At 44.0% G+C, this 127,716-nt stretch overlaps 2 protein-coding genes across 2 annotated transcripts; one reads left to right on the forward strand and one right to left on the reverse strand.

The window, feature by feature from the left end:
- Window positions 1-61,028: 61,028 nt before the first annotated feature.
- On the forward strand, window positions 61,029-92,226 carry LOC132909715 (zinc finger protein basonuclin-2-like). Its single transcript, XM_060964689.1, has 2 exons — window positions 61,029-61,298; window positions 86,220-92,226. The coding sequence occupies exon 2, from the start codon at window positions 86,370-86,372 to the stop codon at window positions 90,018-90,020; it is 3,651 nt and encodes a 1,216-aa protein (XP_060820672.1). The 5' UTR covers window positions 61,029-61,298; window positions 86,220-86,369; the 3' UTR covers window positions 90,021-92,226.
- A 22,183-nt stretch (window positions 92,227-114,409) lies between these two features.
- LOC132916039 (cilia- and flagella-associated protein 43-like) lies at window positions 114,410-121,209 on the reverse strand. The gene is made up of 8 exons (XM_060975783.1): window positions 120,648-121,209; window positions 119,623-120,469; window positions 118,899-119,529; window positions 117,813-118,638; window positions 116,956-117,239; window positions 116,120-116,545; window positions 115,155-116,019; window positions 114,410-114,972 (listed from the first exon to the last, which is right to left on the reverse strand). Exons 1-8 carry the CDS (start codon window positions 121,207-121,209, stop codon window positions 114,410-114,412), a joined length of 5,004 nt encoding a protein of 1,667 aa, XP_060831766.1.
- Window positions 121,210-127,716: the final 6,507 nt, after the last annotated feature.

Below are 127,716 nucleotides of genomic sequence, written 5' to 3' on the forward strand. Positions count from 1 at the left end.
ATCCAATTATAATAAGTGGAAAGTGTTGCGTTTTTTATTAAACGCGTCGATGTTCGTCGTAACACTATATTTAACGCAATTCAGACTTGCAATACTAACGCCTCTACCGTCTCTCAATTGATATTGAATTTTTTCAACGACAGATCTTCTCTCACGCTACTTAAGCGATTCTCCATTTCTTTAAAACGACCTTCAACCTTCCCACCTAGCGGTTCATCAAACTACCAAACGACTTAAATAATTGAGGCCTTTTATCGCTACGATCCAATCAGCCGCCAACGAATCCCGAACGGAACAACTGCACGGTGGCGCGAAATTTTGCATGTCAAAGCGAGAACATGAGCGGGTTCCTTCGAGCTTTGGTCGGAGACGTTAAACGGCCATCGGTAACCCAATATCGAGGCGGCTTTGTCACTGAAAGTGTCTGGCCACGGGAAATGCGATTACTCGGTCGAATTTCGGATTCACCCTCGCCTGTTATTCCGGATCCACTTTTCGAGTCCCCCACGGCGCGAGGACACACAGCGACCACGTTTCACTCTCTCTCTCTCTCTCTTTCTCTTTTTCGGCCTCGCGTTCTCGAGGCTCGAAATGCGCTTTGCGATTTAAATTTTGTGTCGCGGGACAAATTGCCTGACAAATCGGATTTTCGCCACGCCACGACGCGCCATCCACGATCAAAAGCCCGGCTGCCTGGATGCCTGCCTCCTACTCATCCTCCTTTTTTCTCCCTCTGTCGCTTTGTACCCTCTTCGCGGCTCGCAATTCCCCGGAATCCAATCGGTCGACTGTCCGAATCAGTTTGCTCGTCACGAGCGAGCTCCGTTCGTCCAACGTCATTAGCTTCCTTTCGATTGTTCTTGGTGTCTTTCCGTGAATTAATAGTTGTTCGTTTTGTTGAGTTATACATAGGTTTTATGGAGACGCTGTCCAATGGTTGTTTGAAGGAAAGGCAACTTGCAAAGGATAAAGTGAGTTTCTTAGCATTTTACAATTTTTCAGTGTATGTGCGGTGTGTAACGAAAAAATGCATAAGCTACGTAATTGTGAGATCACGATCGTCTTCTGCAACACGTCGAATCGTTAATGTTTGACCGTGCATTTGTTTCCTGATTGCAACAACGATCACAGTACACGTTTGACTAGGAAATGTATTTCGAAACAGTTTGAAGATAAAGTTATATAACAAGTAATTAAAAACACAGATACTCAGGTAGTAACAGAGGAAGTAGATAATTCACAGCGTCTGTACGCGGAAAAATGTTGAACAAAGTAACGTTGTTGCTTGATCGAATCTGAAAACTACGCGTGGAATTTCCACCATTTAACGTTGATTGCGTTATTAACTTTTTCGAACGAAAGAAATTTGGTACTTAAGACGAGTATATAGATAATATACATGTAGAATTACATATTAGGCGTAACGTATAAATCAAGTTTCATGAAAATATTGTAAACTTCTTTAAACTTTTAGTATTCTTTTTCGTCTTCATCAACCTTTACCTAGCGCGTGTGTGTGCGTGTTTCTACTTTTTACTTTAATTCATTAGAACTTTAAACGTTACTATTATCTGGATGAAATCACGTAATTACGCAACTATGGAGTATCAGGGTGGTAAAGCTGGAGAAATTTCCGGGTATAAATTGTCGTCTGCAAGAGGAGTGTTCGAACGTTACGATCGATTTCATCAGGATCTCATGATTCACTGATACCGGCGCACTTTGCTGCTCTATCATTTATGATCCTTACGTTTATGCTGCGTTTTATAGATTGCCAATCAATGACTTTCATTAATACCGCTTACAATCAAAGGATAGTCTTTAGATTCTTTGCTATCTCCATGTTTTGTATTCTCTAGAAAAATGTATCGCCATTTCGTCAGTAAACCAGTTAATTATATAGTACACACTTCTTGTTTCTTCATTACATGCTCGTAATAATTTCAATTTTCTACCCCTTTTATACAATCAAAATGTGCAATTTTTTGGAAGGATTTGTATAATGAACACTATGCAAGCAATAAAAACATTAATACAATTTATACCAACGATTATCTCAACATACAAAACTTAACCACCGTATTCGATTTTAATTTTATTTAAAATCTTCCCATCTTCTAACAACGTAAACCTGCAACAGATACACACACATACACATAACTTACTTGTTGTTTGCGAAATTTTATTGAGAGAAGCGTTGAATGGCGAGCCACTCGTGATCCTTTTGCTAATCACGACAGCGCTTTCTTCGTGTTGAATGCAACCTGGGGATTCCTCGGCCACGGAGGACCGGCCCTTCCCGAGTGCCACTCGGATTTTTTCGAGACGATGCTTGCTTCTTTAATTAAGTGACGTCTCTCTCTCCCTTTTCACCGACGAAGCAACGATGAAAAGCTTTGGTGGGCGCTGGACCGAGTTGTTGCGACGCGGTCTTCGCCTAGAATTGCTTCAAACGCCGTCGAAATGGAACTGTTCTCCTCCCACCGACGAATGGTGGGTCATTCTGGCTTTCGATGTGCCTCTTCGAGATGTTTCGCGAGGGACGTCAATGACGACCGTAAGGTAATGAACCGAGTTTGCGATTGTTCTCTTTGAGATATTCAGCGTTCGACGTGTTTTGTGTCGATGAATGATATTTCTGGTAAGAGCTGATATATAGGGTGTCTGGTAGATGTACATAAATTACGTAGATGGGCAAAATCTTGGAAAGGAAAGCCTTGGAAATGAAATTATGATAAATACCAAATTACATTTTAATTATGAAATCCTTGCGTCTCTGAATCTTTAAATAATCCTGAGGAAAAAATAGTATATGTAGGAATATCACTGAATAATTGAAAATGTGGTTTTAGTAGGAAGGATAAATAAAAAATTGCCGCCAAGTTCTCTCTGATCTTACCTGCTAATCGTTTTTAAACGGGTTCTCAAATATCCTGTAATCGCTGTATCCTGGATTTTGAATAATCCCCGAAACTTTTTGCGATCGTGTACAATGCGAAGTTTCGATTGATTAATTCGAATGCTCGCCTCGAAATAATTATTCAAAAACGAGAACACATTGCTCCATAATTATTTGAGGTAATTCCTACTCGTTTCCATCAATTATACGAAATAATGATAGACGCCGTGTTTAGCTGAATAATTATCGGACAGAGTTTCGATTGCTCGGTTCCGATTTGAATTATATCTAAAAGACTAATCTTTGGAAAAAAAGGAGGGAAGTAATTTGCAATGGGCGATGCTTTTTTCTGGCTCCGTCATCCTTCTTCGCCTCGCAGATTGCGGATGTAATTAGTCGAATTCTTTTTACTGTCTCCTCCATCGATTTTATCAACGAGCCGCAATTTCACCGATTTTTACGCATCGTAGTCAACGATAATTACCGGGAGATTAAGGGATTGCGTGAGGAAACGAGGTAAAAGGTCGACTGGTAACAACGACGAAGGAATTTCGCCATTTCTACGAAACGATTTATAAACTCACGGACTTCTAAATATCCGATAATTAATTTTAGGCATTTTCTTACATCGGAAAACGTTCGATATTCTGAACACTATGTTTATCTTTGATCCTTCAACGTGAAACAATCTCTTAGTTTCCCCTCACGCAACTTCACGACTCGCCATCGACTGACAGAAAGACTACACGCGCCTGCAAATCACGACTCGTCCTTATCCTCTCTAATCAGCCATTCTCGTATTTGCATTTAATCGTAAACACCTTGATCTCCGTAGATATTGCGTCATCTCGGCTGTGTTTGTCAGACGGTGATGCAACGACACTTCGAAAGCCAGTATTGTACGATATAGCGGTGGAGAGCGCCACTATGTAAATTTAAATACCTCTAATAAACCTTTACATTTATTTACACGTATTAGGAAAACGTATTCTATTGTCGCGTATCGTATTACTAAACATCTCATCAAAGATTCTTCGGATCCACGAAACTCCATTACGCGAACAACGACAACTCTCGTTACTCTTATGATCCTTATTACTCTAAAAAAATCGCGTTCGCATGGAAATGGCAACCCCCAGTCATTTCCTTCTTTCTGGCAGCACTTAGTGCGATTGCCAGGCCAAAGGAAGGCAGTCATCGAAATACCGCAGAATTCCGTAACGCGCGTAAACTTTTATGACTCCGCGTTCGGAACACTCCACACAATTTAAAGATTACCCAAGAATAAGATCGTAGTATCCTTCTCACGGCTAAGGATCGCACGCACACACACACGCATAGATAGACGCATGCACGTATAAATTCTCTGTTACGTCCCTGATACGAGAAAAACTCGTTAATGGGGTGGAAAAGGAGGTTCGGTTTCGCGTTGGCCGGAGGCGGCGCACGTGGCCCCGCTGTATCAATTCTGTCAATTGTCAATTCGTCGTGGGGCTGACGGGCGAAAGGAGCGGCGTTTGAAGTGCGGGATGTTCGCGTAATCCCATTTGCAGCCTCCGCGTCAGGACACACGCACGCAGACGTAGTTCCAACCCCCTCCTGCCACCCCCGTAGGCTTCCTCTTTCGAGAATTAGCTAGCCAAATTCGCCCGTTCCGCGGGATCGAATCTCATCCAGCTAAAGGCTCCCTTATCCAGCCTCCTTTCCTTCCCCTGTTTACCCGTTGCTTTCTTCTTCCCTTCCTCCTTTTAGCTTTTCTCCTTTTTTTGTTCGGCTTTCTTTTTATCAGGCATCCTCCTTCCTCGGCCGCGTTTCTTCTTAGGGGGAGTCTTTGCATGCGCGAGACCCACGCTCGAGAAGCAATTGCAACAGAGTGCTCTTTTCGACGAGTCGGAACGGAGCAAGCGGAGTTTCTTTAATGATTCTTCCTTTATACGCTGCTATCTTCCTCTTTGATTATAATCTTCTGTATTTTTTTCTGCTCGCAGTTCAGCCGCTTTGGTCTTCGTCCGAGCTTCCATTCGTGCGGCGGTTACTATTATACGTTGAAAACGTTTCCGTACATTCGGGTTGATTGGGATTTTCAGGGATAGGATGTTCCGCTACGAATATTGTCTTTGTCTTTCGAGTACTTTCCATAATCAAACTGATCGTTTTAATCGGATCAATTGTAAAATGTCATAAAATTTCCTACTTGCTCGAATCGCGATCCCTCTGCCGTGACGTTGCAACCCAACAACCTTGTACACGCTGCACTAATTAACGCAACGATCAATTAATTCCCCGAAAATCCCCACGTACAATCCGCTCACCCCATTCTGCATCCTCGAAAAATGAAGCTGAACAAACAAGAAAATCGGTCGAGAAACCAAGCAGCAGTTTTCCCCTATCCACCAGCATCGCTAAGAAACAGGAGGGAAAAGTGGACCGCGGAACGAGTTGAAATTAATCGGCGCCCTTCTTCTTTCAATGGAGCACTCGTCGCCCTTCTCGCTCCACCCCGATTCCTCGGTCGTCCAACGGATAGGTATTAATCCTGGGATCGTGGGGTCCCGGGATTATTGAAATTATTATACGCCGGCCAAGTGAAATCGGACAGAGCCGGCCGGAAGGGGGTTCGAGGATGGTCCGTGTATCGAGATTCCAGCACACAATCGCGTTTTCCGTTACGCTCGCGTCCGTGTTTTCGACGGTCGTGCGTGTTCCTCCGACGATGAACGACGACTGGTCGACGGGGGTGGAGGATGGGGGTAGGTGGGGGTGGCTGGAGGAAGAATGAGAACGGCTAGCCGAAAATAATGAGTCACCCAGCAGACTCGCGGCCACAATGCTCGTGCACCCCCGAAATATCGCCGCGTCGTATCGTGTGCCAGCCTTGGAGGGCGAAGGGGTGAGACGTGGGACGCGGAGGAAGCCAAATTGCCACGGGAGAGAGAGGAACAAAAATTTTCGTCCGGACGCTGGAGTATCGACTATCGAAGGCAGACGGACACGGTGATCGACTGGTGATGCGTTTATCAACTTCCATCCTCGTAGATGTAGACTTCCATCGAGGACCTAAAGATGGACTCGAACTTGCCACGTGATTTGTTAACGATTTCTAAATTTTAGAAACGAAGCGAAGGCGAAAATGTTTATCGAAGTTAAAGGAACATGGAAACACTATGGGCAGGTGCCTGCTAATAAAACTGTACGAAACTATTGTTAACTTATTTACCGGGTAATCACACACGAAGTTACATGCGAAGTGCTGTATTTTTGTCGCAGCGAAGCACACGTTGAATCGAAATCGAATTCGATAGCGTTTGAAGTTCGCAAACAGAAGGCCGACTATCCTACAACAAGGGGGTGAAGCGACGCTACTCGCCTCCAAGCGTGTATTTTTCAACGATATTTCCAATTCCCGTGTTCCTTTTTTCATCCATTCGTTTTTGTACTTGATTTTCCGGCCTTGTTTGATTTCTTTTCGGGAGGTCAATTCGCGCGGTGGACCGTTCGAGAGGAATGGCGCGATTTAAATGGAATCGCGTCACAGGTAAGGGTGCGGGGTAGCTCGCGCTCTCGGGTAAACTGATCGTGTATCGTATCTCGTTTAATTTCATTTCTTCTTTCCACTTCGATTCCGCTCAATTTTACGAGTTTTCGATCGACGCCAGAGGGTTGGTTACTCGTTCCCTTCGCCAAAAAGCGTTTAGAAAATCCACGTCCAGTCGTTCGGATTAATCATCGAAGGGTGATGATTCGTCGCATCATTGCCTCCTCTTCTCCAACTCCTTCGTTCGTAATCAACCAACGTCTTTAACAGTTTTCGAATCATACGGGCCGATTTTGATTAAAAGGTGATTTTGCGCTCAGAAAACAAGGAAGAAGCGAAACGTATAAAAAACCTGGCATAAATAATAACTATGATTAAAATCCAGTCGTCATATTTGCGCGTAATAATCGGAAGACCGATTTCTCGAAGGGAAAAAGGCGAGCTAAATTGTAAATTATACGATCTAGAAAAAAACAACGAGACGATCAATCGGTTCGTCCGTTTCGCTGAAATTCCATAGGTCGACGTGCTGCACGACACATACAAGCGAACTTAATCGCCGGTAAACGTGAATGCAACTTGTAATGGACTTACGAAACAATCTCATCAATAACCCCCGTTCGACAAGCGTAATTTACGAGCAGACATAAATAATTAAGCGGACGTGATCGTCGACGCTGGCCATGTGGCTCGTGGTCGACGATCAGGTTCCGTACGCAACGTTTTTCGATCGAAGAATTCCTCGTCTTTCTCTACGATGGTGTTCGAGAGTTCTATGAGCGAGATTTCGCCGAGTTTTGTAACGACGAACCTCAATATGGAATTTTTTTTGTCACGAACGAGCACGCGGAATAAATCACGTAACGAAGATAGATTATTCATCGAGGATCTGAAGGGTATTGCAAATAATCTGGAATATAATCTCGAATAAAAAAGCGATTTTCGTTGAACGCCTATTCCTTTAAAACATCCCTCGAACAAACACTCCTTGCTACAAGCAAACTACTTAAAGGCACACTACATTTCCATATCAGATAATCATCGCGACGCGCCTACAAAGCATCGCTTCGCACAGGAAGGAAGTACACCCCCTGCAGAGTAGCAGCGCTAGTGGTAGTAGTCCACAAATTTCTCGCGACATCGATGAACCATTAAAATGCCCACTGCTCTGAAAATCCATACACGCACGAAACAACTGACCGAAGAACCCCGTTCATGCATTGTGTCTAGAAGATGTTTCAAAAAGATTGGCCACAGGTGCATACACCGTGAAATGAATCATAGGCATACGATCATGAAGGCATACACTGACCACGAACCCATGAAACGTGTTCAAAAAAGTGTCTAGGTTATTTTATTATTATATCCGTATGATGGAAACAACTATACTTACTATTACACCTTGTTGAAGTAACTACTTCAAGAAAAACTCTACATCTTTATTTATGTATATCCGTAACCTGGAGACTGCTACGCAGAAATATTCTAAATAAGGAGCTGTGCATATTGTAGCACCCTTGAATATACATTATGATTTGGGTTGCAAGGTGTAGGAACAAAGGAACTAATAAACAGATTTCTATTTATGTTCCCTGTAGCCTGTAGCCCAAGATATAAGGTTAACTCTTTTGGTAATGTCCTTTCGCTATAAATATATGAACGTGCTCCCTTTCATTTCATTGTCTAGTAACACTAAGAGAGTAAGGATCCGAATCAGCATAAACTTATAATTATACCTATACCTTTAATTATTTGAATATACTTTCCTGTTACAAATTCATCCACTCGTTCTTCAATCGGTCAATCTCAACACACCTCAACTTCCTTCGACGTGTAAAACTTATAAGTACATTGATCTCCACTCTCTTTGAAACACCGCGTATACACGCACAGAACAGAAACGCATAGAACGAGCCCCGGAGACTCCGGAAACACGGCGATACGGCGAATCCGTGAAACGACACGCGACGAGACGGCGGACGAAGAAAATTCTAGCTGTCCGCTAGGCGATTTATCGATAATGAAATTCAGATACGCGCCGCACCGAAAACATTCCAACGTCCCTGGCCGACCCGCCCCCTTGTGTAACGCAGGGTGAAACGGTGAAGGAAAAAGAAGGGGACGAGACACAGGGGCGGCGGGTATGGAGGCCTTAATCCTAGCTAGGGGTGCGGCCAAAGAGGGCGTAGACCTCGGAAACCCTACGTACACACGCGGTCACCCCTTTCGAGGCGATCTTTGAACGCACGCGGGAACCGTTATCGACCTTGCCAAGAGTTAAGGAGGCCGCTCTCCGGGAGTCACTAGGAGAGAAGGCCCCTTTTAGTTATGCTCTCGCGTGTCCTGCTACTGTACGTTCGTTCCCCTTTTGCATCACCGTCGATTATCGTTGTATCCTGCTAATGCGCCGTTTATCGCGTAGCGCTTCTTTCCGTTTCGGTGAAAATTTCTTCTACACGCTTGTGAATCTTGTCGCGTTTCATCGTTTTCCTTTTATCTTCCTTCGTGACTGGTGGTTTCTTCTTTGGATATTGAAGAGAGACTCTGTTTCGGGTGAGATGTTCTTTTTCCATTTATGAAGCTTATTGTATACGGTGAGGTTGAAGTATAGGATATGAAGAATTTTCTTTTCTAAGAGATGCAGCTTGTGAAAAATTAAGAAACAGTGGTACGGATGACGAGACACTCGTGTAAGTTATATGTTTCTTGAATTTGGTTAGAAGATTGCAGACTCCTTCGTTCTTTTTTTCCAACTGCACGTGTCATAAATACTTGTACGCTTTTTCCTGGCTCGTTTAAAAGCATGACTCCTAATTTATTTCCTAGGAATATGCAGTTCAACTATAAATGTTTAATACTGTAATTTCAAGTCGCCTTTAATAGCACGAGAATTTCATAACGATGTAATCCATTATTAATGAGATTGCCCTTACTAGGCTAAGGGCAATTCTAAACCGACGAGAATTTAATTGACATTGCGTAATATTTTACAATAATAATGTACGCTTATAAAGTATAGCAATCAAACTCGAGCTTATAGACCTAACGTATTATATTAGGTTGTCCGAAAAGTTTCTTTCGTTTTATGAGGAAATAATGGATGCACAACGTTTTTCGTTTTATCCATTTTCTTCTGTTGAGACAAATGCCGCGACATATCACAGATTGAGTTTGTATGAAGGTGCATTGTTGTACAAAACACGTTTGCGAAAGAAAGACACTTTCCGGACAACCTAATACATTCTCCGAATAAAAACTCCAATAGTCAAGAAACGTGTAATTCATGCGAAATTCTTATCTCTGTATCTCGATTAACATTTAGTTCAACTTCTTCGAAACGACCTGATCTCGTTCAAGTATACAAATTAAAACAACCATCGAAATAATACTCTTTTTATCATTCGCAACAGTTCATCGGCGATCAACCTGCGAACGAATACGTAACTTTTAAACGAGTACGTACGAGTGCCTCGAAATGAATTAATTTCGCGGTGCTCCACGAAACGCGAACGATCGTTCTCCGCAATGGGGAACGTTCGCCCCGTGGTCGCGTCGGAGGCGAACAGTCGAGACACGACGCGATAATGAACGGTTACAGTGTTCGATGGCGAATGTCCGTCGCTCACGTGAGATCGAACGTCGCGCATGGAAGTGCACACGATCGTTCGACAGGTGTTCCCAGGCCGAGAAGGAAGTGATTTTATACGGCTGTTACCGTGGCAAAGTGTTAATGCGCGAGTTAATATAGCGGTCATCGTCCATCGTGACTACCCGTTCCGGGTGCCGATGAGTTCTCAGAATCGAATAAGAATCAAGAATCGGCTATGGATCTTCTCCTCTTATTGTATTTGACCGAACCTTCTTTCTCTTGTTAATCGATTGGCGAAGGTGTTTCTTCGCTGATTTTTCATTGCAAGAGACACCTCACATAGAACATTGTTGCAAGAGACAGGCGGAAGGATGGTAACAAAGCGAGGAGGAAATTTTCCATGCAAGTAAGTTGTTAATTAAGCGTAATATTTTATTAGATAGGAATTGTGTGTATTGGTAATGTACTACGTAAAATTTTTCAATTAATTCGGTCGATCTTATTTTAAAGCTACTCTTGGAAAATGTTTCTCTATAATTCTGTTCATTGGAAATCACACTATTATGTCGAGATTGAATGAATAGGTAAAAAGGATAATTCTAGGAACGTGTGATACGCGTAAATTGATAGTAGGGAATAGATTCCGTGGACGAAGGAATAAAGTTTATTCAGATATACAAAACATCTTGTCGCTTATGGCGTTCAGACACGAACGGTACAACAAGAACGAGCTGCATTCATTTTTTAACTTACAATCATGGAATATTTCCATTTCATTCTCCTTTTATTTTCTCTTCGGAGGAAAAATAGCGTTCTCAAAGTACAAGTAGCATTCGATCGCGATTATAGCGAAAACGATCGTCGTTGTAATCGTCGCGGATTGGACAACAAAATACTCCTAAAACGAAAGAAAAATAAGAAATACAAAAACAGAAGTTGCCAAGGTTCCACCAAACCTCCGTTCCAACAATTCCATTCTCACAGTAGCTTTCGCGACGCTCGAAACGGCATCGTGCCGGTGATCGGCCGAGGCCTACGGCCGACTCGCCGTCCGGGATACACCTTTCTCCAGATTAATTGGCGTGACGGTGCCGGAGCGCCGGCTCCTTTTCCCTAATTAATTCGTATTGCAAATTTCTGCGCGGCGTACAGCGTGCACGAGATCCGCTATCACGATTTTCGGCTTCCTGCGACAAGCGGCCCTCCCCGAGTTTCGACTTCGAGCCGGACCTTTGCGTGCCCGCACGAAAATCTACCATCGAGATCCGTCTGTGTAATTGCCGCCACTGCGTACACCGAGATCCCCTTGATCGTCCGTGTCTCCTCGAACGACACGTATTTCGACTCGTCATCGCTGATATTCTCCAACAAACACGCTGATTTCTGTACTGATTGTTAAGCACGAAGCTCGTCCATGTGATTTCCTTGGGTTTTGATAAATCGTGAGGCGACGAAGGGTTGATGGGTGCACTTGACGCCGGTTTCTCGATTTAATGGATCGATGAAAGCGTGTCTGTTCTCTTTGACCACGACTATTTGGGTTTCACGTATGCTTCTTTTGCCAAGCAGTTTATCTTCCCGCGCGTTTTGTTGATTTAATGATGTTGAAATTTTCTGCTTCGCTTTCATCGAGTTCCGTGTATCATCGAGGTTTACGAGACATGTTTTTCTGAGTAGCATGTTGCAAGCTGAAATTTGCCACTACGAACCCAATCGTTCACATCGCTTCGAATGTAGTTTTAATGACTTTTTTGGCTACTGTTTTTGTATCTTGCCGAATCAATTCTACCAAGTAGATATCCCATCTCGTAGCAGGCATACCGGCGTACCACAAGGTTCACAAGGATCGGCAAGGGACGCGCGTGTCGGCGCGGATGCGGCGTAACGAGCGGCAGAAAACGAACGAACGATCGACCGAGCGGGACACGAAAATATGAAAATGAAACGGAGCCGGCGAAAGATTCCAATCGCGGTGGCTTCCTGTGCACGTAAACGCTGTCGGCTTTCGACAAAATTCCAATCGAATACCGTCGATTTCGCGGGGGCAAAAATGCCGCGACCGGCCGCGTGCCGTTTCGACGACCGACCATCGCGATGCCGTCCTGTTAATTACCACGGCCGACCTGTAACGCCGACGAGTCGCGTCGGAACGTTGACTTTCGCTTCGATACCGGGACTATCCGCGCCATTTTTTGAATTGCTGCGTTTGTTCCGCGTTAAACATACCTACGCCGGTATCGAACGAGTTGCGATGAATTCATACGGAGCGGATAGAAAAGGGTAGATTTCATGCAATCTCTTTTTTCATCGTCGAGGGGCACCCGACTTAGCGTCCAATTTTCAACAGACAAACGTTCTACTTCCATCAGTTGGTTTACTCAAATTTACTGTGAAAAGACAAGTAATAGTGGTATGTAAAAGACTTGTGTAGAGGATGTTTGATCGTGAGATTTATTAGACGAGATTGCTCGTTGTTGAAATCGTCGAGTATATTTAAAAATAATTAAATAAATTAATATGCAGGTCGAGATGCTCGGACAGTGTATAAGTCGCAAAATAAGATCGCTGATAAATACTCGATGAATACTCGATAGATACTCGTAAATACTGGTCGATAACGTTTTATTTATATTTTAGACTGGTCGGGGCAAAGCCGGAAAATTCGAATTCGAGTTTATTTGACGGTTGCACGTAGCGGTGACATTGTTTTGCCCGAAGTTCATTTATTATTACATTACGTGTTTTCTAGCGATATTCATACATGCAAAATAACAACATGATTCAAATTGTCCTCTAGCTCATGTGCCGCTACAGGTATTCTAAGGCAAATGTAAAAAAATATCGTTTGCAACATTCATCTCTTTTCCATACTTTTCGATTTATAAATTTAAGGAATATCGAATCCGAATGGTTGTACTGTGTAAAACTCGAAACCCGATTCGATATCGATTCGTTTGACGATTTCCCATCTTGATACTCCATGTGTCGCTGCGTTAATTTGATTTTGAACACTAACAGCAAACGACGATCAGAGAAAAAGAAAAATAAACTGTCGTTGAAATCGTCGAGAACGCCTTCTATTCTGTACAGGGCACGCTCGCGTGCTGCCGTCACTTATCCCTGTCCGTAACGAACGTGTAAAACGTGCACGCGCGAGTACTGGTTGGGCGGTCGGTCGAAAATTGCGCGGTCACACGCACAGGCCCTCGTGTGTGCCCTGTTACACGGGAACGCCTTAAATCGAGGGAAAACTTGTCAACGATGCCGCCTTTCGTTTCCACGATAAAAGGAACACGTCGTCGGGACAATAATTCGCAAAGTATGTTTCCTGTCGGCGACCGGTATCGCCGATCGGCATCCGTGGCCGCGTAAGAACCTGGAATTATGTATACCTTACGCTCAGCTGCCGCGGTCGCGGCCGGGACGAGCTTCCGGTTATGAAATCGTTTCGAGAGTTCCGACTCTCCGTTTATTCGCTTTTTCATTTCTTCTTCTTCTTGTTTCGTCTGCTTTATCGAAAAGTAATTTCGATGTTCTGCGTGTCGCTGGAACAAAATTCTCCTTTTTGTCTGTTGAGTGGAAGAAGGAAATGAGGATGACGAAAGTGTGACGCGTTGATAACGCGTGGATACTATTGGAGGTTTTTTAGGGGAGTCATAGAATGTGTCGAACATTTTTCTAATATGAAAAATATCTAGATGATTTGTATAATTAGCGTGTTGTTGTAGGAGCGTGGAGAAAGAAGTTATCGCCAAAGAAAGTATGAATTATGGAAGGCAAGACAAGCGGCTGTTGCATACGATTACCATACGATTAGCACATTACAAGATAGGGACAAAATCTCGATATACTGCGAAAAGAAGCGATTGTTCCTACGAAAATAAGTTGGACATGCAATCTTCGTTTAAAATTTACATAGGCATTATTGTAAAATTTATTATCGCCAAGTCTTAATAATTTTTTCTCTCAAGAAAGAGAAGAAGAGTAATATCATAATGAGGTTAAATTCGACTCAACGTTTTTATTCCTCTTTTATATATCACGTCGATCGCGATTGTTTGATTGGAATCGAAAAACGTCTAGATATAGACAGTTCCTACGAATAAGAAGAATAATCTTTATCATACGAGGATTGGATGGGAACGACCGAAACGCAGAAGAAAGCGTACTCTACCTCCCATTTCGCGCCATAAGACGGAAATCACGATAAGGCGGCCATTTCGAGCATCCCTGAACGCCAACGTATACGCGAATGGATGGAATCGAAACGATTTTACGGTAAGGGCTCTCGTGAAAATCAGGAAACGTATAGCTTTGTTCGCGCAGCCTCGAAACTTTCGAGATGGAAATTCGATCCGCGGTACCGACAACCCGGACGCGGCCGCCGGATATATATAACTGGAAATAAGATAAAGAAAATTGCGAATAATTCAAATCCAAATTGCCCCGGACATATTCCTTCGGCGGACGGTGATTTGATCGCGGGAACGAAACGGTACGAGAGAAACGGACAAAGAGGGAAAGAGAGACCACAACGTATATGGGCGAGAAGAAGGAGAAAAAGGGAGGAACGAAGCGCGAGCGCGCGAAACCACTCTACAACTTTGATATCGATGCATCATCTCGATCCTCGCACCGGGTTCTCTGATCGATTTTCATTCCGCGGGTTGCATGGCGGCTCGCTATCCGGGTGCTATCTTCAACCACCTCGCCTTCGACGAATCCTAGCTACAGGGTGCTCCAAAACAATCGCTTCAATCGTCATTTCGGTACGAGTACGTTAGCGAGGAACAGTTCGTGATCTTTTCTAATCGAAGATAATGTCTCAACATGATACCGAGACGTATTTACCTATGAAACTTATCATCGTTTAAATATTTCTTGGTATTATATTCTGCTCTTTGCTAAAGCTTCCTTTTACTATGATATCTACCGAGGAACACACGAGGACTAATGAAACAGTCCGATATGGTACCAGGCCTCACCTCTGTCCGTTGTTCTCTCTAAAAAGCATTCGTATCTGCAAGAATGATGATGATGATGGGAATGAACACGTTGGCCCGAAGGAAGCATAATTTTCGCGACAGGCGGAAAGGGAACGTGATAATCAGGCCGGACACGAAACGCTCCTCCACCAAAATTACTCGTCCAGTGATCAACATCTTGGACACGGATTGCTTTCCGAAAGAAGGCTGGAGCACCTGTGGCGCGCACCTGTGGCGCACCGTCTCCACACCGAAACGCCGTTCCGCGGACCAAAGCACCGACAGAATATCGTTCCCCTTGATATCTCAACGATGAAACGTTGGTCGGACGATATCGAGACGCTTTCGATCGGTTCTCGTGTTGTTATCTTCGCGGTCGTTAGTGTTTGCGTCAAAGATAGTCGCTTCTGGTCTTTCGAGTACAAATTCTCTTGTATCAGTAGATTTCCGCTCTTCCAATGAAAATCGTGGAATTTTTTACGATTTTTGACCGTAGTATTACCTATACTATGTACTAACAAACGATCGTTACATACAATTTATTTCTATACGTGTGAAAAGTATCAAGTATTAGTCGCATTATATTCAAATGGTGCGACGCATCGCAATACTTTCGAATAGCATTAATCGCGTTATCGCTCTCGAAACTCTTGCAGAACTTCGGAAGCCGTTTGAACGCTCTAGAGACACCTTGTATAAAGCTACGTGCAAAGGCGTCTGGTTGGCTGTGTAAGATATCAGCTAAGAAACGGGCCCGTCCAAGACTTTACGACCGCTCTTATAATTATCTCCAATAAATATCTCCACGGCACGAGAGCGTATATATCGAAATACTTCGCCGTGGTCAGAGGTGAACTCCCTGCCTCCATCTTTCGATCAACGCGTTTTCTTTTGGTCGCCCCGTTCACACTGATAAATTTATAATGTTGAAGCGCCGCAGACCGCGCACCATGAGCAATGGGCTGCCTTAATAAGTATGCACGGCCACACGCGAATTCGTGCTGAAAAAATTTTCATTGCCACTACATGCTTCGTCGATCTTTGCGACCGTACCTGTATACCTGCCCAAAACTCAATTTACGAATCTTTTTGCACCTACAAATATCCTATTCTTGTTCTATCTACGCTGTCTACACGACTCGACAATCACATTTTCATTCGTTCGTCAGCGGCGGATCTTCATCGCGTGTTCATCTTCCACGTTTCCAGTGTACGCTGCATAATTACTTAGCAGCGTGTTAATCCTTTCCGGTTTTTGCAATTCACCGATCACGTCGCGTCGCAATACAGTGGTAACGAGGAGCAAACAAGACGGTGTAACCCAAGGGGAAACTGCTAGACATCCACTTTCCTTCCTCTCGAGAATCGATCCGCGAATCCTCGATCAATTGGCCGGTCGTGGTGTTATTAAACGATCGCGTGATATTTAACCGAAGGCTGTAACTGTGTTTAATTAACGGTTAGAACTGCGATTTCTTCTCTCTCTTTTTCTTTTTCTTCTGCTTCCCTATCGTCTTCTTCGCTGGCTCCCAACACCGATAGACGTCGCCTAGCCGAGTTCTAACCTACATTTTACCACTTCCTTTTTTTCTTTTCTTGTATTACGTTCGTCGTTCGAGTCTAATTTCTTTGTTACACGCCAACGTGTTCATTTCCCATTATTCTTGTTAAATATGTTATTATTTTATGGAACGTGTTTGTGCAATTTATTTAGTAATTGTCGGCGAAACGAGTTCGAATTTTTCTATAAGAGACAAAGATTCCATTCTAGCGATCGATAATGTAGCATTAAAAGATATTTGAAAGACAAGCGCATCGGCTTACAGTCGGCAATGACGCTAACACTTTTACGAATAACAAAGATGGTTAAATAATAACAGTAAGGAGAAAGAGGATGGACGCACGCTCGAGATGTACTCTTGTACAAACGATCATTCGTTTCATTGGCCTCTTGAAAGTAGCAATTAACTGGCCCCTTAAGAAAGATCGTAAAAACGTGGTATACTTAAGTCCAATCTTAAGACTTCCCGAATCGAGGCGCAAACATATAATTCTTGATCAAATTAAAGCGAAGCAAATGCTGCTCAAAATAGTTAAAATACCTTGGATCCACCTGCTTCGTGCGCATTACTGGAATTATTTTAAAGTGAAATGAGCTTTGTCAACGTTCCATACGCTATATACTCGCGAATATGTTTATATTCGAATCTTCAGACGATCTAAAAATTACTAATTTTCTTTCCGTGTTCGATTCGTTCGTTTTTCACTCGTTTCAATAAGCAAAGACTAGTAATTTCCAGATTCGCCATCGAGGAATTAGCATACTCGTTCGAATAAATTACTCCGCGCGTTTCACGCCAAACAGCTCGTACAAACGAACAATACCCAGACAAGATTCCCCTTAAATTCGCAGAAAAACGAATTGGAAATTTCGAGTGGAATTTTAATTTCTTGTTACGAGATTACGCTAGAAAATCATTCGAGGTAGAAAAAAAAAACGGGGATCACTGGAGGAGACGTAAATTATGCGAAAGGATCGTCTTTCTGGGTGGCTGTGTCTTACGAAACGACGAACAGGTTGAGGAAACAAGCGGTATGTAGTGGAAAAGAGAGAGAGGGAGAAAGGAAAGAGAACGGCGACGCGGAAACGGATCGAAGTAAATGTTCTGTGAAGAGGGAATCGTGTATCTTGATCTCGTTACGTTGCCAACTGTCGTGCGTAACGCAAAAGGCGATTTTATGCGGGGAACGGACGAGGTGAACGCGTACCGTCGATGTTTCGAGCGGAATGGGCATCCAGGATCGTGACCATAAATCCCACGAGTCACTTTCTTCCGTGGGCGATAGGAAAAATCGAATCGCTCGGGGATTTGGAACAGCACTAGGAAATAGCTGCTTTCCTGCTATCGAAATTTTTTTCCACCAACATCCTTTCGAATATCCTTTCGGTGAATTTCCGCGTTGATAAAAATGAAAACAGAACGTGTGTCTGTAAAAATACAGAGGCGATCGCTTCTCGCAATTACGTAGATTTTCGACGTGACATATAAAAAAAAGAGAAAAAGAGGAAGATTGAAGGAGAAGAGGAACACAGAAGACAGTGTCCATCCGGGATTCGTCTAATTACTTTCTCGATCCGGGTCGTTTCCACGGCAGTGCGTGTACGCGTGCTGCTCACGGTCGTGTGACCCAGCTCGATGCTCGTATGCACGTGCGTATTACATCCGCTCTCGGATTTCCCGCGTGTAACGGGAAAGCACGACGAGGGCCGCGAGGATTTTTCCTCCCGCCACGAGTAAACCTAATTGACGCGTAATTAAGTAACACGGAATTGCGCGAGCCGGAGCATTGCCCGATGAGCTGGCCGAGTTCGCTGGCAGGCGAATTCTTTCTCGATGATGACGCGCGTGCGAGCTGCAACGAGTTGTGAAGCTCTGTGAATCCTGCCACTTTGTTGCATCTTTGCCTGTCTTTTTTTCCGTTGCTGGCCTTTTTTTATTTGCGCGCAGCGGATGCATAAAGTATTCGGTTGGCAGATATGAAATTATCGTTTCTTTCGAGCGATACTTTAACCATGAGATTCCATACGCTTTTCCTAAGGATTGCGTAATCTAATTGACGTGAGATTAAGGATTTGAGTGCGTTAGCCTTTACGATTAATCTTTGTAATTCGTCCTTAACCGACGAACGTGGACGAGAGAAAGGAAAGGAAAGGAAAGGAAAGGGACGTGGAGCGCGTCGCGAAGCTGCTCGGGTGACCGCGTCCGCTCTTGTTACGCAAGCGAGTCACAGTAGAGCAGCGGCGATTCCGGCGCAACGGCGTGTGAAAATGACGAAGACGAGGAGGCCCCAGAACGACGAGGCGATCGCGCGCCAGGAATCGGACCGGGCAGCCTGCCGCTCGCTTTCACGCCGCCACGCCGCGCCAGTCCGACTCTCTCGTTGAGACATCGCGCAAAACGCGACACGCTCGACGACGCCCGTCCGGACACGGCCGGCCGAAACCGGGTCCGAGCGTCCCTCTTCGCGGACAATGGACTCGCCTGTATCCACGTCTCGCCCTTATGCTAATCAGCTTCCTATTTCGCGAAAGCCTCTTTTCATCTACCGTGAATAATCGTGCCTCGCTTCAGCCTCGTAATGGGAAGACTATCACCGGATATAATATCGGGATTTCGGGTTTTCGATGATTTTGTAGTGTCTATGCAAATTCGGACCGTATAATGTACTGTGTAATTGTAATGATGGAATTTAGGAGATTTCAAGAATCTTTCAGCGTCTTGTAGTATCGTTGTATTGTTTGTATCGAAAACTAAAAAACTTGAACGGTGTATTCGTTATATGAAATGGACGACGAAAGGGCGTTACATATGACGAGAATCGAAGAAGGTAGAATTGGTTATTACGCTCGGTTCGCGGCAATTCCATGAAAACGTGGAATGATGAAGTTATCGCTAGTTGAGGAACGGAACAAACGGTTGTAAGCGGATGAAATTTTCGTTATCGACTTACCGAATTTTCTATCAGCATCTCGTGCCATCCGAAAACCGCACGATTCTATTTCTTTTCCTCCCTTTTTCATCCTCTTTCCCTCTTCGAGAAGGATTCGGAATAAAGCGGAAGAAACATGTGGGAAGAGTAATATCGCTTCCGATGTTAAAATCTCGCGCGAGACGTTTTCACGTTTTCCATCCCACGTCGAAGGAATAAAGAAACGCGACACCGGGAAAAGTCTCGCGATGTTCAGATTAAAAACATTTACTTTCTTAATAATTTTCTCAATATTGAAATTCAATATTGTTGTAGCAAAAGACTAAACGATGAAATAATAACTATATATATGTTAAATAACTTCTATAATACGTACAATTTTTAAAAATATCATAAATAAGAATTAATAATAGAAATACGTACAAGTACAAGAAACGAAACAGATCTGAAAAGACTGTACGATATTTTCCAATATGTAACCACCTACTGTCTTGTATACTCATTCTAATATACAATTTACAAGATCAACAACCTGTCTCAAAAAACAAGTTAATTTTTCTAGTATTTGTTCAAAAACCCTCTGTTCGAGAACAAGAAAGTTACATATCCAGCGAACACCCTGTATACACGTTGGAAACTCGCGATCACGGCGCGTCCACGCGGTTTCGAAGAGGGAGCAGGGTCGAGGAGATTGTCGCCGGTGAGCAACGAATTCCGACGAGGAGTAGCGGTGACTTTTATTCTCGATAATGACAGAGAGCGCGAACAGAGTGGCCCTGGCGTGGTACGTGATCAATTTTCGGGCCCTGCTGTGGCCGCGCGTCTAACTACGATTTCGGCGTAATTATATACATCCGTCTATCCGGACCGTGTCCACGGTCACAATATCCCATAAATCGACTCGTCCTCTCTCTAGAAAAAGAACTTCTCATGATCGGAATGACGTCCAACGACCGTGCCCGATTTACGCATCGCCTCTACCAGCGTCTGATTTATTCGTCGTTCTTCAGGTTCTATGCTTCCCTCGTACATTGGAAGAATTTTCTAAGGATTTTAGAAGAAGGTGACTTAGTTCGCCAATCTTGGCAGTTTTATGGCTGGCTACAAGTCAAGCAATTCGATCAATTTGGATTAAAACTTTACAGTAATTATAAAATATTGAGGTGTGCAACTTACTTTTCGTTTTTTACAGATCAATGCGTTATATATTGTTTAAAATTATAAATTACAGTTGGAACTGGCGCAGAGTAAAATGTTTCCTTCTGATGTGACATCTATTAGAAAATGTGAAGTTGTCACATTATATAACTATTGAAAAATGAATTTTCGTTTCCTGAGAAACGCTAAATTTGCTGAAACGTAAATTTACGACGGAGTACATTACTTTCGTGAGAAACTAATTTTATTCTGTTCATAAACAATTCAGCGTGTCCGTCAGGCAAGAAGCAGAACAACCGTAGACAAAAGTTCGTAATCGTTAAATAATTTGCGATTGATAAGCTGTCCTCGCTGTTGACCAATTTCATCGCCTCTTAGACTCGCCTCGACTTTATTCGACCCTGTCGACGAACCACGACCACGCTTCGTTCGTGGCCAAAAATTCGATGGGTCGACTCGAAAATGGTACAGAGGGAGGCGTAGAAAATAGGGGAGAAGGAAGGTTGTCGAAGGATGATCGGGTCTCCCGAAGAAGCAGATGGCCACGAGACGAACGTAATTGGCGAGCCATCGAGATTATTGCCCGTGGCGAGCTCGTTCTCCTCTTTCCCCGTTCCTCGCGCGATTGTCTTTTCGGTCGAGGCTACTAGGATCCTGTGCTTCTACGATACCTAGAATCGAGACCGTTGTGTCCGGAAGGATGGTCCGAGTTGTCTCTGAATGAGTCTCGGTGGACGCCTGTCGATCGTCTCGTCACGCACCTGCTCGCTTGATGGTCTGGGATAGCGAGCAGGAGTAATGGAAGAACCTGGGAAACGGGGTTACGGTAGTTTCTGAAGAGAAAGTAGAACTTGCTTTAGGTTTTAATTTTGGTATTGTTTAATTTTCCTAAATATTTTTCTTTGGGAAGTGTCGGGGCTTATTGTGGGTAATATTGTCCGTAACAATTTTCCGTAAATATTTTAATCTTTCAACTGAAAAACTTTCGAAGGCAGAAAACTCTATTACGAAGTCGCAAGATCCGAAAATCCCAAAGTCTCGCCAGTTCTTAACACATTACGCTATTTTCCTTTATCCATCACCAACATCCTCCAATCTCCATCCTGCACAACGATGTAAAAGACCAGGCTCGTTTCACTGTCAGTGCACCGTGTCCCCTGCAGGATCAGAGGTGAGCCCGTGTCAAGGAATAGTTAGCTCCTCCGACGATCCACCGCCTTCTCATACCATCCCCACCTCTGGATCGCGAGGCTAAGGGTGGCGCGTAAAGGTAACACAGATGAAGGCAATTTCCTCGAAGCGATTGCAGCGGTTGAAAGCGTTGCCCTCGAAAGCCTAGGAGCGTCGTCGTGCGAGTAGACGCGCACGCGTGCTCGCTCACCTGTCCTTCCCGCGAGCATGCAAAATGACTTTTACGACGTGCAGTCGTTCCGTCCCGCGGTGTCCACAGGAGGTCCAGCGAGCAGGCTTGACCTCTGGCCGCAACGAGGTGTCTCGTTCGATTCCGGCTGACGCCGACTCTGTAAACGTCGTGTAAATTTTATTCGGTGGTTTTATCGCGAGCCTGGTCTCGCGACCGTAATTTACGGCCGCGCGGAAACGTGCCACCGAGATTGGACATGCGATGCCGACTGATGAGCGTCGTTGCTTCGAGCTCTTGGGACGAAGCTGTAATGTTTCTCGAGCTGAATTCCGAGTAATAGAGGTTGTGCTGTTGGTTATAAGTGAGATTTAGAAGTGACTATTCTTTTAGAGGTGAGATGACGCAGAGGTATAGAGATTCTAGAGGTTAAAGGGTTAATTGTTGGAAGAGAAGAGCGTGGATCTGATAGGAAGTTGAAATATCGAACTGTTCAAAGAGTTGCAGGGTTTGGTTTATTAAAAATTTAGATTTTTGCGTTAGAAATCATTTTAATCGTAGGTCACCGGACGCTTGTTGTATGTACAAATAACATTCAAATCCAGTGCAGAAGACGATGCAACGTGGTTTGTAATTTTAAATTTATGGTACAGTGCGACTCGGCAAACTTATATCCATCAAAGAAGAGACGAGTACACGTATAACCGTAATGGATGAACGAAAACGTGGTTCGTCAAGGGAAAAACAAGGTGGAGAAGAAAGGGCGCGCAGGCTAATTGCTAGCTGGTTTTCACGGCACACGCGTGCACCTCTGTCGGTCGGTCTCGCGTGATGTACGCTCGGCATGGGTACATTAAAACCTGTGTACATCGCCACGACAACTTATGCAGCGTGCTCGACAACGTACGCCGCTGATTTTACGAGCCTGAAACTACTTACCGCTTTCTCGGATGCTTGCCATCGATTAAATAAGACTTAATGCAACAACGAGTCCTTGGACACACGAGTTCTTAATGAGGATCGTAAGAAGCGAGGAAAAGTTGACAATGTACCGAGGGTGAATAAATTTGAGTATCTATCCACATAATTTCATTATACCGAGAGACGGACCAATTGTTAGAACAGAAAATGTGTTTGTCAAAGCTCAAGAGGAACAAGGGAAAGGTTGGAGGCATTTTGTAAACACTTTGGGAAATTATAAACCAGTTTCGTGCAGAACTAATCAACTACTATTGTTACTAGTTACTGCTATTACAACTTGTTACAACTACCTGAAACAGGAATTCTGAAAATGCGTATACATATATGTGTCGGGGATGAAAGGACATCCGGGCCTTTCTTCTGGAATGTTTGGTAAGGTCGCCAATACTTTAATCCAAATTGTTTATTACAGTTATACTTAAACAATAAAATTGAGAAATAGCTATTTATGAGTTAAGCTAATTATGTTTACCCGAGATTTGTGACAGTGGACTTGGGCTCGAAGTGACATAACAGATCGCTGAACGTAGCCATGGTCACAGGAGGGACATGTACCTAACAGAGATATGAAGTAATTAAATAGCTTTCCTTAAGAAACAAAGATTAACCCGTGGGATACAAAGAGGTACGGAGAGGACAGGATAAGGGCAGTTCCACATGGACTGGGGTTTAATCCGATAAGTTCGACTAATCCAGTGAATAAATACGTCGAGTCCCAAATCGCAATCGCCATCCCGTCGACCATGTATTCGTTATCGAACCTAAATTCATCGTCATAAAATCTCGATTATTCAATCACTTTTTAACCTTTGTAATACATTCGCCTCAATAAACATCATCTGGTATACAACAACGATGGACGCATTCCAATGACAACCAGACATATGAAATGGCTGAAGCTACAGTTTGTTTCCTAAGGCTGAGTAATTCCTGGAAAGTGTGAGTTTAGAGAGAGTTTTCATAGACCACACATACATAACAATCGGAGTTCGCCTGCCAAGCTGAGAGAGAGAGAGAGAGAGAGAGAGAGAGTTGTAACAGAGAAATTCATTCCTCCTATCGTTCGTGCTTATCGAATAATCACGGCATCTTTAATTCGAAGTAAAATAAAAAGGAAAATGGCAAGTCGTCGCGAGCTAAATAAAAACTCACGACGACAAATGTAAATTTTCTCCAACAGAAATACGAACGTCAGTCCCACGATAAATCTGCGAAAAGTCAGGAAACAAGCAAAAGACAATACGCTCGACAAACGTAAAATAAAACTAACGACAACACGGGTCGATCGTTCCATTTTCCCAGAGAGAAAAAAAAGGCAACGCGAACAACGACACGGAGCACGTGGAGAACGAGTAGTCACAGGTCGTGTCTGGTCGATCGCCCAGGTGTCGTTCGCGAGAGATAATTTCCTCGCGGATCGACAGGACAACGGCATGCTCGACAAGGTGTACGAGTCGGATTTTACGAGGCGGCGCGCGAGGCTTTCTCGACAGGGACATTACGATGCCGGGAGGCAGAGGCCCGATCGCGGCCGTTTGGTCACAGTGGTTGCTCCTACGGCTCGACTCGCACGCATTTCCATACAATGCCGAGCGCGCGGCATTTCCATACGCGTCGAGTCGCGCTCCCGGTTTTCACACGCGCCACCGCTGCCATTTTTCGCAACAAGCCGATCTCCGTACGTACTCGCTCGCCCCCGCGCGGCTCGTCGCACCTCTGTCACGCTCCTCTGATCTGGGTCAACCGAGAGCGTCATCGCTGTGGATCCACCATGCTTCGAGACCGAGTTTCGTGTTTCCAGCGATCGTCGAGTTTAAAGAAGATCCGACTGGAATCGATCCAGCATATAGAAACGGAGTAGGCTAAAGGAGTTGTATCGAGTATGTAAATTGATTGAACGTGTTCAGAGTCGCCTATATTTGTTAACGATTAAGTTTTATCAAATTGCCTGCAATTAGATTTATTAGATTCTCTAATCGGAATTCACGAAGCATTACCGTCGTATCTAATCAGTTACAATTAAGCGTCTAAATCCTTCAAGACAGTTGAGAGATATATTAACGATAGTGGAGAGAAAAGTGCTCATCACAGTCTGCTTACGCTATGTGAAACACGTTAATACTATTTAGAACCACGCAGATTCTCTATGAGATCAGTACGTTATCAAGACAAATGAATTATTCAGTGATACAAAGATACTAAGAATGTGAAAGCTACGTTGACGTGGAACATCTTCTGTACAAATGAAGATATAACAGCGGGTAATGGATACGATCCCACGCAGTCGATAGTAATCCTTTGTTTTCAAATTGCTCGCGATGAGCAGAAGCGAGCGACTTGTAACAACGGATCAGGAAACGACTGTTCGCCTTATGAATTCACAGACTGGTATTAAACAACTATTTTTAACTCCCTTTTAATTACAATCGCATTAAAGACTATCTAACGTCTATATACATTGTTCGAGAGAAATTGTAACAATCTGCAGGACACACAGTGATCGTATTTCATCACTGTACCATTGCACTGTCACCAGGTAGCGTATCTATAGAAATCGTATTTCCTGTTTCTCATGTCGGGATAAGAAACTATACTTACAATTAAAATTATGATGAAATAACTGTAATCTTGGCTCGTATACACTTTACCAACATCGTTGGTCTTCTCTCACTTAATGGCAAATAATATTTCCGTTGAACGATTAGTACAGCACGCGTATGAAAATGTGACGGGGACAGTCGTTTCTTGTTTCATCGCACATACATAATTCGCGACGACAGTTTTACGACCGTCGAATCGTCCAGGACTTCGTGAATAATTCATAGCTCGTCGTACATTTATATGTCTCATTAACTCCATTCGCTTCTAAGAAGCCTCCAAAACGCGCTAATTAGCTCGTGCACGAGATTCACGTAATTAACAAGGGAATGCTGTTCGTTAATAAAACCTTTCGCTTTCTTTTTCGCGACGGAGGCAAATTGGAAGCTGATGATTCCCGACAAAGCGTACTTATGCAATTTCTAAAGAACGACGAGTAAAAATGAAAGAATCGAGGGAATTCAAGATGCTATCTTTTGATACAAAATACCGTTACGGATGTCGCGGAACGAAATTGCAAAGAAGCGACTTTTCATTCTTCAACGAACGCGCATGGATCATGAGAACAAAAGCAGCAAACAGAAGAGAGAAAGCAAGCAAAGGGCAATAAAATTCGACTTGCTCGCGAGCACGGTGGTCCTTTTGGCTCTCGTGTCACTTGTAAAACGCCGGGAAACGACAAAAACGAACCGTACGTGGAATCGCGGCGAGCACCGCCCCCAGCGCGGCCCACCTTTCCTCGGCTTTCCTTCTCGGCTACCTGGAAGAAAGTCGTGAGGTGGTTGCGCCGAGCAGACGAGTTACGAGCGCTCCGACGACCTCGGCTTTTGGTCATCATTCTCGACCCGGATCCGACCGTGCGCAAACGCGCCGGAACGCGTGGCAGGTTAATCGACCGGTGTAAATCTAACAGCCGCTTGTCAACGAGCTGTATTGCCTTTCCGAGTGATATTCAATTTCCTTATATGCCGTGATTAAAGCGAAGAAAGGGTGGGACGATTTGTCAAATCGAAGGGTGGAGTCGGTGGTAATATGCGGCACTGCAGGTGGAAGTCGAGACAGAGTTTCGTGGTTGTTGCTGCGTGAGCCAGGGTGGTCGGAAATATCGGTATTTGATACAGAACGCAAAGGTGTATACGCACAGTTTTCCGATCGGGTTCTCCATTCCATTACTACGATGTTTGCGATTGTATAAACCTTGCGCAGTATGAAATTTTCTGTGCTTGGCTGCAAATAATAGAGAGCGTAATACAGTAGAATAAATACAGCGACGTACGAATGCTGTTTGTACGTGCCGGGTATTTTTCGCGAAACATACTTTATTCGGACGTAGGGTTTTGTTTAAACAAATAAATTATGGACTAGCAGTTTTCTGTTTTCCTGAACTTTTAACAATTCATAAATTTGAAATACCGTCGATGGGTCAGGAATTCTACTGATAATTATTTTAGCTCTTTCGCCACGTCAATCGATAAGACTCGTATGCGCCACTGTTGAAGCAATCTCACAGCTAAACATCAATCTCACGTACAAACGAGGGATCGCACGAACGGAAGGCAATCCGCGACATCAACGAGTATAGAAGTTCTATACTTCTGGACTGGGATACGTGGGAGAAAAGTAATTGTTCCTGCTGGCTGATGAGAATAGTACCTATCGCCCCGTAGCCGATGCCGGTCGGCGATCTACGACACATCGTTAATTCGTTTACAACTTCCGTGGCGGACGCCATAAGTGAACAGACGGAGAAATATGTAGAAAGAGAGAGAGAGAGAGAGAGAAAAGCACGGCGTATGTTCCGCGTGTGCATCGCGAGACAAACGGACAGACGTTTAATGAGTTTGGTCGCGCGGGGATAGGTGGTGGCTCACCGTCCTATTCGTGATCGCTAATAGGCGAACGGAAAATGAACGGAAGTCTCCGTGAAATCGCGCGACTCCTCCCGGAAGACGCCTGGTCACGATACTCCGTTCCACTACGCCATCGTCGCTTCGTTCGATCGATCCCCGAATAAAGATGCACGGAACGCGATCGCTGCTCGAGGGAGGCGAGGGTACAACCTTTGGCTGCCACGTTTCACGTGTCAACGTGTCACCGACCAGCCGAGTGAAACGCCTCGTACTCGCGAGCGAACGACTCTCTGACGACCGCGATGAACGACACGCGTCCGCTTCGTGTTCTTTCGTCCTGTTTCGTTCTTACCTTCTTTCTCTGCATTGCGGCCAAACGTTTTTTGTTTCGATCGGTGGTAATGACTCTTTTGAATTTCTTTTATTTTTCCATCGGTCGTTTACGAAATAATAAAATAGAAAAAAGTATGTTAAAAGTTGTACCTTTAACCTACGAAGTAATAAGGAAATCTCTGTGAATGTTTAAACAAGGCGATTATCGAATGGTATTGTACTTGATCGTTGAAGAGGAAGCATAATGTTCTAGCCGTCAGATCCGGTAAACGACATATGGTAACTCCGACCACGACTGACGCGCGCCACGACGCCAGGCGACCTGCGGTTACTGTCATTTATCGATAATCGTTTCGCTGGTCGTCCCAGGATACGGGACTTCCCTCGTTAATACACGCTTCCGGCATCGATCTAAGTGCAACCATCTAGGACACGCGTGGACGAGCCGCGTACCTTATGGGAATCGAAAATTATCGAGCTTGAGCGCGGTTTCAGCATCGAAACTATCGCAACTATCGACGGATTGAGTTTTAATACTTTAGTAGAAACGACAGAAACATTGTAATTTAATGGAGAAATATTTCGGCATCTTTCCGTATGAATTATTAATGATCCGACAAAAAGCTATAGTTCAAGGATTTAATATTGTAATGTAATGTTCTCTCTCAAAACATTTTATACAAAATAGCAGATTATGAACAGAACTACTAGCATTATTAGCAAATAAATCCTACAATATCTACTCATCCGAAACACAAATTACGGCATTCCGGTCAAACATAAGCTACAACCTCTTTTCTACTTCCGAGAGCCGTGCATCGTCTAATAAAAGTACGTACAACGCCGAAATTGCTTTCCAAACAATCACGTCGTGCGCGGCACTCGACGATGTTTTCGATGCGCACCGATTCCGACAGCCTGTTCAAACAGAGCGGGCGCTTCTCTCGGTAATTTTCGTTCTTCCCCATAAACGACCGTGAAACGACTCGCCGGAAAGACGACACGTGGCCGCGTGTAGTAATCGCTACCTAGACGGTGATCGCTTCCGCGTCTGCTCGACGCCGAAACGCTCGAGGAACGTTTATCTATCGTGGAACATCGATCGTCCTTCTGGCAGGTGCTCCGCCGTTCCGCCGTGTCGTCGAGACGTAATTTACTTTTGAAACCGTGGATGAGTTGATTCGGGAGATTGAAATGGGTGGAGGAATGCGTGGCGAAGGACAGATGTTTGCCGGGGTAAGGGAAGGTTAAAATTTTTTCTTCGCTTGAAAGTAGTGTTATTAAGGAAACGACTTTATTTTTTGAGTTTGGAGAGAGCACGTGGTTCGTAGATGTTGTTTTAGGTTAGCTATGCATGGTGTGAGTTGGAAGAGGACTTTTCTCTCTAACACTTGCCAGAAACTTCGCTCATATTGCGTAGCTCTGTGCTCTTTCTCTTCTTCTATCGTTGTAGCAGATTTGAAAAAGTTATTGCTCTACGCGAAATGGCCGAAACGAATTCATCTTTTTGCGTACGTATAAAACGCACGCAAACTTCCACAGTTACATGCAAAAAGAGTTATCCACGATTCAAAACCTTGTACGTTTTTGTTTTCGCTGTTCATGAAAACTGCACCCTCGATACGAAGGTTTCTCGATCCGCATGCGTCGAGAACGGCGCAGTCCGGCGTGCCGGGAACAACAGCGGCTAAATAATTCCCGTCGACTCGTCGTGGAGCTGTCAGTCCGTGGAAAGGACGTGCGGGCCGGGGGCTTTTCATTTCGAGTCCCGACTTAATACTCGTGTCGCACGCGAAAATGCCGCGCCGAGGAAATTAAGGACTCTCGAGGCCGTCACGAGGCGGGAAAAAAGGAACGCGACCAAGAGAACAGGCTGTCCTACCCTCTTTCACGACCCTGAGCAACAATCCTCTCGTGCGGATTCCGCGACCCTTTCCTACATCGGCCGTAATCGATCTTCGACGAACCGCGATTATAAACCAACGAAGAATTGAAAATCGTGACACGAGGCGTTTAAACCTTGAGTTTGGGGCAATGGTAGAGTGGGTATTCGGCAATGATTGAATTTTATTTCCGACTGGGCTATAAATGGAATTGAAAATTGGATGGAAGATTAGGTACCTGTGAAATATTCGCTTTAAATAGAAAAATGATTGTTTCGATCAGAATGCAGATCGAGACATTGACGATTAGGAATTTTCTGCTCCAAAATGCATTCTCAGGATAAATGAATCTTCTATTCGTTCTTTCTTTCTTGTGCAACTACACAAACGAAGCTGTGGTTACTTTAAGAATCCTTTGCAAACATAGTCGAACGGAAGGTCTTTCATTTTAATCAAACTCCAAGTAAAAATCCATAAACCTGTCGAATTTTCATCGATCCAGAGAAATATTCAACGAATCATCCCTAGAAAAGGAAAGCGACGCGTTGTGTTTCCGGAAGAAGCCATTAACCATCTCGACGGCGAATCTCGAGCTCTGAAAGGAACCTGTTCACACAATGCTAAGAACAGAACGGAGCCATACGGCGCTGTCGAACATCGCGGACCGAAGAAAGAAGCAGGCTACGGGCTCACGTTATATTACATACATGTGAACAAACCTCGAAAAGGGGACATGGAATGGGTATGATGGCCGCTTTCCTGTCGACCGGATAAAAAATTCAGTTTTCAAACGACCGGCCCCGGGACAACCCTTTGTGCAGGGACAGAAGGGGCACCCTTCAGACGAGAGGGCACGCACAATGGCGCGGGGCGTGTGTCTCTTGGTGTGTGCCCTATTTACACAGCGACAGCCTCCGACTATGAGACAGAAGACTCTCTCCTTTTTGCCCCTCTGTCGTGCACCCTCAGAAATATTGGCGTGGACAAGCCCACGATGTATTGTGGGACCCTTCGAGCGATCCCAGCCAATCGGGCCGGCGCATGACGATTTTATTATGAAAAACCGGAACGTTAGGGTAGATCGAACCCCTTTTTAGAGAGGGTGAGAGAGACACCGAGGAACTAGAACGGTCTCGTTGCGTGTCCCGAATGTTTACCGTCCCTGCTAAACGCTCGATGGACCTGGAAGGGGAAAAGTGGATCGAGAGGAGGGTGGAATCAGCAGATTCGTGAAATGGGAGAGTCCTCTGTCGTGCGATGGTGCTGAAACCAGGCCAAAGTTGTAGCTTATGGTTGTTCTACCTTCTTCTTTAGGCTGTGTTCTTTTTAACGTTTCTTTTGTGCAGAACGTTTCTTTGTCGGGAACACAGACTAATAAATTGTTGATTCGAATTGTGCTGATTTTCGAAAACTGAAATAGCAATAAGATGTCAATACACGATACGACGAAATCGTCAATTTATCCAATAGAACATTTACTTAGATCGCAAACAAGACATACTTGCTACTTACAAATGACAAGCAGGCGTGTACCTCTAGTCGAGAGCGAGCCACGAAATCTTCCTTCATAGTCTTCCCTGTTCGCAAGATACGCTAAGCCTTCACGGAGCATCTGCGAAACTCTCAAAGCAGAAAAGTTCCCCTGCTTCAGGAGGGGTGCATTTCGCTTACTGTTTACGAAGCTGGTGAAAACAATTACAACTCCCAATCACCCCACATCGTGGTCCATGATCCCTCGAAAATGAAATCATTCGCGAAGACCGGGGATACTGGAAGGTACACAAACCCTCTAGCTAGGAGGCCGACTTCATGTCGCTTAATTATATCCCCGGCAGCCCCGAACAGAAATAATAACCCATAACACAGTGGCATCCCATTGTTTCCTTGTCCTCGGTGAAGGCTTCGCTCCTTTTCGAAGGGACGTTCGAGAACGAAAGTCGCCGGTAGCGGTGCGACTCTCGAGAACGGGGTGCCTGGAGAGTGCACGCGACGTCCACGGGGACGGGGGTGGAGAGAGGCGGAGGGACGTTAAGTACACAGATGCACGCGAGCCTACTCAGAGCCCTGCGCACCAGTGATTAGCGATATTTTATTTCGCATGGGAAAGCAGAGAGATGAGAACTAGCCGAGTGGGAGCTCTCTTTCATTAGGGGGGCAACCCAGTCCCTCCGTACCCACCGCTACAGGATCGGACCCCCTTTCTTCCAGGTCTGAAGCTCCCCCGTGTGCTGGATGTCATGATGGCGTTACGTCCAATATCCTACTCGGCTCGGCCGAGTAATTCAAAATGGACAGATTTCGGGATAGTGATGGGAGATGGTAGGTACAAGCTGGAACTAGAAACCTACCTAAACGAACCTGGCTGAGGTTTCTTCTGGGATTGTGCGTTCGGTTGATCCCTTTGGTATGAGTTTCAGTTGAGTCGAAATTGCGTTTCAGTAGGGTTATGGTTACAATGGATGCGTGTTCTAACGGATCGTCGATTTGACGAACTCGATACGTCAAGGCAATCAAATATGTACGTGCACATGCATACATATATAGATTTTTATGATTCTTTACAATCTTCAGGTGTTTCTTAGAATATGCATCGACTGTAGCCAAGGTTTCACGCGTATAAATTGTTAAATGAAGTACTCCTTGACCATTCAATAAAGAAAGGGAATATCAGCGTTATAATAACAAAATGAAAATGGCATTACGTACGACTGAATTGTGCTGTAAAAATTATCCTACGATAGGAATAAAATGTCATGTTATAGGTTCGGCATGGTATTAACGTCACCATGTTCCATTCATCCGCATAGTGGCCATTAAAACACTAGCGTTCCCCTTCGCCCTAAAAAGCGAACCCTATGTACATAATGATGACGTCATCTTACAAATAATGCACATATTTCTTCATATCCACGAAAGAAAAAGCGTAACAGCTTATTTCCAACCATCAATCATTCGCGTACTTAGCGCTCCTGTTCCCTGTATTTTTTTTCATCCATTCACTAACTTTTCAATTTCCCCCACGGGAAAGTTGCCCGGCTTTCGATGTACGGAAATTACCGTGACACTTTCGACACCGTCAGCGTTATAAATAATATCGCAGAATCCCCGACAGGTGTAAATGTGACGGTGCAACATCCGGGGATAAAGATGAGTTACCGATTTTTTTTCTCTCGACCGAATTTCTCCAATTTTTTGTAGCGTATAATGTAGAAGATACAATCGAACGTTCAATGGAACACGTTTCTTTTCTTCTTTTTTTCACCGGTTAAGGATTTTTAATAAACCTTAAAAAGTAATTTGTCAATAACGTAAGAACAGTCTTTACTATACGTCTCAAACACAACCAAGCAACCAAGAATCACAGCAAGAAGAAAGAACGATACATAAAGCGTGACGTAAAAGGAGAAAAAAAGATATAAAAATCCTCGGTGGAAAAAAAACGAAACAGATAAAAACAGGGTCTTTAATATCAAGGATATATCGTGCTCCGCCATTCCTCCATCGGGCGTGGAATCATCGTGTGCACACAATGAGCCTTAACCTCGGCTCCTCTCTGTCTCTCCCTCGCGATAGCGTGAAACATCAAAACTCGGCGAACTCGTGCTTGTTAGCAGCTGCGTAGCATCCCCCGCCCGTTACACAATACCCTGTACGAGTCCCCTGAAAAACGATGGGTGGATTAACCGGGAACAAGGAACGCACCTGGCTTCCACGGGGAATCCACCAATCGTCGCAACCCTCGACCACCGAGCTCGAATAGGATAAGCACGGTGACACGCCGGGTAACACGATACACACCCCATTTCTACCCCCTTGCGCTTCACGTTTCCTCCAATCGCGAGAGTGGACAAACACTGCGGACGGGAGAGATGCGGAACAGCGGCGACGGAGCGAAAGAGTGTGGCAGAGTGTAGTTGGATTGAAATTAGGGAGTTAATTGTAAATGAACCGAGACAGAGGGTTCGCGAGGAAACGAATCGAACAAACGGCCGGACGGAATTGTTTGAGAGGGCTGAATGGCTTTTTCGTGACGCGACCAAGCTGCGTTGCTTCTCGATGTTAACCATGGATGTTCGTGTGGTTGAGTTGAGAGTGGAAATTCGAAATCGTTTCGCCATATGTGTACCTTGTGATGTATTTTCAGTTTTCTTTGCTCTTTTGTAGAATGTTGCAAAGGATCGATGTTTTGATTGAATTTTGCTTACGACAGTGGATAATGTGGTATACGTGACGTTAGTCTAAGTGAAGTTCGGCTACTGACGGTGAGAGGAAAATTAGACGGAAGCTTTGAAATTTCCAAGACGGCGACTTAATCTTTTTACTTCTGTCTCTTTGCTCTCGATTTGGAAATATGATTATCCGGCTGTTTGAGAAACTGTTCCTTAATGTTCCAGATTATAAATAGTAATGCCGCTAAGAAATAAGAAGGAAATTATACAGTCATCGTCGTCGTATTCTTCCATCGAACGGTCTACTCATTATCTCTCTCCATCTAGTTCTGCGTGATTCTTCTACAGCCATCCCTAAATTCCAATAACTCATCGAACCGCCTCCTAGTAACCTACTGTCGTGCCAACAAAAAAAAGAAGCGGAACGAAAAGGAACATAAAAGCAACTCTCGAAACTTGAACAATAATGATCTGTACCGCTACAAAAAAAATCACAAAATCCCTCAGAACCTGGAAAAGTGTCGTTCCACTGACACAACCAATAGCTACTTCTTCTCAAACAGAGAACAAATACGGCACAATTTGAAGCACTAGTTCTGGGTCCCGTTTTATTGTCTTATTGCGACGACTAACGGTCCCAGTCTCCCCATTCGTCGAGGCCACGACATGTATATGAATTTATAGCAGGCTTTGTAGCGGTGGCCGGTAATCCAACGGACAGCTACCTACCGTTTATTGGGCTCCTTTGTTATTAGCCACCCTGAAACGAAGAAAGAAGGTCGAGAGAAGAAGAGCGGCGAGGGCGTAAGAACGGTTTCCGAGCTGCACAACCCTGAAAAGACGGCAGCGCCTTTTCTCTGCGTAATTAAGACGCGAGACCCGATGTACATCTCGTAGCCGGCACGGGGAAATCTTTAGAAACTTTTCAGCCGAAAAGATGGATGCAGGAAGGGGAAAAGGGTTGGCTGCGGCTCCGCTGATGATGCATAAATTAGGTACGCTAATGGGCGGCAGATAGAGAGCAGAGAAAAGACCGGGGAAAATATTAATGCCTCGCGCTACGTCCACGATACTGGAAATCGGACGGGAACGCGTAATTGCGTTCCTCTGCTTTTCGCGATGTTTTGTGCGATGAGGACGATGCCTGGCTTGATTCGTGGCTGGTTAATTGGTGGTAAAGGGTGTTGCCGTTGGAATGAATGGGGGGTTTACGGAGGATTCTTAATGGAATAGAACAATTAATATTGCGGTTTTACCAGAATGAGTGATAAGTACATTCACCTTATTCTGGTGTGTTGACGTTTCGATGAATAGCGCGGGAAGATTTTGATACGGTTTGAACGAATCGATAAATTTGGAAACAGATAAGATATTTTACATTATTTTGCAGTAATTCTGTCGTTTCGAATACTTGTTTCAAATTCGACGAGTTTGAGGTGATGAATCGGCTGGCTGGTTTAATTGAATGAGATAGGGTAGTTTGTTTGATTGTAACAGCAGAGGTTTGCGGCGGTGAAGAATTCAAGGTATTTAATCGTTTAAGTGGATCGATTAGAGTCATCCTTTACAGGGAACATTTCTGGAACGAAGAATTTGGTTAATGTTTGTCTGTGGTTCGAATAATCGTCGTATTTCCGTAGATTGGAAATGTTGCGTTTCGTTGTTTCGTTGAATGTTAGGCATCGCGAATAAATAGGATCGAGGATGCTGCATGTAATGCCACTTTTCATAAAAATCAGCGCAAAGCCCTGCGATTCCATTTTTAAAATAGAAATCCACAATTGTATCTCATACATTTATTTCTGCCAAAACAATTTAGGCAAATCAAAGTCGTACTTAACGTAAGATTTAAACATTTCTGAATCGAACGAATGAAAATCTATAGCTGGATTCCTACCTTACGGATCAAAAACATATTTAAGAATTCCCAGAAACACAAATACAAATACCAGCTTCCCTGCGTACCTCTCTTCGCATTTACGTTGATTCCTCGAACAAAAGCTGGCGTTACAGGATCGATGTATCGCGAGCCAGCGTCTCGCGTGTTCGAAAACAAAAGGAAAACTCTGTCGAACGTTCGCTTGTATTTGCACGCGGAGCGATACGACCGCGCTCGAAACGAGGCTATCGGAGCGTGGCGATTGGCTTTAATTCGAGGCGGGCGTCAAAAGCAGCGAGGCCGATGATAGTGGCGCGGATCTCGAAATGGATGGTTTTCAGACGATCCCGGGCCGAGAAGACCTGGCAGACCATCGATGTTATCTGCTATGGTGGGAGGCATCTGCCGATATGTATACAATGCCATAGGTCCGCCGGGATTATTACAGCCTTGACAAATTGCCGCGGTGAAGGCCGATCCCGGTAATTACGGGTCCAGGAGAGACGCAGATATAAGGACCGGCCATGCGCTGCCCTCACTATCTACGTTCCTCTTGCCCGCGATCGGTTACTTCTTCCACTTCGCTCTGATTGAACGAAAGAACGATGGTGTTTCGCGATTGGAAAAGCTCCTTCTCGTTCGTACATGTTCACGACATGAGACGTGACGACTGGCGGATACGCCATTATCTGGTTGATTCTAGGAGAGGCGAACAGATCGTGTGGGATTGAAGGGGATCGAGGATTTGCTACCATGCGTGGTTGTCGGGTTTGATTAGGTTGAATTGCCCGGTACTTGTTGCGGTTCGATGATGTCAGTTTGGAAGGAGTTTCTCGAGGAACTGGTAGTTTCTTGCATCCGTGTATACGAGCCTAGATATCTCTTGACATTACTTGTTTCTATACATTGTAATCTTGTCTGAAAATAGCACGAAACGATCCTATTACGACTATAATGATTTTTGAACGGTCTTCTAAATGATCAGCGCGTGTGACACGATTTGGGCCACCTCCGCTCGTTTTTCACGAGTCTAACGACAGTGACACGATCTCGGCGATTTCTCTTCACTTCTAACATTTTGATGGTCGGTATCATGTCGACGTGATTTCGCTGTGTCATCCGCTGTCTGCCGTCGTCACGTGATTACGTGACATTAGTTTTATTTTTAACTTGATCGATACCTACACGTGAGACAAATGATTCCTGTACTTGGAGATTATCTCTTAACGTTCTATCGCAATGAAACGATTTACAAATGCGCTGAAAAAACTGGCAATTAGCGAATTTAATGATTGCGTGAAATTGCATGGTCAGGAGATGATTATAATCTCAATTTTGGTTACTGCATGGGGCAATCAGGAAATAAATAAATAAATTCATATAACTCACACAGAATAAATTACACTATACAGAATAAATTAAAATAATACGATAGAGATTCGATAACGACGAGTTTTTCCAAAAAGCGTATCATAATTATACGATAATAGATTGAGTGAAAAGTGCCGGTAGTTTGTAGATCTACGCCGAGATGCGCAGCCGTTAGAGCGTTGAGAGACCTTTGGTATCAACCAATAAATCTGGATGGTCCCCATAATCATCAATTTATCTTGAGTACCAGTGACACAAACTCAGTGCCGTCTATTTATTTGAATATTTGTCATAATTAGCTTGCTAACATGTGTTCTCCGTCGTACACATCTGCCACGTATGATCGAACTCAACCCTCGCACGATTTTCCCTTTTCTTCATACGCATACTCTATTCCCATTTCCCATCACCTGCCTATTCTCTTAAAACGGGAGCAGTTTCCCACCTGAGGCGTCAAACGCGTTCTCAAGAAATTCTGAAAGGACGAATGATCGAAAGGGAAGGAGAGTACATGACTAGCCGTGTCTCTTCTCCGTTTTGCCGTGTATTTTTTTCTATAAAAGACCCTGACCGGATCCTGGTTAATGGTAGATGGCAGTTGCAGGGGCCAGCACGTCAGAACGATGCAACAGAATACGAACATCCGGCTATCTTGATGAGATCTTGTTTTCCGTAAGATCCCCCGCGGTGCGGCGCGATTCGTTCCCCGCGTTACCGTTCCTGTTCCCATTCCCATTTCACAGCCGGAAAATCAACGCGGTATATACATCTATACATACGTCGTACATACACACGCGAAATACGATCGACAGCCGTTGTTTTCATATAGGTCGAGCAGTGTGACGTATGTGTATATATGTATATGTGAAGGTATTTGAAACGTATATGTGAAGAAGAGGGGATTTATTCGAATAGGAGACAACAATAGAATATGGGGTTTCATTTTGAAAGTAACGATTTCATGAAAAATATGTCAAAATAAACATTGATTTAACACCAAGTTTTGTACATTGTTGTAAATAAATATGTATATACATTGTATTTACATAGATTTGTGTAACAATGAAGTACAGGTAGCAACCTCGACCCAAATTAGTGGGTATGGGTGTAAACATAATTTCACTTCTATCTCTTTTAAGACACCTAAAATTCTAACAAAATCGTCGGTTTTGAAAAGAGAAGGAACCAGAGTATATAAAAACATCAACAATAAGATCCAAACAATTATTCGCCTTTTCGGTTTAGCAGAACGTTGCGGGTGTTCGTCCCTTCTAGGGGAACGAGCGTTTTTTCCCCCGAACCAAGGTCCCCGACTCCCCTTCCGCAGGATGTTTGCAGGAAATCTCCGAGATTCAACCCTAAAACAGCATTGGACAAAAAAGGGGAAGACCTTACTGCTTCCTAATTGGAATGACAGAGACGTCAATGGCGGCGATGGTCAAAGAGGTCGTAAACGTTGGTTACGGGTGTAAACTACGGATTTTAGTGTCACCGGGGCTTTTCCAGCCCCCATAAGACCGCGTGTTTATGGGACTGTGCAACCGCCCTCGTAAACTAAGTTGAGTATTAGTGAATGAAACAGTTATACGGTGGATGGTTCCTTATCCACGCAATGTCGTTCGCAATGTTGTCCATGTTATGTTGAAAATGTACGACTATTCGACTATGTTTGTTCATTAAAAGATCGAAAGCTTGTTATTTGTTGTGTAGAAAATTATGTTAGACCAAATCAATGAATCTTAAAGTTCTGTCATAATTAAGTTACGATTCCTTGGCAAGTCACCTTTACAACTGGCACAAATCGGACGATAACAGATAGGTAATCAAACGATTTTTGCCATTCTTTTATTCTGTTATTATCTTGTTTTTACATGATGTATTCTTAAATTCTGCTGCATCAGTAACACGCGTCCTGGTTTATTTACGGGTGATTAGCCTCGTCGGTTCCCTTGCGCGCTATTCATCCTTTACGTCGAAGCAACCTCTCGATCGAAAATCCCCTATGCATATCCATCCTCCTCCCGTCTAGTCTGATTGTTCTCCACGCTGATTCACAGTCAATTACGTAGTAGCGCGCGCGCGCGCTCTCGATATATTAATAAGTGGAATATAAATACTCGGCGTGTCCGTGTGTACACGCGCGATCCAACGTATAAATAGTTCATGCAACAGCGGTGTACGCGGAATACTAATCAGCTTCTGGTTTACATCACACCACAGTGGCCGTAACGTTGTATACAACGTGTGATTTCACGAGATCCCGTGGCCGATAATTAAGTTCATTAGAATAGCTCGCAAAGTGATTATTATGGCCGTGCCTCGGTTTTAATTAATCCGCTAATAAACGTCGTTATTGTTAGCATTGCCGACGATTATCACTGTGGAAAACGCTCCACTCGCTCGGTTTTCCTGCGCGAGAATCGTTCGCTCGAATCACTTGCTCGAGCGACAATGGTGGAAGGAAAGGAAACGACGAAGCAGGATCGTTAATCTGGAAAATGTACATAATTGACGTAGGCGATGTTATGTTCTGCATGGTGATATTGTCTGAGTCGGCGTGCTAAGTAGTTCTGCAGGTTTATAGGTTACGTTTTGACGCAATGTAAATTTCGTAAGTTGTTCCTTACAGTTTTATCTATAAACTTGCAAATACTTGTTTCTCGTACGTATTCCTTTATCTTTCGAAACAGTTTTATCGAATTGGTTGAACGAAACTACGATAATTTTCAACTTATTCGTCGTTTGTTACGTGAAACGTTTACGCGTTAAACTAAGCCAAGACCTAGTCTCGTCTCGTCGATTTACATCGACTAGATACAAAGAACATCCCGTAGGACTCTTTACCCAGCATTTCTCCCAATAATTCATCTCAAAACCCAAGCCCCCGAAAACAAGCGTGTCTCTCGTGAATATTAAGGAATAGAAAATTTAAGAGTGGTCCCTCTGGTTCCTCCCATAAAGAACGATAATCATGGGGGCCGATGGTCGAAGCGTCGATTAATTAAGGTCCGATACGACGCGCAACGGAATCGGCGTCGATTTCGGTCTTCCCCGGTCTATTCTCCTCGCGTATGATAATCGCGCGTTTGCTTTCTTGTAATTAGAAATTTATGCACTAGTTTGAGGCCGTGTTATTCAAATGTGACACCACGCCATGCTGCCAGCGGCGTGTATCGCGGCATAATAACGCGCGATATTTATGACCGTGTTCGCAGCCGTCATTAATTATCGTTCTAATGGGACGCGGAGGACAACGAGCGCGCGTTACACATCGAAAAATCTCTGCTCCTCCCTTCAAAACGCACAGTTAACCTGTGCTCTGGTAACTTTAACGTAGGTTTCATTTCGTAGGATTATGTTCGCGAATTAAGTGTCGCGACGTTTTTCTCTACTTTGAGATTAAACTAAGACCGAAGATAGCGGAAAGTCCTTTGGAGTTGCACTAGACATCGATTCGATGATGTTTAGTTTTAGTTTCTAGGGTTAGCTTCACTTCTTCGTTTACATCGATCTTAATTTGTAAAACATGTGAGTACTACTGAGACCTAGTGAAAGAAATATTTTTGTTACTGTAATTATTGGCGATGTTGAAAGCTTGCTATACATAAGGAGAATGTTAAGAGGTTACGAGCTTACGAAAATTGCGAGTGTCGTGAAACGCGACTGAAGAGAAATAGTTTGAGCACTTTCTATTTTAGTCTGCTGTTCGTAGCTCGAACGTTCTAATTGAGGATAATAGAATCGACGTGGATAATTAATTGGCAATGCGTTTCTACTAGACTATCGTAAAAGCTGACGTTGGTCTGATACCGATTACAACTGACCAATTTATGAACTATTTTCAATTGTATTTCTTGCTGGCAATTCTACCTTGAAGTTAAATCGTTCTGCAACTAGTGACTACCTTTCGTTGTTGAAATTGAACAAGAAAATTAACATAGCTATTGTTAAAAATAGCAGATCCAAGAAAAATTCGGGACGCAATGTCCAATAAAAGATAGAGCGATCAACCAATAAATCGTCAGAATATCGCCATATCTCAGAGAATCAACCCCAAATCTAGTTTCTCATAATGCTGTCAATAGTCTCGCGAAAAAATCGAATAGAATAAAATACGACTCTTCTAGAAACCAATCAAGACTTCCTCGCGAGCTTTCTCTTGCGGTGCGTCGTTTAATAAAGCTCGATTCGAGATAACGTTTTTCGTTCGGGGTCTGTTGGTGTTAATGACGCGGCGAAAGACAACGGGGGGGAGGCGAGGGTGGGAAAAAAGGAAGGGAACGCGGACAACCCTATTCCCTTCGACCAGTAACCCCCAGGGCGAACGACTAACTTCTTGACACCGCGGCAATAACGTCAGATAACCATCTTCGTATGCGTGCTACGTGAGCGTTTGTTACGACGCAAGATCGTGCGAGCGAGCTTTTGTTGTGAGCGCTGCGGATTTCATTAGCCCGATTTATAGCGAGTCCGATGGAGCAGACAAGATGGTTTACGGGGTAGTGAGAATGGGTTGTGAATTTTGGAACGATTTGATAGATTCGATTGAAACGTATTTTTTGGATACTGGGATGTATGAATTAATTTTAGATTGAGATTTAGTGAACCGTATAGATTTTATATAGATATAATTTATCGAGCCTCTTAGTGGCTATATTTTTACGATTATACTATATTTTTTCATGCAGTAGTTGCTTAACAGTAGGATCAGTAGGTAATGGTATTACCAGAGTGGAATAAAAGTATTTATGTTGTAACAATGCTGACCTGATTTCAAAATTCTACCGAATCCTTTAATCTTCATATGTCATGAAACGTTGCGGCCTTTGATGATGATGGTATCTCGCTGCGATCCTATGGTTTTCACACGATGGAGAAGGGTACCGAGCCATGCTAGTGAAATGAAGTTCTGTTGGTGATATTTATCTTCTGTTGTAACTACTGCGTTCATTTTTCAACGCGTAATATTGAGAAGTTTGTGGTACAGCTAGCTTATCTTCCTGCGGTTAGTCGAAAGACTAAAAGGCTGGTTTAATAAAACGCGAAATTTGCATCAAGTATCATTTCTTGGGTTGCCTTCTAGGCTTCTATGAAATTTCATCTCGTATATTTTATATCGTGAAATACGTTTAAATATTCAAATGTATTTCACAATGCATTTTTCTCTAGATGAACCGATACAGTTATTATTAGATTATAATTGGAATTCGTGATTTCCCCACTGCCCACTCGAAGACTACACAAGCATATACCTATAGGTTTATGTTTTTATACTGAAAATTAGATTTTTAATCGTTGGAGAGAAAGGTTTGTAAGTTATTACTATTATATATTATTCCTTCCAGAATTAGAAATTATATTTTTAATGATTTTAATATTTTTCAAAGATTTTCAAGATTTAGGTAATTAGTAAATTCATTTCGAAAAAAATTTGATCAAACAGACAGGTATCCTTCTCCTGGCATATCTCGTCGCGCTAGAATCCTTCGCCTGTTTAAAAGTGCGAAGAACCACACGGCTAACGAGCCGTGACGTCTCACAGTTCGGACATGCAACGATACGGTCGTTCGTTCTTCGTATTCTCAAAAGAGATGAGAGGGGAAAGGGAAAAAGGAGGAAAGACACGTTGCAGAACGGGTGAAAAGAGTCGTGATCCGTTTCAAGACACACCCGACCGGGATAATCTGAAACGGGCGGAGATCTGGGCAAGGTGCTACGATTTCGCAGTTGAATCAACCTTTCTATCTGGTCGTCGATAATGCTCCACCTGTGTATCGATTGTTCTAGCCACGCTGGAAACCTCGATCCCTAGTTTCTTCGTGGCTCTTTGTTGTCCATTTTTTTTTCTTCCTGGATTCTTTTAACGCTCGTTGTTCCTTATTCTTCCGCTATCGATCGACAGCCAAGAAAGACAGAGAGGGAAACAGTGTCTTCGAGATCCGGTCGACCTTTCTCCCGTTCCCACGCGTGAAATCAGGACAAGGAATGGACGATTTCTTCGTGTAAACCACGGATGCATTGTCCGACGATAGCTATGGATGGAAATTACTCGCAGCAACGCACTTGATACGGTTGGATCGCCGATTGATATCGGCCAGATCGTTGTCGAACGACGCGATGCGAATAGCAAGACAATTTACGTTGTTATAGTTTTCTTCTCGGTGAAGAAGAGCACTTTGATAGAAGATACGATGGCGAATATGGTTCTGATACTCTTCCACACGTAAGTTGTTACGCTGGTTAGAAGTGTAGCGGCACATGAGCTAGAGGACCATTCAAATCATGTTGTTTTGCCTTGGAGTATCAATATCGTTAGGAAATACATAATGTAATAATAAATTGTTAAAGTGGTCACCGCTTCTAAGAAAACTCTACATCTGGTCTTTTTAGTTTTCTCAAGCACCAAAGCCATCGATAGCGTATAGATAAAAGACTGGGACGAAGGCAAACCATAAACAGTAGACAGGCGACGATGGCTTAGGGTAACACTGCTAGCGTGCGGATCTGGACCAGCTCAAATTATGTTTCTTCCTTGTATTTACACTTCTGTATTAGAATATATTTTCTACCTTACAATTTATCCACGCGTTCCTTTGTTCGTACATCTAATAACCTCAACATAAATAAATTCCGGGCAAAATTATCTATCTATTAAAATTAAATATCTATCGAGCATATATCAGTGATCTTATTTTGCGACTTATACACTGTGCGAGCGTCTCAGTAAATATTGTCTGTATATTAATTTATTTAATTATTTTTTAATATACTTGACGATTTCAACTACGGGCAATCTCGTCTAATAAATCTCACGATCAACCATCCTCTACACAAGTCCTCTACAAATTGGTGACCCCGACGTGATTTGAACACGACTAAACAACCTCTACATTACTAACCCCGACGTGAGCTGAACACGACTGAAGAATCCACTACAAAAGTTACTTTTGTAAATTAAAGATTTTGTAAATTAAAGTTATTATGTAATTATAAGTTGGAGGAAAAACGCAGATACATAAAAAGAAGCAGAAGAAGAAACATCCGGAGCTTCGGACAGAAGAAGAAACGATACTCTATTTCAAGTTTGGCAGAATGTTGCAGATAAGAAAGGGTAGAAAAAACGTAACAAGGATAAGTCCTTAAAAAATCAAAACGTTATTGCAAGTTGGGAGAACAACGCAGACGGGCAAAAAAATAGCGGTGGAACGAAAAACGGAAAACAAGAGCTGAAAGGAAGGAAAAAAAGGAACGATACATTATTGCAAGTTGGCAGGACAGCGCTGACGAGGAGAGCTCGCGCGGAGCGAAGAGCGGCCGAAGAAGGAGATCCGTATCTTCACGCTGCGTGGCCGCGTTGCCAGAGATGGAACGCCGACAGCTTGACAAATTGCTCCCCCCGTTCGCGTTTTCGCTAAAATCAATCACCCCGCCGTTACCGTGTCACCTTTGCACTCTCGCTACACCGGTAATTGCCAGATTCTCAGCTAATTACGCTCCATTGCCGCGACGGACGTAGCCGCGCACAATGCAGCCCCGATTACGTTTCTCTCTGACTGTCAGCTCAGCACCGATAACCTCCGTCACGAGGATCACTCTGGGATCCTTGTTGTTCTTCCTGTGAACGATGCTTTTTTAAATAGTTACGTTTAACTGGTGTACTTGAAACGTGGGAAATATCAGAGTTCGACTATAGGAAAGGAAAATAGAGATTATTGAAGTTGCACGTGCTTTTTTTCCAATAGAATTTCGAGAGATATTTTAACTAGAAAATGGAAAAACATAGTACGTAATACGTCAGCGTTAATATTTCGTTCGAGCGGAAACAGAAACCGAAAATGCTAGAAATAATCTACGAAGAACGAGCATAGAATATCTTGTCATCGGATTGCAACGTAATTGTATGTTGTAAAGAAGAGAGTATGTCACAAAGATGGCTAACATCTCGAAATATAAAAGAACCACCTGTGTGATTTAAGTTCCTTACATGATCTTTCGAAGATTTAGCGAGATAGGATGAATGAAAATGAAGCAGTGGTCGATAAAAACGCAGTTTCTTCCGAGTTATAGGCTATACTCGAAGGTGAAACCAATATTGCACACCTGTCTACCGTGACCACTAAGCAACAATTTATCATCTGTGATGCACGTGCATCAGTTGTTACGACTGTTTGGCTTGAAACGGCTAATCGAAAACTGCCATTGGCAATTAAGGGAAAGGCTGTAAAATCTATCAAGGTGCGCAACTTCCGTATATTGATATAAATGAAACATCCATCGAAACAGTTGTCGTTCGTTTTTTCTTTCTTCCAATTAATTTTACCTAAGATATCGTATTCTCTGCAACATATTATTACTTCAATTTACAAATAATCTACCATCTATCAAACTCGCCATCCATTTAGAAAGTACCTTTGCCACATACTTAACAAATCTTGCTGACCAATTCCACGTTGAACGGCCTCCTTTCGTTACAAAATTTCCCGCAGTCACTCGAAAGACCAAATCGATCGAGGAACAGCCAGCATTGGCCATTGTCTTCCTCGAAAGTGGCAACGATAGCGTCGCTACCCGTTGAAATTAATTACGGAACTGCAGCCAGTTTCGAAAGAAGTTGCTCGCGAGGCGATCATTCTCGTCGAGGATGTTGCTGACGCATCGTGTATCGGCGGCAGCGGCGGAGATCTCTCGTCGCGGTGAGAGTGCCGGGGGCCAGGGAGAAATCGGGACTCGGGGTTCTAATAAAAAGATATAGGAAGACGATAATGCAGTCCCCAGAAGGTCCTTCGGAGGCACAATGGGACGTATCATGACTGGATGACACGGCCATTTCTGTCAATGGCTACCCAAGGCCTTGATGCTGTGCCCTAAGGTCTTTATATACATATGTATATCCATTCGCGTGTTTCTTCCTCTCTTTCTCGTTTTCCCTTTCTACCTCTGCTTCTTCTTCGTTTGATCGCAGCTCTCGGTTTGTCCAGTGAGTAGGTGTTGTTGTAAATGTCTTTTCGTAAAATGTTACAAAAATCTTCGCAAATGGCTCCAAGCAATACTTGATACTTATCGTAACTTTCTAATATGTATTTATGAATTTTCTATATTTTATATTCAAATGGCAATTGTATCGTATGTTCGAGAACAACAGTAGGGAAAAATTCCAAGAATACTTCGAAAAGAAGACAATGTCAAAGTTACAAACACATACCAGAAGGTGTAACGCAACTGAATCTTGACCGAGGAACGATCCTGCCATACGATCCCCAGAGAAGCCGGTGACAAGGGAACAAAAGACTGGTCGGCAGGCTTTTGCGGGTAACGCAGTGTTTTCCAAAATTCGAAGCGGCGTGCGGCTATTTTCCTAAGCGCCTTGGGGGCCCTTTCAGACCGAGTCACCCGCTGGCGATGCGGCACGGCGCCCATGTTTACCATTTTCAGCCCTGAAACCCGAAGAATGCTGATAATTTCGATAATCCCATTGTCATCCCCGTTCTTTCGCATCGCGCACGAAGAAGCACGAAAAGGGGAATGCATCGAGCAGAAATTTGACCTATACCTTTTTAAGAAAACTGCGATTTTACTGGTGAAATGGCGCCTATGAGTTCGACCCATGAAATGGACACTACAAGACGAATTTCAGACTCTTTATTTAGAAAATTCCTTACGACTATTAGTCTGCTATTTCAACAAAATTGTAACTAAACAGTACAAAGCGTAGATTGCCTTTCAAATCAAATATCATTTATCGATAATTGGTTGAACATTCTACAGCCCATCTGCAACTTTCCTTGACCTCATAAAACATCCAACCGTTCACAGAAAATACATTAATAGCGACAAAGCATGCAACAGCGCTGTTCTTAAAGCACCTACCTAAAGGCATCGCGTCTATTCTACCAAATACGTTTGTGCGAACCTTCGTGTCGTCGAGAAACGTCTCTATATCTGCAAGACTCTCCTCTGCCCTCGAGGAACAGTTGCTAGCAACATCGGTCGAGTCGAATTTACCACGGGAAAAGTGGAACGTGTTTCAAGTTTTTCCCATGGTGGTCGCGCGTGAATCGAACGCGATAACGCGAGATATAGCTGGATGGCACGCGATCGCAGCAAATTGATACGGCCGAATAATAACTTTATCTGGCGTACTGATGGCCACCTTGAATGGACCGATCAATTCGCCTAACGTCTTTTTAACCCAATTAATTAGCGGACCGCTGCGGCTAATGCGAAATACTTGTAGTTGACCGGCAGTGACGTCACCGGCGCGTCATCCGTCCAGCGCATCCCCCGCTCGGTACGACGCCCCTTGCTTCCGCCCCTCTAATAGAAATTAATCGCGCGCCATGTCGATACGCACGTTCGATCGATTCGACCTTCCGGAAACCGCGACGTTTGGTCAGACTGATGAGCGATCGGTTATCTAATGTTCGTCATTTAAGAAGCAAAGAGGTAGGATTAAGCATATTGCAACCAGACTCAAACATGACTATATAAGGGGCTTATGAAGGTAAGATTTTAAGAAAGGACAGCAAAAAATTTAAAAGCAAAATTTGAGAATTAACGGTACTCTTCTTAATTTATTACCCTTACTCTTTCCGAGAATTCTGTCCTGGGTCAACAGCCCGGTTGCCGATGCTTTCTTTCTCTTCCCTCAAAACCAATTCTTTCATACCTAATACATACATACATACCTAACCGTTTTCGCTTCAATTTTCTTCGGACATTAATTGAATGGTTTAAAATTAGAAATTAACTCGTTGTTAATGGTAATTGCCGTCAATTTACTACCTACTGCTATACATCTACCATTACAAAGCCCACCATGAAAAATTCGCACCTGAAATGAAATACAAGCACCGTTTTTAACATCCAACAGTCTGCTATTCTTACCAGCCGAATCCATTTGAGAAATCGGCTATGTTTAGAGTGGAAACAAATTTGTCCTCGAAATTTTTAAGCCTATGCAAACAGCCATGGAGGTCGTGACGTGTTCAGCAACCTCCTTGTACCTGCTCGGTCCCTTCGAATCAGCTCGATTCGTCTCCAACAGGTAACGAGGGATTGGCTTCTGTTTTTGCTAGGCTACACCAAGTGAATCCGTTTAGCGTTTCGGCTAATCCAGGTCGCGGTGAATCGAGAAATCTGGAAGAAAAATCGACGGAGACGCTTGGGCGACGTTGACGGCGACCGGTTTCCAGGCAATTTCAGTCGAACGAACGACGAAGTTAAACCTATTATTATCGTGCCCCGTCCCCCGTAGTGAAAATGTCAAACGAGCATCGTGCATCGGTGATTCGTTGGCCGAGGGCCTTGCCGTAGCGGTCACATCAAAGACCGAAGCCCAACGTCCTCGCGAACGTCACGCGACAGGACACGTCGAGGGCCTGTCGACCTGTCGCTTGTCCCAACTATTTTATCCCTCTTGTATCTCTACTTGTTCTCCTCGCGTGCTCACCGATCGATCGCGTAGTACCGGCCATCGCAGTCTGGACGCGACGATGTTTGGAAGTCGAATTGAGATACTCTCGAAGAAAGGAATCGATGTTCGAGGAGGTTGGTGGAAGTGAATCGAAGAGACGAAGTTGAGGTATTACGGTTTACGTGGATCTGTCGAAGACTTGCTATACAATTAGATAATTTATTCAAATACTCGAATGTTCAGTGTCTTATTGAACCTAATTCAGTGATTTATTAAACCTAATCTTTCTAACGAGCCTTCTTCATATAATGTTTTATGACAACATATCCATTTTGTTTTTTGACGACTCTAACGACTTCATAAACGACACCGTTAACATTTTTTCAAACATGTCATATTTGTATTCTCGATATATGTTCGAAATCGCTGGTGGACGTTTAACATTTCAATTCGTCCGTAGAACGCGCTGATGGGACGATTGGACGACACTGTTAACCTTTAAACGTATCATTAGATTCCTTCCAACTGTCAATCATTTCTCGAGTTGCCCACCGTCCAATCACATTCTCTCTTCTCTCTAGAAGTCTGACACCTGTCGTCGCGTCGAGAACACCATTCTCTGGCCAACAATAAACCGCATCCAAGAACAATCCAAGCCTTTCTATCAATCCGCGAAAGATAAGAACAAAAGACGTTACATCGAAAACGAGTATCTCGCTTGAAACGCAAACTGTCCAGGGACGATCGTCATCAGTCAAAAAACGGAGCGAACTCCTATCGACTAGCGTACAATCTCCATCGAATAGCCAGCGATCTAACGACCAAAGAGGAATTGCCGTCCACGCGAGACAAAGAAGCCACTGAGTGAGCGAAAAGAAGCAGAGGGGAAGCCGATGATCGAGAAAACGAATTAGGGAGAGGAGAAAAGGCGGAGGACCAGCGGAGAGCCATCGACAGGGACGAAACCGATAAAATCCAGCAGAGCAGAGAGTCTGAAAGACCGGCAGAAACATCAATCGTTGACTCATCCCATTTGGATCACAAAAGTACGTCGAATTGGGTCGTCTGGTGTCGGGTATAGGTCCCAGGGTATAAGGGGCCCAAACTCATCCGACGAACAATTATTTTGCGGCTCCTTCTCCTCCAGTTCTTTCTTTCTCTCTCTCTCGCTCGCCCGATCACGCTTCACCGTGTTTCGTCTTTCACGCACAAACACTCTCCTTTCTCTCGAGTTCAGTTCGTTCTTTGCTTCGGGACAGAATGTATATCCCGCGGTGCGACGTCCACCGACGCGCTGCAAGACAAATGGCTCCGTGTCGGCGGCCACATTACGTTTCAAAACTGGCCTAATCGTCGGCTTTCCGGATGAGAAACGGTCTCGATATAGTACGTATAGCCAGCATATACATACCTGCACCCTCTGACCAGCACCAGCGTGCGCGCATCAGTGCATTATCTCTTCTGCAATGTCGAGACGCTTCTCGCGGAGCGATGTTAAAATAAACTAAACACCTTTTACTATGACGTCGAATCACGTTGCGCGATTTCCAATCATCGCTAGCAAAAACCAACTTCCAGCCGTATTTTTATTTTAGAAGCGAAGTAAGTTAGTATCAGAAATCTATATCGCAACGTATAAACACAGTTTCCCTATGACCGGTGCGATAAAAAAGAAAAAACAGAAGCCATTGTGTCAGACGCAGCTGACATGCAGCGTTACTATAAAAAAAAAAAGAAAAAAAGAAGAAATATCAAGCCTTTTTCGTTACTCTATCTTCATCCTCTATATAAACAAGCGTGTTTTTGAAGAATTTTCGAAATTCGTCGAAATCGAGCACCTGTCGAGTATTTTCGCGGGATTTTCGAGCGCAACGAGCGAAGCTAATCTTTCTGGAGGGTAACCGGAAATCGAACCGCGATTCGTAAAACACACGCATGGGCTCGTGTAAAAAACGAAGGCGCGAGAAAAAAAGCGATCGCAGCGCACAGCTCCACAGGGACCGCGTGGATTCGCTATTCCGTTTGATTCGTGAATAAAAAAAAAGGGAAAATCGAAAACGAAAACAAAAAGAGATCGAGTACGTCCGTCACGATAGAGAACGATGGGTAGAGAGAGTATGCGGAAAGAAATTGCGTCGTTCGCTATAATCACGTGATTTGCAATTATTGCATAAAAAATATTCGTACAATTATTTCACGATTTTAATAGCAAAAATGACTGAATGTCGTACTATGGGGACCGTGGACTTTCAGCTTTGGATACGGATGGACGGGTGAAATTTCTGAAACTACAAAGAGTGTCGGACGACGCGTGTACAGGGCTCTGTTCATGGGGCGTGACGCGTTTCCACGAGGCTTCATTGTCCTCGCTATTCATCCGCTGAGAATACACCATAGAAGGTAACGATGGAACAAGGAAAGGGAGATTTGCGTGAGGTATCGTTGGCGTAACTAAAGGCTACCGAATGGAAGACCTGTCGCGAGCTCCCCCATGGAGTATGAAAGTAACTAGGTAACACGAATCGCTATGCAAATTCCGAGTGGCGGGCAACAAATTCTTGAATTCTCTTCACTGTTTCTAGTTGCAGTTGCGTTTAGGAAAAAGGCTTAAGGATGAACGTTTGTTTCGAAGAATCGGTAGTAAAAAGTAGAATCTTTGTTGTAGAAATGCCGAGAAAAATATCTGTAGATACAGAATCTTTGTATCGTTTCTATTGGCAGATATTTCTCATTTAACAAGTAGATTTTGTCTTAAAGTTTGATTATTTAACGATCTATCGACTAGTTTTTGCTACGAACAAATGATTCCTTAACACAAGATGTATTCGAAAAATGTCGGGAAAATTGATCGATTGTCAATCAAAAAAATCAATTGGAAAATATATCGATATCAATAAATGGTCACAAACACGATATCTTACATAATTCTAGCGATCAAGCTACTCCACGAAACACCATAACTTAACTCCACCGGCGTAACTGAAACAGGAAGAGAAAATTTTGTGACATCGCGTCGTCAGAAATCATCGATGAACGACGGAAAAGAAAAGGAAGAAAACATAGTAGAAAATAAAGAATCAGAGAAGAGATCTATGCGAATTTCGAACGTTTTACCGAAATTGAATTTCTCGGCCGTCTCATTGTCTCAGACTTTCCGGTTGTTCTCGCCGCTTTATGTGCCACCCTCCCGGGACTTCCGTCCATTGTCCGTGGTACCTGTCAACAGCTCGGTCACGCCACGTTTCTGTAAGAATCTGCGTTTCCACAGGGGTTATCGTGCAGTTTTAGACAATGCCAGGGCACCTGCCGTCCATTGACATTCGCGGCTTCAACTTCAAGGGATGCCGCTCTACGGACAACGAAAAAGAAGCCGCTAATTATCAAAACTATCATTTGTTACCAAACCGGGGGGCTGCACGCTTTCTCGGCATGGGGCTACGCCTCATCGTTAACTCCCTCTTGCGTGAAATGCCCTTTTTACTCGCTATTTCCCCTAGTTCTCCCAACTGAATCCCATTTTCTTCCTTTCGAGCTCTCGCGATCGGTTTCGAATTGCTTTTAGATGATTTTCGCTGCAAGTAGCGAGAATTCAATTCCTACCATAAGCAGCGACCATAAAATTAATCATCGTTTACAGTTTACGTCACGAAAATCATTTCGAAGTCCAGATGCATGTCAAAGAGAATGTCACGCGTCGTCTCCGTTCGACCAGTCTTGGTTGCCATTCAACGATCACTGAAGGCAACAGGTCGTGGTCATCGATGATGTAATCTCTTCCAGCGACTGTCGCGTTAACATCTTAGTCCCCGTTCAAACAAGCAAAACGAAATGAGAAAAAAGACGAGAAAGAACTCCTCTAATACTCTATCAAAAATTCCCACGTGGCCTCGCTTTGGTACACACGTCGTTGTGTGAAACGACCCGGAGGGCGTCGTGCAGCACGCAACCACGTGCAAATATCGATTAGTCCATCGTGGGAGGACGATCGAGCTTGTCGATCGGTCCCAGGGAATGTGTCAGGTCCGACCACCGGTCCTTACGTAATCTCCGTCGTTTCGTTTCAGCGGATCATTGCGAAACATCGTCTTCGCGCAGGAGACGTGTCACGAGGGGACGCAAAATGAACTCTGAACAAACGGAGATCCATCGACCCTTTTTCACCGATTAACAACTGAGGTTGCAGTTTTAAGGAACGCGTGATGCCGAAAACTTCGTCGTTCTTACGAGTTTTTTGCGAGTGTTAATAATAAACTATTTGTTTGGAATTTTTTTGATTTTTAATACCAATAGTTAATCTTGTTCGAATCGAGTAAAATGATAGTTGGTCTATTGTTCCGTCAAGGATTTTCATATATCAACGTGTCAAATTTAAATTCCGTAAGGCAGCCCGTTATAAATTAAAATATACCGATATAATATACCGACCTCAGACGATCGTCTTGCAAGAAGATCTCGACCTCGGATGGGTTAATTGCACGGCTACGGTACGGACTTCGCTGGAAGACGTCCTCGATCGTTCAACGGATATCGAATCGAGGACGATTCCACGAGGCTCCTTTTTGACAGGGGGCCGTCGTTCCGTCTAGAGACGAAGTCCTGTTTACGTTTCTTCGAGGTCGCAGGTTCCATTTTTAGAAGCTTCGATTCGACTGTCGCGTGTAGGACGCGATGTTATTGTATGGCTTCTGCGTTTTGTAGGTCGTTGCCTGGTTGATTTCGATGGGCTTGTACAGGTTTTATGAAGTTTCGTGGAGAGTGGAATGGTAAGAGGTGAATGTGATCTTTTGAATCGAAATAAAAGTCGATCTTTTATTCTACTTTTATCGCAAATTGATTAACCTGTAGTTCTCTGTTGCCATTTATGGAATGTAAAAGGACTTTGATTTAGGCAAAATCGTTCGAAGTAAAAAACTACCTATTGTTGTTAAAACAAAAACCGGTAATACTATATTAAGGACTGATTCAACGGAATAAAACATACGAGATAACAGATCGCACTATGATCACATATACCAACACCGTGTTTCCGCCAAGTTTTCCTCATCGTATCCCGACATCAAACCAAAGAACATTCTTGTCCATTCAATGCAAATTTCAATCGAAATAAACACATCGCCAATAATATACGTGAAATGGACAATCAGTGTATCGTGCAAAAATTCTAGGCAACCATTAACTATTTATTAAGCCAATGACAAAGAGCAAAAAAGCTACGCTATAAGCTACATTATAACACGTGTCTCGTATACAAAGAAGCTAAGAACCGCGATCAAATTCACTTTATCGCTTGTTCGTATCGTCTGGTTCGCATAATGTCACTTAGGCAGCCGGATGGAACACGAACACGACGATATCGTATGTTTGTGGCTCTTTTTTTTCTTTTGAGGCCGATGGAAGGTGACGTGCCTGCCTGTTTGTCCCAGGAAGTCGGCGAGGATTGCGCAAGCGCCATCCTTGTAATGTGTCTAACAACATAATAAGTGATTTCTTGCTTACTTTGTACGAACGATGTAATGGCACCGGCAGACGTTCAACATCGAACTGAAATTGCCTGTTACAGCGCGTTCGTTAGGCGACGATAATAACGGAATGCGTTTAAATGCCGGTTCGGTAAGGTTACGATAGTACGTCTCTTTCTGTTTGCGCTTACCACGCGATAGAAAAGGATTTGCCTACGTGAGAATCTTTCGATGGGTTGGATTTATGGTTCCGTGCCGTTCGATGGTTAAGTTAAGGATTAAAGCACGACTCAGCGATATTTCAAAGTTTTGAGAAATTAGTTTCATATCTTTGGAATATTTAAAGATTGTACGAGGATACGCAAAATGTCGACGTCGTTTGTTAATTTTTACATAAGTTTAAAATGTTATTTATGACACAAAGTTGCTGTGTATTCTAACCAGATTGTACTTGCAGTAAAGTTTCCATTACTTTCATAATTCAAATATACCTATAAATACTCGGTTAATCTCTTCATCGATAACTGCAGTCATATTTACTGAAAGATACAAGGAGGCCTCTATGTTCCTTGAATCAGGTCATCTGCCTCGAGATTGACAGAGGACAGTCATCAAGCTTCGAAACATCTACCGCAGCTCTTCATAAGACACATTTCTAATTACCCTTCGGCAGTCTGCAACCGCATTCGCTTAATCACAAAGAACATCTAACGTCTGCTTTCCCTCCGAGTATTCGTCAACAATTCTCCAATCAAAACGTATAATCCTCGACTCCATTTCGATTAACTCGAGCCTCGCCGAACGACACCATACCCGGCCCAAAACTTTCATCCCCGACTACTCGAGAACGCTTCCATCCTCCTCCAAACCTTCGATTCCCATAACAATTCCATTACTCCACCTCGATCGTCCCGCCAACAACCCCTCGCCCCCCGAAATCAATCAAAAACCATCCCCTCGATCGCAAAGTTCGGAAATCACACGAAATTGTCTCATAAAGTTTCCACAATCTGTCACCGTTTCGTCCAACGATCAGAACGCGTATCGAAGGAGACCATCTTTCCTAATCAGTGGCAACGCTCGATTGCCGCGATATATCGCTACGGATAAAGGAAGAATCATCGTCACGGCAGCAACCCGAGCACAGTTTGTACAGCACTGTAAACAGTCGGCTGGCGAGGTTACAGGGCGCGAGTAAATGGTATGTAAACCATGGCGAGCTCACCCTTGGCCCTGCCATCCCTCCTCGCACTCCGCAAACTCCATTAAAACATTATCCACGTGCCGATGCGCTCGGAAAATCAGACGCGACCATCCTGCCTTCGTGGCGTATTGATATTACGTCCCGGCATCATCGCGTCCCGGTAGCGCGCGCGCGCGCGCTCCTCTTCTCACATATGTATACCTACGACCATCGGTTATGTATGCATGCACTCGAATCTCCATTTCGTGGCTGCCTACCTCCATGATCGAACGCCCCTGTCGACCGGGTTTTCAGTTTTTTTTTCTCGTTTTCCTTTTTCTCTTTTTTCCTATCTCCTTTTTTTCCTCTCCCCCCCCCCCCGGTTTTGTTTTGGCTTTTTGTTTTAGAGGTCAAAAAGCTTGCGCACGCGTGAGTATATAGGGATTGTTGTTTTCGGAAAACGCGCCGTGTTTGGGAGGATGAGGACTTTTAGTTTGCTTGTTGTTTCGATGATCTCTCTGTATGTAGAATTATTTTTCTCTTCCTTTTTTCCTTCCTTTTTTCCCTTTTTTATTTATTTTTGAACACTGTATTGGGAATATTTTGGGTAGCGAGAAAATGTCTGTGGGAATTTGGGTCGATGAATGTAAAGTACGTGGTAATTGGTTTGCAACAGCGACGTGCTCTATATTGGTTAACAGTTTGTAAGATAGGAAGTCGTAGTTTTTTTATTGCTACGTAAATATAATTTACGTACAACTGTTTGATACACGATACGAATCAAGTACACGATAAATGGATATAATTAAATGGCAATTGCTATTAATACGACGAAACCTACTGTAACAAAATAAAACGAACGTTTGACAGAATGTAAATCAAGAATAGATATGAATCTAGATAAATTGACAAAATATTGATTTTATTAATTAAGGATAAGAAGAATATCAAGCTCCGATGAACCGTTGAAAAGCTCATAAATAAAACAACGACTCAACGATAAATGTCACGAAAATATGTGAAACGGGTTTACACTGCAACGTAAACAGTGTCTTTTGTGAAACGCGTCGATACGCGAAAGCAAAAATAATAGTGAACCGGAAATCCCATGAAATTCGACGGACGAACCGTGCGCATGTCTCGCAAAAACGCGTTCCGTGCCGCAAACCTGGATAACACGCGGTCGACACCGCGCCACCACCCTTCCGTTGACGTTCGTTCGTTGGAAAATTCGTTGTCGCTGGCAAAAACCACCGGCCTGATCCGCGAAAAGAGGAAAAATATAACAACAACGCGGTGTCGACGGAAAACGGATCGAGGATTCGATGAAACGCTTCGGTGAAATTTTTTCTGCTTTCGCTCGATGTCGTACGTTCGTTCCTTTTCACTGATATTTATCCAGATGACCATTAAAGGTAGAGGATCTGCAATACACCTACCTGGTTTAAAGTGAAATTTTTTAATTTGTCATTATATCGTTTAGTGCGATATAAAATAATGATATTGCTAATAAAATTTTATAGAAATTTCAACACCTAATTTAATTTGCCAATAAATACGTAATCAATTTAACGCGTAAAGATTACGTGGGTCAGACTCGTTATATCGATCCAGAATATTAAGAAACTTGCTTCTTTACGTCTTTGTTATTATAGGATGGGAATGTTGATGGATGTCGGGTTATATATGAGAAATGTGTGTGGTGAATGTAACTGCTTCCCTTGAGAACGCGTTGATTTTTCTGTATCTATATATATGTATGGTTAGAAGGCATAGAAAGGGACAGAACATGGAGCTCCATCTGTCGACGGCACTGACTTAGTCTAGCAAGATTGAAGAAGTCTTTGCCTCTTTCAAAGACCCACGTCCCTGGCTATTCTCATGGGGAACCCATAAGAAGTATCTATAACGTTTCTGGTCACGTGGAAAATGCTTGCTTTGGAATATAGAAACGTGGTAGAAAAGTGTTACATAAATTACGCTGTTCAGAGATGAAATAATTAATTAAAAGGAGAGAATAAAAGAATCTTTCGTGTTATCGTTATTTGATAAGAAATTGGTTAAACGTACAAGGCATTGTTAGTTTACGACAACAAGAACCGTCGTCGGTTTACATTCCTGTCATTTACATTTTACATTACATGTATGAATGTTAAGATACTTTTATATTACCACATATCACATCATATTTACAATTTACGACATCTTTAACAAGTTAGAAAAGGCTACAAAGTAATTCTCAGGGAATTAAGATTCCATACAAACGTTTTCATGATCATCCACCCATTCGTATACGATAGACACATACTTCTTTCCTCCTCTGTTATTTCCCATTTCGATAAGAACAAGCAATAGAACGAGTTTACGACTTTTGTACTTATATTTCCATGGCTTCTTCCGGTTTAAGCCGCTTCTTCGATCTTGAAAAATTAAGATAAGTTTTCTGTTAACTGTACTATAAAACAATCGCAAATTCTATATATTTATCGCGATTATACCGAAATTACGAATTTCATTAGAAATTTCAATACGATAAATACTTTAAATATTTTTGACTATCTAGTACGAAGTAAAACTTGGTCACGGTGACGATCGCAATAATCAATGTCTATCGTCGACGATGGATACGAAACGATGGTCAATATTATTACTAACGACCGTGTCTCGAATTTGACTAAACAACCAATTACCTCTCGCTGCGAACTCCAATCCCAGTGCTCATCCGAAACACTTAAAGTTCTTGGAAAACGAGCAAACGAGCCCGTTAACCCATCCCCTGGCTATTCCCGCCTCTTACCCTCCCAGGGTAACAGAGACCCCCGTATTCATCAACCCTGAGAAAGCCCCTTTTAAAAACTCTAAAGCACCCGAGCAACTCGGACCAATCATCCAGCCTCGATCGTTCCAGAAACGATCTGGCTTTCCGCCGCGCGAGATCCCTGACTCGTCTAGGTGGCGAGATCGTCATCGCGGTTTAATTAAATCGAAAATCGGATAGTCATTAATGACAAGTGGCGCCCGATCGCGATGACTGGGTGGTTTCTATTGATCCCCAGGTGGGACCGTGGTGAGGCGAGCGTCCGCTCGTCATGGGGCCCGATATGCCACGATATGGCACCTACAGCGACCAGCGACAATCATGGCCGGCGTCATCCCATGACGCAACCACGCCGCACTTTCTCAATATTATCGACTTCAACAAAAAGGACAAGCGTAAAGGATCCTCCCATAGTCACCACCGCTTTCCCATCGTGCATTGTGCACGACAGTAAGGGATTATCTCGCATTTCGGCAACTAATCGCTCGGCGTTAAGGTTAAACCGACTCCAAGATGAATATTAGAGTGGAAAATACTTCGTTACATTACCTTATCGTTTCGCGAATTTCATTTCCATGTGAATTTTCGAATGGTAAGATTTGCCGCAATTTTTGTTTCTACTCAGGAACATCTTTCGCGGACTGGCAAAATTTCTCTAATTACAGTTGTTTTTATTACGTTTGAAGTATCGGAAATGACCTATCACTTTGCCTTAAAAAGTAGGTATCATACTCGTGTCTGTCAAAAGTAACGTCAAGACGTCACAGTTTACCATACGCTCTTTTCAAAGCACCGCTTTTACTCTTATTCACCGTACTTTCATATCATTTACAAGTAATCGATCCCAGATGCTATCGTCGGTATACATCTGCTGCAATTAGAAGAATCAAAGAAGGTGGTCAAATCGGAACTCTGATCTTCGAGACACCATATGTTCCTCGCGTTACATAACTCACGAAACCTAACTGCTCTCCATTAAAAGTGCACCACCATTCGTCTCATAACCTTCGTCTCCGAGATTTTTGCGTTCATCGTCTCGTCATTAAAAAAAAAAAAAAAAAAAAAAAAAGAAGAAGACAAAACGTCACGCATCAATCTTTCGTATTATCCGATAAACATCCGCCAGCCTATAAATCGTGAATCGTTCGAGCATATCGATCAAGACAGAGATAGAAGCAGACGGAGAAGGGGTGGATTGACGCGTACCTTTTCGATTAATGTTTTCGTCGTACGCGAAACCCGACAACGATACCATCGGGAGAGGCGGTATGTTTTACGTGTATGATTGTATGTGCGTCTGCGTGGTAAGAAGGTCCATAAACTTTCGTGTCCCGAGATAGGAATCGTCAGGTGCGAAAAGCGTGACGGTTCTGGAGGGAAAGCGCCTCGAGACCTTACGGCCACCGTCTCGACGACTATATACGTCGGTGTCCGTGTCTCTGAGAAAGCAACGCGCTGCTTGGGCCATCGTGTCCGCGGGCGTTTTCCCTCGTGAAACTACGTCGCGATCGCTGCACCGTTCCGTTACAAACGACGGATTGTTTAACGTTTACGCGATACGCGAACGTATACGATTAGAAATTGGAATACGTGTATGACTATGATACAGAAAAATAAGTTTCTCTATCGCATCTTTTAACAAAGCACAAACTTAAAACTGATATTAGGAAATCATAATTCGAAAATGAACGGAGATATAACCGACTGAGTAATGACAAGTTGTACAATGCTGGCTAGAAGAGCAAATGGCAATGGCTGTTTTCACTTCTGTAATATTTAATATTGCCAATTATAGAAACTTAGACATTAATATTATTGATTACCTCGATATACTGATTTATACATTTCGATAAGATCAACTTTCAACTTTCCATAAAAAGAGCCGTGGTACGTATCTGATCTCGCAGAACAAATGCAGAATTCCTGTAATTTTTATTAAATAAATTGAAATAACCTTTTCTAATCCTATATTTTAAACAATGAAAAAGGTTTTTTCCTACACCTTTTACAAATTTAACTAACTATAACAGCATCATATTCGCCGTAAAACCAGATACTATTCACCTGCTATCAAATGTTCGAAGTAAAATCTTCGAAAAATCGCGAAAGAAAGCATAAGTGTATAAAATAAAGGCCGCGGTCCTCCGAAATCGCATCGCGTCGCGCCGCAGCAACGTTGGTATCACGCGAACAGCGATCGGCGTACGAACCGAGACACTGTGGCGGCAGCAGCAGGTTGATGGATGCCGAGTATTGCCGAGTCTCATGAGAAAATCCGGTTGGTGGGGATGCAGCGCGACCGGCCGTACATTCCAGCTCGCAGTATTGGTAGCGAGCAGAAGCGTATCGGTGTTAGTGGAACTATCGCGTCGCGGGCGCGCGCGGTGTGCGTGTGCGTCGGTAACGGTGGCCCGTAACGTTGGTGTGTGTTGGTACTTGACAATGGTGGGGGCAAGTCCGGTGGCGGATAGGGTGGGGGTAAGTAAGTACCCTCGGTGCCACGACGACCCTAGGTTGCTCGAGAACGATACCCGGTGAGACAGAAGCGAGAGAGACATACGGAACGGTCGGCGGAGCAGGCTAGAGGCCGCGAAAGACAGGAACAAAACGAAAGGACAGCAACCGTGAACGAGAGTGGGTGGGGGCATAGGAGGTGCGGGGGTAGGAGGTGCCACCGAGCAGGTCGCGTGGTGGGGCAGGTTTGTCCACGGTCACCAACACACGCGCTAATCCGCCGCGCAGCGAGAACGAACGAACGCGGCGGGCGACTCTCTTTCTAACCTGTCTCTTTTCCACTGTATGTTGCAGCGCTGGCGCGACTGTCGGTTGGTGGGGATGTCGTCTCCAGCCCCCGTGCCACTGGTAGGGAGGACAAAAGCGGCGGAGGGAGGGTAAAGCAGGCGACGCCGACGACCACGGTGACGACGACGACGACGACGACCGCCGCCGCGGCGTCGAGGGTAGGAGGAGGCGGTGGCGGAGGTGGCGGCGGAGGTGGAAGTGGCGATGCGAGTGGCAGTGGTGGGAGAGCGACGACTGGTGGGGAAAGCTGTAGTGGGGATAGGAACGGTAGAAGTGGGGATGGCGGTAGTGGTGGTGGCAGTGTTGGTGGTGGAGCCGACGTTGCGGAGAAGGAGGAGAGGCCACCGGCTTCAGAGAGTGTCGAGCCGACGGCCGCGTTTGACGTCGCATCTCTCGTACTCTACGGCTCGCGCGCACTACCGATCCGCCTTAAGATCTTGCTCGATCAGTTGTTCAACCAGTTGCAGCACGCGCAAGTGACACGTTTACTAGCCGCTTTCGGCTGGACGTACGAGGATTACACGCGGGGATACATACTGCAGGTGAGTCGATCCATTTCAAGAATCAAAACATCATCACCGAGATAGGAGTTTCTCTTTGCTCGCGAGATAGGAATAGACTGGGATCGGAGCGGACGAGACGGAACGATACGGGACGAGACTGAACACGCTGGACAAGGTGACTTTACGGGACAAAGTGCACGAGTCGTTTCGACGAAGAACTTTGACGATCGACGACGAGACCGCGTGACGGAGTGATGTGGATGGAGTAGAGTGGTCGAAGATCGACGATTTTTCGTTTGGGATTACGGTGATCGAAAACAAGGCAGTAGGGCAACGCAAAGTGACAGCGATGTATCAGGCCGGCCGCTAATTCGACAAGTTTGATGGATACAACGAAGAAAAATGGCAATGTGACGTCGATAGGTTAGAGCAGTGGAGTGAAAAGCTCGATGACGGACGACGGACTGACAACCAAACGAAACCGACTGGTCGACGAGAGTTTTCATCCCAAATATAACAAAAACGGATAACGTAGTAGAGAAAGTGACAGGTAGTGTAGAATCCGATTTTAACATTTCTCGTATGTTGAGTTTCGATCCAAGTACGCCGATAGTTCCATCGATCCTATCCGACGACCATCCTCGAAACGTATCGATTCGAAATCAACGCCTAGTGATCATTGACGCAGCAAACAAATCAGTGAGAAAATGACGTGTCGACATGTCGTTCTATTCGCGAAGTGTCGTTCCGCGGTTTCCCATCTGTTACACGTCTATTCCTCGGTAGTGTCTATGAACTGAATCGACTGGAAATTGTGAATCGAACGCAAGAACCGCAAACTCTGTGAATCAAAGGGGATAACAGGAAGAGAGGATGGAGTGAGGAAACGGTTTACGAGAACGGTGTTTGAAAGTGCATCGTGGAGAAGTGCATGGTGTACCCGTTACGCGATCATATGGAAGTCGTGATGGGAATTTGATCGAGGCAGTGCCAGATGAAGAAGATAGCATCAGAATTGTGCAAAGATCAATGGATCCCGAGAATTTGTGATCTTTCATCGAGAAACTGATTTGTCGGTTTTTATAAGACTGTGAAACTGTTCTGCGAGTGCTTAAAACAAAGTGCATGTGGAAACTAGAACAAGAATAAAAAAGTTTCATAAAATAACGACTGAAAGTTTGCTTCAAATCCGTAAACGTTCAATTGCTCGAGTTAGTATAGTCGCTGGATGCGCGATAGAACTGACAGTGATGAACGCAAAGTGTCGCGACGTGTGATTACTCATAGGCTGTAAAGACATTCGATTCGTGGAACGCTTGTCTTCGAATTTCTGAAGCTTTCCTTTTTACTTTCCGAGAATTAAACTTTCGTACGTAGGAAAATTATCGGTGATTGACGTAAAGTGTCGCGACGTGTGACGATCAATCGACTCTGAAAAAGATCTTCGAACCAAAGAACGCTTTTCGTTAATTTTCAAATCTCTTTCTCTTTACAACTTTCGTTTATCGCAGAACTGTCAGTGGTGAACACAGTGCGTGATCATCGATCGACTTTAAGGAATACTTTCCATTTATCTTTAATTTTCTCTTCTTATCTCCCAAGAATAAAACTTTTGCGCGTAGAGAGACTGCCAGTGATCGACCTAAAGTGTTACGGCTTACGATCATCGATCGACTAGAAAGAAAAAAAAAAATCATTCCATGTGACAAATAGTCTTCCTCGATTCTCAAGGTTCCTCCTTGCTTCTCGAAACAATTGATCTTCCATTGAAAAACATCACGAAATCAGCATCAAAAAGAGGCTGTAAGAAATTGATCGGAACGAAGGACGACGAAGCGTCGCGTCGCCATGGAATTGATGGCCGATCGGTCGTTTGATCAAGATCGAAACTAGAGGGAACAGAGAAAAGCTAAGATCGCCGCACGTTTCTTGGAAACGTTGGCTTCGAAAATACGCGCGCTATGGTCGCACATTAATCTCTCTCGCGGTGCGTTATCATCGTCTCTCTCTCTCTCTCTCTCTCTCTCTCTCTCTATCTATCTATCTATCTATCTATCTATCTATCTATCTATCTATCTATCTATCTCTGTCTTTTTGTTTCCACTGGTGCGGCGGCCCGCTAGCGCTAGAAAATGGCCAGTATCCGTGTAAACTGAATTGCACCGATGTCAGCGTGAAATTAAAACGTATGGAAAACCGGTTCTCGCGGCCGTGTATCGTGCGCGCGCGCTCTCGCCTGTTCCGTGCTCGTGCTTGCCCGCTCGTCGCCTCGGAATTTCATCGACCGATGAATTCCGCGCGGACACGCCGAGATCATCTTCGATTGGCACAAGAACCGAGAACTGGCTGAAAAGAGACCACTTTGCAAGAATCTGCGGGAAATCGCGTACGAATCGGATTGGAGATACAGGTGGTACAAAACTTGGAAGAGACTTGGAAGATGAGGATAAAACGCAAGAGTGATTGGAACCTTCTGTCGATTCCGCTCGATTAAAGTGCATCGATTGCCGGAGGTCCTGATGATATTCCGATGGATTCGGTTATTTTGAAGCGTACAGTATAGAGAACGAAGGAGATAGCATCGAGGAAAAGGCGAAATGCAATATACCTAAGAGTTGTCGAAGATATTTCCTTCTGTAACATGATCAATGTAAGTCCATTGTTTGAGAGTCCGATTAAAATTCGATCTTCGTCTTACGAGTTCTGTATTTATGTATATCGATACTTGGATTAAAACGCTCGAATATTTTTATGAAGATTCGATTCTTCCAAAAACTTTCTGTAAAACTTTACTTCTGTAAGGCGTGAGTGGGTCGATGTTAAAAGGCCTGAAGAAACGTAAGAATTTTCGAAGGTTTCCCGTTGTTTGATTCGATTAAAGCGATTCATCTGCAAGGAAGTTTCCTTGGTGTCGCGTCGAGTGTCGTAGGTCGTGCGAACACATTACTGAAACTGGCGGAACGTGTTGAGAATACGAAGAGGGCGGTCCTCGTCCCTTCAGGAGCGCTTTTTCTGCGGCTTCGAGCCAGCCCGAGGGTGTCTCGCGCTCCAAATCACGCTAACGGGTGATTACAATGCCCGACAGGCGACGATTTCCTCGGAACATCCACCATCTAGCGATCGACCTCTCAAAAAAGTCCTGCTATCGATATCGATGCCAACTTATAGACCAATTAATCGTGTACAGAGTAAAGCTGTACAGAGCCATGGTGGCTCACGGTAACCAACGCGAACAGACATATTCTTCGCTATACTACTTCAATAATGTCTAATAATACAATTGTTTAGGATCTTTCGATCAATATCAGGTCAATTCTTAATGATCGTTTTTAATACAATTGTTTAGAATTTTTCATCTTACAGACATTGCGCTGTTTTCTTTCGTTTGAAGTAACATCAGGTCGATTCTTAGTAATCGTTTTAACACATTCGCTGTTACTAAAATACGATTATATCATTTTTAGAATTTTACGCTTTTTTAATCATATATGTCTGTATTTTAAGTGGTATATACGATGTTTTTACCGAAAGGCGTACGCAAAAACCCAACACTTACGTCAGCGGCATTATGTATTGCTGGATAATTGGAGCGACGCAACCTATGCGCCAATAACAGCGAATGTGTTAAAGTACAAAAAATGGTATACATTTGAAACCAGATGGGAGATATCGTTCGTGTTAAATATCCTAGGAAAACTTTCTAGAACTTACCGAGATCTTTCGCTAGAATTTAAAGTCTTACTAAAACGGTTGCTTTTCTCTAGGCATTGTACGTGCCGAACGTACATCGAAAAGTACGTGCTTGAAAAGGTGTCGCGACGCCGCGCCGTAGAAATTCGTCGAACGCGCTAACGACGCATCGTGCCGATAGTTAGCGACCGAGCGAGAAAGTCCACGGATATTTATACAGGCTTAACACGCGAAACCGGAGTTACATTTGATACTTTCACTGTATGAGCTCCGGCGCGATGCGTCTTCGTCAGTTCGATCGAGAATGTAGAATAGTCGCGCACGATACGCGTGGAAATTCGAATTCCGATTAAACACCGATATATACTTTGCTCGTGAGTTCGCGCACGCTATCGTTGACGAGTAGCCAAATAAATTGTATAAAAGAATAGTGGATCTTTTCGACGTATAAATCGTCATTGCCATTGGATATCGGTATTGCAAAGAGAATCGTTTCGCTCGACACAAGCGATAAGAGAGTGTAAATAACGGTAAGAAAGTAAAAATGAACGATCGACGAGACAAAAGGTCGGAAAATTTTTAAAACAGGAATAAAAATTAAAATCCTAATGCCATCGAGACAATAAATTTGAAATCTCATAAGAAATCAAACGATAGATCAACATCGTTATCCACACGATAATATGATAGAACGAACAACAATACTATGGACAGAAGTACAAACTTTATCACTTCGCTCCGTGCAACGAAGATCCATCCAATTCGATGAAGATCGAAGCGATATTTCGACGATTGACAGATCCATAATTGATCAGCGTCGTCGATTCATTTTCGATTATAACCACGCTAAAGTAGGCAATTCTTCCTGAAACCACGATTCCGCCGTGATATTCTAGGCAAATGTCAAGGAGAATGGAAACCTGTTTGCTTCCAACAGGATTAACGAATGGTCCGATGCGATCCTCGTGATCCGCGGTTCTACTGGAAATTCGATTCATGAAAGTCGCATTTAGATAGCACACGATTACAATGAGCGTCGTGAAAGCGCGTGTAAAAAGCGGATTCCAGGATGAAATAAGCACTGTCCGGGTATTGTCGGAGGTATCGTGTTTTTTTCAAGCTTGTTCTTTGAAACCCATCATGCCGTGATCGGACGTCAAACGAGTCTGCTCGATCGTGGACCGTTAATGGACGACGGCGGCTCGATGCACGCGACATATTCCTGACCAATTATCGCGATATTCCCAAAGCGGGAAGGCGCTAATTCCGCGTTTCACCGGCTCGACTTGTCGCTTGTTACGTCGACGTTATCGCCGATCGTCGACGAGGTACCGACAAAGTTACCATTTTCGATCGGATCTTTTCGAGTCGTTTCGATCTCGTCGATATTTCTGGACCATCGTTGTATGGGTCGAAAGATTGCGTGCGAGATAATCCCATGACGAAACAAAATTTTGTGATTTACGATAATCAATGATGATTTTACTTTGATTCGAAGATCGATACTTTTCTTTTTAAAAGAAATTACTTTCAGTTGACAATTTTGGACTTTGGTTTGAAATTAATATTTATGACGCGAGTTAATTTCGATGTGATTGAAAATCTTGAGTTTTTATTTGGGTAAAATTTTATTTCGCTAGCAGGTAATTTTAGAACTCAACTACCCTTGGACGTAATCTTTGTTCAAATTATACGACAATTCACTGTCATCGCCGCTTCCAACTTTGAAGGCTCGAGCTGTGCTCAACTTAACAAGCAGAGACAGCAGTCGTCGGCAATTTGTCGAGCGGAAATCGTCCCGAAGGTTTCCTAGAAATTATGTCGCGAGCGAAAGATAGAAAAAAGGACGTCGTTGGTTGGAATCGCGAAATTTATCGTTGCTCGATCTTTATTTTTCTAAGCGAAGGCATCACTGTCAAACAGTGTAAAGGAACATTGGAGCTTGGACAATGTTATATACAGACTGTATTATCTTTTGTAATTGAAACGCTTCTTGGCACATACATGCTCGGCCACAGGCTTCAAAAATAGTTTTAGAACGCATTTCTTACAGTTATTTTTGCGTTCTCTCGCGTTAGAAGAATTAGAGGATTGGGTTTCCAGATAATTCGAGGAAACGTAACGAATATCAATGAATTTAACTTAACATTATTCTTAAGTGTTTAAAGCGACTTGTTAGTAATTTGCTAGTGACAGAAGGTTCGAAAATATGAGAATTCCAAACAGAAGTTTCGCCTAGATCGTAATGGTGGCTTCGTTCGCGCGAGTTTCTTCCTCCTACGCTCTTTTTATCGAAAGTGGCAGATCACTCACGATGATCGTGCTAATTATAGTATCCTGTTAAACGCTATCTATCACTGAGCGATAAACTCCTCGTAACGATTCTTCGATTGCCTCGAACAGCGCGTTTCGTTTCGAGTTCGACGAAATTAATCGACATCAACCCGTAACTTTGCGTTTTAACTTAAGATCGGTAAGTGGAAGATTATAATATTCGTCGTATTTTATATCTTAATAAATTTCCTTTTTTCACGACATTATTACAAATTCTCAAACTAAACGCTTATGAGATTTCCATGCAGAGATTTGAAATAGAAGGAAAGATTTTTTTACCAACAGTTATATACGTCGGTAATAATTCGGCTCCAAGATGGTTGATGAGGAAATATCACGTCACGAAAGCTTGATAACGACCGTATATTATTATACAAACGCTTCTATTCAACCCTGTGGTTGTTAAAAAACTATCGGTAACAATGTAGGCACGCACTACCTGGCTTCATTCGTTCCTCTTACGTAAGGACGAAAAGGAGAATTGTGAATCTATTATTTTCCAAAGACAAATATATGTTTGCAAATATTTATTCGTTTTCCGATTAGTTATTTATAAATAATTACGTAGTTGTGTAATTGTGTAATTGCCAAGATTACGTACACATTTCATAAACACACATTACTTTTCACGAAACTATCGATATCGCTGTACGTTCCACAAGGCTTCGATAAAGGCACGTTTCCAAAACTCTATGACAGTTTTAAGTTAGATCAAAGAAATTTCTAGATTCTTAATCCACAGAAGGAAAATCACTTTAATGCTATACATATGTAGCTATATCGAATCAATTCAACGATTACATAGGATATTAAACTTACAGTCGACGCTTTAAAAACTTTCTGCCAATAATCTGTCAGTTTCAAACTGAATCCCAAATAGTCCATTTCCTTCCATCTACCTGAACAACAGTCATCATCGATCCAAACGACTCTTCTCTCGAATGGATATTCGATACAGCTAGATAGCTGCATCTATCTTGATCCAGAACAAATTCACGAAAATAACTCCCATTAAATGACTTCGTCGATAGATAGATTAAACGATATTAGTCGCGTAGATAAATTTCCGCGGTGAAACGGACTCGGTACGTATCGGGCTATCTTCTTGGTGCGAGCCGGAGGGAGAGGTCGCGGACGTGGAAACGGTAAATCATATCGCGGCCGTGGCGGCGCGGCGTATCGAGCACGAGTTTCGCGGAGCGGAAGGCAATTTCGCACGACAAGCGGCGGCGGCGGCGGCGGCAGCGGCGTCGGCGGCTGGCAATACGGCCGTGGAATCCGGTAGGGTTTCGCTGGGAGCAGAAGCGTCGCAGTTTACTGCGGATGCCTCGACGGAACGCTTTGGAGAACGTGAAACCGCCTTCAGCCAGTCGCGCATCGATTTACGAGCGAATTCTGTGCCCGGAGACCGCGTCGCGAATCGCTCGACCCCGAAGCCAGGACGTTCGAACGCGCACTCGATGACTCTTTGTCGAACGTGCCTCGATGTTCCGCCGTTGTTTCATGCAGAAGAGCCGGCGCAAGAACGGGAATTCGTAGTAGGAAATGCTCTTAGATTATTAGCGATTTATCGAATCAATCAAAGTTACTTCGCCAAGAAAACTTCCAAGGATCTAAATATCATCGCTATAAATCTTCGATTACCATATATTACCATATATATACGTACGAGTAAACCTTAAAAAAGAAAAAAAACTATTCCCAACGTCACGATAACGCGGCTGTTCGTTCTACTAAAACAACCTGATCATCTAGAAACCGTACGGTGGAAGGCGAAAAGTGCGTATCGATCTTGAAGTGAAATAAGTCGATCGACCAGATGACGATCGCCGCTCGGCTGTACTCGATAATATCTGTTGGATCGGGGATCGGCCGGTTTATTAGCAGGCAACGTGCGCGAGCGCGCAGTCCCGTCGTTGACAGCCATAATTGTATAAGCTTTTTTCCCCCGCGGCGCGTTTTCTTCTTATTAGTGCGACTATTCATCGACCGGCGATTTTTCCCCCGTGGCCACGTCAGCCGTGAAAGGGCCGCAGGCAACCGTGACGAATTTATCCGCGAGCGCTCGGAACGGGCCGATTCCAGTGGAAAACGAAAGTGACGAGCCTGACGGATCTGCCACTGAGAGAATCCGCGTACCAACAAAGCGCCAGCGCGCGAGTTTTCACGGATCGACGTGAGTTTGGCGACGGGCCGCGAGTCTTTTTGTCCGAATGGTCGATCAACGTTACTGGGAAATTGTTGACCAGGATTGTGGAATCTTTTACACGGAAATTCTCACTTTTGTTAACTTTCGTTGCAATTTTAGGATACGTGAATAGAGTCGAATAGATAGTACAACACAAAGACTTTGAGAGGCTGTAATTGATTGAGAGTTAGAGAAGGATGAGATGAATCAAGTTAGTCAATGAATCAAATTAATCAACGAATCAATTTATCTGTATCAAAATTTTTGGTGTTAGGTTTAGGTTGTGAAGGAATTTTTGATATTTCTGTGGTTGAACAATAGTTGAATAATAACAGATGCGCGAGATTTCCTCGAATTAACTGTCGATCAACGGCTGCGAAGACAATCCTTTTGAACCTGACTCGCTTCGGCGTTTCAGCATTTGCGTAGGCATCGTTCTTTTCGCTGTCACGTGCTCTTGAACGGCTTCGCGATGATCGCGATTACATTGACTAACCTTGCATTGTGAGTCTAACTGCGCTTTGCTCTTTACGAGCCTTCGATTCGATTTACGTCCCGAGCCAATGGAACTTCGTCCGACATGCCAGTCCGGAACGGCGCTACGAAATACTTCGACTTTGACATTTTTAGCCATGTCCTTCTTCCTAGTTGTACAACGAGTGCAAAATTTCCCAAATGGTCAACATTATATTAACTCATCAACGCTCAGTTACATATCCAGTCGCAGTCTACTCTACAGTCTTTCGCGCAACGTTCAACCTCCAAAGAAGTTTACTTTTATAGCAAATTTCAAACAGGGGTCATAAGCGCAGAAATTTCCACGTACGCAATTCTCGAAATTCGCGTAAACAGAAACGAAAAGAATAAGGGAAATAAAGAAAAATACACACGCGCGCGCACGTAGGTTGGTCGATTCGTAGGATCGAAAGTGGCAAAGATAAGTAGACGCGAGGCGGAGAGCGGAAACCGGCAAAGATGGTAGCCCGGAGCCGATCGACCTGTCATTACTCCACCTCGATGGGAGCATGATCCAAAACCGTAAATTACAGAGCATTCTGGAGTGGAGAAGACGATCCACAGACTCGAACACGGCTCGATCGAGGGATCGAGCGACAGAGGGTGAAATAAGAAGAGAAAGAGTTAAAGAAGGAGGTGGGGGAGGCGGTACGACGCGATGTCGGATGAAAGGGGAGACGAGAAGAAGAGGATCGACGGCCCGGGTCGATCGCTCGGGCGGAAACGCGAAACCGGGCGCGCGATCGGCTCCGAGGAAATTAAAACTCGGACCTGGCGTTTACGTCTGTACTACCGATCCTTCGTGTTTGACACGAAGCACGAGGAAAAGGACAGGAGGAAAGAAAGGGACAAGGAAAAGCAGGAGATCGAAATTCTTCGGACAATGATACTCGTGCGTTTCGTTGATGGTGGATCGCTGCTGGAATTGTGAAAAATTGGCTAGTGACATGGATCTTGGTAAACGCGGTGATAACCGAGGAATAGTTTCTTAGTTGTTTCGCGAGTCATTAGAAGGACAAGAATTCTTTCGTCGCACTGAATAGCGTCGTTGTTCGTGGGACGTGGTTGTTTAAGGAATTTAAGATACTTTTGTTACTTTGTAAAAAATAATATTTTATCGCATACGATATAGGATACAGAAATAAAATTAAATAGCCTAAAATTGCAACGTCTACGCGAAAATACAAATATCAAATTGAAGACGGAACGATGGAAAAGTTAAAAATAGCGAAAAGAACGGCACCATCGAATCGACCATTCTTTCCCGAAGATTCTCCATTTTATTTCGCTGATTCTAACGAAGAACCGCGATGCATGGTACGCTTCGTTAGGCGACGATCGTATCAACTCGGTTAGCGGGAAGTTTGCGTTAAAAAAAGCCGCGTTAATAGACGAGGCAGATTTCTTGGTCCGGTCGAATTAAAACGTAACGCGTGACGCTCCTAACCGGAACGAACGTCCGTGGCTCGCAATCGCTGAAATGCAAACGCTTGTCAGCGGTATCGCGTTTTTGACGTTAATCATATTCGCGATCGAGTTATACAATACCTGTTTGTAACGAGCTGTAACTGTTAAATAACGAGCGCAGCCGTTCGTTCGTCGTTTTCAATTATCTCTGTGTTTCATTTGAATTCATTTTTAGAACTAAGATTAAGGATTTGAAAACTATTCTATTTACTCAAATTCTCAAGTTCCTTCATTCTAAAGTTGATTCTTTAATGAACTAAATGGATCGAATATGAAATCTGAAATATTATTTAGGGTAGGATGAAAATTAGGATAAGAGAGTTAGGGTTCTTGAGGTGCACTGTGGCTGATTTGGGATTAAAGGCTCGTTCGTGTAGGTAATTGATGATTGAAGGTGCTGGATGGAAAGTGTCGTGTAAGTGAGCGAAAACTCTGGCGTTAAGGTATTGGATAATTATACCGTACAGGTTTGATATATTACGTGACAAGTTTAATATGCGAATAATTATATAGTGCTGTGGAATGGAGGTGACAAAGAGTACGAAGTTTTATATTGTGACGCTAAGCGCTCGGTATACGGACATTTTAAAGAGTTATGGATATGAAAAAATTATAGGGGCAAGGTATTTCTCACGTAAAACTATGGTAATAAATATACTCAAAGATCACAGATCGACCTCGATTGCTATAGAATTTTTATTCTTTTAATAGTGTCAAAATGTTCTATTTTAATCGAAGAAAATGTATACTTACCCGGAAATGTAATGCCAGTTCGTGCGATTTAATGATACTTAATGGTCGATGAATTAGCGTCAAAGTAGAAACGAAGGATCGACGAATCGAAAATTTAAAATTAAAAAATTTCGTGAACACCGTTTGATTACATAATTAAAATACTTTTCACGTCGACCACCAAGAACCTAAAAACTGAGAAATATATTCTTTTAACGTCAGGACAGTACAAAAGATTGAAAACGCATTCTCGCAATTGAAATTGGATATTCTTCCGTTCGAAAACAAAAAGACAATGTCCAAACGACCAAGACTCGAGAACTCTATCCACGAAGATCCAAAACTTCCACAAACACTCCGCAGGCACACGAAAACCGTGCATCCTTCGATCGAAGCAACTGGCCAAGCAAAGATCCAAGCGGCCACAATCCAAACAACCGAGAACCAAAGAAGATTCCACTCCAGGAAAGCCAAGAACTCGATCGCGCGACCGACACCCAAACACTCGACGATCTTAATTTAGCCGTAACCGCGAACCAACGGATACCTTCGCAAATACCTTCGACTTGTTCGAAACTTCCACTTTGTTCTTTCAACCAAAAACGATTCGATTTCCATCGAACATATCCAGGTGTCGCGATGTTCCGTATCGTCGTTCGTAACTCGTACGTCTTCCGATCTTACCAAATAACAACTAAAAGAAACTGGCAAATAGAAAATGTTGCATTACGTAACAACGTTTATACATTTTTCTGTTTCTCTTATTCAACCTATACAGACAGCGTTGAATGTTTTTCTCTTCAGGTGATTCTGCAATAATTTAAACAAATAGTAATCGGACTGCGGCGTTAAAATACGAAAAATTCAGTTTCTCAATTGAAATCTTTCTTCTTTCTAATCTCTTTCTCTACCATAAAATTCACACCCACTCGTTGGACGTAGTATTTATCCGTCGTAGCGTCGTTCGTTCCAACATACTCCGCTATATTTCGCGTGGAAATTAGCCACGTGTGTCGAAATCCTTCTTTTTTTTTTTTTTTTTTGTTACAAATATTAGAGAAAATAGGATTTTCGTGCAGCCCGAAGTCATCGGGAATTACTATTCCTGCCGCGATAATGGTGGCGTTAAACGCATGGATCAAGTCGATCAAAGTCACATTGTTCATCGTTGGACGATGAATACTTCCACCAGCGATCATCGTTGGGACGAAGTATATAAAGAGTATCGTTGGAAAGCAGAAAACACGACGGTACGAGGAAAAGGAAAGAAGGAAGAAAAAGAAGAAAAGAGGAAAGAAAAAAAGAAAGAACTGGAAGAAGGATGAAATTCGCCGCGATATCGATCGTTAATGGCCGGTTCTCGATTCCGGGACCGTGGTCGCGGCGGAACAAAAGGACCAACGAGTATTAACGATCGAGGACCGCGAACTGGCCGATTCGGTGGCCGATCCCGCGGCTCGATAACGTTCCACGGGCCTTTTTTCTTAATGTACTAATGCGTAATGCCAGTGTTTAATGCCGTCTGCGCCGCGTAATCACGGTACTCTCCTGCGGCTGTAACTGATTGAAACCGCCGCGTCCTCGTGCTCTTGTTCAGGCAAAAAGGGCGCCGCAAAATTGCCCTGAACCAAGGGATAAACGGACTGGACGCGATACCGCTTCGAGATTCCGCGTTCGTTTCCTTCCTTTTCGTCCGCGGTGTCATCATCCTTTTCCCTTTTCAAACGACCACCGATTGGTAACTTCCTTTCTGGCCGATATGGATTCCACTTGCTGCTCTCATGAGACTTTCCATTATCTACGTTATTCTCTAATGACGAATAATTTTTACGCGAGACACGCTCGTATGTTTACCAAGTTTAAGAACTGAGAATATGCAATCTATTCTATAGAGAACGTGTTAAGTAGTCGTGGTTTTTTTTCACGCGACTTCAATACATTCGAACGTTGCACGCAATAATGTGTAACAGTTTAAGTAACAGACGCTTTTAGCACAAATGTATGTTGTAAGAAAACATCGGTGTCTCGGTCAATCGCGAATCAATCTTTATTAAATTTTTGCACGACGTTCATAATATATCGAAGCACTTTTATCGCGCGCACAAACAAAGATCATCGTCAGGAATTATTCCACGGAGACGTAAGACTATGCGCGTACTAGCGACAAACCTTTGACAGTTATATGTTATAATAGTTACATATTAGAAGAAGAAGAGGGAATCGAAGTTTTGATTAATGCGAGCCAAAGCGTAACGTCATGTATAACTACTCAAAAAAGTGGATCACGATTGCACGAATACTTTCGTTACACTGTATTATTTTTCCATCGGTAACTTTCGGAAAAGAATTACTCCACAGGATAAAGTTGCTACCACGGTTCGTCAAAGATTGTATAATTGCGTGACACGCGTAAGAAACTGATCATCGTACAAGAGACGTGGTTCGTCGACAAAGTATTTAAATTTCGAAAGGAACACGCCAATCACGATAATGGAAATCTCGCGAAACAACTAGCAGCTAAAAAAAAGCGGCAATACCAAAGCGACCGACTCATGGAAATCACGCGTAATTATCGAAACTGCGAAACACGGCATAAAAACGCTTCGAGTTCGTATTTTCGATCTCGATTATCCCCGAAAAAAGCACGCGAGCCTATTTCTCCGTCCCCGAGCATCGAAATCACCCGTGTAACACCTCGAACAGAGACCAATTCGCTTACTTGCTTACGTAACAAATCAACGTATCCCATCGCTCGTTCTTACACGCGTGTAAAGACGAGTACCGCCGATGTGAAGAAAGAAAACAACGAAAAAAAAAAAAGAAAAAAAATTCCAAAGAAGCGAAAAAGGCAGAAACCTCCTCGGACGGAAGGAGAAACGCAGTAACCGGCCGAAACGGAGACAGAGAAGAACGGTTTTGACTGGTGGGAGGGACAAGGGGAAAGAGAGACTGCAGGTAGCTGCAATCCAATTTAAAGGCGGATATCCACGCGAGATCTTCACGATTTCTACACACGAATAAGACAGCGGGCACCGGCCGTGAAATCATATGCGGTGTCCAGTCACGGATGGCATTGCCGTCGATCGGTGTTGTCTCTCCTTTCGGAGGGAAACGCGAACCGGCGGCTCGACTCGTTCGCAATCGCGCCGGCAGATGGCGACAGCGACCGGGAACGCCAACAGCGAGCGAGCGAATCGCTTGGCGGTGGTTTGGCCGGGACTTGAGGAGTCGTGTTAGTTCCGCCGGGGCGCGTGCCCGCGCTACGTTGGTTTAATAAAAAAAAAAAAGAAGTAAAGATCGTACGTCAGTTATGGATTGCAATAGAAGTATATTTTATTATTCGGCACGTCGTAAGAAATATCTTAGGATCGATACGACGTTGAATCGGAAATATAATTTTAAAAATATAGCCCGACGTTAAATTTCTGTTTTATTCTATTATTATAGTTTTGTTTTATTAGTGTTGGAAATCTTGCTTAATAACTGTATTAAAGGTTAGAAGTTAAAGCAACAGGATGAGACTCGTTAACTAACACAAAGGAAACATAGCTGAATTTATAATATCCGTTCTTTATTTTATGCGTTCACAGCCCATCATCGAGTTTCCACATAGATATCAAAAGCTTCGCTGCCAATTAACAACGATCCAGAAACGCTAGTCCCGTAAAAACAAAGAAACCTCCTACGTGTGCATAGAAGCCACGCGATATTTAAACTCGGCGTACAAGCAACCCGCTGTTGACCAGTCCTGACACCATTAAAAGAGGATAAGAAGCAGAAGAAGAGTAGAAGGAGACGAGAACAGATAGCGAAAAGAGATACACACGATAACTCTATCAATGACGCAAGGCATCCTTTTGGAGAAAAAAGAATTTATTTTTGAGCTTCGCGGAACCCGAAACGGATACCGAACAGACATAATACTGGTGAAAAATAAGTGGAAACGGAGAAGTCCGTGTGCCACGCAGATTTTCCTAAGAGCCAAGAGGTCACAAATAATGAGGAAAGTAACTGGCTATGCTCGTAAAAGTTGATTGGACGGGGCGAATGAAAATAATCGCTGGGTAATAAAAATCGCGCCGAACGATCGTTGAAATATTGTAAAAAAAAAAAGAAAAAAAAGAAAGAAAGAAAAAAAGATCGTTTCGTGCGAGAGAACCGCGATGGAAAGCCCCGCAGTCGCGTCGATAACGATCGAACAATTTCACTAACGCGACCAGAGTGTAACCACGACTGGTAATTGCCAGGGACTTAATTAAAGGACTAATTGGGTGCCGATGGAAGGACGACGGTAAACGCCCAACGAATTAAGAACGTCCGACGATGCTGCGTTCTTGCTTAATTATGCAGGCCGTGTATCAATCTTCCACCTCCAGTCTCGATCTCGCCGCGTTCAAGCCGGGAAAGTCGAGCCTCGTTGACAGAATACCGTGCGTTAATTATCATTTCGTGTCACACGGTTAGTTTTCTACGTGTGACTTTTCTTTTGCGTCTTCTCTTTGACGGTAGATTTTCGGTACAGAGCGACATGATGTTTTTTTCCCCTGTTTCACTTCTTTTTGGTTGTTGTTTCGTGTGATTCATTGGTGGCCAGATTGAAGATTATGCGCGGGAACGTGTGAGGAATCGTATTAAATTGTAGATTTATACGAGATGAATGTACGCTTTCTTTTTCTTGTTTTTCGAACAAGGAATAGTGCTCCGAACGAGCTAATTGTGCTCGGTCCATTCGTTACGACGCTATTAAAACCGCCATCAGCAGATCGTTATGTCACATTACTAGTTTATTTTCAGAGTTTCTATGAAATCAGATTGCGCCATTATTTCGATAATTAACGCTCTTAATGAACTTGTTTATGTTCTAATAAAAAAAATAAAATAAACACTCGACACTGGAAATTCCATGGAAATTCTTTTCCTCTATCAAGATACATTTGTTAATTAAATTACCAGCTCTGTTGTCTCTTTGTTTTTGGATCAAAACGAGCTTCTGGATCAAAGCGTATCAGACACGTTCGAGTGTCACGCCAAACGTGTTTCGTGTCTAAAGCACGTTTTACGCTCTCTACTACGTTCTCAAGGTCGATTAAAATATTACGTAATCTTAAATATAACGGTACGAATTACTTGATTCAAAGCTAAGTGCTTTAGGTGTGTAATTATACAGCACTTTAGGACACAATCGATTTAATCTGTTGAACGATTCGCAAGAAAATCATCGAGTTTCTTCCAAACGGAATAAGCGAAAACTTTTCAGTAGTAGATATTGATGCGTTTACTTCCACGACAAGTAAACGCGCATCATAGAAGATATAACTTAGAAAAAAAACGAAGCTGGCACCCCGCTGGGGGTAGCCGCCCACATGCTATATTTATTTTTTATTTATATTTTTTTTCTTCACCAACAAGATATAACACTTTACCAAATGTCCGCAAGGACAAATTATAAAATAACCAAAATAAAAAAAAAAAAAAAAAAAAGAAAAGTAAACGCGCTGTTCAACGAGAAAAACTAGAACATGTTGCGTAACAACGAGTAAAAATTTAAAATTAGAAATTAGAAACATTCCGTCAAATGCGATAGATGCATGTCAGATTCCTCCGTCGTAAACAGCAGACCATCGCTGTTCCAAGCGATATCAATCGTTGCGAATTTTTTGCTCGTGCTTCTCGTTCTTTCGATCGATCAATTTACCCATGCAAACTAATCAAAATAATCGAAAGACGTTCAAAAAGACAAGCCAGCGATAAACCGTTGTGCGCGTTTTCCTAGAGGCAATTCGAGCGGAGGATTTTCGCGAAGCGCAACGAGTCACGCGCCTCGCGCTCCGTTTCCGTGAATAATGGCGATTGTGCGACCGATTTCATTAGCCTGGGTGATTTTTCCGTGAGAAGACGGCCAGAAGAGACCCCGTAGCACGCGGTCGTGCCCGCTTCAAGCGGGTTAAACGCGATTCACATCGTTCCGATTCTCACCGCGAGCCGTATGATTTATTTTTTTGTTTAAATTACGTGCCTTCCTAGTCAGGCGTTTCCTTTCCTTTGTTTACGTCGCGTAAATCTTGCGGATCGCCGAGCATGATCGACGACACGAGGGGAAACTGGAGGGTGGGGATGCGTTTGCACAAGCTGATTCGAAGGAAAACAGGCAAAAGAAAAGGAAAGGAAAGGAAAGGAAAGACTCATGCGTCGCGTCGACAGAGGCGAACCTTTTATCGGCAGGATGATCGCGAAATAGAACATTATGAAAATTTAATTGGAAATGTTCCGTGAAACAGAAGCCGCCGCAGGTTTCGAAGGAAAGAATTGTTATATGCAAATAATTAGATGAATTTATGGTCGATGCGCAACAGGGGTACCGCTTCTTTTTCTTTTTCGTGGGAAATCTTTGGCCACTTCGGTGTGTTTAGCATCGTATTCTGCTGCAGGTTAAATGCTTTGTATTCGAATGGTTCTGTAATTGTGTATCGTTGGTGTACCTGTTGTACTATTAAATAGATGAATCTACTTGATTTCATTTAGATTTATAAACTAGGATTATTTAAATATATTGGCGATTTTCAACGAACAGTAAAACTATCGATCGACAAACGAACAGCTTAATTCATTTAGATGTCTAAATTAGAATTATTTAAATATATTGGCGATTTTCAACGAACACTAAACCTATCGATCAACAAACGAAGAGCTTAATTCATTTAGATTTCTAAACTAGGATTATTTAAATATATTGGCGATTTTCAACAAACAGTAAACCTATCGATCAACAAACGAACAGCATAATTCATTTAGATTTCTAAACTAGGATTATTTAAATATATTGGCGATTTTCAACGAACAGTAAACCTATCGATCAACAAACGAAGAGCTTAATTCATTTAGATTTCTAAACTAGGATTATTTAAATATATTGGCGATTTTCAACGAACAGTAAACCTATCGATCAACAAACGAAGAGCTTAATTCATTTAGATTTCTAAACTAGGATTATTTAAATATATTGGCGATTTTCAACGAACAGTAAACCTATCGATCGACAAACGAACAGCTTAATTCATTTAGATTTCTAAACTAGGATTATTTAAATATATTGGCGATTTTCAACAAACAGTAAACCTATCGATCGACAAACGAACAGCATAATTCATTTAGATTTCTAAACTAGGATTATTTAAATATATTGGCGATTTTCAACAAACAGTAAACCTATCGGTCGACAAACGAACAGCATAATTCATTTAGATTTCTAAACTAGGATTATTTAAATATATTGGCGATTTTCAACGAACAGTAAACCTATCGATCGACAAACGAACAGCTTAATTTATTAAATAAATGTATTTTATTTTAATATCGTGGTGTTTCGTAAGATTATGTAACAGCTTCTTATGAATAACGTATCTTTTATTATGCCTCTTGTGATTTATGAAAAAAGATAAAAGCTTACGCGTAAAACGATACAAGAAACAGTCAATTTATATAAGTTCTTCCTGGTGATATTTCGAAATTGCGTTTCTTCGCTATCTCGGTGACAAGAATATGTCCAGGAAGAGAAGCTTAGATTCGCGATGGCCACAATGTAAAATACGCAAGAAATAACCGCACCCGGGGCGATTTAAGATACAGTAAATGACGCATGAACGCGCTCGCTGACAGTGACGCTGCCAGCTTGATGGTAATTTCGTCTCCTCTCTATATACATATATACCTACATTTTTCATCCATCTTTAAACGCCATTGGCATTAACGTGACTTCTGAAATCAACGGAACTAGTAAATTTGATAAGACAAAAAATTCGCTTATAATTTAACTTTTTTGCTACTTTGCCGTAGAATCTAATATCGCTGCTACGATGGTTGCTTTCGGTGTTTTTACACGGTGCAAAGAATCCTAATCAAGAGTAGAATACGTAATTAGTCAGTACTTTAGCATCGTCTTTGTTCCACTGTACGTAACACCATGTAAAAGGAACACTCTGTAGCTGTTAATTCTGACGTACGTATTTACGATCAGTTTAATTAATCGAAATACACTCGTTTGACCAAGATCCGTCGTTACTCGCTTTATGCAATTAGAAATTTTCGACGATAAATTGACGTGGCAATTCAAACGATAGAAGTTCACATTCGAACGAGTAAATTCGATTAACAGAAGCTCGTTTATTCACACTAGCTAACACTTTGTCCCTATAAATAGAATTGTACGGTACACGTAGAAAAGAACCGTCTATTTAGCTTCGCTGAAACTCCATGCCACCTGACAATTATCCTCGCCTTTCGATTCCCGTTGTATCGAAACCGTGTCACCTGAGTATTCTGCGCGAGCAAAAAACCACAACATTCCATCTGAAAATAACCCACTGTTCCAAATTGATACCATGGTCGGACCGTGCGTCACCTTTCTGAAACCTAGTTCAACAATGCCTGTGTCGAAACGAGCGACCGACGCACGGTTCAACGTCCTCCTGGTCTATTATCATTATCATTATCCCATCAGCGGTCGTGGAAATTAATAAAATCCCCCGGACGTAGGGATAAGCAGCGCGACGTTCGAGTTCATCGGCCAATTTAAAGGACATTAGATGTCCCAAAAAGCGGCGAACCGCTCGACAGAAGAGGCAAGAAACGGCTGATCGCCCGGAGGAGGCTGGCCTCGCGCAAAAAGAGACATTCTAGCGTGCGGAAAGATATTACCGATTATATGGTATCAACGGTTTAGCGATTGCTCTCACGTACGCGTGATTTCGCTAATTCGACTGTTACCGTCGCCCCTCCGGCCCCGTGTCCGCTGCCTCTTCGATCATTACCAACCTCTGCCTCCGAGCTGTTCAATTTACTGTCCCCTGAATCCACTCCAGTCCGTTTCGTTTCTTCTGTCTGGCCATGGCTCTCCTTTCTTTCGTATTTCCATCTTTTTTCTCCTCTCGTCCACTCTCAAGCGGTAGATTTGTTGCGATTCGAGTAACTCGTTGTATTTTAACCGTTTCGAGGCTCGTTCGATGTGGAAACGATGGAACGTGCGGTTAGTCGAGTGTTGGCTGGGTGGTTTGTCGCGAGGTTGAAGGGTTGCGCCAGTCGTTCGTCGTACTAACTTTAGCATAACTCGTCGCACGATGTAATTTGTGCGCGCATAACGTATTAGATAGGTATAGCAAACTTGTTACACGATATATCACACCTGAAACTAGGCAAACGAGAAACCATCACCCTCCAAAGAATCGTCAATGAACGAATTAAACATCGAGCCAAAATTCGGTTCATCCCATTGGCGATTAATCAAATCACAATGAAAACCTTCTACGTTCAACGTTTTTTAAGAATTATTATCAACGAGCCACAACGGTTCGCAGGACGATAAAAACCTCTCGTTCCCTGGAAGTCTCCACTTTCACCTTCAAACAGTCGTGTTCAGAAAAACAACGACTCATTCTCCGCCTCGTACTCTCGCCTGTTTCCGGATAATCGCCTTCCAAAACTCGCGTCTTTTAGCCGGTTCGCGACTTTCCCACACGGATTTTCCTCGTTTAGTCCGATAGTCTTCGTTTCTTTCGTGGCAAATCGCTCGTACTGGGCGAAGTCGTGATGGTTCGCACGTGTGCGTGACCAGCGGAGGTCCGCCGGGTGAAAAGCAGTTCCGCGAAACGACTAAACGCTCGTCGTTACGTGAAAGGAACGCCTAAACGGTTGTGTCTAAGAACGCGGCCGGTACCGTGGGACTCGGATTTAATTCCGCACGCGAGCTGATAGGAATCCTCTTGGTTATAGGGTGGTTACACACTGCAGAATTGTGGTTTTTCGATGAAGTGGAATTTTTAGGGTGGTTGACAGGGTAACAGCGATGGTGATTGTCGTTACGCGAATAACGATTACGCGTTAAATTGCAGGAATGGAGATTGGTAGTTGAAGATTTTGAAAGTATCATGTAGAATTTTTAAGAAATCGTCAAATTCTTTTTATACTATGAGCTACACTATACTGATTCCTACACGTATGGAGCAAATCGTATTTTAATGTTCGTAAAAGGAGCGACGAGTAAAAATACCGCGAAACTAGGAAAATCGCACTTCAACGTAACGATATATTGAATTAACAATAACCTATAACAAATATAAAAATCAACAGATTGCCACGTTCACGAGCATCGCGCCTACGTGTCACCCGTGATTACCATAATTTTCACAGCCAGTCTCCTAGATCCCGTAACTGTAACCTGCTCCTTCTCTCGTCAATTCATTACCAGAGGTCGGCACCGATTGGTCGTGTCGCAATTAGAACGTCGACCGGGAATAATAGAGGCGTTGAACGGTCGACGCGTTCATAACGTAACGTCGAACGCAGCTTCCGTCGAATGGAGTATATTTAGCGGTAGTCGGTGTAAAAATCGCGCAACGCCGACGAACGTCGACGTTTTCGCACACCGACTAATATTTGCCAATTTTTGGAAAATTTTTCGTCGTTCCGTTTCGTTTTAATGCGTCTGGTTTTTGCGCTCGAAAAACGTCTTTTTTCGCCCATTTTTTTCTTTCACCGCTGCTTTTTTACCCGACTCGGTGGAATCTGAAACTGAAATTTACTACTCACCGTCGCGTCGCGCCACAAGTTACAGGACGTTTTTTCTACGGGTCGCTTAATGAAAAGTTAATCTTTGTTCTACAGGCTGGTAACGAAGCGACGCGGAACGTTTTGCACCAGAGTGCCACGGAATTAGAGACTTTTTGGTGCTCGTTTTCTTGTTCCCACAATTGATTAACGATCTTTTAAAGAAACACTTGACGGGATCGTGTTAAAATTCTTTCGTCTTAAAATTCAGTTTTCTGCGAGGTCAGTGTCCTTCTTCTCGTGTCCTGGACGTGTCCCGTAATTCTCCATTCGTAATTTGTTGGTGCGCCGTTACATGCCCACGATGAATGATTGTCATTCGAGTTTCTCTGTTAGCAAACTCCACGTTAAAACAGTCAAAGAGATTTAGATTTTTTTAAATGGATATCGAGAGAGCTTTAGAAAATTACATAGTAATCGTTACGATTATTTGGAAGGTAACGCGTCGAAACATCGAATGCTCATCCTACAAGTCGCGATCCCAATGATTCTCAAACGTGACAAAGAGAAAATGGCGGTTGTCTCGTATTACAAAGTCGCGTTGTATTCGGGAAAGCCTTGCGCGATTCGCGTCGCCTCGCGTCAGCGAGCTCGGTGCGAAAAATAACGCGGCGTTCGCCTCGAATTTCGAGTGGCGTCGCTGAAACGAGGGTTTGCGACGCGGCGCTGCGTCGTTTCGCGGCCGCGTGTGCGTGCTTGAAGAAATATACAGCGGGACGCGAAAAGCGTCGCGCCGCGGTGCCGTCCTGCGTTACGTCGAGCCCGTCGGTATGCGTAAATATACAAGTTCGACGCCGACAGGGACGCTCTATATATTCGCATTGGCCACCCTGATTTTAGAAGGAGCCGTGACTACCTTCCGGTGTCGATACGTGACGTTCCGGCTACGCGAGACCCTCCAAACTGGATCACAATAACAAAAAAATTATACAAAAAGGTCGTCAAATTGAAAGAAATTCTCTCCTATCTTTTTCCTAGCTTTTTTTCACGGGAATGTAAATTTCTCCCGGCCAGATCATATGGGTATTACAATTTTCCATTTTTATAGAATTTTTAATACATCGAAAAACAGCTTCGACTATTAATTATCTCAATAATTGAAAAGTCTGCTGACGAAGCATGAACTGGTGTTTCTCGTTCGATCTTGGATCGATTTAATGTTGGTGCAAGAACGATCGGTTAATCGATGGTTGAGAAGTGATCGTGACTTTTGACGGAATTCCATGGAAGAACAGGTGTATCGAAATCAAGAACACGAAAGAGAAACCGGTGACCTTAGTTGCAGATTTTGCGAGTCTATTCTGAAAGCACGTCGCTGGCTGACAATGAACGGCAACGAGGAAGTGGAAAAATACTAAACAACGGAAATTGCTACTTTCTTCTTTGCGATGTGTGCGTACGTGGATTTGTTTTCTAAATCGAGAAGAAACGATTTCTTCTTGTTGAATTAAAGATGTCTTTACGGTTGTCGAGACGCTAACGAGGAAAATAATATATTGTTGTTGATTGAAGATTCGGACGCGTATTGGAATGGGAGATGCCTGAAGAACTTTACCGTACGAAACTATTTTCTTTTGCATTTACTATTAGAAAGCTCGTAATCTTGTATTTCATTTCTATCATTTTTCTTTCTCTTACTAGGTACGTAGTTGTTGGCTGTAAGACGCTCTTCGAACAGGGTTCTTCCTCCGGCTGTGTTTTTCACGCGTAAAAAGAATGTGTAAAACTCATTAGATGGCCACATCGGCCACACTAACGAATCAATTAGCAGAATTTTGTCTTCTTCCTACGCTCTCCATCCACCAGTTCTTCGTTTTCGAAATGTACGAGAAATTCAGATAACCAAAGTCTATCCGATAATTACGTTCTACCTGCAATGCTACTTTCCAAATTTGCGATTCGTAATAGTAATACTACGATAGTACGGTTATTTCTCCTTTCCAGTATGTCAACAGATTAGGAAAGAAAATTTTCTAGTACGAAATTTACAGTTAAATGGAGAATCATTTTTTTTTTAATTGAAAATTTCAATTTTCAATAACGGTTTAATCTTCGATGTCGGTCTTACTCCCTCGCGGCATTAACAACGTTCGTTATCGTTAACAAACAGGATTGCCTTGTCGATAATTTCAGGTTCTTGTTAATTACGATCGATGAATCGTATGCAACGTGGACGTTTCGCGACAACTCACCTAGAACTAATTGCGTTAAAGAGAATAAATTAGTTCGGTTATTCGTCGATCCGTTCTTATTAATCGTCCTGTACACATGGTCATTACGTAAGCGGCCTTCCACGCTGCACGAATAAAGGAAGCGTTTTTGTCCAGACAAGGAATTATCATAAAGCTGCTTTTTATCTCGTAATTAGGGACGCGAAGAGAAGGATTTGCCTCCTTTTATTTAATTTTTTTTTTTTTTTCTATTAAGTCATGGGTAAAGCAGCGTAACACAATAATGTAATCAGGAGAAATTGATCATAAGTCGAGGATAAACAAGAAGTAACGAGTTAGTATCGAAACGGCTCGGCAACTGATTGGTTAACGTTCGATTATAGGTATGGAAATCGCTAGCAATACGAACCAAGTCTATTAATACGGTTGCAATTCTAATTCCTGCAACGCTTCATTGACAGACGACCGTGACACACAAGTGTTTTTGCGGATTTCACGCTTTTTCTCGACGCTTGACGTCACAGTTGACAGTTTAGTTTGAATTTATAATCGCGTTCCGGAATTTCCGGAGTTTGAAACTTATCTACGAACGATCGGTAAGCGCAAAAAACCTGAAGATTGTTAAATATTGCGAAGCACGTGTGATACACTGAGAGAGCAAGTGACTATTATTGGACTAAAATATTTATGTCTTAAAATATAATATCCTACATTTATAAATACCATAATTCTTGTACGGTGTGTTACGAAAGAATTCGCAAGAACTTTCGCGGACGTGCACTTGGTACTATTTGTCTGTAAACACGATATTGACCGTAAAACGCGGAATTACAAGAGGAAGCGAAACGACTTCCGCCACTTTGCGTGCGGCACGTAGCTAATCTCTAATACGTTATACGGCGTTTACGGTTTGAGGACTATTCCGGGATAATTGTCACGCGTTCCTAGAAGATGTAATTTTCTTCTGGCATCCTTACGTTGAACTCGATCTTAATTGCAGGTTCGTGAAACCGCACTTCTATGTATTTTGCCATCAAAGTACTACGATTAATCCTTTTTATCGGTGGCGATTCATAGATTTATAAAGATGTTGAAATGTAAATGATAAACGAAGAGATATTCATGAAACATAAGGAAAACGCGATATGTTAGTTTCAGATAGCTCTGGATTAAATTATTTAATTTGTATTCGACGTTGCTTCGTATCTTAATTCAGATTAGAACAACCTAAAAATAACGAAAGATGAATTTGTTGTTTGCCAGGATTCGCAGAACGGCCCGGTGCTGGACCGATGGAGCATCTGCTCTCCTGAAGAGGAGCCGCTGGTACTTCAGCAGTTCCTCAGATTCGCCGAGACGCGTCCATTCGTGCAGCAGTTGCTGCTGGCCGCCGGGACGCCGGGGACGGATGCTATGTCACCAAGCAGACGACCTTCGCCGCCGACGATGCCACTAGCACATTTACCACCACCTCTACACCTACTCCACTGCGGTCTCCCGCCTCCAGGCTCGAGATTGCCACCTCCTCTGCCACCACCGCCGCCGCCACCCTCCGTCTCGCATCCGTCGATGTCGCCCACGGCCCAAAAACACTACTCATCTTCGTCCGGTGGAAACTCGGCAGCGGGGGTGACGAGTAGCGCGAATTCACCGCCGAGAAGCCTAGATTCCCATCTGACGGTATCACCGCTCAACCGACTGCAGAGCATGCAGCCATTCGACTTTCGGAAGCTAGGAACCTTAGGACTGCCGGCGTTCCCACCTCTTCCACCACCACCGTCGGCCGAGCAGCTGTTGCAAAATAGAAAATCCATGAGAAATCCACAGAGCCCGCACAGTCCGCCCCACCATTCGAGCAGCAACCAGCTCCAGAGGCCTCACATGCCTCCCGTAGCGCCGGTCTCTTCTTCCGCGCTTAATTTCGGACATCCTCTCTCGGTGGCGGTGTCTTCTGGTGCTCTTCCTCCCAGTTTCCCTACTCATTTTCCACCGCCGCCAATGGGCAAGTCGTCAGGCTCGGTGACAGGCATGACGGCGCCCGCGGACGTGCACAGCGGAGGCGAGAAGAGCAGCGAGTTCGGTTCGGAGGAAGACGAAGAGGACGACGAGAATTCGGACAGCGCGCTGAACCTTAGCAGGCGCGACTCCATGTCTAAGCACGTTACCGAGCAGCGACACCCTCCTCCACTACCTCTCCAAGCTGCTCCTTTAGGCAGGCCACCCGGAATCCCCGGAAGAAAGCCTCACTCGCCAGGCAAACGGCCGGGCAGCCAATGGGGCGCGTCCGCCAATATCCCTCCGAATCTTGGTACTCCGTTCATCAATCCTACCACCGGGAAGAAAAGAGTGCAGTGTAACGTCTGTCTGAAGACCTTCTGCGACAAAGGCGCGCTCAAGATCCACTTCAGCGCGGTACATCTACGCGAGATGCATCAGTGCACCGTGAAGGGATGCAGCATGATGTTCAGCTCGAGGCGATCGCGCAACAGACACAGCGCCAATCCAAATCCGAAACTACATTCGCCTCATCTGCGGCGGAAGATCTCGCCGCACGATGGCCGCTCATCCATGGCGCACGCGCTCGTTCTACCACCCCAAGTGGGTCTACCTGTTCCAGCTACCGGTCTCAACCATCTTCCCTTCGGTTCCTTTCCATTGTTGACTCCACCTCCCGATCTTCGATCGCCAGCTTCGCTGTGCGGCCTCGACTTCAAACACCTGGACTTACAGTCTCAGAGTCAGGGTAGACCTGGCTACGACGAGGCTCTACAGCAGAGGATGAACGCGAACGCGGGTATTTCGACGACCACCGCGCTGACTACCGCGGGCGTGGCGATGACGACCGCTGCAGAGACGCCCAACACCACCGCTGCGGCTAGAGGATCTTTCTCTAGCAACAGCGTGGTCGACACGGTGTCACCTTCCACTCAGGCCTCTACTGCGGCAGTAGAAGGGGAAGAAGAGGAAGACGACGACGATGGAGGTATCGTAGTTGTAGCGGAAGACGATGCGAGCAATCTGCCTTCTAGGCTACCTCTGCGTCCCGGAGAGGACGACGATGAACAGCCAGCCGACTTTAGTTTGGCAAAGAGACCGAAATTGTACTTCGGCGATCCGACGGAGGAGGATCTCGCGAGCAACGCGGACAGCAACGAGGACAACGACTCGATGGGCACGATCGATCAACAGAGCTACTCCGTGAGCCAGAACTCGATGAACTCGACGTCCTTGCACAGCAGAGGCGTGCGAAAGAGAAAGTCTCAGCATCCTACTCGATGCGCCGTTTTAACCGAGGTTCACTCTTCGTCCACGGACGGAGATTCGTCCAACGACGAGGAACGAGTACAAAGACGTTGTCTGTCGGAGGGTGCGGGAATCTCGACGATAAACGACTTCCAGAGCCAACCGGAAGATATGTCGATGTCCAGATTGGAAGCAGAGGAACGGAAAATCTCTCCGAGTTCTCCAAAGAATCTGAGCTTCAACGACCACGAGTCGAGCTCCCGTTCGCCTGAAACGTGCAACGCAAGAGATGGAACGAGGACGAACGGCGGCGGTGGTAAACGCGATACGGCGTCGTCGCAGGAGAACGCGGAAGATCTGTCTCAGGACGAGCCGCGGGATTTGAGCTCGAGAGCGAGCAGCGTGAAATCGCCGAAGAGGCAAATCAGTCCAGAGCCAAAGACGTGCCACGAGCCGGCGGAAACTCGTGCTACAGAAGCCGGCTCAATTTCCGTGGCTTCGATCGGTCAGAAAGATCCGAATTCCTCCGAGTTGGCCGATCGACGGAAAAGCGAGAGCGAGGAGGCGACTAAGGAAGACGAAACAACGACGAGAGTGTCGTTGAAGAAGGAGAAGGAGCCAGAGGAGAAGGGGAAGGAAGATGAAAACCAGGAAGAAGGTGATGAGGAGGAGGATGAGCCGATGGAGGAGGTCGAGGAGGATGATGATGATGAGGAGGTGAACGCGGCGCTGCGTAATCAAGAAGGTGAGCGTCCCGATGATCCCTCCCGTGCCCCGAGCTCGGTCGACAGCCGTCCGACGACAGCCGACGACCTCTCCCACGACTCCTCGACCAACACTTTGCGTCAACTCGAGTCCTTGTCGCAGGGTCGCGCGATGCAGTACACCGGGATGCAGCAGGCGGCTTCGAGGTCTGGCCGCGGCTCTACCAGCCCCGTCAGCCTCACGACGCACCAGGAGACCACCATGGACAATTCCTCACGTGGCTCTCGTTCATCCAGCGCCTCACCCTCCACAGCGGCCATGGATACGGACAATAGCCTTATCACCTATGCCCGTTACGAGAACGGTGGCTTTGTCAGCACCCAGGAGGTTCCCTTGGACCGGGAGAATCCGCGCCGTTGTACTGCCTGTGGCAAGGTGTTCCAAAACCATTTTGGGGTCAAGACGCACTATCAGAACGTCCATCTAAAGCTGATGCATCGCTGCAGCGTGGACGGTTGCAACGCAGCCTTCCCCTCCAAGAGGTCTCGCGACAGGCATTCGGCTAACTTGAACCTCCATCGAAAACTCCTGTCCACGTCGTCGAGTCCGCCTCTCTCGTCCAGCTTGCCACCAAGCTTATCACCCAGAGTAGACGATACCCAGATGAATCCGTTGTTGCACAACGAGTTCCTCGCGAGATTATACACGGACGCGGGCATCGGTGCTCTCGGAGCTTATCCTCTCACACCTGGACTACCGTCTGCCGTTGATCTGGCAGCCAGAATACCGCCCCCGCATCCTCTTTTACTGCCACCTCACTTGGGAGCTACCTTCTCCGGCCTGTCCTCGTTCGCCTCTCACCTGGCCGGTCTGAACGGGCTTACTCACCAGCATCTCAACCATTTGACCAGGATGTCGCAGGACCAGGGGAACAGACATCCTCCCGGGTCGGGTTCGCCAATGTCCTCGCCGGGTTCCGATGACCGAAAGGAAGAAGCCAGATGCACGATCCCTGGCTGCGACCGGGTGTTTGGCTCTAGAGCGGTCAGGGACGCCCACTCGAAGGACCCACAGGCTCATCGCGATTTATCGGTTCTGTCGACCAGCGGCTCGTGACCGATCTCCTTCCGCGGACGCGATTATTATCCCTTACTGTGATGCCAAAACTGCGATCGTCGATGATCTCGATCGGAACAGGTCAGCGGAAGACTTGGCTCGCGACTTTGACCGAGTATATCCAGTCGTTCGACGAAAACGTGCAATATCGTGGATCCGATACCTTCTAAAGAACCGGAATCTTGCCACCCACGCGGCTTCGATAATTCTGTCATAGTCGGTCTCGAGCACAAAGCCGATCTCGTCGCGGTTCGATGGTTGCCGGACACGTTCAGCGAAAGTACTTAAGAAGCAGGACCCAGGTGATTCGAATCGACCGTTTCATTCTCAAATCTTGCCAGCGACAGTGACAATATCCTTTGGGGCAACCTGGGATGGTCACTGACGCGTTCCAATCCCGGTTCTCGAGTTAGTTTTCGTGCAAACGCAAGGTGCTCCAATCTAGTCAATTCGGAAACCCTCGGCCACGCCGCTGGAATCGGAAAAATCGTCCACCTCGCCCATGTAGCCGCGCTTGATCGGACACAATCGTTCTTCGAGGTCCACGAACGAAAAATCGGAATACACGAAAGTCTCCGAACGATCGAAATTCGTAAGTCGAGAGCCTAGCGTGGGAGGTACGTCCGGTCCCGTGAAGGTTCCTGTTCCAATTCGCGTATCACGCAGCATTAAACGAAAAAAAGAAAGCTGGTCGACTGAGGAGAAATATTCAGCGAATCGAGCTAGTTCCTCTGCTCGTTTCTTTCCCTGATGATCGAAGGGGCGGTAGAAGGAGGAGACGAATGGAGGGAGTGTGGAGGTTAGATGAAAAATGGAGCGACGAATGGAAAGATCGAACGCGCCCTCGTTTCGGTCTTCCGGCTGATTTTATCATCGTTGTGATAAACGTAACGTTTAGTATAAATATGCCACTTATTTAATCAGTAATCAATTACTACTGCTGTATATATAAACATAGTACCTTTTTTCGATGTATCGCGTAATTAATCAATTAAGCTACTTCGACGCGACCGATGCGACGCGAGGGAACGGAAATGATGACGATAGTTTTGTAAAGGAGAACCGATCCTGGCCGGGATATCGAACCGATCCAAGACGGCGCCCTACGCGTTCACTGTCGGCTACGCTATAGATATTAAAGTGCCCAGAACTCTTAATCCTCTCGTCGTTTTCCGAATCATTAAATACGAATCACAATGTTTTTTTACTGTCTTTGTCCGCGCATTACGATTCACGTGTATAATTGCAAAAAAAATCAGTGCATCAAGTACCCCGAATCATCTTCGATCCTAGATATCGACACAGCTCTAAACACAGCCCAGATTACCTCTTAAATACTATCCTTCGATGCTAAATGCTTTCAAACACTCCTAATCGGCAGTGAACGCACCGATATGCAAAACAACGAGTAAAGAATGGTAAAAAGGAATGATCGAGTGTAGAGGTCCGAAGCGATCGTCGCGGCGAGCAAAACGGCGGGCAAACAGATCGATCACTGAATCAAAGCTTACGTCGTCTCGCGCTAGATAAATGAGAATAGATAGATTTTATTTATTGTTTCGTAGGGGTCCTACACGAGAACACACGCTGTACCAGCGGCCAGTAGCGGGCACTGCCGCGGAGATTTCCTTCCTACGTCATCGAACGATCGCCTGTCGTTCGATCGTAGTCGATTGTCGATCGATCGTATTGGAAATAATCCAACGAATACAACACGATAAAAATACAAAAAAAAAAACGTGGAAGAAATTTTGTACGATGTTCGAACGACGATCGACCGTCGTTTCTTTCTTTTTTCTTTTCGTTGTACATACATTGTATACCTTATTTTCGTAGTCTGTGCACGTGCGTGTGAGTAAAACGTCACGCGTCACAACCAGAATCTGCGTGCGAATCGACGACAAGTGAAAGAAACAGGGAGGAGGGCCGGAAACAGGTTCTTTTTGTACGCGCCTGCGCCCAAACGATTTTTCATGTTTCTCGGCTAAGAATGGCGATGTGAAAGAGAATTGAGAAAAAGGAAAAGAATAAAAAGAAATGATGGCAGCTCGCGACATACGACGAACCCACTAACTAATTACTCATCGTAAGGGCGAACCAGAATTTACAATTGTAATTATGTATAAACGGAATGCTATGATGTATGATATTATAGATCGATTATAAAGAACACTCATCTTACGAAAATAAATACCAATCGAAATCATTCGTGTCTGCGTTCTACGTTACCCTGCCACACTGTTTTAAACGGTTTAATGGACGTGAGTCAATAAATAGGGGATCCGTTGAGGTTGATACGTTGCAGCGATTCGAACGTACTTAGGTGCACGAGTTTCATGGCACGCTACATACATAGATTTCGACGGACATTCTTTCCAACGATAAGTTCAATATTTGTAATTGAAAGTTTCGAATCCTGCTGACAATAACTTTAATAAAAAATTAGAGATTTTTTTCTTTTGATATTAATCATTATATTTTATAGCGATGAATTTTTCTACAGTAGAATATATCGAATCGATATTTAAGTACATCGTCGTTGATTAATTTCTACCGTTAATTATTTAACCCAGATACACGCGTCTCGTTGTTACTTGCAATTGTAACAAATTCGTATCTTTCGCAATTCGAAGGAACAAATTTTGACCAACGGACAGAAGGAATTTAATTGAAAAGGAAAATAACGAAAACAATTTCGTTCCGTTCTCACTGATAACGATCACATACATCGATCACATCCGTTGACAAAGTATCACACGCTCTATAAAAAAGTCTCGATCGTTCACGCGTTCCCCGGTCGTTAAACTCGAAACCGTGTTCCCGCGTGGCTTCTCGCAGCGAACCATGCAAAGGCCGCGCAGAAAAACGAAAAACCACCGACCCCGCCTACGACCTCGAACACTCGACCTCGTTTTCTGCGAAAGAAATCCTCTTGAAACGAGGGACGCCGGCTCGTTTATCAGAGATCTCGCGGGCGTGCACGCGCACGCCTACCAATCCTCGTGCCGCGAACCAACGCGAACACCAACACGAACAACGAGACCGAATGAAACAAGTGAAGTACGTGCAAGGAAGAAGAACCGAAAAGGTGGAAGGTTGCACGACCTTCGCGACCGACCTTTTCTTACGCCGATTCTCCCATTGTCAGCTCCAAACAGACGAAAAAGATTCGCTGACATCGTTGTTCCATGATAATTAGAAATGTCCCGGCAAGGGTACGACGTGGTAACGTTCGTAATTGCGTTGGAAAGAGGGAGATGGTTAATTACGTGCAAGTGGACCATAGGTGGACGAGATGGTTTCGTGCGTTGGCCCTCACGGAACTTACCGCCGGCCTTTAATCGGCCAGACAGATTAGATTAGCACCTTCGATTCCCTGAGACCCTTAACGTACGACCTGGCCCCGCTTAATAACGGGTACACGCGAAATCGAATCCTTCGAGAAAGAAAGGACTCGCGAAGATGAGACGTGATTAGAAACGGGGTTGTTTCGAGAGGGAGGGAACCTCGATCTGCTACGTTTAGTTTAGCTGGCAAGATGAGAAGATGCCGCAGATTCTCTGCTTCCTCTTAAATTACGATCGTTTAATAAATATTATTGTTGGCTCTAATCTCAACGATTCAAATTCCAACGTGTCGAATACCAGACAGTAAAGTTACCTACATCTTTTCCCTTTTGATCACGAACGTTACGTCTATTTCACTATCTGATCGTTGAATGGCGTCAGTATTTAATTCTCATTGTAGAATCAGTAAGATAGACGGTCTAAGACTTTTGGAGATAGAAATTGTTTCAACAATATCCCAATTTCTATCATCTACCTATACCAAATTTACAAATGAACAAAATCCCATTCCTAACTTATCGAATGCCAGTCACGTCGACGATCTTTCCTTACGAAAGGACGCGAAATCCGATATAGGTACATATAGAAGTTAGTAAAGCCAGCCTAGTGCTCGTAAAAACAAAAGACTCGCCACGAAGGCCCGAGATAAATGGATTTGCTGCGGCTTAGAGGCCGCGAGCCCGGCGCCGAGAACGCGTACTCGGATAGAATTTTACTACCGCTTCTCCGAGACGCGCACGACAGGTGTAGCGTGGGAGCAAGAGGGTTGCCAAAGGGGATGGAGATGTGGAACGGGAGGGATTGGACGAGTGGAGAAAAAGGAGAAAATCGGCGAAAGAACGAGAAGGCGGTCTCCGGTGCACGTTGGCTCGCCCATCGATCCCCGCGCACCCCTGTCGCCTCCACCCCCGCCTAGCGATTTCCATACGCCCCAGCGCGCGCCGGAAGCAACGATGGATCTTCTCGATTTTACGTTTTTTTTTTTTTTTTTGTTTTTTTCTCTAGAGGCAAGAGTATCCGATGGAAAAAGTTCCATCTTTCGATCGCGAGGTAAGTGCGTTTTGTGTTTATTTGCAGTTGGAGCGAAGAGTTTTGTTAATTGTACAAGACGATTCAAAATTAGATGATCGAAATTATTTCGATTTCTCAGGATCGTGATATATTTACAGGCATAGTTTCCTGATTCATCTGCAGTTTTTGTTCGTCCGAACCGATCATCCATCAGTCGTATTCACAGTTTCCGAGACAAATGTGTTCGTCGTTATTCATTTTTAATGGCACGCGCAGACTCTGCTTACGATCAAGAAACTTCTCACTCGAATGGTTAACGGGTAACAGTTATTACGGGGGCCCCTTAATGTTCGGGTAATTAAAATTGCAATTGGTTAAGGATACCATTATTACTGTCGAGAATCTGGAGATCCAACACAATAATTACCTTGACGAATATTATTTACATTGACGATAACACACTAAAATATTAGCTTCTTTTAGTTATTCCTATAAACGAACGAATTAATCCGTTTGGGTGATAAGACATTTTTATCTATGACATTTAGTAACGATTTCTAAATTGCAAACGAGTTTAATTATTGCCAAAAATACGATAGAAAGAAACGCTCAGAGGAGAATATAAGGCGCAATTTTTTCGTGATACCTACGCTAGCTGTTTTTCTAACAAAATTAATACACTCCACGAACGCAATTATATTCCGTTTATTATCTTCATAAAACGTTTCGTGTATATTCAAATCGTCTATTTAATCGCCTGTTTTACGTATAAAACAAATTACACGGACATCGGATTACAAAGATCGAAAAGAAGTCAAAATACAATTTTCGACTTTCAAATAAATTCATCACCGCGTATACCCTACTTCTGATAATTTCGACAATTACCCGAGCCGAATTCCGAACAAGGAATTTCACTCGTTTAAGAAACGGTTTAAAAAATCGACGGGCGTTCGTCAAAAACCGCGAGATCCTTCGACGAGGAAAAAAGGAACGAAGAGAAAAAGGTTGGAAACGCGAGATTCGCAGTGACAAGCGTACAGCTCTGTGCAAGGGATCGTTTACCAAATTCAGCCTGGAAGAAACGACGGCTCCTCGTTCGGGGGATAATAAATTACCAGCTTTTGAGGTGTGCGCTTTCGCGAAAATTACCCTTCAATTATAACCCCATCGTCGATCCACGATAACGACAAAGTCATAACGAGTATCTGAGTTCCATGCAATGAGAACGTGTCCGTCGAAGCCTGTCGCATTTTGTTAATACTCGTTTCTATCCAACAACCGTGTCAATGCACCTGCGAGCCGAAGATCGCTATCTTCAAAGGCGAATTAGACGCCACGCGATGTTAGGGTAGCTTTGGTCGTAATTAGATCAGAGGAATTTGTAATAACGTCTTTTGCGTAGCTACTATTCTCTTCGTCCTCCGTTGATTTAGCATCAAAGTGTCTAGTAAAATATTTACCAAGCACGTAAATACAAAGTAGGAAAATATTTTAATAATATGAAAATAGATAGGAAGGCGATTGGAGTATTTGGACATTTTATAAATCATAGGGTAAAGTTAAATAGATATTACCCTCTTAAGGAGAATTATTTTATTCTAGATAATAAACAAACATTGTTTCGCCTTTTCTTCCCTCTTAACGTTTTATTTATTAAGACATAAATACTCGATGATAGACCATACTGTAGAAATAACCGAGCGTAGTGTACGCTTCCATGGCATTCTTTTGTTACTTGAATCGTTTTCACCAGAAGGTACCATTTGGCATGAAAGTGATCGAGGAACGATACTTATTAATAGCGGTTATGAGTCGTTGCATTTCGCAGTAACTGTACGTGATAGCTGTAATAATTGGGAATTATCGGTACGCTGTACGAAATAGAAAAAATTCGAAATTCATGCATTTCACAATTTCGAGATATCCGGTAGCACGTTGATTATATGTACATCGAAGAAATTTATTATTATTCTTTGGAAAGGGGATGAGAAATGGACGATGGCGTACAAATTACCATAGTTGTTCAATTATTTGAAAAAAAGAAACGCTTCCAGATTTCGAACGAAAGAATGACGATAACGTATGCGAATAAACGCAACGGCCGATAGCTGTGTTCGTTGCTATTACGCGTGGTGAAATAATTGCTTCCTGCGGTAATTTCCATTTAATCGTGAAAGTTTATTAAAATTAACCGAAATCAGTTAAATAATCGAGCCACCAAACTCGTTTGCGAAAACTTTTCGAGATGTTTACGATCGAGAGGTCGTTCAATATGTCGCTGGAAATGTGGATAATCAAGGTTCATAATACTTACGTATTATTGGAAGAAAAAGATCGGACCACCTACGACGGAATAATTTCGTTTCGTTGAAGCCTTTTCCCAAGTTCACCTCTGCCTTCTGTTTCACTTTATCGCATATTTATGCTTGTAATTACATTTCGTAGTTTCAATTGCAGTGATTAAGAGAGCTATAGAATTTGTAACGTTGAGGTACATGGATTTCACGATAGTTAAATTTGTGCTATCGATTTAAAATTTGGTTAGGTATACAACTTCTACTTTTAGATTATTAAACGCATCGTTGGCGTTTATTGCGCATAAGTTTGTACAATTGAGTATAATTTTGTACGTAAGTACTCCGTGACCTTCTGCTTTTCCATTACGAGGTCTGCCTTCCTTAAACATAGTAATACATCATAAACACATAGGAAAACTGATAGGTTGACACGCATAAAAAATGACCGTTTTTTGTGTCAACTTTAAATTAGGTGAATACTTATCGCATCGATCTCGATTCCGACAACACACAGGTGGTGTAATTATGCTATCTACATGATTAAATATGTATACAGATACATATGCATGTAAATATCAGTCACAAACACAGTTACATTATAAACGCATCAGGATACCTTCCTGATACATCACGCGTCTTCCCTAAATCCCTAAATGCTTTCACCTTGTAAACTACAGACAACAGCCCCACCATCTAACCCGCAGAAACTCTATCCTGGAGAAAATGGACGACGATGGGTACGCCAATCGAAGACACGATATATGCTGCACGCCGTGCCGTGGCTAATCGACGCGGTGCAAGCAGGTACCTGGTCCGCAGCGTGCACAGGCGCGCTCTAAATACACGTTAGAAGCGTGGCCAGTCGGTCGTTTAATCAGACGCCGCAGGCGAGCTTCCATGTCGAACCGTGAATATCGGCCGGTCGTATCTCGGCCGAGATAAAAATCACCACGGTAATTTCGGCGTCGTGCACATGTCGCGTCCCATCCGGCCTCTGCCCTCGCGCGGACCGTGCACCGTCCAGAGGATCCACGAACGAGCGTGTTGCTTTATCGCCGCGCGGCGATCTATCGATCCGCAGCTCGATTTCGATGCCGCGCGCTGAGCTGCTTCTAATCGTCGCCTCGCGTCCGATCCGCATCAATTTCGCATTCCGAAACGAATAGATGCGTTTCCGACTCTGCCTGGAAGGTGAGGAAAAATTTTTATTTGTTCGTAGTTCGAAAGTGCCTCTTCGTTTTTAACATTTTTAGATTCTCGAAAGCGGGAAAGTTGCTTAAGAATTTATATTTTATTTTGTACAAAGAATCTCTTAGAGAATTATACATTAGAATATCTAATTATCAATGGTACAGTATTCTATGAATTTACGGTATTCTACAGTAATTGAAGTTATTTATTCTACGGTAACGTATCTACCTTTTATTTTTGCGTTCCATTTTACCTGACGATATTATAAGGTTTTCTTTGCTTATATTCTTCGTATTTCTCAGGTGTCCTCTATTAATGTCTTAATCATTAAATATATCTTGGCATTCATCTGCGAAAATTATTTACCCTAAAACATTAAATTAATGACCTTAATCTAAATTAGTGAGCGACAGGAAATCGAGTTCCTGTCTCCTCGAAAGAAATTTCCATATTCCCACGGCGACTCCTTTCGAACGCAATCCCGCAGGTTTCATCGAGAAAACAAAAAAGGTTTTACATCGTTTTCCAGGATATACGCCATCGTTGTTTCCTCGAAGGGGGAACGACCAAATCGCAGATGACAGGCAATCCCCATAGAAGGTGTATCTTTATTGTCGTAATGAGGCTGTTTTAATGCCGTCTGGAACGAGCCTAACGGTCATTAATGGTAACAGTCTTGCCCACCTTTATCGTTATTACGCGATCGTTAACACGTTCACGCGCACGCATATACGGGGTGTCTCGTTTGCATCTTCTTCGAAAATCATTCCCGTAACTCTATCGCTATTTTATATTATATTTATACTGCAATTAATATCTTTTGAAGCCGTTATTTCGAGAGACATACGCTTCTTATATCACAGACGTATTTCTAAGTTTTATTAAATCTGTCTTCGATAAAGCGATAGTTCGTATCGCAACAAAATCGTTCGTTTGGAAAAAGTCTGCAATAATATCGTTTAGCGTTCGTTACGATCTTATCACACGCATTGTATTCGATATATACATACGTACGCAGTGAAAATCACCTCTAGAATTTCCATACCTACTTAACGTTAAATTAGAATGTAACATCGGTTCTATTTTTACATACAAGTCGATATAAATGAGTCTTGACACTCTTAATGGAGGAATATAATCGTATCATCGATGCGTTCAATTATCTCGTGCAATATGTAAATTTAACGACAACAACGATAATGAAACTCGTCGAATGACTTCGAATCGCCCTGCGGCGCTCCCGGTCCGGTGACATCCTGTGTAATTAGAATAATAAGAAAAATAACGAAGTCGCACGATTAGCTTAACTGTTACGGAATCCAGGTTATCGAGTCGTTTTACATATTGAAACTCGAGACAAAATGATCTCGTTTCGCAACTTTATAACAAATTGTCGCTTTTACTTGCCGAATGATTCATACGTACGAAGTAAACAGAAATTTGTCTTAAAACAACATCGTCACTCGATAACTACTTAACTCGACGTTTAAGTCTAAAAGGTGTTAACGAAAGGTGATTTAATTATAAATTAAAATTATCACAAACCGCAGTGTGATCGCTGACAAAATTTAAAATTTTCAAAACACCGCGCAACGCAAAGGAAAAGAAATTAGAAATTTACATTTCTGCCAAAACAATTTCACACAAGAAGAACCTCATCTTCGATAACTTCGAACATCGTTCGATATAAAATTTAAAGCAAACCGATCCTTCGAATCCCTTCTCGCGTTCACCAAAATTCTCGAAGGCAGACAAAAAAAAAAAAGAAAAATAAGGCCGACACATAAATCGTCCCGCAAGTTGAAAATTAATCACGATCGAAGTTGCTCACTTATTGTTAGATTGCTGCAATCTCGAAACGCCCGTGGGCTCAGGAATTACGCCCGCGGAAGGAATATCCGGCCGGATGGCCGGAATTTCGTTGGCAAATTAAAAGGCGGTCGTTCGATGTTTACCGAGGAACGACGAGCCTTAGTACCGAGTGTTCGCCATGCCGACGAAGATTGGAACGAACGCTCTGACGAGAGAACTCACTTGTAAATCAATTTATTCGTTGACGGGCCGCGTGTGGCGAGCCTCTTCCTTATTAAAATTCGAGGCACGGGCTTGATTTTAACGATCAGGGATACCGTGTACGGTGCATGGAAAGGATACCTGTCCGATGGAATAGAGGTATTTGTTTTAAAGATACCTTGGACGAGTGTCACGAGTAATTGGTTTACGAGGATAGCTCGATTAGGCAACTAGTTAAATTAATAACCTTTGAACTTGCCGATACTTCACGGTGATTAAGTGTAATGTCCGGGTACTGCGCAATTTTTACTTTGTCATATCGTACGAATTTTATATACCGTTATGAGGTATAGTAAATTTCTACGTGGCCAAATGATACAACGAGTATAACAGTTGCGTAATGAATATTCCCTCGATCTCCACCATCCAATATTCCCATCAAGGAAACATCCAATTTTGTCGCTTCACATTCTGTCCCATCGGTAACACCATTCTATAAAGAACTGAAAACCCGTGGAGGCAACGCTGTAGTCGAGATTCATGCGAAATTTTGAGCGACCACAGGGCTTTTCCGGTGCGACCTCACGTCAGTTGGAATGACATTGCACGCGATGCACCCGAGCCATCTGGTATCGGCGATTGTCGCGCATCGAACTGCAGCTCTGTCCCAACTGAAACCAAGGTGCTATTATAAATTTTAACCGTGGAATATCAATGTCATCCATATTTGGGCAACTTGGCTTCAACGTGGAGAAAAACAAAATGCCGTGAGAAGTCCGAACCATGGGCAGCACCGTTAAACGCGACAATTTCGCGGCTCAACCACTGATCTTGGAGACGCGACACGATTTTTGCTTCCGTTCGAATCGACCGAAGACACGCGATTCTCTCGGACCAAGTTCGTTCACCGAACTCTCTTTTGTCGAAGACTTTGGGACCACCGAGTTTAACGCCTCATTGTTGACACGTTCAGCGAATTCTTTTATTTCACGTTTTCTCTTTCCCTTCAGGCTCGATGGCGGGGCTGTCGTGAGAAATTTGCTGCGGTCGCTCTGTCGTAGAAAGAGATGGCAAAGTTGTGGAATCAAAGTTTATCCGTACTTCTCTGCGAAAATATCAAGCGACCGAGCAAATTCTATAATTCACTCGACGTCATTCGTAACGCAAGGATAAAGAAGAAAATAAAAAGCAAAAGGACATCGATAGAGACGTTCGGATTCGATTTAAAATTAATATCGATAAAGGAAAGTACAAGGTTGCGTACAATTTGCGTGATCGAAGAAGAAGATACGTGTAATCCACAGTCTTATACCATTTGGTCAGAACTTGTACCCTTCTCTAAATAGCTTCGCCGTGCACCTGCTAGGAATCATTAGCGAACAATCACTGTATCGATCATGGAAATTGAAATAACTGTAATTCGATTTCGGCATAACTATGGACCCATATGCGTCCCTTTCTCCTACGTATTTAATTATATTATATAGATAACCATCTGGAAAAGAAACTCGATTTCACGTAATTACAAAAAGTCTGAAATAAAAGATCTTAGGATAAGCGAGTGGTAGTAATCTTACAAAAAATCCTAGATACGCATCGAAGAAGGAAAGATTTGGGCGAAAAGATTGAAAGGGGGTGGTTTAATCGAACGGAAGTCCGCAGGATCGCGTCGAGCGACAGGTCGTGGCTCGTGGCAGGACGCGATCATAAGTCGAGAGTAGCGTAACCGCGTGTACGTTCGCGTTGGGTTCGCGTGGCGTGCACAAAGCTGCACGATCGTGGCCATCGATAACAGGCCGTTATCCGCAACGGCAACAAATTGGGCCTCCATAATCGCGCTAATGCATCAACCGCGGCGGGCACGGGTGTGACGGTAAAATTGCGGCGAGTCCTCTCGTGAAAAGGGTCGATATTATCGCGCGAGGCTTAAGTACGCGAGAAGCATTGTACTCGCTAATCGGACACAGACGGCAGCGCAAAGTGCCTGGCATTTTTGCGCGGAAGCTGTAATCAACGCGCAATACGGTTCCACGTTGAATTAATGGCCGGACATGCCGCCACCACCACCCTCACCCTCTTAGTACACTACCCTCGATCGCTTTGAACGCTTCTTTAAAGCCACGGGGTAAAAACGACTTCGTGCATCCCCCTCGAAGGCTGGCTAAAGGTTTAATCGGTATTTTTTCGATTCGGTTTCGAGAGCGAGGGTGACTGCATACTACTCCGTATGTCACTGAATACTTTCATGTTAATTTTTTAATACTCCTTTGCACGATGGTAGAGCTTAAGAACCGAGGTTAGTCCTTACAGGGAAGAATATTCTTTTGAGCTATCGAATGCAATTTTCTTGTCGATTATATTATTACTGTCGCGTACTACGATAGGTATATCATACGCAATAAATTTTGCACGCAAATTTATAGGTGTAGCTCTTGCATCAGCGAACGAGACAGTGACGTTCGCAGCGAATTTGACGAAGCTCGTTCCAAACTAATATACAACTCTTTCAAACGAAACCACAAAGCAAACTAAAAAAAAAAAATCGGCTACCAAAAGCCACCGAAATCTTCCGGCTTTTCAAAGAAGCGACGACCAAGAACCCAAACAGCCTTCGACATTTACCCCGATCGACGTTAACGTAAAAAGGAATATCGAAACGCGTTCGAATCGAGCTCGGTTGGCGGCCCGGAAGAGAAGGGGGACCGCGCGATTTCGCGGCGAACGATGTTCAACCGACGCGCAATTGCATCCTCTCTTTCCTGTTCGGCAGTAAAACGATCCCCGCGTCTCGCGTCTCTCACGGTTCGCGGCGGCCGCTCAAAATTAGAAAAGTGCCGGTATAAAACCGAGGGAACGAGTTAGTTACAAGCTATGGGGCGAACAGCTGCCGCGTCCAGCGCGACTCGAACGTCAGGATATCACGCGAGAGAGATACGGGGACCGTTGGGCCGGAAGCGAGACGAGGAGCACGAAGAACAGGACGACGTTGGATCTTCGTGGTGGAAATGGAAGAATGTGAAGGGGGAAAGGGAGAGAAGGCCGAAGACAACGACCCGCCACTCAGAGCCTCGTAAAAAGGACGGAATGTCACTGAATGACGGGCCGCGGGTCCATCGAGTCCGGTAAGTAATTCTTCGGCAATTACATAATTACTCGTGGTTAGCGGCTGCGCGTTAGACTGGTCGTGCTTGGTCGCGCGGACCAGAGAACGGTCGTTACGATATTTACTACTATATAATGGCTGCCCCTGCCGAGGAAGAAACGGGCCGCGCGAGCATCCAGGCTTCGAGGCGTCCTCGAGATGGCTGGCTTCTTCCCACTGCCACTGAGGGACAGCTGGATACTCGTCGTCGTCTTCGGGGATCGACCGCTCTTTCCTTCCTTCGTCCAGTCGTTCGTTTGTACGTTGGTTCGTTCTGCGAACGTGAAACGCGTTTCCATCGAGCGCGATCACGACCGCGAGAGGCGGTAATTAGCATTCTACGCTGCTGATGGAACTGGAGACCGAGAGGCTGGAGGAAGTTTCTGGAAGAGGAGGTCGTAGGGGAAGGGCGGGGATCTTTTCTTTTGTTTCGATTTGCAACGTTTCTGGTTGATGGGTTTAAAGTTGGTACTTTGCCATTCCTGCTACTCTCCACTTTTGTTGGTGTGCTCGACGCGAGACACGCTTTCGTGAGAATCTTTTTTATTCCTCTTTGTTAATTTTTCGCTATCGTATCATTTATAACGTAAAATTATCCTGTTGTTTCCTTGAAGTTCGTCGGATCCTCGTCTCTTTCGAATACGCTGAAATAAAAAATGATCCCGGACGGAATTTTCTTTGGGTCTCCTACGACGATCGCCAAGTTGGACGACGACACCGTTGATCGTGTTCGCAGATTTATGCGCGCTATCGTTCGCGGTTGATAGGGAAAGCTTCTAGATTTCGCTCGGCCATACAGTGGACGTTCGTCGGTGAAGGACGTTGCAGGGAATTGATGTAGCGTTACCAACACCGCGACGGCTGTAATGGATGTAGTGTTGCTGGTGGAGTACGATAAGCCCGCAGAATGGATGCACTTTTCACGCGTGTAACTTCCGCTCACAGCGATCCTCCTTCTCGCAATGTTCCACGTAGTTTCCTTGTAATCGTGGTCACTTTTCTTGTGACGGGGGCCGACTTTATACCACGTAAGCTTATCCAGAAGAAAGGGAAGGTTATCCAGGACCGAATGAACTGTCTTTCTTCGTCTTACGTTCTTTCGTATTATCGTTGAATTACGACGATTATTATTAAAAAACTAAAATCCTATCAGTATCGCAAAGCGATCGGACTGCGCGAACAAGTAAAAAATCGACTCGTAACGAGACAAGAGACACATGTGTACCGTCGGCTAGTATTATAGAAGGCAGTAGAAGCAGTCACCGAGAGGGAGGGCCCCACGTGTAATTTCAGTAATTCCGCGGTCTGGGGCCGTTCACGAGGCCGCCAGCTCGAATGCTACAATTCGCGGGGCCAGAAACAGACGTATCCCTGGTCTCGCGAGCACGCGAGAGCCGCGATTAGTAATTTGAATCGTTACGGCCGTCATTCCCACCGTTCTTTCTCGAGGCCGTCCACTCTCGAACTCTGTACCGAATTCCGAAACAGGGGAACGCGTTACGAGTCTCCCATACCACCTTTCCCTCTCTCTTTCTCTCTCTCTCTCTCTGCCTCTCTTTCTCTTTCTCTTTCACATACAAAATGGTGGCCGGATCGACGTTGGAATCCTTCTAACGATGACTTTTGTACACGCGGACAGCAGGTAAATACGACGGAGCCGCGTTACAAGGAAAAGAAAACAAGGAGGACGTGGGGAACACGCTGGCCAAAACACGCGTGACCTGTATTTAAGGTGGTTTCTCCTCGGTCTCGTTCGAACGAACAGGGCTTCTACGTTTCTTTTCCATCTTATTTGCAAACTACCACCCCTTTTTTTGCGTTTCTTCCTCTCCTTTATCTTCGTATCGTTCGTTCTTCCTTTCGTTTCCTTTTCTCTTTCCGCTCGGTTTCGATAGTTGCCTCCGTTATTGGTCCTGCTCGATCGTTCTCCTTTGCACGCGAACGTGAGAACCCGGATCGCTTTTTAATTTTTACCATGCAAACGCGTGTTCTTCCTAGATCGATGGCTCGTCGGTGGGTCTCGATTCGCGGAATCTTGAGACAGTTGCAGGTATCGAGCAACGAAGTGTTGGTTTTTGGGAATATCGCTCGGTAGAAATTAGCCGATCGCCGCAGGCTATGACTTCCTGGTTACTTATCGCGCCATAAATGATCGCTTCTCGTCTCATTTTCAGACTAATTTTATTCGCCATCTCACTTTGACTCTCCGCTTCTTCATCCATTTCAATTCGTCCATGTTCACGCGTGGATATTCCTACTTGAAATTACAAAAAGATTTGATCAAACTCTACGTTATACAGCCCGTAGCAGCATCCACTTTTCGCACCGTCGAATCATCAAAATCCCTCCCAACGATCGAATACTCGCTAACAGCGACAAACGATCCGCTCCACCTTCTTCCATTCGCCAAACCTCTGAAAAACAACTGCTCGATAGCGCAACACGTGAAACGCATCGAGCGTCTCGATCAGCTTTCCCGACATATTTATTGCACCCGGCCCGAGACTCTGACCCCGCGTGCGGTCCCGCGTACCAACCCCTAGCCCGAGGAGTCGTCGTCGCCGACCGGTCGAGGTTCGATTCCAATTCGATAGGAACGTCGCGGAGGAAGGCGCGGAGAGCGTTGGTATCGGTCATCGGTAATAAATTTCGTGTGAAATTGCCGGTCACCCCGGGTCTCGACCCCGCTTCGAGAACGCTACGGGGTGGTGAGGAACGCCGACTCGGCCGTGAGGGTGGGAGAGGGCGCGCGACTTGGCCGTGCAAAAGCAAACAACAATAATAATTATTTCGATAGAAGAAGGGGCCTGGTAATATCTGTAATGGGCTGTTCTACTCGAGTGACCTGTCAGCCGGCGCTGAATTAATGGCAGCCGAGATTTCGCGCGGAAACGATCCGCGCCGGGGGAGGAAACGGCAGGATCCGTGGTTCCAGGGCTGCAAGCGGAGGAAGAGAGAGCCGATCGTGGCTCACGACCGTCCACCTGACTCGTTACGCTGTTTATGGCGGGCCGGGAACGTTCTACCAGCCCTCGTAATCGTATTTCTACGTGTACGCTCGTAGACTGCGTACTCGAGTCTGTTTCTATCCGCGACGTCGATATACCGGCCCGATGCCAGCCGTGAGATGTTGCTCGTCCGTATCCTGGTGAGTCCGAGTCGCGATCGACAAAACGATCGTGCTAAAGTTCCTTCGGCTGCTTGTCTGTGTATATACGCTTGGTCGAGGAGCGTATTTTGTACGTGGAAGGGTTCGAGCGAATTTAGAGTTGGATTTTCAGATTTCAGGTAACTCTCCACTCTCGAGGGTCATCGATGTCTCCCTTAATGACTTTGTATCGTCTTGATGATCTGGAAGGTAACTGGAATTATCTTTAACGTCAAAACGAGATAATTTCTAGCTGCGATATTAGACTCGGTCTCTTGGATAGTATCTACCACTAGTGGTTTCTTTTTAGAGTTTGTTTCTAGCTACGAGTAGCATATGATTGATAGACTAATCAAACATTGCTGAATTATAGCTCTATCATCGGTCCACATATGCAAATAAAAGATACTTTACCGAGTTTCTGTGCCACGCTTAACCCTCCACTCATCGATCAAGGGGCATAAATCGATCGAGCATCACGGTGAATACGAAGCAGGTTAAACTGATTTCCTTGGTATAAAACGATTAACAAGAAGCATGGGAAAGAACGGCGTAAGAGGAAGAACGTGGATCAACATTTTCGTGCAACCAGCAGCACGCAGTTGCTCGTCGAGGGCATGGCTTCGGCCGCAACATTGAAAGAAGCTCGCAACACGCTGGTGCTCTTGTGCACGCGTAATTTTCATTCGTGAGTCGCGTGCGGATCCTGTCGCACGCGATACCATGTATATATTTTCCATCTCAAGTATACTTCCCCTCACTGTTCCCGAAAACTTATTATCTCTACTATTAAGTAACTTAATATTTGATTTTGCTTCGTATGTTCCCATTGGAGCTTCTTCATAACTGGAAGGAACGTGACAAAGTGAAAGCTTCTTACTCGTTAAATATCATTTTTAAGACGTTACAAAACTAGTATAACCGCAACACAGCACAAGGAATCTACGGTAAAGTACACACAGAAATTCTATTGGATATTCTAGCAAACTTCTTCCCATCAATTATATTTCCAATTATATTTCCTGAAATAGGTGTCATCGATTGAAACGCGTGAGAAGAGAGAATTGGTAGGAAAAGTAGGCTGAACAGAAGCCATCTGGTTGCAGGTTTTCCCATGGCAGAAAGCAAGGTGAGTGATAGGTACAACGAAGGTCGCTGGGAACGCCAGCAAGGCGGCAGAATCCGACGCTAATTAAAAATCTGCCCGTGGAATATATTATCGCTGGTATCATGGTCGCAGGAAAACAACGCCCATTCCAGGCTCCGATTTGACACTTCATCATTCGTGGAGCATTCGGGACCCTGTCATTAAAACGAGATTAGACTCGAAATCGTAATGGAGCAGCCTCCCATACGTCCGTCTTCGCCAGGGCTCGAACGTTTCAAAGCGGTAAATCGCGCGTTAATTTTCGGTCATTACGTGTATCGGAGGTTGAAAGAGCGGCTTTGTATCTCGTTGCTTTTCTTTTCTTGACGCGTTGATATGCGTCGAACGCGCGATGCGAAGTTGATAAATTTTCGTTATTAATCTCTAGTCAGGAATTAGAGAAATCCGTGATATAATCTTCAAAAATTATCACGTGATCAATTTTTGGTAAATTGTTACAAAGTTCGTGCAATTTTCTCGTTTTCAGGTTCGTCCCTCTTGTTACTTCTTGCACAAAAAGAATTCAATTTTTTATCGCGACAGGCAGAGTTTGTCTACGTTTAATAACAAAATTGAATATCAAATTCGCGATGCGAATCGATCATGTCACGAAACGTAATACACAAAAATCTGTGTACTCGAAGAAACGAAACACGAACCGTTGAAACTAAAATGAAAAATTGATTGGCGTAGGACAAATAATATTCGAGAAGAACAAAGGAACGAGAGAAATTAATATATTACAATTCGTAAGGTGGAACTTAAAAATACGAAGCAAAAATACGTTGAATCCATCGTAGTCTTCCTGAAATAACCTGTAACAAAATATTTTTTGATATATACATGGTACGTATTGACGAAAAATATATAAAACAAACAGATGTAATCTTCCACGTCCGTATTTACAATACAGAGCAACAAATATGGCACAAAAGAAATTGGTACAACGGTGCTCGCAATACAATGTTCCAACGTATTCAAAAATATAAACGGACAAAAGGACATAAAACAAAAAACAAGTAGAACAAAATCCTGTACATAGTTGTTCGTACCGCGAAGCAGAACAAAAAATTGGTGGAACGCGTAAAATCGGTGAAAAGCTCGCATAACAACCCCATAGTGAAAATTTGGCGGTGTAGTCTGGACTCGAGACAAACCGTGGTGGTCCTGACTCTGTTCAAAATAGCCGTTTCAAGGCGTGTTTCGAGGTTGGCTGGATACCACGACGGGACGATGTAACGTCGTGGCCATTCAGTCCAATCCAGCGAAAAGGAACAAGGGTGGCGTTTCGTGGTGTTCCATCCGACTCGTGGCATCGCGCATTGTGGATTCGCGCATACGTAAGTGCATCTCTCCGGAATATGCCGACACGCAGAAACACGTCCAAGCTTTACGAGGATTTATGTCACGCTTAGGCACCGGTCCACCATGCGAAACATCGATAATGCAGCCTCCAAACACACCCAAACACGTCTACGAAATGGAAGCTTCCGAGCTCCTTAGCATGTCGCGTTTTGCTTGCTTAATATTAGATATATTCCATTCCCTTTCCCATGTTGCCGATATCCTAATACAATCGCTATCATTCTCGAGTCTGTCGCTCAGATCTGTTAATGTAATTCGCAAACGCGCAGGTTTACAGTCATCGAACGTAAAGCGCGATTTCTCCCTTTACGACACGAGATCGTCGCTCTTTCTTATCGAACGACTCGATAAAAATGGAACTCCAACCACCGTAATCAGCGCGAACGTTCGTTCCTCGCTATTCCCCAGAAAGTATTATTACCATGTTTCGAAACCCACCCCGTGATCTTCGTCTAAAGTGACTGACATTAGGCACGCGACGTGCAACGCTCGGACATCGCACCGTTCTAGGTTTCTGCAAATGGTCCACGAAGTCACGGTACCGAGAATCGTCCATGGTTTCTGCAAAATCGAAGTTATTCCGACGTTACCCCGAACGTGAAGGTACACCATCGTCTCCGTGGTAAACCTCGACGTCCTTCTCGTCTTTCTTCTCCTTTCCAGCGAAACAACGTAGCCGCTCTTCGTCGCGAAAATGAGAGTTTACTGCGCGTTGCAACGGGTCAGGGGGGGGAAGAAGAACGCTCCTTTGTCTCTTTATGGTCTGAAAGTGGCCCATGGAGGAGCAGGCGCACGAACGGCCGTCGCCATCGACGACCAGCCCGTCTTCTTCGCGGACGCCACGAAGAAGTACGGTCGGATAATAACGAGTTTCGCTGTCGTCCCTTTCGCCCTTCGCGTAGCGCGAGTCGTAAACTCGACCTCGCTGCCAGGCTCTTACTCTCCTCCCTCTTCGAGTTCCCCCTGCGTCGAGCAACGTTTTTCTTCGCCGCTCGATGCCGGACGATCGCGTCAAATTTTTATTGCGCCAACCGGACTGTCTCGCGCGATCGTCCAGCCTTATACGGAAGAGGGTGACCGAGCAACCGGTGAACTCGAGGATCAAAGCGAAGAAGTGGCAAGTTCGGTTAGGTCTATCGGCGGTGGTTGCAGGATTTTTCTAGAGTCGAAGGATTATCGATACGTAACGTACATTTGGACAATTGAACGCTGGTAATTCGATGCTGCACTGTTCAGTAGGTGACAGTGTTTGGAATCCAATTTTCCGAGGTTATTAAAAATTCTAATGTAAAATATCAAATTTACAGATAGGTACCTTCGTTACAATGATACGATACCTTTTCGGACGCTCTCTTGTTCGCGGTAAATAGATCTTTTAGAAGTAGACACAAGAGAAATCCTTAATTCTACTTACTTCTAACCAATAATGCAAGAAGTATCAAGTTCACGCGTAAAGTACAGCAACAACAAATATTTCATGCAGGTCTACGTTCGCCGGTATTGAGACATTACAACGTTAATAAGAAGGAGGATTTTAAACGACCTCAGACGGATGGATTAAAATACAAACATGAAAATGGTACGAATATATTTGATGTACGCGTAAACAATTTTCTCAATCGCTTACATAATTCATGCTTCTTCGTAGCGTGTTACGAGCAAGTGGAACCAAGAGACTCGATGAGAAAGTCTATTCAAGATGTGTCAAACCCACACGACGTAATGCACTCGGAACACAAGATGTTCGGGCCGGTTGAAACAGTGCGAGACAAAGACAACTAAAGACATCAGCTGCTAAGATGTACAAAATTACGCTATTATTTTATATAATAAAACACAGATGAAATAAAACCTACGACGTATTGCACGCGTATTTCATAAGTGACACAACCGAATTCATTCAAACATGAATTCAAAGATTACTCATATCCGTTCGTAAAACTTCTTAGCAAACGAAATCGCTTACCGTATAACATCAACTACCGTGATAAAAAATGAACAGCTTCTCCAACAACTACGTAACATCGAACGAACATCAAGCGGTAGCCAAGGAATGCTCGAGGTGGAAAAAGAAGTGATATTTTTTTAAACGCGTGGAGCATCGGCAGCGGGCGTAACGCAATATTCCAACGGAGGTATTTTTCCCCGGTGATCGGTTAAAAGTCGGCCGCTGGGGGCGGCGGCGCACGGCGGGAGAAGACGCATTACCAGATTGGCTCGCGCCGCTCGCATTCACCCAGTCTTTTACATTCATGAAGCTTTTATTCGCTTGATTTGACTATACGCTTCGTATTCACGGCTCTCGATTTGATTTGCATTGATTGGAGTGCCAGGTTTCCCGATAACCGGCTGCGCCCCCCTTCCGTGCACGTCGCGCGACGCCACCGCCGGTAATATGGCGCGTATGTGCCATCGTACGCTGCCATCGTCCTCTTCGCGGCTAATTCCAACCGTGGAAATCGTTGCTTCCAGCTCCCCAGGCATCACAGTGTGTTCTATTAACTGAAATCTTTTGCTCGCAGGCGAAAACTAATTATTCTCCATCTCCTTGTATTCTTAGCTTCTTCGCTCGCGTAAATTGCTTTTGGATTTAACGAAGTATACATGGAAATTCTTTCATCGGTGGTCAATAGGTTCTTTGGCACGGATGATACGATTTGAAGTAATCTTCAGGGTTTTTTTTTTTTTTTATTTTATTTTGGTTATTTTACAATTTGTCCTTGTGGACATTTGGTAAAGTGTTATATCTTGTTGGTGAAGAAAAAAAATATATAAATAAAAAATAAATATAGCATGTGGGCGGCTACCCCCAGCGGGGTGCCAGCTTCGTTTTTTCTAAGTTATATCTTTTATGAGGTCTATTGGGTGTTTTCTTTTTAGTCTTCTTGCGATATTTGTTGTGTTGCACGTTTCAGCTGCCAGCTGGTGTATTTCTATTCTTGTTCTGTATCTTGTTGCGAATCTGGTGATCTCCTCCTTGACCGTTGGTATTCCGAGGTCTTTCCGTATGTTAATCTTCAGGGTGACGTTAAATTGTCGAAGTAATCGCCACTTCTGAGAAAACTCTACATCTGGTCTTCGCTTTTCTCAAGCGCTGAGGCCATCGATAGCGCATAGACAAAAGAATGCGTCGAGGACAGACCATAAGCGGTACACGTGCGACGTTGGCTTCAGGGTTCTTTTAGTCTCAGGGTAACGTTGCTAGCGAGAGGATTTGGATCGGCTTACATTGTATTTCACATTTTGTACTTTATTATTCACAATATATATACTTTCGATACCTTACAATTTACCCACGCATTTCTTTAATTCCACATACACCGAATAACCTTAACATAAATCTTCTCTGTGTCTCCAGTGTGAATTTCAACTTTTCTTTTTTTATGTAGAACTCCGTAATATAACTTCGTATGTTAGAAGGTGAATAAGAAGTTTAATGGTTTTAAGCAAAAAGTATTTCCTCCGTGTAAATACCACAATGTGTATAAATAACACAATAGGACACTATTAGCAACATCTTAACGTTAGAGTACGCAATAGTGCAGATAAGTAGGTAGAAATATCTTTCGAGTTACACGCCGTTGTACGTGTTTAAATTTTATTTCGTGCTCTTTAATCTACTACCGATCGAGTGTTCCACTCGGCAAGCAACAGAAATTGTCGTAAGTGGCACTATCGTAACGGCGACTTTATGTTTTTACGTAACGATGACAGTATTATGTCGATGTGAGCGGCGAAACGATGATTAATCGATCGCTGGTCACAGATATCCCGAATTCCTTAGCCCGTCACGGCTACCGCGGCAACAAAAAAAGAAACCGATGAATAACCTTTCAACCGACATAATATTTGGGGGACAAAGCCACCCTGGGTGCCAGAGTGTTCATTAATAAAAATCATACGATCGTTAGGGCGAAGATATTTACAATTCGAGATCGAAGGCTTGCCCTCTCTATCATTTTTTATGGTCATTTTTTCAAACCGATGGAAATTGCATGGTATATAAAAGGAAACACGAATCGAACGAAAAAAATAAATTTCCCCTTTTGATATTAGTATACTATCTGATTTATAACTTTGTTAGGGTTTTTACACAAACTTACTGCATTTTCCGGATTAATTTTTCGAAAAGTCGTTCTTATAGATATTTTTTTCGATGTAAAAGTGTTTACTTACAACTTTACATAAAAGATATAACTTAGAAAAAACGAAGCTGGCACCCCGCTGGGGGTAACCGCCCACATGCTATATTTATTTTTTATTTTTATTTTTTTTTCTTCACCAACAAGATATAACACTTTACCAAATGTCCATAAGGACAAATTGTAAAATAACCAAAATAAAATAAAAAAAAAAACTTACAACTTTATTCCTTCTTCTAGAAGAATTTATTTCTCTTACAACCCGTCCTTGAACGTTTCTAAACTTTCTACCTGTAGGTACAGTAGCACCTGCTCGGAGGAACACGGTTTCGTTAACCCAACGGTTGCAACCGTCGCGTTTCCCAACTACACAAAACACGAAACGTCATTCGTTATTCTCAAACACTGACAAAAGTATGCTGCTCCGTTGACACCCACCAATGTCCTCGATCTCGGCTTATAAAAAATGAATGGAGTCAGCTCGGTGACCAAAGTGGACGATCGACAGACTGGAACAAGCAAGAATCCCACTTTCTCCTGGGGAAAGAGGGCGCGAGAGATCGAGCGCGTTTAATCGTCGCACGATGAGTCTGAAGATTCTTTTTTCTTGATCCCTGTAGAGTGTAGGGGGATAGACCGAAAAGCGAGTGCAGCTGGGAAGATGTCGGACGAAATTGATTCGTACGCTTCGCGGTTCGCGGCGATCCAACGCGGTAGATCATTCATCTCGCGGCTCTACTATTAGTACAGTTATTTATGGTGAAAAAGAGTATAGATCGTGGCGACTATTATGCATCGCGGGTCCCCCGGGTGATTTATGTGCCGCTGCAAATTGCCGCTTGTCCTTTGTGAGACCGAGCAAAGCGAGCCTGATTAAATCCTTTCGAGCGGCCGTAACTCAGCCGCGTTTAGAAGGTGGTCTCCGTGATACAATATATGCCGTGGACACGGGAAAACGTCGGTAAACTTTATGATTATCCTGCGGTCGAGCAATTGGAGATCTTTAGACTTTCACGATGAAGGCAAATGCTATCGAAGCGAGCAGAGTGAACGATATATTTTTATTCATCTTCCATTAACTCTTAACTACGAACTTCCACATTTTTGCCGTTACCAGAGATCCTATTTATATATGTTGAATTTAACTATGTATACTGTATATATAGTCGTTTAATTTTCCTTAATTATGTTTAATTAAAAAATTTCATATTATAAAGGTCCAACGATGGATGAAGTCCAATTAATCGCAAATAATTTGTCATTTTGTAATGGAGATAATACTGAATTTAAATGTAATCGTAAAATAAATGCCGTTTGGAACAGGAGCGCGTTTCGTTTAAACGAACGGTGCTTCTCCTGTCTATTTCTATTCATTCGATCCATCCCTTTGACTCTTTAAATAAATCCAACCTCGCAAACCTCTCAAAACTCTAAATCGCGCGCTTCAAAAGCTCTGTGCAATTATCGAAATTGTGCGCCTCGGTTTCCTTGTCAGTATCGCTGATTTCGTTCCCTAATGATTTACTCGTGAATGTGGCGAACGCAGAAAATAAATACGAAAAGAACGCAACAAATGAACAGAATTAAGAAGGACACTTTGGAGGCTCGTCCTTCTTCTCCGCGTCGTTATCATCGAGCATCCTGAAATGGAAGGTCGGGTATCGCCTGAGTCTAAGCAGTTCGTGCTCGGTTTGCAGCTCGATCAGCTCGGCGTAATTATCCTGCAGCTTCTTGATCAGTTCGGATCGGTGCATCACCATCCGCAGCTTCCTCTCCGCGTGCTCCTGCTGCCTGGCCTCGGCGATAAGATCGCGCCGGTGCTCCATCTCGCACCTCGCCACGTTCATCTCCAAGATCTGCCGATCGAGCTGCTCGTTCTTGCTTCTGACGGCGGCGATCTCCTTTTCGATCGATTCCAGCCGAGCCTGGTGGTCCTCCAAGATCCTACCGAACTGTCGTTCCACCGATGCGATGTCCACCTCCAATTGCTGCGGCGTCTTCTCGTCTGGAAGCCCTTTGGCCTTGCGCTTCAGGTACTGTTGCATCTCTTTCGTCACCGTTACCGATTCCGTGAACTTCAGGTCCTCCCGCAGATCCTCCAGACTCTTCTTCTGACACTCGTGCTCCCATTCCTTCAACAGAGTACCTAAAAACATTGTCGCGTGTAAGATACACAATTCATACGTGACATGGTCCATCATGTACAAACTCACACGTTTGAAAATGCCTCGTGTCGAATGATATTTATATTTATAGGAGATGAAAGGATGGAAAAATGCAAATACACGTATGTATACGTAAGTATTCGCGCAATTAGGAAAACGCTACCTCTCTGAAAGCTCAACAGACGAGATAAAGCCTGCAGCTTGCACTTCCCAGCAGCTCTAATCAGCTCGTTTACTTTTTCGACAGCCGTTTTCGAAACAAGAACCGCGTTCTGCGCGTCGTTTACGTCTCCTTCGAGGTGGATCTCCACTTGCCCCATCTTCAACACCAACTGTATCTCCGCGTCCAACTCCTCGATCCTTCGACATTTCCTAGTTTCGATCAAACTCTTCTTCATATCCTCCACGTCGGCTTTGCACTTCTCTATCTTCTGTTCAAATCCAAGGATCACGGCCTCAACGTCCGCCATCTCCGCCTGTTGTCCCTTGATCTTCAACTCGAGATCGATCTTGGTACGTCGCAGACGAATCAAGTCTTCCCAGTGGGAAGTTTCTATGGTCACTGGAAGAATAACTGGTCGAACGTCCAAATGATTCAAGATCCTCAGGTAATCCTTGCATTCCGATGGCAAGTACACGCACGGCAATCGGGAGATTACGTGATTCGCTAATTCGTAGAAGTCGGAAGCCTCCAGATTTTTCGTATTTATTCTCGGTCTGCGATTGTACTGATGTTCGAGGAGCTCGACTTGCAATTTGTTCAGAGAAAAGAATTCGGATCTGAACCTTTTGGCTATAGATTTTTCTCTGTTCACGAGGGATCTGTATTTAGCGACCATCTCGTCGTTAACACGGCGAAAACTGTTAAGGTGATCGTTTAGTACTTCCTGATATTGTTCTTTTTCCACCATTTGCTTCTTCAGTTTGTCCTCTTCTTGCAAGGCCTGCATTCGACGATGGATTAGGATCAAACCGCGGATATATCGTAGATTCAACTGATTTATCGCTGCTTCGATATTCATCTTGAACTGTGAAATATCAGAATTATACCGATACCGATCGATTTACCTTTCTCTCTCTCTCTTATACAAAATCGTTCCACTTTTTTCTACCGATAAGCAAACTCACGTGAAATAGTTCTATCAATTTCCCATTGAACTTGTCAATCCCATCGTTCAAAAGCTCCATGACCCTACCATACTCCGCCTCCAACATCCTGTTGTACCGCTCGCGTTCCTCCATAAGAAATTGCACGTCTTTCTCGTACTGTTTCACCGCCGATATATCTTCGGACGTATAGTCTTCCGGCTTCTTCTCCAGCATGCAAGCCGGCTTAGGGATGTCTATCTTGATAGTGTCCTCCCATCGGACCTCCAGCACGCCGTCCATCATCGTCATTAGGGCACGCTCGCGAAAATCATCAGCCAGCAACAATAATTTGATTCGTTCTTCCTCCGCCGCCTGCTTGTCCAGCAATTCCTGCTGCGACGGGGAAACGTACGGTTTCGCCTTCACCTCGTGATCCAGCACCTTGATAATGCTCTCCGGCCTTTCCTACGCGCGAAAAAGGAAACTGAACTGTCCGCGAACTTGCAGATAAAGATGGCACCTCTGAGAGTTTACGAGCCTCTCGATCTAAAGGTGATTATTAAGCGATCCACGATGTGATCAAGAACGGTGAAGAATAGACGGTTCGATTTGTCGAAGAAAGCACGAGTTGTGAGAAGTTTCTACAATTTTATCATTTCATGTCACTGTGATATACCATATAGTAGACGAAAGATTTTTCGAGAGTTTCTTAATTATATAATAGCCCTAATTTACAAATTGACCGTTTTAACTTTGAACGTGCAAGAGGATCGGTTGATCAATTGATTTATGAAAATTGAAGTAACTCGATTCATTGATAAATGTTCAATTTGTATCGAATTATTTTATAAAGTAGGATTGAGTTAAACGTTTACCTGCCAGTGCCAAACAGGATCAGCAGGGATGTATGGCACGCGTCGGTTAAACATGGTCCTCAATTCCGTGTCGATATAACGTATCCTGTCGATCCTCTCGCGTATCACCTTCATCTCCCTCTCCTTTGTCGCATACACTTCATCGAATGTCCGGTTGAAGAAAGCGCGAAGTTTCTTGCAGTCGTGCAACAGCAAGTGATTGTTTATCATCACCTGGCTGAATCCGTAATATCCAATTTGAGGATAATAAGGTGACTGTTCGATGTATCGGTGTGTAGTCGTGCCTTTAAACGAAAATGAAAGCATTAAAATAACGGATAACAGAGTTTTAAGAAAAGACGAAACGCACACAAAGGAGAAAAACATTCTGCTGTGCGTTGAACAAATAAATTTTGTTCGCGTAGATTTTCGATAAAATTTACAATTTTACTCGGAATTTATGTCATTCTATACAAATCGATGCGATCGAAAATAAATTTAATTTTCACTATAAAACACAATTGTAAAATGTAAAATTTCAATTCATTCGATACGAGGAATAACTATACTTATGTACCATTATACACTATACCTATTTACCATTTAGGTTTCTAAAGAATTCAGTTTTGCCATGACTGTCATTAGTTTAATTCGTATTATTCTCTTTATTAAAAATAGTATCCACTCTTGCCTTGACATAAAAGATATAACTTAGAAAAAACGAAGCTGGCACCCCGCTGGGGGTAGCCACCCACATGCTATATTTATTTTTATTTTACTTTTTTTTTCACCAATAAGATATAACACTTTACCAAATGTCCATAAGGACAAATTGTAAAAAACCAAAATAAAATAAAAAAAAAAAAAGAAACTCTTGCCTTGCATCGCCCTTTGTTCCACCAAATCTGCCTTGGCAACGGCTATCTTCTCTTCCTCCAGTTCTTCCTGATCGTCATCGTTCTCCAGCAATAAACCCAATCTTCTGTCGTGCTCATAGTATACCTTCTGCTTCTTATTTAGCTCGAATTGTAGCTCTTCCGCGGTATAAATTCTCCAAGGTTCAAACTTATCGTTCACCAAAATATCATGGGCGGTTTTCTTGCAAAAATTCGCCCACTGCAAGTGGTATTTTTCGTCTGTCGCTTCGGAGAACTCGGGATAATTGGTAACCTGTATGGTACCCAAAATGGCGAACAGACATTTCCCCAGAACCTGTTGAGGGTCCCAGAAAACCTTGCGAATCCATGTTGACACTCTGCGAGTCTCAAAGATATTGTGCTCGAGCTCCAAACGGAGATTTTCACAGATGTCGCGGCCTGCTTTTAATTTCTGATCACGGCTTGTGAGATCCAGATCGAAGGATGACACAGGAAGTCTCTCTATTTCCGGATTGGCGTCGTTCGCATCCAGTAACTTTTTCACCTTGCCTCGTAGGACTTCGAAGTCTGCCAAAATTGCTGCTCTTTCTTCCTTACATTTTTCTTCCTCTTCTTTCAGCTGTATCTCGTCCCTCCAGTCCGACCAGGTCTTGTCACCCTGTTTTGGATCGGGGAACTCGTACTTTGGGCGCGTTAATAACTCGTAAATCGTAGGATCGAGGCTGGCATAGTCCGATTGGATCTTTTTCTTCAGCCTTTCGTAAGCTTCGTATTCGGCTTTGTACAGCGGTTCCTTGGAGGAGGTTACTCCTGATTGCGAGAGATCCTACGCTGGAGGAAAGAAGGGGAAATAACTGTAGGAAGAGACTGGAATTCCACTTATTATCGTCTCTAGAAAGACGGGAAATGCGATATTCAAGCAACGATGAAAAGATTGAAAAATTCGTACGGAACTTTACGTACGCATTGGCTCACGAAGATTTGAAATGTTTCGATTGTAGCAAATTAAAATACTAGGTATAATTCCACTTTATCGTATTTCCCACTCTTTGCCTAAAAAATAACAGCGAAACCAAGAATAAGAACCTTTCTTTCTCCAACGATAGCGACCAACGAGCCATCGTAGCCCAAACAAACGATCAAGTCGCCTTGTCTATTCGCCATAGCCTTGATCGTACCCAAATCGGATCTATGGTGCGTCATGATATGCGCCACCACTCGTCGTACCGTTTTATCTCTGACCAAGACGCATCCATCGAGAGCAGTGGTAATGATCCATGATCGATCGACGTACAAATTAGCCAGCTTAACCTGATGTCCCGTCGCTAAACCGTCCTCCAAGGAGATCTGCTTAAAATCATGCACCCTCTGCACTCGTAATTGACGCGTCAGATAAGGAGATCCTATGAGCAACATCGGATTTCCAGGGACGTGATAGAGAGTACGATACACGCCAGGAAGTTTCAACGACTGTAGGGGTTCGGTGACCAAATTTTGTTCCGGCGACGCTTCGTATAGGTCCACGATCTGTCCTATGTCGTAATGTTTCACGCCCACGTAAAGAACAAAGACTCGCAGCTGCCTGAATCCTTCGTAGATCAGAAGATCCGTGATCATGCGACGAACTTTGATCAACGTTACCGGGGTGTACATCTTGTCGCGCTGAAGACTTACGCAGTAACAGTCGCCGGTTCTTTTCTCGCCAGCGATCATGAATCTATAGTTTTCGTGACGGTATCGTGAACCCTCCAAGATTAAACGTACAAACTGCCGGTTTAAAGAAGAAACGATTTTCAAAGAAATACGCTACCTTCCAGTGTTTGAAAACTTGATTAAATCTATCGGCGTCCTCTGCAGCCTCACTCGAGCTACGATCCTAGGTTCGATCGGTTCGATAAAGGTAACGAACACCACTTCGCCGTTTTCCGTTCCCAACACGACTAGCGGAAAGTCTGGATGTGAAACTTGACAAGTAATTTCGCTTTCTATTTCTGGATCGATGGAGGATAACGGCTTCCCTTCGTAACATTCGACGACGATCAACTCTTTCTTCGCATCGCCAATGACGACGAGATGATGGCACCAGGGATAGATAAAATCCGCGAACCGATAGGCAGCGCCGTAATCGAGAACCATAAGAACTCTAGGAACCGTATCGTCTTCGTTGAAGTCGATCTGCATCAAGTATCCTTCTAACGTGGAGTAGAAGAATCGATTTTCGCACGGATGAGTCACCAGAACGCACGGCCTTGTTTCTGACTTCACGTACCATTCCTTTCGCCACGAACTCATTCTCGGGTTCCTCGTGAAGAAACGAATTTGACAGAAGGTCGTTCGTAAGATAATACCCTCTCGGAACCAGGCGACTATCGGCAATTCTATGTCCATGCAGATGTTACATCGTTGGGAATACACGATACGATTAATGCTACTGCCGTCTAAGTTGCTGAGAAACACGTGGCCGTCGACGTCTGTGATGGCTAGCAGCGGTTCCGTAGATGTTGGACTCCAGTCTGCCCACAGGATCGACGTTTCTTTCGGAAGCTTTATCTCGTGATCTAGAATCCGAAAATTGGAATAGTTTACTTGGAAACCGAAGAATCTTAAGGTAACATCGAGCGAATTTTTGAGAGTTGCCATTGCCAATGATTCGTCGGCTATAATTTTTCATAAAGTTAAGCTACACTTTTACGTGTGTCCAAGAGTGACCCCGTTCTCCTTAAAATTTGATAACTTTCTTGGTTCGATTCGTTGGACAGGGTAGAATTTATCTATCGATCGTTTAATCCTAATCAAAGACCGAATTTAACAATAAGAAGCAAAAAGCGCTCTTGCCTTTCACGATGGCGACTTTCCCAGCGATATCCACTTCCCACGTGTACAACTGTCCGCAAGTCCTGCCCAGTTGACCGACAACGATGGGTCCGATCTGAGTTATCTTCAAGATCTGTCCAACCTCGTCGCGTATAAAAGTATTCACAGAAATGACCTTCTCGCCGGTTCTCCAATTCCAAACGGTCATCGAGAAGAGAGGATACGATCCAATGGAAATCAAGTAATCTCCCTGGGCAAAAGCAGTGGTTAAGTATCCGGAAGCGCATCCACCGGCACATTCGGCAATTTGCGACATCGACGGATAAGAGAAGACGAGGATTCTCGGTTGAATGATCTTCTCCGCGAAGGCGAACACGGGCAGTGTCTTGTGAGCGGAGAGACACCGGACGCCCTCTCCGGTCTCGTGATTCCAGCACCAGTAGAAACTCTGTTTCTTCTGAGTGATGTTGAAGAACACGATGAGAATACCGGAACACCATGCTAGAACGTCCTTCGTTATCCAGACGATGTCTTCGAACTTGTTACCGCGTATCCAAGCGGGCTTCCAGTTGTTGTGATTCATCTTTTTAGGTAATCGACGTTACAAGAAGCGGATAACCTTAGAAATCTCTGTCTAGTTGCGCAAATTTGATAAAAGCTGCTTCTTGGAAAACAATCGAAGAAGCATACGACGACTTGACGTTTAAGGTCGGTTCACAATGAGCTGCGTTTGCGAATCAGGGGAAAAGCGACTCGAAATCTGACCTTAATAAACATTTACTATTTTACGATACAGCGATGCAGTCTAATGATTTGAGAGTAAAATAGGATACATAGCGAAATATCATATGTCAAGAATCGAGAGTATCAGCGAAAAAGAAGAAGAAAGGAAAGAATAGCAAAAACGCGGAGGAATGGAAGACGAACGGTGACGAAAGAGCAAACGGTTGGCTCGAATCCTTTGCCAGAAGCCAACGGGGTCGGCCTCGCAAGAGGAGTTTGGCAGGCTTAAGACAAAAGGTGATTAGGATACGCGCAGTCGATGGTGGTTTATAAAGACCCCCATAGCGTGGCGTGATGAGGTCAAGCAGCGGGGAGTCATTCGTATACCAAGGGCCGATCAAAAACTTATCCTTGCCACGTGATATACTGCCCGTGGATACCTGCCAACCTCTTTCTCCCTCTTTTCCTCCCTCTGTTCGATGACCTGATCCTCTGGCTGCCTACCAAACCAAGTCGTTCCACCGTCAGTGATGGACTCAACACGTTTCGCATCGGTTTCCAATCTTCCATCCAATCGATTTTCAAAATTTCATCTTTCATAGTCTCGAACGTGTCAATTTTTCAAACTTTCGCAGATTTTACTAGCTTTGATTCGTTGAAAATTTCTTTGAATTTTAAACGTTAGGGGTTGCTATTCCACGTATAAATTCTGATATCGTTAAAATAATATTCTATGCTTTTTAGCGAGAAATTAACGCTCTTAGTACATCCAGAACTCTTGATGCTCGCCGGACATTTCTTCTATTTTCTTCTATTCTTACGTAGAAGGTCAAGCACCTTGCGAAACTAATTACTCGAAAATCTTGAGTAGAGAAAATCGAACATCCATCACTAGCAAAGTATCGGTCGAACGACGATATATGAAGTTCCTCTTGCTCTTCCACTTTGGAGGATCCATTGGCTCGGAGATGCGTGGTCCGCGCGGTTCGCGTTGCCCGAACCTGTGGCCTTACCATTAAATTGACGCCCGCTGAGACTCGTATTTGCATAACCCGACGCGATACGACCGATCCTATCGACGTCCCCGCGAGTGGCTGCCTCGTCCGCGGTTCGCGCGACTCGCGTGGGAACCATCCTTTATCCTCTTTCTCTGCACCATCGAGCAATCTTGCTTTTCCCAAATTTCTTACCCACTCGATACTTCCAATAAAATGTACATCACAGTTACAATTCAGTGTTACACGTAGATGTCTTTATATGGAAGATTTCCCGAAGATAAATTATAGCACCTACAATTCATAGCGTTTAGCGATGGAATAGAATCGATAGCATTGAAAATAGACGCTTGGTGCTTTCCCACATCGTGTTCATCGTAGAATTCATATGCGTGCAACAAGAGAATCGGTATTATTATTAGTCGAAACCGTTTATTTCGCTATTCAGTGCGAAACGCGTTAAAAGACAAGCTCGTAAGGAAAGAGAGGGAAAAGGGTGAAAAAGGGAAGAGGCGAACGATGTTCTCGTTGGAAGGTCCGACGATGCACGCAGCAGCACGCGTGCGTGCAATGGCCATCGGCGTTCCACGGAGCCAGGGATGCGATGGTCGCTGGTACGGTACGCGTCCGTATGCGGAGTGTGGGAACTTGGGGTCGAAACGGAGAGAAACGGCGCAAAGGAGAGTGCGACGAAAGGATCCGGAGAAGGAAAAGGAAGAAAAAGCGCGCGCACCGTGAACCCAAAAGAAAACGAGAGAAGGAAAGAAAGAAAGAACGAAGAATCGGAGGAAGAAAAAGAAGAGGAAGACGTGGACGACGACAAAGAGGACGAAGAGAAGAAGAACAGGGAGGAAAAGAAAAAAGGAGCAAGCGACGGCGAGTAGCATTTAATCAGAGCCCACGAAGTGAAGTGCACGGTACAAGTGTATGTATATAGAAGCGGTGTATATGGTTCGGTTAGTTTTTGCTTGGGAGGTTGCTTGGAAATTGGCGCCAAATTAGTAAGGAGGACGAGGCGAGGCTCACGCTGCCTTGGGCTGCGTGACGCGAGACATTAAAAGTAACCTCTGCTCTCTCTGCTACACCCCCGTCCCTCCGCCAAATCCTCTCTGCCCTCGGCTTTCCCTCTTCTTCCTCCTTCTTTCCTTCGTCCCTTCTTCCTCTTCTGCTTCATCCTTCGCCTTACCGCGTCTATATCCTTTGAGTTTCGTGTGGCTCGTTTCTCGGCCGACATCGCACCACCTCCACGACTTAGAATCCGCTTCTTCTCCTCTCTCCTCGCTCATCCTCCTCCTCTTCTCCTGGTCCCGGTAATCACGACCACTCGAGCAGAAGAACCGAGAAAAAAGAAAGGACAAAGAGGAAATCGCACTTGAGCCTTCTGCGTTTCTTTCTCTGTCCCTTTTTCTCGGCCGGTGTATTTCTTGGCTGTATACCGCTTGAGAGAGGGGAGCAGGTGATAGAGGCGGTCGTTGTCGAAAAGGGTATCACGCCAACGGTCCCCAGGAACGCTGTTCGAGCGATCGTTCTGCCACCATAGCGCACGAAAGCCGGCTTAGGACGGGACCAAATGCTGCCGGAGTCTCTCACGGGACTCCGAGCCTTTTTTCGCCGTGAGAACCTGCGTCGGAACTGGAGCACGGAACCGGGTCGCGCCTCTTCTCTTTCGCCTCAGTTTTCAGATACCGCGCTGACCAAGGGTGATCGATCAAAATTTACAGAATTGCGAAATAAGAAAATCGAGCACTAAAAAATCCATCAGTTTTCTCCGGTTCAGTTACATAGTTAATAATTGCTACGAAAAATTCATATTTTCCAATTACGTTTTACTATAAAATTTTTAATTGTATCCGGAGACTTTTTATTTTCGAATTTTTGTTACAATAAATATATCGCCACGGGCATAAATAAAGTTTGAAAAAGTAATTGTTCTAAATACAAACGCTACGCTTCCACAAATATTCGATTGCCAACTCTTACGCTAGAAAAAGCAAAAGGATCGAAGCTGCGCTAACTACTAGATTTAGATCTACGGCACCAGCCAGACTAACCTCAATTCCGCAGAAGTCAAAAGAGAAAAGAAAGAAAGAAAGCAGAAAGACCATCGATCTCTTCCGTTAAAAGCAGCTGCGTTTTCGCAAGTTGCATGTCGGAGCGGCCGGCCGCAGATTATAGATGCGTCCCGTAGCGATCACAGACAAACGTTTAAATCGCTAAACATCGAATTAGACGCGATTCCTGAGCCGGTTCGTAAAAAATAATAGCCAGCCGCGGATAGACGCGGCTAGGCTGCCGACTTTCGGCACCGAGTAACCTTTCCCTCCCTCTTACCCTTCGACAGCTGCCATTTCTTCCCAAACACATACCGCCCCTGCTACGCCCGTTTACCAGGATCTTACGAATTAATTCTCAAAGATCTGTAATCTCTGTGATGATCCGATCAATCGAAACAGCGCGTGTCGGTAGTCGCGACGCTCGTTTTTTCTCAACGTTCACGTTTTTTGGATAGTCGTTAGACCATGGAAATTTGGATCTCTCGGTTGACTACGTCGTTCACGGTGCCGTCACGCTGTGATCGCGAACACGCTATACGCTTGATCGGCGCATACGTTTTGGGTATGTGATTTCATATTTACGCCTGGAGTATCTATCGTTTTTGCATTACTTTATTTAACGCTTCATTATCGAAACCCTCCAGTGTTCTTACCCTTCCTCCGTCTCATTCAAGTATCGAAAAAAAGGAACTACCACACGCGTGAATCGAACGACTTTCACCACCGTAATTCCACTCGGCTCGATAGACATCAGCCAACACCATGATGCTCTTCCTCCAACCACACCAACTCCTCTTCTTACACAACTCTGGTCCGCCAGATCAGTCCGTTCGAAAGACTCTCGTCTCTCGTGGGACAAACGTTCCAGTTCCCTGTTGCTTGACGCGGTTACCATCGAAGCGAGGTCGATTAAACGCGTTCTCGCACACCATCACCGGCACCGTGGTGGACCACACACCGAGGCCGGGTCACTCGAAGTCAGTAACATCAATTAGCATTCGCGAGCGGCCGGCCGGAGATGGCGGGTAACAGGCAGAAAAAGAGGACGCGGCGCGGCGCGGCGCGGCGTAAATGGCCGCGGATCTATCGTCGGGAGCCGCTGGACAAAAGACCAGCCGTGGACCATAGACTTGCCACGATGACATATGAGCCACCGGGCCTCTTTGTGTCCTCTTGAATACCGCTTAAATTGGGCAACCAGCCGTCCGACGCTACTGAATATCGCCGTTGATACCAGCTACGCCGGCTGAAACCGTTTCGCGATTTATCATTCCAAGGGGAATCACCCGGTCACGATCTAGAGGATCGCGCTTTGATTCACGTGAAAATTTTACTTATTACAGAGGTCTGTTGCCGTTGCGTTAACTGCCTTGTTTTTGCGATCGGCGTTAATCGTTATGGGCCAGGTGGTCGCGTCCTGTTGAAAAATTTCACGGTCTACGGTAGAATTTCGGGAGGAGATTTTGATCTGTGCAAGAAATCTTTTAGAAAGCGTGGTTCGGTTTATTGGTTATTACGTACACCTTGTAAAGATTTCAAACGTGGGTACTTTGGACTTTTTCGAAGAGGAATACGGTCTTTTTGAATCGGAGTTTGGCTTGGGATATTTTGTACTAACCGTATGCAATGAACGTTATAACATTGCTAATAGATACTTTATTACCTATTCTGTAATAGGAACCAATAATCGAAATATTCGAAATATTCGAAATGAAGTGCACTTACATATTTAACACCCATTAAGACAAAATACACGTCGAACGATATTACTGCCATGATTGTAACGTATTGTCTGATATAAACGATAACTGGAGTGATAATAATAGTTTGACTCGTCAGTTTGCTAGACACGAGATATCTCGTGAGTGGATTCACGACGCATGAACCGCGATCGACGGAAAGTATCGGTGATCCTAGCGTCGGATCGTCGAGCGATCCACGCCACTTTCACCGATTCGCGAGTGCCTCGGAGCGCGTCGACCAGTCACGCTCACATTCTCCAGGCTCGCGAGCGATTCGCCCGGGGCGAGCCGCCAGGATATTACGGAGGACGCGCGATTTAGCAACATTTCTCGTGTCCGTATTCCACGCACGTCCGCCAGCAATCTGCTTTTTCTCTTTTTCTTCTCGACAGGTCAGAGGTCGATCACCGAATTCCTCGCAAGTTCGAGCGAACGTTTTCAAACCCCATCGACCGCTCAACAATTGCGTCACATCGTCGTTGCATACTTTATCGCGCCAAACTTTTAAAACATCTGCAACAGTGGCTTCGAAGTGAACGATTAAAGATATCAAGCTGTTCGTAGTCTTTTCGATGATGGGAAGACGACTATGTGTCGAGAACTTCTGCCATGTAATGAAATATCGAGTCAGTCGCGATTCATTTCAGAATATTCATATTCGAATCTGAAACTCGACAACGACGCAACAAAAATCGATCAAACTGAAGTCAATGGTTCGGTCTTCGCATTAGCTTCCGAGCGATCGATTCTTCGCTTGCCGAAGAAACCAAGTTGGAAACTGGATAAAAATGAGGCAAAATGAACGCTTAAAGAATTGTGGGATCCGACGAGTGTAAGAGATGCGAAGAACGTGGAAACGATTACTTAAGAATGTTGCGTGTCGGATGCCTCTGCTCTTAGCGGGGAAGGATCTGCAAAGGTCGATGCGGATGAAAGAAGCAACATGGACGAAACGACAGGTTGATTTTATTGGAATTTGGAAACATTAAGATATTATTGTTATTACCTGCACCCCGATACCGGATTCAAATGTATACTTCCACGTACGAAACTAAAAGAATAAAACTTAAATAGTGATTCGTTTTACCCTCCAAACATCCTAACGAGTATCTTACTTGAACAGTTTTGCTTCAAAAAGACGGATACTCGTTCTAACATTTAAAGGGCCGAACAAATCCCTGTCTGTGTTCCATTTTCCGGCTACTTGGACACTTCTGGATATCAAGATAATGTTCGTGGTTAGTGGCTCGTGTACGATTAAATTTCCCATAAACGCATTGTTAAGGTTATTCAGTGGATGGAATTAAAGAAATGCGTGGGCAAACTGCAAGGTATTGAAAGTATATATATATTGAATAGTAAAATACAAAATATGTGGTACTATGTAAGCTGATCCAGATCCTCTCGCTAGCAACGTCACCCTGAGACTAAAGACAACTGCCGAAACCAACGTCGCACGTGTACCGCTTATCGTCTTTCCTCGACGCATTCTTTTGTCTACGCGCTATCGATGACCTTAGGCGGTTGAGAAACCAAAGACCAGATGTAGAGTTTTCTCAGAAGTGACGATCACTTC

This window comes from Bombus pascuorum, chromosome 1, assembly GCF_905332965.1.
Source record: "Bombus pascuorum chromosome 1, iyBomPasc1.1, whole genome shotgun sequence".
Classification (NCBI taxonomy): domain Eukaryota; kingdom Metazoa; phylum Arthropoda; class Insecta; order Hymenoptera; family Apidae; genus Bombus; species Bombus pascuorum.

Bases quoted from the DNA above. Each gene is read 5' to 3' on its own strand.
- LOC132916039 (XM_060975783.1), bottom strand. From the start codon at position 121,209: ATGAATCACAACAACTGGAAGCCCGCTTGGATACGCGGTAACAAGTTC. The intron at 120,470-120,647 runs GCAAGAGCGCTT...GAAAAATTATAG, and splicing joins GAAAGTCGCCATCGTGAAAG to CCGACGAATCATTGGCAATG. The intron at 114,973-115,154 runs GTAGCGTTTTCC...CAATGTTTTTAG, and splicing joins TCTGTTGAGCTTTCAGAGAG to GTACTCTGTTGAAGGAATGG.
- LOC132909715 (XM_060964689.1), top strand. From the start codon at position 86,370: ATGTCACCAAGCAGACGACCTTCGCCGCCGACGATGCCACTAGCACAT.